The sequence below is a fragment of the Cervus elaphus genome, chromosome 5, assembly GCF_910594005.1.
Source record: "Cervus elaphus chromosome 5, mCerEla1.1, whole genome shotgun sequence".
NCBI lineage: Eukaryota > Metazoa > Chordata > Mammalia > Artiodactyla > Cervidae > Cervus > Cervus elaphus.
The window spans coordinates 79,124,767-79,268,945 of NC_057819.1; the positions used below are offsets into that span (position 1 = coordinate 79,124,767).

A 144,179-nucleotide genomic window follows, 5' to 3' on the forward strand; every position below is an offset into this window, starting at 1 on the left:
GGCTTCCCTGTCCTTCACCAACTCCCGGAGCTTGCTCAAATTCATCTCCATTAAATTGGTGATGCCATCCAACCATCTTATCCTCTGTTTTCCCCTTCTGCTCCTGCCTTCAATCTTTCCCACCATCATGGTCTTTTCCAGTAAGTCAGCTCTTTACATCAGGTGGCCAAATTATAGGAGCTTCAGTTTCACCATCAGTCCTTCCAATGAATATTCAGGGTTGATTTCCTTTAGGATGGACTGGTGGGGTCTCCTTGCAGTCCAAGGGACTCTCAAGAGTCTTCTCCAACACCACAGTTCAAAACCATCAATTCTTCAGTGCTCAGCTTTCTTTATGGTCCAGCACTCACATCCATACATGACTACTGGAAAAACCATAGCCTTGACTATACAGACCTTTGTCAGCAAAGTAATGTCTTTGCTTTTTAATATGTTGTGTAGGTTTACCATAGCTTTTCTCCCAAGGAATAAGGGGCTTTTAATTTCATGGCTGAAGTCACCATTCACAGTGATTTTGGAGTCCAGGAAAATAAAGTCTGTCACTGTTTCTGTTGTTTCCCATCTATTTGCCATGAAGTGACAGGACCAGATGCCATGATCTTAGTGTTCTGAATGCTGATTTTCCATTATCCTCTTTCACCCTCATCAAGAGGCTCTTTAGTTCCTCTTTGCTTTCTGCCATAAGGGTAGTGCTATCTGCATATCTGAGGTTGTTGATATTTCTCCTGGAAACCTTACTTCCAGGTTGTGCTTCATCCAGCCTGGCATTTTGCCAGAAGTTAAATAAGTAGGGTGACAATATACAGCCTTGACATACTCCTTTCCCAACTTGGAACCAGTTCATTGTTCCATATCCAGTTCTAACTGTTGCTTCTTGAACTGCATACAGATTTCTCAGGAGGGAGGTAAGATGGTCAGGTATTTCTATCTCTCTAAGAATTTTCCAAAGTTTGTTTTGATCCACACAGTCAAAGGCTTTAGCATAGTCACGGAAGCAGAAGTAGATGTTTGTCTGGAATTCCTTTGGTTTTTCTATGATCCAAGGGATGTTGGTAATTTGGTCTCTGCTTCCTCTGCTTTTTTTAAGTCCAGCTTATATTTCTGGAATTTCTCAGTTCATGTACTTTTGGCTCCTTGCTTGGAGAATTTTGAGCATGACCTTGCTAGAATGAAAAATGAGTACAATTGTTTGAACATCCTTTGGGACTGGAATGAAAACTGACTTTTTCCAGTCCTGTGGCAGCTGCTGAGTTTTACAAATTTGCTGGCATATTGAGTGCAGCACTTTAGTAGCATAATCTTTTAGGATTTCAAACACATCAGATGGAATCCCATCATTTCCGCTATCTTTGTTTGTAGTGATGCTTCCTAAGACCCACTTGACTTCAGTTCATGATGTCTGGCTCTAGCTGAGTGATCACACCATCATGGTTATCCAGGTCTTTAAGATCTTTTTTTTTTTTTTTTTGTATAGTTCTTCAGTGTATTCCTGCCGCCTCTTCTTAATATCTTCTCCTCCTGTTAGGTCCATGCCGTTTCTGTCCTTTATTGAGCCCATCTTTGCATGAAAAGTTCCCTTGGTATCTCTGATTTTCTTGAAGAACTCTCTAGTCTTTCCCTTTCTATTGTTTTCCTCTATTTCTCTGCATTGATCACTGAGGAAGGCTTTCTTATCTCTCCTTGCTATTCTTTGGAACTCTGCATTCAGATGGGTATAGCTTTCCTTTTCTCTTTTGTCTCTTACTTCTTTTCTCAGCTATTTGTAGGGCCTCCTCAGACAACCATTTTGCCTTTTGCATTTCTTTTTCTTGGGGATGGTTTTGATCACTACCTCCTGTACAGTGTTATGAACCTCAGTCCATAGTTGTTCAGGAACTCTGTCTAATACCTTGGATCTATTTGTCACTTCCACTGTGTAATCATAAGGGAATAGATTCAGCCCATACCTGAATGGCCTAGTGGTTTTCCCTACTTTCTTCAATTTAAGTCTGAATTTTGCAATAAGGAGTTCATGATCTGAGCCACAGTCAGCTCCTGGTCTTGTTTTTGCTGACTTTATAGAATTTCTCCATCTTTGGCTAGGAGGTGGATCCACAAAGATATTGCAGCAACTTGTTTCATAGCATGTTCAGCCTATGTTTTCCACTAAAAGTTTTTTAGCATCTGGCCTTACATTTAGGTCTTTAATCCATTTAGAGTTTATTTTTGTGTGTGATGTTAGAGAATGTTCTAGGAAAATTCTTCATAGCTTGAAATAACACTCTGGGAAACATCAGCAAATAGCACTAGGTTAAAGAGACAGGTTAAAGATGAATGAAAAACAAAAAAGCCAAGTACTCACACAAATGCTACCAGAAATATGTGCAAGAGAAACAGAATTTTTCCAGTGAATAGATAAAGAGGGAAAACTTCCCAACTCACTTAATGAGGACAGTGTAGTCTTGATACCAAATCACATGTAAAAACCTTTAGGAAAATGTCTTAAAGACAAATACATATAAGCACATTTGATAATCATGAGTCAAATGAATCAATAATGTAATAGTTTCTCTCCAGTTTAATCTACAGATTCTATAAATTCTAATCAGACTTCCAGCTTTTTTTTTTTTTGAACTGGCAATATCATTGAAAAGTATATTTGAAAATGCAAAGGGCCAAGAACTAAAATAATTTTTAAAAACCACAAAATTGGAGACTACATATGGGGCATATTAAAAAACTATAGGAATTAAGAGAGCTTGATATTGGAACAAGAATATAAAACAATGAACAGAATGGAGAATCCAGTGATTGACCCACATCTGATATGCAATCATCTAGTTCATGACAGAGGTGCCAATGAACTACTGTGGGAGGAAGAATTACTAATTCAGTAAGTAGTCAAGAACCAACTGAATATCCATTTAAGAAAAAGAACTATTATATTATACAATATATAACAGAAATGCTAGATAGATCATGGACTTAAGTATGAAAGATAAACTTGTAGAGTTTGCAGACAATAACAGAAAAATATCTCCATGATTTTCATGATGAAGTGTTCTTAAACTTGTCACAAAAAGTATTTAAAATGGTGAAAAATGGGCTTTGTTAAAATTAAGAAATTGTGTTCATCAAAAGACACTATTAAGAGAGTTAAAAGGAAGACAGAGGGAAATTATATTTTAAGTCCATGTATTTGACAAAGAACTCATATCTGGAGTATAAGTATTCCTAATTATTCCATAAGCTTACCTAAGACAGCAGAAATGCTAAAACCCATCAACATGAAAAAAGGAAAGAACAAGTAAGTAGAAAAGTAAACTTATATGGAAAGAGAAAACACAATCTAGGGAGAGGAAAAAAGAGAAACCAAAAGAAAAAGGCAATGATAAGAAATGTTTGGAGATTTTGTTAATTTGTCAATGAGAAGACAACATAAACTAAGGAGATATGGTTCGTGTGTAAATATCATTTAGTAAAACAATAACAAGGATAAATAAAATAATAGATGGGAATGTTGTTGGAATATTATTGTGTTATGTTTTTAGATGTTGACAGTTAAGCTTTTTTGGAATTCCTCAAAATCAATTTGGAAGGGAAACACAGCTAGATGATATTTCTGTCTTAGTAGCTCAACTTAAGGCAAGCTGAGCTAAAATAAACCGAATATCTCGTGCTGTCGATCATTTGCCCACAAGGGACTTCTTAAGTGTGTCCAGTACCTTCCAGTTGCTCCTCCAGATCCACTTTTCAACCCTACCTCCCTGCTCGCTCTTTTCTCTGCTCCAGGAAAGGAACTGACTTCAGGAATCCCTCTGGTTTCCATGGGTGTGGTCACTAGGACATGCTTTCAGGATGTTGAAGGGAAGAAAGAGAGTGAGCTCCTTGTGTTATTTCCCACCTCTGTCCCTGCCAGTTGCTCCTGGCTGGCCACTGCTCCGCTCACTTGGCCATCTCTACACATGCATCTCCTTCTGGAATTTTATAACTGCCTCTTCTTACACACCTTTGAGTCTTCGATGGTTACTATCCCTGAGGAAGCCCACCCATACCTTTGAAAATAGTTCCTTTATGGCCCTTCCTCAAATCATCTTGACTTGAGTGTGCCTCCTGTCTCCTTCTGGGTTTCTAACTGGGAAACATGAGGCAGGTATCATTCAGAACATTTATAGTCACACAGTCACTTCTGCTTTTTTACTCTTTCCTGATGATTTTTAGGGAAAAAGATTCAATGTTTTCCCTCAGTGACACATCCAGCATGAAACTTTCCCAACAACGAACATATTAAGCACTAACATAAACTTTGCTGATAGAACTTTATGCTTCATACACAATGAAAATCTATTCTCTTTTTCTTTTTTATGCTTGTCACTGGGATCATAGGAAGTCAGTGTTAAGAAGGAACATTGAACACCATCAAATACAGAGGTAGCCAAACAGGCGTTCCTATTTATGCTCTGACACAGTTTCTAAATTTCAAAAGGATAAATGAAAATTATCCATTCGTCTACAACAGGATCACACAGGTTATTCTGTTGTTTGCAATGTATTTGGTGGACAAGAGTTTTCCAAACATCCACCCTATATGAAAAGTCTGGGAACTCACCAACCTAATTTAACCTCTTCCTTGGAGCTCAGAGAGATTGTAGCTTATCCAACTGCGTGCAGTTAGCTTGTTACATAACTTGGAACACAGCCCTGGTTTTTTTGCTCCCAATTAGTGCTCTTTCCATTACACAATCTTCCTTCTTAGATGAAAACTTCCTGCCTCAATATGGTTTTATTATCCACGTTCCTTTGGGATAAATCTCCCAAAAGCAAATTATCAGGTAAGCGAAATGCCAGTTTGAATATCAAGATAAATGTAGCCTTGTTACTCAAACTGTGGCCTGAGAACTAGCTGCATCTACATAGTCAAAGAGTTAGTCACTCAGTCATGTCCAACTCTTTGCGATCCCCAGGACTGTAGCCCACCAGAATCCTCTGTTCATGGAATTTCCCAGGTAAGAATACGGGAATGCGTTGCCATTCCCTTCTCCAGGGGATCTTCTTTACCCAGCGATCAAACCCGGGTCTCCTGCATTGCAGGCAGATTCTTTCCCAACTGAGCTATCAGGGAAGCCCTGCATCTATATAGGCTGGGAGCCAGTTAGAAATGTAAGCTCTCAGCCCCTACACTAACCCTCAACAAGATCCCCTAGTGATTCATAGACACACTAGAATCTGAGACACTCTGGCCTGTGATCTTGATAATTTCAAATCTGTGAATGACAGCTGGAAGTAGTCTGTCTCTAGAATCCAGATACACAAGTATCTGTTTTCTCCACCTTCATCACCCACAGTGGAATTGGCTACAAGAAGGCTCATGAGAGGGGCAGTCTGCAATCTCTTCCTTTTCAGAACAACAGACTCAATGCTGTGTTAATACCACCCCACCAGACACCCAAGAGTTCTTTGCTTTTAGAGTAATTATTTACAACTTGCCCAGTGTCGGCTGTCTTCACAAGTTAGAGCTCCTTGAGAACCCATGTCTCTTCCACCTCATTGCCTGAAAACTGCTAATGGAAAATAGGAAATTAAAATTGACGGAGATAGGGGTGGGAAGGGGGGAAACCCAGCTGGACAAAGGGAAATCATTTGGAAATTAAAAACAAAATAAAGTATGAATCCAGGAGTCTGGGAGTTGAAAAGGGAAGTTTTATGTAATTCTAGCCAGTTGATGTCATTGTAGCTCATTCTCTGACCGACTAGAGAGGCCAAGGGAGGAGGGTGTGGAGGTGGGAAGGACCCAGACATTCTTCTTTGGGCCTGATGCGTGCAGGATGAGGTCAGTGAGAACAAAGGATGTGTCTGAGCAACAGCCAGAGCCACTTCCCTGCAGAGATGATTCCGCAGTCCCAAAGAGGGGCCACTGTGAGTTGAAAGCTCTGTCATCCCTTCTGGGCCCGCCCCCCACCCCCACCGCCCTCCATCAGTCTCTCTGTGGCCTCCAGAGCCCATCCTCAGTGAAGTGAAACCTCCCAGGCTTCTAGCTCATCTGTGTTCAGGAATGGGAGGGTTGGGGCCACTGACACACACCAGTATCCTGCAGCCTATTATTTCCTGCCTGTCCTGGCTCCCCTCCAAGGCCCAGCATGACAGGTGGATGAAGTTCACGAGAAAGCTCAGCAATGGGCCAGTTTTCCAGGAATGCTGCTGCTAACTAGATTCACAAATCAAGCTGCCCTGCACCACCCCAGGCTGAATGGAGAGCCAGATGAATGGGGCAGTGTTTTTTTTTTTTTTCTCTGTCTCCAGTCTGGATCCTGTGATTGTTTCAGCTGGTATAAGCAACTCCCTGCTCAGGCTCCTGGGTTCGAAGTGCTTCTCAAAGGTGCTTAATTCAAGCCTCCACTCCCAGCCGAAACTCTGCGGTTGAGAAATGGGAGGAAGGAACTGCCCCTGGGACCGCGGGGTCAGGGAGCACTGTCAGGACCTCAGACTGCTCCAGCAAGAAAGGTCTCAGGCAGATTAGCAATCTGACTATGGAAGCAGGAGTTGGGAAAAGCTAAAACAGAGCACCGCTTTGGATATTCTATCCAGAAGGATGTAGAGAGCCAGATTAAAATTAGAGAAGGTATTCTTTTCAAACAGGGCTTGCGATTATATAAGTGTCTGATCTTTCAATGTGCTAATGAGCCCCCCCCCACCTCCACCCAGTAAAACTGAGCTAATAGAGCAAATAATGTTGCAAATATTTTTTGTTTGTTGCCTCAGGCTGAGCAGTTTAAAGCAACCCTGAGGTTGTTGTATGGGCTTCCCAGGGGCCTCAGTGGTAAAGAACCCGCCTGCCAATGCAGGAGACACAAGAGACATGGGTTTGATGTTAAGTTAGGAAGGTCCCCTGGAGAAGGAAATGGCAACACACTCCAGTATTCTTGCCTGGAAAATTCCATGGACAGAGGAGTGTGGCAGGCTACAGTCCATGGGGTCGCAAAGAGTCAGACACGACTGAACGCACCCACAACTGAGAATTCATTGAGCACCTAATTTCTGCCCCACTCCCAGCTATGCTGCTGCTGCTAAGTCACTTCAGTCGTGTCCTGACTCTGTGTGACCCTATGGACTGTCGCCCGCCAGACTCCTCTGTCCATGGGATTCTCCAGGCAAGAATACTGAAGTGGGTTGCCATGCCCTCCTCCAGGGGATCTTCCTGACCCAGGGATCAAACTCGTGTCTCTTCTGTCTCGGGCATTGGCAAGTTGGTTCTTTACCACTAGTATCACCTGGGAAACCCCGCCTCCCACTACACAGAGAGAGAAAAGAGAAGGGAAAGACAGTACATATAAGCAAGTTCCTGACTTCCTGGAGCCCATAGGCAAGCAAGAAAGACAGACACACAGGTGGGTAAATTGTATTATGGTGTTACTAGCAATGAGGTGGAGGTGTGTGTAAATACCGAGGCAACACACAGGAGGAAAGTGAAGTCGCTCAGTCGTGTCAGACTCTTTGTGACCCCGTGGACTGTAGTCTACCATGCTCCTCCGTCTATGGGATTTTCCGGGCACGAGTACTGGAGTGGGTTGCCAATTCCTTCTCCAGGGGATCTTTCCGACCCAGGGATGGAAACCGGGTCTCCCGTGTTGTAGGCAGACACTTTCCCATCTGAGCAACCAGGGAAGTCCACACAGAGGAAGGAAACACTGGAAAATATAACAATGTTGGGAGAGGGAGAGTCGTACTTTCTATGATTCTGGGTAAACTGAGTCAGACTGTGATGGACCTGGACGACCAGATTTTAAGGCAGAAAATCTGCAAATGGAGCTGGTAGTTGGGAAAGATGACCTTGGGTAGAAGAACAATCTGTGGGCATCTCCTTGGATACAAATAATCACCATCTCATGCTGATATGCCTCAGGCAGCATTCTGTAAATGAAACATTTGCTGAAGTCCTTAGAAAGTTCCCCTAAAATTAGCAGGGATGCTGGGGGAGCTAGCTTCAGACTTTGAAAGATGTCCTACAGGTCAGGAGGAACATTTTTTGGGGAAAGATGTATGTGTTCCATGATACTACCCAGTATCTAAATGACTGACTTCTACTGTTGGCTCCATGGTTAAGCAGTAAGTGTATCTTGCCACTGTTGTAATATCAGAGTGAGTGGGCCATCCATCTTGCACTCCAAGCCACTTTTTGAGATGTGAACTTGCATCTCCAATTTCCTGCAGATGTCTCCACATGTAAGCCTTTTTAGTATCTCAAACTCTATGTACCTAGACTAATGGAAGTTACCATTTTCCGTCAACTCTGTCCTTCTCATTTCCCTCCATATTTTTGTTAGTAAGACCAACAGTCTATATCATTCATCACATTTTCTTACCTAGACCTTATCCCAAACTCCACTGATACCTGGCAGAGGCCATAAGATACCCTCAAGGTATCCCCAGATAGCAGTAGAAGCACTTGTGTCTAAATAAGAAAAAACAGGTGCAGAGAGCATGAATCCACTTAACAAAATTCCTTGGAGACTCCCTAAGCCTGGTCCCCAGTCTCTCCTTTACTGTTTTTCTAATCTGCAATGCTTGTCTCCTGATCCAGATTTAGCATCTGCTTTTATCTTTGATATTTGAGGCTCCAATTCAACTTTTCTAGACTGTGGATTAATGGCTAATCTCTGGAACCTCAAGTATTGCAAATACTCATTAACTCATCTCCTTTCTTTCAGTGTCTTCCCGTCTACTTCAGCATTCCAAAAGAGATCACTTTAATCATCCAAATAATTCCTTCAATTTATTGTTACTCTATAGATAAACCTCAGGAGTTCTTCCATTGTCTACAGCATAAATACTAAATTATTTTGCCTGGAAATTTAGTGAGGAACTATACTAATTGGTTCCTACCTATCTCTCAAGATTTATCCTCACCACTCTCCCAGATGAATTCTTTGCTTTAAAGTCAATCTAATTTACTTACTTTTTAAGTAAAGTGTACTTTTATTTTTGGCTGTCCCACAATGCAGCAACATTGCCTTCTTATTTGGGGGATAAGAAGGGTCAAATGCACCATTTCTTCCCTCTTTGCGTCTATGACATGAGCACGAACTTCGGCTTAGCCAATCAGATGCTCCCACACAGGACAATGACTACTAAGTGAGTGATGCAGAGACAGAGAAGCAGTTGGAATTCGCTTTTACTGGTGGTAGTGACACCGGCTGAGTCCTCTGGCAGTTGTAGCAGCATCCTGACTAGACTCTTTTTGCTGAAGGACTATCATGCTTCTTGCTTCTAGGCTTTGGGGCATATGTTTGATTCCTACCTTTTTCTAAGCCTAGTCCTCCAACTCGTTGATGATTCTGTATGCTACTGATGTTTTTCCAGTACATTTCCATCATCGTTCGTACAGATGGGCAATTTCTTCTGTTTTCAATCTTAAGAATCCTAACTGATCTATCCCCCAAAGTACCTTGCTGCTTTCACCATTGTCTCTTTGCTATGCTAACTCTGTGTATAGAATGCTTTTCTTACTTCAGTCTGTTTTTTCATATCAAGCTCAAATCTTACTTTTCTTTATTTTAAATTGATTTTTAATTGGCAGCTAATTACTTTACCATGTTGCATTAATCTCTGCCATACAACGTCATGAATCGGTTGTAAGCATACACACTCTACCCCTCTTGGACCTCCTTCCCACCCCCACCCCCATCCCACCCCTGCAGGCCATCACAGAGCCCTGGGCTGTGGTCCCTGTGTTATAGAGCAACTTCCCGCCAGCCATCTATTTGAGTGTACAAATGTCAGTGCTCTCTCTCAATCCATCCCTCCCACTCTTTCCCCTGCTGTGCTTTCTTGATCATCTATACCCTATGAGCCAGATCCTGAGCTAGGAATGCAGAGAGGCATACACAGAGATAAAATATACAGGGCCAAAAGTCACAGGCTGTCTGCTCACGATGATGCCATGCTTAGTGAAAGGCAAGTATGTAAAGAACAATTACATTTCCCAAAGATAAAAGCAAGAATGAAGATACATAGTATGTTCATTAGGGCATGAAGGGGAGCATTCTTTCTTGTGCTAAGCTTCAGTGCAGAGGGCCTTGTCCGGAACTGAACTGGAGGAAGGCAGTGCAGGCACGGAGCCAGCAGGGACAGTGGGAATGGAGTGTGAAAGAAGACGGAATGTCGAACAGTGACTGAAGTCCAGTGTGTCTGAGAGACCTAGGGTGTGAGGGAGGACAGTGGTGGGAAATAAAGCTGGAGGAATGGTGCTACTCTGATCAGATCAGTGATGTGGGCCCGCACTCCAGGTGACAGTGTCCTAACTTTCCTGATCATGCATTCCATCACAGTTTTTGAGCTTCTCCCCAGATATATGTTCACCTAATTATAATCTTATTTAGTATTTTGATGGATTCATGTATGAAGTACTAATTATATTAATTTCATAATTAATTTTAAAAAGTTATGATAAATACAATACTAATGTGGTCTTCCCACATGCCAAAGGTTGTCTTGCTGGCCTCAATCTGTTATTAGAAGAGTTTATTAAGGGGTAAATATATATTATTAGAAGAGTTTATTAAGGGGTAAATATATATTTGCTTTTCTGTAAGATAACTGTACAAACAGAATGGGAAAAGGACTAAAGCAAAATCCTTGAGTTCTAAGGTGTGTAAAATGTATTTGGATTGCTTTAAAAATAAAGAATCAGAGTCCCAGTGAGTTAGTGGAACTAAACACTGTTCATCAATAGCTATGAATATTATGAAAACACAGTCAGACATGTATGAAAGAATTTGATACCTCATACCACCAAGGAAGTATTCTCGACGAAAGCAGCACATTTGAATTTGACCAAGGCTTTACATTTCCATAATAGTTAGGAAATTATTATTATTATATAATTATAAGTAAAGTATATAATAAATTATAAATTTAATTATTATAGAACATTATTATATAAATTAAAGAAAATACAGGGGTCAAAGGACATGTTAAGTTATACCACAATAATATAACTAACAAAATATAGACTCTGGCAAACTTTATAGGGCAAATAACCCAATTTCTTCAACAAATAAGAAGCAGAGAGGGAATCAGGTGATAGTGGAAGAAAAAAGAGCTAGGTGATATACCAACCAATTGAAATGTAGGAAAGTTACTCAGGTTTTGATTCAAAAAATTGTGAGGCAACATGGGAAATATGAATACTGACTAGATGTTTGATACAAAGAAAATATTCTTAATTTTTAAAGAAATAATAATTGTACAATAATAATAATTGCAAAGATTGTAAATTAGTCTTTAAAAGTCTTTATTACTTAGAGATACACACAAGTATTTTCAGATGAAATGATGTGCTATCTGAAACTTACTTTGAAATATTCAAAATAATTTGGGGAGAGGATATTAATCAAATAGTATTGGCCATGAGTTGATAATAATTAGAGCTGGTGCTAAATCCATTGTCAGTGTTTCATTATATTTTTCCCTTTTCTTTTGAATATGCTTGAAAATTTCCTTAAAAAAATATTTTACATTCAGATTCCTTGCTTTCATTTCCTGTAGATTCTGATGCCATAGATCTACAGTGATACTCAGAAGTCTAAACTTTTAACAAGCACCACAGGGAATTTGGAATCAGATAGCCCCTAAACCGTAATAAAGAAATCAGTACGGTGACATGAAGAGAAGAAATCAATAGCAGAAACAGGCAGCTTAAAGTACAGTGGAGTAGGTGCTCAAGATAAATATCTGCCAATTATATTGGATCACTGTTTACAAATAATTGCTGTAAATCTTAATAGTGTTTGTGTGTAATAATCAGTCAGGGTACGATTACTGGCGCTGTTTCCTGATATAGGCCTTTTCTTTCTTTCTTTTTTTTTTTTCTATTAGATTTTTAAAGAATCTTCTCATGCTTTCCTCATGAACTAAGGCTAATTCCCTGATTAGATAATCATCCTTGTGAATGCTTTCTCCCTAATCACAATGGTAGGAGAGATGTCGCCAGGCCTTCCAGGAAGGGAGAGACACCCAGCTGTGACCACTCAGTTGGCATCGGCTCCCACTCCACCCCTTCCAGGAGGAAAGGCTCTTATAACCTGGAAAGGGGGCGGAGCAGAGAGCTGACCCATCCATCCCAGAGCTGTCATCTCCCATCACTCCCCACACACTCCCCACATCCCCTTTCTCTTTCCACATTTGAGACTTTTTCAACTGGAAAACACTCCAGGTCCTGGGCTGGGCTGTGTCCTAAAGACAGAGCTGCTTGTGTCATAAGGCAAACTAACTGAAAAGCAGAAGGTCCTGACATAGCTCTCAGAACGTGGGTCCCTCTCCAGCCTGGAACCTGTAGGCGGAACCTCCTGCTGGCTCAGACTCCCTGCAATTGTGAATGTGCTTTCCGCTCAGGCAAAGCTCCGCTGTCCTGCCAGCAATGGAAAAGCAAGCTTCCAGAAGAATCTCCTCCTCTTGAGTAGTTCCAGGCTTCAGACCTGTCTGGGTGAGCTCACGTCAGGAGTGGTAAATTGCAGAGTCGGACACGACTAAAGCGACTTAGCAGCAGCAGCCACACCCTGCTCCCTTCCCCAGCACAACTGTGCATTCAGTGGCCTTGCCCCTCCCACACTAGCCGGGACACCTCACTGTGCCCCATGGATAGGGTAACAGAACAACAATCGCCAGAGATGGGCACTGTTCACACTCTGATCATGCAAAGACGTTGAACTTTAAGGTCTCACTGATTTAGCCAAGATCACTCAGCTCAGGGTCAGAGCTAGGACCAGGTAATCTTCCTTCAGGTTTTGGGCATTAACTCCCTCTGAAGTTCTCTGCTACATCCCCTGATGCAATCAACCTGCCTTTTATATCCTGCTCTCCTCCCGCCTGTGTGGTGTATATGCCTTCCCCTGAACACGTCCCACTTATATTCATATATTTCCCTTTCCTTTCACCTTTCTTGCCTCCTGAAATGCTTTTTTCTCCTCAACTCCAACGTCACTAACTGCCCCTGACCCGGCTTCAAGGTCCATGTCAATGGCACTTCTTCCAAGGTGCCTTTTACGATTCCTCTCCCCACTCCCATCCATAAGTGACAGTTTCTTCTTTTGCACCTTCATTAATATTCTGCTGATAACATTTTTTGTCACTCACATTTGGTTCCTTTTCTTGTATTTTTCTTATGTGGCATTATGGCCACATAGATACTTACCTTTAGAATCCTGTTACATGCAACCTCCTTGAGCCTAATCATCATTTATTATTCAATGTTTTATTTCCCCCAGCATTTACAACAGTGTTTGTTTTATAGTAGGAGCTTAAAAATCCATTGAATTGAATGTATACAACTGTAAATATACATATATATATTATTGAGTTATATATCTATAACTTAGAAATATATGCATATATACAGTTTTCATTTATCAAGTGATGGTGGTTTAGTTGCTAAGTTGTATCTGACTCGTGTGACTCCTTGGACTCTAGCCTTCCAGGCTCCTCTGTCCATGGGATTTCCCAGGCAAAAATACTGGCATGGGTTTCCATTTCCTTCTCCAGGGAGTCTTCCCTACCTGGGGATCGAACCCAGGTCTCCTGCATTGCAGGGAGATTCTTTAACGGCTGAATCACTAGGGAAGCCCTTTTCATTTATCAAGATATAATTAAATGCAGGGAGAGGTGAGATGTTGCAAAGGATTAACCCGGTGATTAATCTATATCCTATTATTGCAAAACCTTCTTAAGCAGCATCATAATGTATATCTTTGCCAAATCTGTATTTGCATATACACGCACTGCAAATGGACTTCCGCTGAGTCTTGAGTGTCTTGCTTCCACTTCTCTGCTTTACACAGGTGAGGTAGCAGGGGCTAAAAGGCAGGGATACAGAGCAGCAGAGGTGGGTTGACATGGTCAGATGCTCAGCCTCAACCTGCCTTGCCCTTTTGTGATTCTGGATTGGATTGAGTATGTGAGGAGGGAAAGGGCAGCCCTCTGGGGAGATTAATAATAAGGTCTGAAGGATGAAGATCAAAGAACGGCTTTGGCAGCAGACCATGTAGTAACCGGCAGAGACTCTCTGACCTCTGTGTGTTCTCCCATGCCCCGTGTGATCTCAAACGGCATTTTGCACCCTTGCCTGGGGTCAGCACCCTTCTCAGTTACACTCCACCTTTATTTCTTCTGACGGCCACCTCCTAACAGCTCTGCTGTTCAACTGCCATCAGATAGCACTGCTAACACAAGTTTTAGGAAACTAGCGTTTTTAGCTAGTATCAAAGTCCAGGGAAACCTTTCTTAGACTATCCATCCCAAATGAATTATCCTAATTAGTCTTCTACAGCATTTAACTGCACTAACTAATCAAGTCATAAACCTTAGAAGAGCTTACCTTCTAAAGCATCTATTGCATATTGTCTGGGATTTACTCCAAAATAATCTGGCAGTTAATGGGGGTTGGGGGAAGGGTACAAAGGAACCAAAATGGCTATGAGCTGGAAGGTTACTGAAGTTGGCTGATGGGTAGCTAGGGATTCATCATGCCATTCTCTCTCATTTCGGTATATGTTTGAAATTTCCCTCAAAAGTTTTTTCTTTTAAAAACATCTCTTTTGTTTTCACATTCTGCTCTGCACCATTCTAGCATGGTCAGCCTTTCTGTTTTAGGAGGTGGGAGATCTGCCACCTCTGCCTTTCTCATTGTCCCAACTTGTCTCATCTTTACCAGGCATGGCTGGGGAAATGGGGGTCTTTCCTCTTGGCGAATCTCAAATACTATCCACCAAGTGGCCGGGAACCTTGGCCTTTGCCAGTCTGAATTCCCAGACTCCTTTCATAACCATTCAAAAATCTGTCACGGTAGCAGGAGTTCCAAGTCTGAGTGTTGTATTTTTACTGGGAACTTCATATTCTGCCGCGGGGCTACAAATAGAAACTAGGATGGTGGTTCTTTTGTAAAAGTCACTGTGTTCTTTTTTCCTTTCCTCATTCTTTCTCTCTCTCTCTTCTTTCCCTGCGATTGGAAAAGCATCTACTGATGGGCGGTTATCAAGTAGAGGATGCAGGAACTTTCTGGTGTGGAATATTTCCAGGATGTCCATAAGCAAAGATGTTTGCTCTGCTGTGAATGACTTGGTAAATCAGCAGAATCAGGAGAATTTTTGTTGGTCTGGGAGGAAAACATGCTTAAAGCTGAAATATGAGGCCCTGTATGAAAGGTGATGTTCAGGTTGTACTTTATACAAGTGAGTCAAACGGCATTTCTGAAGTCACGCCAGCAGTCAGACTTGCCATTTGATCCACAGCAGACCTCATTCTGCACAAACCATATCCAAAATGTTATCCCACCCAGTGGGCAAGCCCTGCAACCTGCCACTGGCAGGCGTCCTTTGAAAGCCGCTCTCAGGAACTTCTCCTGAGGTGCTGCCTTTCTTTACAGCTTGTCTGATTCCGTGAAGCCAGAGGAGACTCCTCGAACCACCAAGAAAGGCAAACTGAAAAAATAGAGCAGTCTGACTGGTTAGAAACCCTCGGCTATGTGGGAACATGGCCAGAGGCTGGATTTACGACTGTCAATCACACATGTCATTTTGCACAGGAAAGGCATTTCTTTAATCCACCTGTTCAATTATTTATCATGCTATGTGTTTCCCCTTAATTGTCATCTGGGCAAAGTCTTTATGTTGTAAGGTGATACTCTAGTTTTTTTTAATGACCTTAGGCAAAATGATGGACACTGGATCCTGGAGTCAGATGTTCCTAGTGACGCAACTTGTTCTCCCAGGAGCAGGAGAGCTTCCTGCCATGATTAAGTTAGAACTGTGAGAGTGCTAAAATGTGCTCTGATGCAAGCACTTTTATTATAGAGTCTAGTTGCAGAGGAGTGAAGCAACGCAAATCTTGCCTCCAAGTATCCCTTTTCTCTCTGGACTAGCCACCCTCTATAGGAAAGCAACGTGTGCTGGACACTCAAAATACAAATGTTCACAGTCACACTTTCCCCAAACCTACAACTTTTCTGGCTCTATCCCTTCCTTCTTTTCTATTTCTTTTTCTGGGTTCATAGGACAATGTGATCAAGACTGATTTATGTCTGGCAGGCTGCCAGCCTCTGAACTCTGATTAACTAGCCCAGTCAAGCAAGACAAAATAACATCCATTCTGTATTTGAACTTGAAATGGAAAATCATCTGTGTTTTCTTTTCTCGATAGAAGGCTGAGATGGAGCAAAAGTGTAATTCTATTTTTTTTGGACACGGCCTATAGTTCCCAATGAAAATGCTTGAGAACTCAAGAGCTGTGAGTGTCAGGGTCACTGTGACTCAAGGCTGGATGGTCCTTGTTAAAATAGCACAAAGGACTTTCTCAATGTCCCCGCCTAGTTTCCCTCTACTACTACTCAGGGTTCCTAGGTAATGAGTATTTTTAGGATATGGTTGCCTCCTGAGTGAATTCTGAATCATTAAAGATTCCTTAATTTACCAACGTTGTACCACAAGGAATGCATTGAGACCGAAATACAAATAAGGCTATGGCCTATAAACATGTTATTAACTTAGAAAAGAAGAGGAAGTCAATAGACTATCTCGAACTCCCATTAATTTTGCACTCAAGATTCTTACAGTTATGCATTCCAAATTACTATAGACATTGTGTTTCCTTTCTACTGGTACTGGAATCATTTCCCTTGGTACTGGAATCCAAATGTATGAAGTTAATACACAGACTGGGAAGTTGACCCTATGTGCTTTTACTCTTTTTGTAGAATTATGCCTGAATACCTGAACCAGACTTAATTGAATCACAAAACATTTCTTTTCACTGCTTAAATTCTCAGTACCTCAATATGAGTGCTCAGTAATTACTGGGCAAGTGAGTGAATGAACAAACAGAGAGGAACTGCATCTTAGAAGGGAGCTGGCGTGCGGGCATGACTCAGGAATTCCCTAGCACTGTTGCATACCAGACTCATTTATAAGTGCTTTATTTGTATAATATTTGTTGTATTTCTCAAGTAAAACTTTATCTCCCCCCTAATTCTTTATTCTTTTAATGATTGCTCATTATAATAATTAAAACAACATAGAGGAGTATAAAGAAAAACTTTTCCTTAAAATAACACCTCAGTGGTATACATGCACTTAATGACACACCATGAGTTCTTGTATAATTTTTCTTTGCTTAAATGAACTCATTTATACTCCCAGTTTATTTTATAAGAATGGTGAAAAGTGAAAGTGTCCGTCACTCCGTCATGTCCGACTCTTTGCAACCCCATTGACTGTAGCCCACCAGGCTCCTCTGTCCATGGAAGTCTCCAGGCAGGAATACTGGGGTGGGCTGCCATTCCCTTCTCCAGGGGATCTTCCTGACCCAAGGATTGAACCTGGGTCTCCTGCTTTGCAGGCAGAGTCTTTACTGTCTGAACCACCAGGAAAGTCCATAAGAATGGTATTGGATTATAAATATTAGCTGAAAGCTTTTTCACATAGTATATCGTAGAGATCCTTCTAAATTAATATGTGTACATAGCAATTTGCCTTATTCCTTTTATTAGCTACAGGATTTGATCCCTGGGTCAGGAAGATCCCCTGAAGAAGGGAATGGTTTACTCACTCCAGTATTCTTGCCTGGAGAATCCCATGGACAGAGGAGCCTGGTGGGCTACAGTCCAGGGAATCACAAAGAGTCAGACATGACTGAGAAATTAACACATTTCTTTCTGTGGCTGATTCATTTTGCTGCATAGCAGGAACTAACAAAACATTGTAAAGCAACTATACTTCAGTAAAAATTAATTTTTAAAAATAAGGCTTTTGGGAAACATCCTTAACTGGACGACCAAGTGACATAGACCTCCAACCAAGGGAGGGCATCCTATAGGAGCCTCCAAAGCCCAGGGGAAAAATGGAATGGAAAGGCAAAGACCTGCATCTGGGTGTGAGTCTTATTCCTAGCCTGTTGGATCACAAGCAAACCATTTAACCTCTCCAAGCCCCCATTTCATCATCTGAAAATGAGGATAATATTTCACTGAACTTCTGAAAGGAGTTAGGCAATGCAGGTGAAAATGCTGTCTATATCCAAGTGCCATGTAAATGCTAACTGGCCCTCTAATCAGATAGCACGATAGTGTTTGGGTTTTTCTGAGATATATACATTTGGATAAGGATATACTGTACATGGGGGCTTCCCTGAGGGCTCAGCAGTAAAGAATCTGCCTGCAATGCAGGAGACCACCTGCAATGAAGGAGATGTATGTTCAATCCCTGGGCTGGGAAGATCCCCTAGAGAAGGAAATGGCAAGCCACTCAAGTACTCTTCCCTAGGAAATCCCATGGACATAGGAGCCTGGCAGATCACAGTCCATGGTGTCCCAAGAGCCATCACGACTTAGTGACTAAACCACCACTACCACTATACTGAACATAAGGAATCTCTGATTGAAAGAGCAAAACATTAATATGTATATATTTGGAGGGTGTGGGTTCCTGTCAGACAGGGCCTAATTCAAATTCTTGTGTCAACTCATTTTCTCTCAGTGTTTGCAATTTCACTTCCAAGGTAAACTGCTGTTTTTCTACCAACATCCCATTTAAGCTGACTTTCTCATAGCTTCTGTACTTTTCACTGTCTTAAAAACTCACTCAATCATATATCAGCCATGTTTTAAAATTAATTTTAAGATAGGGACAAGTAGGGGTCTTCCCTGGTGGTCCAGGGGTTAAGAATCCAGCTTGCAATACAGGGGTTCCCCCTGGAAGTACCCCAGTTCCTCCCCCTCACTCCCCACACCTGGCTAACTGTTCTTCCAGTCCTGATCTCACCAAGTCATCACCTTCACCTTCAGTTCCCCCTACAGGGTGTTACCTTTTTCAGCTATGAACTCTGTCATACCCTGCCCCTGAGTTTCAGGCAGAGGCTGGCTGATATTCAGAGTTTTGAGTTTTCCATGCAGAAACTCAAGGAGGCCAGGGATCAGAGTACCAGCCTTGGTGGTGGGAGATGTGGCAGACAGACCCAAGTTCTGCTGGCAGATGGTTCAGAGGTCATCTGCATTTTCAGTCCTGGCTTGTCCAAACTGTTGAGCTGGTCCTCAGCGTTAGCTTGGACTCTTGACCCTCTGTGGCTCAGCTTCTGCTGGGACTTTATTCAAGAACCAGGTATTGAAAACGTACTGTGTACCTGGGTGTGTGGGTATTGTGGTTAAATAGTAGATCCTACTCTACTAGCTGTGTGATCTCAATTACTTGGCTTAATCTGTGCCCCAGTTTCCACATCTGTAAAATACAGGTAATAATAGTACCTACTTCACTGGGTTGTTGTGAGGATCAAGTGAGAGCCCAATTCAAACAAAGCTCAGAGAGCAAGGCTTAGAGTATGCTGAGTGCCTGGTAAAGACTGTTGTTCTCACTGTGAGCTAAACTCCAGTCTCCAGTCTAGTTCCCTGGTCTCAGACCACTTCCCTGAGAATTCGTCTCTTGCTGCTTTGCATTTTCAAAGCGCAGACCTGAATTTTATACTTAGACTCTAATTTCTTCTCCCATTTCTAACCTGCTCTGCCTTATCGCAGCCCGAGTTCTGGGGGACATTCCTTTTCTAAAATATATAATTAAAAGCAAATGTTACATCCATGGGAATGACTAAAATGGAAAAGATGAAAGTGTGAGAATATCAGTGGAGATGTAATGCTTCCAGAACTCTCTTATAGTGCTGGTAGGAGGATAAATTGATTCAGACATTTTAGAAAACTGGCAGTTAGAGCTGAACACAACCTATCCTTTATCTAATCCCACTGCTAAGTCTTTATCAACCTAGGAGTTGTGTGTGTATGTAAGCAAAAAATCATGTGGAAGAAATTTCACAATAGCACAATGTTAGTTATCTCTTGTTGAATAACAAATTACTCTAAAGCTTAGCAACTTGTAACAACAAACGTGTTATCTCACAGTTTCTGTGGCTCGGAAATCTGCGAATGACTTAGCTGGATGAAGGGCAAATTCACCCATTAAGCACAGTCTGTGCAGTGCCTGGGGTCCATGGTGTTTGTCAGTACAATTTCCTTCTTGCAATAAGTGAAATTCATCTTCCTTTTGTTTTGTTTTCCGGGGGAGGAAAAGGCCTAGGAGACAAGAGTGTGAGGACCCATTAAGTCATATAATCACATAACACAACCCTGGCTGAGGGCCTCTGGGGAGGTTTTGGTCAGACTGTCAGTAGGGACACAGTTCCACCTCCACGGTGACTGCGGGACTCAGAGCTCCTGTCCAGCCCCTGGCCAGAGGCTTCGGTGCCTCCCCACGCAGCCTATCCACGGTGACCTGAGTGTCCTCCAGAGTGGCAGATGGCTTTCCCCAAAGAAAGGAGGGAAAGAGAGGCACCAAAGTGAAGCCTCAGAGTTTTCCAGAATGGTTATCTTGGACGTGACACACCATCACTTCTGCCATGTTCTGTTGTTTCCACAAATCAGTCCTGAGACAATGTAGGAGACGTGTGAATACAGGAGGCAGGGATCACTGGGGGCCACTCAGGAGCCTGGCTGTCACAAGTACTACCTGTTTTCTTTTATTATCTTTTTAAATTAGAGGATAATTATTTTACAATGCTGTGATGGCTTTTGCCAGACATCAGCAAGAAGCAGCATCGGGCACACACAGGCCTCCTCCGTCTGGAGTTCCCCTTCCACTTCCCTCCCACCCCGCCCCCTAGGTCATCACAGAGCACTGGCTTTGGGTTCCCCGCACCATACATCGATGCACTGGCTATCTATTTCACATGTGATAATGTGTACGAAACTAGAAACTCTCCGAATGCTTTTCACAGAAGAAAGGATAAAAGATGGTGTATTCACACAATGAATACCACGCAGCGATGAGACCAAGCTCTCTGTGATGACACACAGCAGTATGGATGTACTTCACAGACATAGCATTGCACTGAGGAAGCCAGACGCAGGGAACACATCCTATGTTTCCATTTACGTAAGGTTAAACATTAGGCAGAGCTACTCATGTGTCAGAGGTGAGGATGACGGCTCCTCCTGGAGAGACGGCTGGATGGACTCAAGGGGAGTTTTGAGAGACCTGCATATTCAGTTTATTCATCTGACTACAGGTTCCGTTTGTGTGTGTGTCAGTGTGTGCGAAATTCATGCTTTTCTCTATGCGTATTATTCTGTAAAGTTTTCTGAAAATAGGTGTTAGAACACCTTTTGGATCTCCTTTTCCTATCATTCTGGAAATTGTATCAGCCACAGCTAAGCATAAACCTGGGGTAACTATAATCTTTGGTCAGCAAATTGGTCTAACTCAAGGCCCACCAGCCATGAAACCTTGACTGGATAAGCTATTTACCCTCTGGGAACTGTACTTTGCTTATCTGAGAGCAGGGTGGATGTGCACTTCTAGCCTCAAAGTGTGGTGGAGAATACTGAGTAATGTCAGGTACAATTGAGGCACATGGGGTCAAAGAGAAATGTAAAAGTCAAGCGTAAACAAACAACCTTTGAAAATTCCTAAGATGAACCTTAAGTCACTTTAACGCCCTCGAGACCCAAAGATCAGGAACAAGGAATTTACTTTTTTTCCTTTTCTTTAGATTTCTGTCCTGGTCTTCCTTCCTGTGGGGCAACCTAGGATGGATTGACTGGAATGGAAGTGGGGAGAGAAGAGATGGGGGGATTGCTCACTCTCCTGATCTTTTTTACTAAAGACACATAATTGACTCTGTATTAAATATGCCTTTTACAATGACTCCTAGTATGTGAAAGCACCAAAAATTATACCAATATTAAGGAAATGTAAGTTATTATTCATACATGGAACAGGGGTTTTCCCCAGGTTATTTTGGTTCTAGAAAGCTCTTGTGGATAATGTCAAGGTTAAAAGGTCATTTAACCAAAACAGGGGTTTGCTTGATTCTTGATGGCATGTTGAGACAATAAGTAGAGAAAGAAGCTGAGGTTAACATTAGAGAGATAAATAACAATTCATTTCAACAGGGTAGTACCTTATAGTTGACAAAACTTCAGTCATTTCTTTAAAATTAACCTTATTTTAAAGATGAGATTTAACTTCTCAAGATCACACTAGTTTTACAGGAGAGCTGGGATTCATAACCAGAACTTCCAAGTTCAGAACTGTACTACGGTGCAAACCCCAGTGTCTATCTCTCTGTGTGTGTGTCTGTCTGTCTCTTAGAGGTGGTGGTGGAACAGAGAGGTAGGCCTGGGAGCTTGTGATCTGGCTCTCCAGGGCTTATGTGGCCTTAACCACCTGTATGATCCTCCTGACCTTGCCATCTTTAGGCGAGATTCCCTAGATCAGTTAAGATAGTGAGGTGGGGCAGGCAGAGTTCCTCTGGTGGCTGTGGTTCTCATCTCGGCAGAGACTTGCTGCCCACAATAGTGTTAAAAGTTGTTCCTGTGCATTCTGGTATGTGTGAGGTCTAGGAAATATTCTGCTAGGTGATACAGTTGGTTTCTGATGCTCCAGGGTGGGGCCAGGTTATCTCTTCAATGCATATATGCCTGCATCACGCTTATGCATGCATTTAACACGTGCTTATCACTAGATAATCAAACCATTTGTAAAGACAAACCTTCGCCGTTAAAGACATATGTTATGAGATACTTATGATACCACGATTCAAGTCTGGATTTATCCTCCTCACAGGAGTTGGGAGCCACAGTATATAGGACTTGTCTGTGCCTTACAGTCTTGCAAGTGTGTAGACCTTTTTAATGTGAATGGAGCCTTGCTCAACAGGGCAAGACCTTCCTGTACTTACTAGAAGAACCCAGAATTAGCCATTGCAAAGTGACTTAGGGAGGAGGGCAGGGGTGGGCTCAGGGGAGAATCTTTTCCAAGTTCTCACATCTAGGAGAGATATCACTCTTTCCAGTATGATCCTATTTCAGTCCTTACAATTTAAGTCATTCCATGCGGTTTCTTTGGGGACTCTCGGGTAGCAGAAGGAGGCCCCCTGGTGGCCTGAAATAGTTCACAAGCTAATTTTTTAAGCCTTTGAAAGGGCAGTGTAGCTAGAGAAGCACAAAGGTAGTAAATACCCACCTGGACCTGGCACATCCAGTAGGGAGGGCAGAGGAGGATGAGTTATTCTGGGAGAGACGAGGACTAAAGAAATTTCTTTTAAGAGATTAAAACAAATGAACTCTAATTCTGGATAAACCGCTCAACGGTCTCTGATTTTTATTCTTTAGTTCATTTAGCAAACACTTGCTGTTGAGTACCTAATCTGGGAAGGACATTTTATTAGGCATCACACAGGGGGTTTAAACATATATGACACATTATGTACTTCTAAGAAGCTTTGAAAGAGGATCCTACATTTATGGCATTATCGTGGTAGAAAATGAAAACCATCAGAGACTTATAGGTAGAGGCTCGTGAAGAAGCAATTCCTTTCAGACAAATGGGAACCTCTAGGAAGAGGCTGCACTTAAGTTGGGGCTGTAAGGAGAATCAGGGTTTGGGTATGTTTGAGCTGGAGAAGGAAAGGATGGCATTATGCAGGAGGGAAAACAGAAGTTTGAATGCACACGAAGGCAAAAACCTGAAGCCTGATCCAGGGATGCGGAGTTGTCTGGTCTGGCCACCTCATATGAGTTTTCAGGTTGAGAGTGAAACCTGGATACATCTGTTTGGATCAGACACAGCAGAACCTTGAACGCTAGCCTGAGAAATCTCTTTATCGAGCAGTGGGGATTTTTTGGATATCTTTGAACCAAAAATAAAAAAGAAGCAGCACATCAAAGCACAATATTCCTTCCACTGTCATTAACACAATGCCATATACTTTCATTTGTTCCAGAGGAGGGTGGACCTTCCTGTGTTTCAGATAATTGTAGTGTACTCCCCTATACTGAACAACTCCAAACTTCTGCCACCGGACCTTCAAAGCCAGGAGAAACCAGGCCACCCAGGCGTCTCTCCCTAACAAAACCGTCTGAGCTCCAGGGTGTACTCCGTGCCAGAGGGCTCCTGCCGAATTTAATTAAAGTCCTTGATAGAATGCTTTCCATCAAAAGTGCTAGGCTAGGCTTCCTTTGTTTTTCCAAGGTTTAGGAAAGGCTTTGTGTCTATCTTTCCCCTCTAGTTTAACCTGGTTTAAATGACATGAACCAGGGATATTTCTGGCTAGAATTCTGCCGTAGAGTCCTAGCTGTTCAATATCCACAGAATTCAAGCAGTAACCTTATTTGCATTGCATTATAACTAACTCAGTTAGGCAGTCTGAGAAGCTACACAAAGCCTGGCATATAGCTGGTGCTCAAAAATATGGTACGCAAATATTTAACCACAGATTCAATAAATATGTAGGACTTCCCTGGTGACTCAGATGGTAAAGAAACTGTATGCAGGGCAAGAGACCTGGATTTGATCCCTGGGTCGAGAAGATCCCCTGGAGAAGGGAATGGCTACCCACTCCAGTATTCTTGTCTGGAGAATTTCATGGACAGAGGAGCCTGGTGAGCTACAGTCCTTGGGGTCGCAAAGAATCAAACACAACTGAGCAACTAATACATACGTAATACATATTTAACAACATATTATAAAATTTTTGACCCCAGGCTTTGATTTCCTAATTTTAATGACATAGAAATATTTTTAAATGACAGAATTCTTATTATTCTTCAAAAGGTATTAAAAAATGATGTGACAAATATAGAAATCATTGAGTTAGGTTAGGAAGAAGCAACATTTGAGAGGAACACAGTTGAGATGTTTCCGAGGCAAAGGAAGAAGGGCAACTTGTAACTGCAGCAACATAACTACAGGAGAACTAAGCATTTGAGAAGTTTTAGCAGGTACTTCCCTGGTGGTCTTGTGGCTAGGACTCCAAGCTCCCAATGCATGGGGCCTGGGTTCAATCCCTGGTCAGGGAAATAGATCCTGATTGCTACAACTAAAAAGAACCCGTATGCAGCAATGAAAGTCAAAGATTCCCACATGCTGCAGTTGGGACCTGGTACAGTCAAAGAAGTAAGAAGTCTCAGCAGCAATGAGTATTTATTATTTTGAATGAACTGTACATGAAACTTAAAATTTTACATGAAATATAAAAATCATCAAAAGTGCTGTATAGGATTATTTTAATATTAATTTATCCCCCCATATGATCTAGTAGCTACACGTTTTACCTTTTTTAATGATCTGACACATCATTACAATCATGTAAGAACTGTTCAATGTTAAAACATAAAAAAAAAAATTAGTTTATTCCTCAAGAAAAGTACCACCAGTGATGCTTTACTGAAAATGAAAACTAAACAGATACCAGAGAATCAACTTTTTGGGAAAAAGAAATATATAGAATTTCATGGGTGAATGCAAAGTCCAAAGCAGTTCAGAATCTCAGCAGAACAGTCTTGGGATATAATGTCCTAATAGTGTGGGTTATCTCCTTTGGAGGCAGGTCACTGGTGTGCCAGAACTCATCTTTTCTGGCCTATTTTCCAACAAAATGTCTAATGCCACGAACCTCCCATGACTCCTAAAATATTTAATACAGAGGAAACACTGATTTTCAGTCTTAGAATAGCCCTTGGAGTTAAGTTTGTCGTAGAAGAAGAAAGAAGTCATTGCTCCCAGAAGAGAGCCCCGTGCGCCCTCCGCCGTGAGGCCATCCCGCGCCTCCGGTCCCTGCCAAGCGCATCCTCCCCACTGCGGTCCTGGGCGCCCTGGCTGACGAAGTGAAAGCAGGTCCTTCAGGTCACACGTCCTCGCTGGTCTCATTCGGTCCTAAGCAAACCAGCCCCTCTGATTCGCCACCAGAGTTGTCTGGCTCTCCCGCCTCTTGGCTTTCTTGCTCCTCTGCCTCACCTTCCAGCACAGAGCGCTAGACGCTAACAGAAAAAGTCCCAGGGACAGAAGGACCAGGCCCAAGATGGAGATGATGGAGCCGTGGGAGTTGAAGCTGTACGCCACGGCAGTGACCACGGTCCCGGTGATGAGGACCACCACGGCGAAGGGGATGACGCAGCGGTAGCAGGAGAGCTCGGCGCCCCCGGTGGCGGCCGCCAGCTGAATCTCACTGACCAGGGGTACCATGGTAACCACCACTTCTCCGTTGGCATTCTTTTCCATTGCCACCGGCTTGGGAGACTTCGGGGTTCCCAGGATCTCCTTTACGGGCTCGTCTGTCATTGTTACAGCGGCGTCTCCTAGCTGAGCTCACAGATTAGATCTGGGTGGTCTCACCAGGGCAAAAACTGTGGAGAAGACAGGAGATGTCAGTTGAATGCATTAGAGTGAGCCCCACAAGTAGCAGGAAAGAGCTGGGGAAACACCACTATGTTCTTTTCTTTTCTAGGAGACATGGATGCCTGTGAAAATCAACTTTAACATATTTTTTCCCTAACTTTTGCATTCTGTTTGCATTGGGCAGAAAGTAAGATAAAGCAGAGAACCATAAAGAAAGGGAAGGTATAGAAGCAGGAAGCACTTTACAGTGCTTAATACTCTCTGGCAGTCTACAAATGTTTTACAAGCTTTTCTGCTTTGTCTATTGCTTTCTTTCCTCTAAACACAGAGAATCCTTAATCTTAATCCCAAAACAACCTCATTCAAGAGGAGAGCATGTTATAAACAACACTTTGCACGGTCCGTTCCACACTCACAGCAACCTAGAAGCTGCCAATATTTCCGGGCATAACATGCATTCTTTCCAAACTATCGCCCATTCACTGTGCACCAAAGCAATGTCAAGACCAGCAGCCAGCATTTAAGTGATATTTTTCTACATCAACTGACAGTCAACAAGTCTTCATTGTTGTAACTATTAAATGCAATGAAGCAGGCATCCTGGGTCCATGGTGGGAGTGCAGTTTGGCAAAAATTCAGTGATAATAAGGCTAGGATTTATGATCTAAAAATGTGGCAATATGCTTTGATCCATTTGAAAAAAGAAAAATAAGAAAAACAATTCAACAATTTTGTTGGAAATAATTTTGTGCTTTTTAATGTTAAAGAAGAGATCAACTATTAGAGTAATTAGCAGTTAATTTACAAATTTCCCATTAAATTCAACAAGGAATTTTGACATTATATGTACCACTTGTTTTAAAAAAATGAGCATACTGGATTTTCAGTAAAGATTTACAGGCTCACTTTTACCCCATGTTCCAGTGTACAACAACTTCATGCAATTCATCTTTGTAAATATTTTGAACCTGAACATTTCAGAAGGAAATCTGAGACTCTCCATCAAGAATCTCTGGTTGAAATGCCATCTCTGAGAAAACAGCGGACACTCCTGTCTTGTTCAGGCATGGCAAATCATTCTCTTTCACCCTTGAGAAGTGATCTAGCAGCTAAATAGTTGAACAGTTACAGTTATGCTTTAAATGAAAGCATTTAAAGGAAGATAGTGGAGATGATTTCAGTGAGATGACTACTTTGATCATATTAAATACTCACTGAAAACTAATTCAACCTCAAAGTCAGACCTCACAGGTTCTTCCTTGCCCTGGGGGGGTCAAAATATCACTCATTGTCCAATGAACTAAAAATTAGAGATGTCTATTTGCATGAGACTTTCAGTCACCAAAATTAATCACTGCTGTTCAAGATACCTTAATGACTAGTTAGATCAATAAAAGGATATTTGAGATTCTGTCTAAAAGAAAAAAAAAAATTTTCACCCCAAAGCTGAAACTTCAGCTAACTTTAAAATGAGGCTGTGTCCCCCAAAGGTTTATATTTACACGTACCTCAGAGAGAAGCAATCCATTACCAGGGAGACCCCTGGACTTGAGAGGGAAGGAACAGCAGCCTCTGAGCTTCTTCTTGGACTTCTGAGAAGGCAGCCTGTCACAGCACTCTGTCAGTAAAGTGACGGGACAGAGATCTCTGGGGAGGAGAAAAGATATAAAATGCTGTGGGTTTTAGATCCTGAGCGCTTTCTTTCACTCTACCCCTTCCTAAATGACGCTTGTCTTTCCCTCTCTCTTTTTATTTCCTCCCCCGCCGGTTTGCTCCTCCCTGCCTTTTTTTTTTTTTCTTCTTTCTTTTCCTTGCCAGCAGACTCTGAGTTTTGGCTTCCCCCAGCTCTGCTCAGTGACATGATAAGTCAGAATCATTTTAGCGTCCCCACAGACAGGAGGCAGCTTTTACTTTTATTTCTCTTGCAGCCTTTACTGAGCGCACTGCTTTGCATTACTCATTTTTTCCCCAGCCAGACTCCAAATCTTCCCCCGCCCAGCAGGCATTTTCACAAGAAAATCCCCGAGTCAGCGTTGCAGACCCAGCTGAGGGGATGGGGCCGAAGGGACAGACACTTTTAGGGCTGCGGGAACAGCTGTGAAGTCATCGGGCAGCTGAATCCAGCCTCTAAGCCAACAAAAATCTATGTTCCTAGGTTTCCCGAGTATTCTTTCTTCATGTATGTGTGGGCTGGCCATCTGAAGCTTAATACCTCCCTCCCCCGCTCGCCTCATTGGATGATAATTCATTTAGGAATGAGGGTGGAAGATACAAACGTTTGTGGTTAAGGGTGAAAACCAGTCATTCTGATTTAAACATGATTACTAGGAAGTAATTGGTAGCTTTGGCAATACTGAAATCGTCATCATGATCATCTCTCATTTATAGAGCTCCTCCCATGGGCAGGGCACATGCAAGGTGCATGCATTAACACTAATGCTCACAACTTTACAAAGGAGTTTATAAACAGTTTATAATGAGGATCAGAAATGTTAAGCAATCTGACAAATGTCATAGAGAGAGAGAAAAACTCTTGGTTTAACTTTAGTCTTTAACAGGTGCACTAATCATGTAAGGGGCTTGTTAAATGCAGATTCTAATTTAGTAGGTCGGTAGCTAGATCCTGGCTGATGCTAATCTGCTGCTCCTTGACCCACTTTAAGGAAGAAGATATTTTCAATATTCAAATACATATGACTAGATATATCATACTTTCAAACAATAAAGGTAAAGGTCTATTTCCCACCCCCTGTTGCCAAATGGGCTTTAAGCTACACATGAACTATTTAAAATTTGAAAGCCCACAGATTGTCTTTTGGAGTGAAAAATGAGATTTTTGGGGGCAAAAAATGAGATCATATGTCTTTTGGAGTGAAAAATGAGATCATACTGGGTGAGTCTTATAAGCTCATCCCTATACTTCTGTAGCTAAAAGTTAGCCATCTTCTATTTTTAGTCTATGCAACTTTTAATACCTTACTTTCAACTGATACAGGTAACACTAAAATATAAGTTAAATCTTGAAGGAGATTTGTTTTCCTTCTTTCTCTTGAGTAACATTTCTCCAGTTGCTGGTGGAGAGCATGGATGCTCTCAGGCACTTCACCTCTGTTGTATCAGAGCTCACTCTTTCCGGCGTAGTCTAGAAATAAGACCCCGGTGATTTTGTCATAAAGGGAAAGGGGCTGGAAGTGCTTCTTCATTGAAAAGAAATAAAGCTGGAAAGTTCTGGAAGCTTTGCTGAGTCAGGGAGCCCAGCCTGTTGAGGATGAGAATGACTGGAGGGCCTAAGCCACCACTATGCTCAGACTTTAAAGATGTGAGTTGTAAAGGGGCACAGTCATCCTCCAGGAGGAGTGCTGTCCCTTGGAATTGGAGACCAGGGGTACTTAGAACCAGAGCATTTAAGCACTGGCCAGCAATGCTCTGGGAGGATGGGGATACTGGGGATTCTTGAGGAGCTCCGTATGCGAGCAGCTGTCTTTCCACTGCAAACTGTGACCTTTGAGGGCAATTCCTCTTTACTTTCTAGCAGGGACCTCTTCCCCCTCCCCACAACATAATCCAATGACCCCACTGAAGCTCTGGATATCACCCTATCCTGTTGAAGACCATGCTTCCCCATTGTCAAAGTCAGAGATACATGATTTGAACTTCTCCCAGAAAGAAGCCAGAGGCACCTGGTAAGCTCTTGGCTGAATTTATAATGAGGGGCAGAGAGTGTATCTGTGTGCTGGGAGCAAGGTCGGTCTGTGTTGCTCCTAACACCCAAGCTCTCTTCAGCCTTTTCAGGCTTCAGAATTCTAATTCTTATTCACAGAGCTGCATCTGCCTGCACACACAGGTGCACATCTTCAGATTCTAACAGCTGATGACTGGCACTGATTGATACAGAGAAGTAGAAAGTGGAAAGCTTTGGGATAAAGCAGAAATTGTATTTCAAGAACAGATACCTGGTGCTTCCCTGGGTGTCCAATGGTTAAGACTTCCCCTTCCAATGCAGTGGGTAGAGGTTCAATCCCTCGTTGGGGAGACAAGATCCTACATGTCTGGAGGCCAAAAAACACAAAAAACACATAAAATAAAAGCAATATTTTAAGAAATTCAACAAAGACTTTAAAATGACCCATATAAAAAACAATCTAGAAAAAAAGATGAAATGACTTTTAAAAAAAATGAAGAATAGATACCTATCATTACACCCAAGTACACCTGCAGTTTTAAATGACTTTTACCTCTTCAAATCAAAATTCAAAGAGAATTCCTAGTGATCAAAAGCCTTTGAATGAGTTTTTCCTCCCTCCTCTCTGTGCCTGTTAGAAATTAAACCCTCCTGAGAGTGCCTTAAGAAACACCTGTCCCCGATGCAAAATCTCATCTATGAAGCAACTAGCCTTTTTTTCTGCAAGCCTTTCCTCAGAAGGGAGAGGAAATCTTTCTGGTTCTTTTTAAACACAAGTCTCCAGGAGATTTCTTTAAGCTTTGAGAGCTTTTCAGAAAGCTTCCAATTCATGAATTAAATCTACATCCTCCTACCCCACCTCACCCCTCCAAAGACTTCCACATTTCTCTTCCAGATCTTTCAAAAACTAGAGATCCTTACCTTTCCTAGCCAGAATTGGACTGAGACAGCTGCCAGCTCTGGCCTACAGCCACCCAGAGACGGGGATGCAAATCACTACACCAGGGACCGTAGGCAAAGTACTCAGCGAGGCTGAAACACAATCAAGGGACTGGCGAAAAACTGATGAGAGGAAATTCCTTAAGTGCTGCGGTATTTTCTTCTCTGTTTCCCTCTATGAAAATGGAATCCATATAATTTTTTTTAAAAAAAGGATCCAAGTTTGGACAGGGTGTCCTCCTTTGTTTTTTTTCTTTGTGTCCTCAGTCAGGCTTTCATTTTCAAGATTTTCCTTATCCAAAGCCCCCATTCTGAGACTATTCTTCTGCAGGACTGTGAACCAGCAGAAGAGAATTTTGCAATTTTTGTCCTACCCTTCTAGAAGGGTCTGGGGTTTGGGAAGTATGTAAGGTGGGCAGTAAGAAGGTAAACTATTTTTTTTTCCTCACCATGACAAGCAAGTGATAAGGGAAGTAAAGGAAGAAGAGATCAGCTGATGGTGAAATGGTAACTGGTACCTTGTGTGGACTCTATCCCTAAAGCCAGAGGAGAGAGGTCTTGCATGCTGTTCATTGAGAGGGTGGCAAGGCTCCGTGGAAATGGAGGTGTACAGGAAAATCACATCTCTAAGCAACTGAGCCAACATGCAACCAAAGACATCATAAAAAGCAGAATTAAGGAACACTGCTATTTTGGAGAAAATTTCCCCAAATTAGGGACAAAAATCTCATTTTTCTTAGAAACAAGCCAGAAACAAAGTTATTTAGGTAAGGGGGATATAGAAGTGGAAGAGGGTTCCATGACCAAGAGGAGATTTTGCTTGTTTACCTTTAGTAGAAGCCAAAGGGTCAGTTTCTCTATTGGAAAGGGTAACGTGTTGATTTTGCCATTGGGTAGATGCTGTTGAAGACCTGGAAATTCCTCCTTTGGGAAAGCACAGACTTCATTTTGTGAGGCGCATCCCCATGTGCATCCGATTACTCACTCATATTTACCTTCAGTTTGCTTTGCTTGGAGTGGCTGAGTTGGCTTTTCTTCAGCAGCCCTGAAGATGTCAGTTCTTCCAGGCCCTCTGTCCAGTCACCACATCCTTTGATCTCTGTCATCACCCAGTCCAAATGGATCCAGTGAGGTTTAGGAAGCTGGCCAGAATTTCTCCTTTCTAATGCTTCTTTTAAGGGTGTGTCTGCATTTATGCTCTGAAATCATGGACATTTTGGAAAGTGATCTGTGCTTGTGTGTTCATTTTGGATAACAGGTCATGTTATTAGTGCTACCCCACCCCCTCCCCAAGGCACTTCTCTTTGAGGACTAGACAATCAAATAGAGAGATCTGATAGTAACAAGTGAAATGATGGGTATGCCTTCAGTTCAGTTGAGGTCAGTCACTCAGTTGTGTCCGATTCTTTGCGACCCCATGAATTGCAGCACGCCAGGCCTCCCTGTCCATCACCAACTCCCGGAGTTTACTCAGACTCATGTCCATTGAGTTGGTGATGCCATCCAACCATCTCATCCTCTGTTGTCCCCTTCTCCTCCCACCTTCAGTCTTTCCCAGCATCAGGGTCTTTTCAAATGAGTCAGTTCGTTGCATCAGGTGGGAAAATATTGGAGTTTCAGCTTCAACATCAGTCCTTCCAGTGAACACCCAGGACTGATCTCCTTTAGGATGGACTGGTTGGATCTACTTAGATATAGGTATATGTTTTACTATTTGCTGATCAATTGTAAGGTACCCAAAACTCAGGAAATCCACACAGATACAGAAAGGAATATACATGTTTTAGATACACGCCGTCGTCACCATTCTCTTACCCATTTCGTTCTGAGTTATGAAAGATTACATAAACATAAAAATCCAGAGTTGCTGAAATCAAGTAACACTTTGGGAGATGAAGGAGAGATGGATACATTCTCTCTCATTGTAACAAGAACTCATCACCTCTCTGGTCCCAAAGGAGAAGAACTGATTTTCTTGTTTCACAATGTGAATATATACTGAAAGAGCTATGATCTTGATACATCCCCGGGTACCTTGCACAGTCCTCTATATTTGTATACCATTTCTTCAGAGGCCTAAGATGAGGAAGCTTGGAGGTAAAGAGTCATAGTAAATTGGGCTGATGCTTTCCGAAGAGAGGTGCCCCACCCTTGGGTCAGTCTCCCTTATTGGGATATGGGTCATGTAATCAGGGGCTAGTGTAGTCCACCAGTTTTGCCTTCTCCAGGGAAGGAAAGGGAAGGGACCACAGTGCCCTCCACTCCTGGCCATTCTTGTTGATCCCTGATAATATAGGGCCCTTCTATGCCTTTGGACAGAAGCAGTCTCCCCCCAGCCTCGGGTGACGAGTGTCATTTGTCCATAAAATGATGTGCACAGGCATTGTGAGCCCAATCCACTCCTAATCAGCCCCAGATCTCCAGGTTTCAACATCAGTCTGGTCCCAGGGATTGGAAACCACCATGCAACATATAAAGTTTTCTAAAAGCTGCTCGTCTATGATGTTCCGTAAGGGTCAGCTGGTTTCTATTGTTCCACATCCATAGGGCAGAACTTGCCTTCTGACCTGATTCTCCAGATCCCAGTTGTGTAGCTCTGGTCTTAAAGTGATTGGCAAGGGATGGGCATGCCAGTTTGGTCCCCCACTCCCAAACAGTGAAACCATAGATTTTAAGCTCTGTGCCTCAGTAAGAGGAATGTGCACTGAGTTTATTTTCACAGGTAGATTTTGTTATGTCTTGGTTTTGGAGAAAGAAATGGGAGTGCAAGGGATGTCACTGTCCCCAGATCTAACTCCAGGCTGCTTTGTTCTACGTTGACCTATACAATATGTCCAGTCTGGTGAGGAGAGAGCACAAAAATGCTTATCAAGAATCTAATATGCACCACTGACATACAGACCCTGTCTCAGGTACTTGTATTTTAATTTTACTGGTGAGGAAGCTAAAATCGAGCTGGGTGAAGTACTTTTCTGGGACCCACTGATATTTACTGCATCCCTTTTGGGTGCCAGGGGCTTGTTGGATGTTCTAGCTGAGCAGATAGAAACCAGTAAGCAAAGCAAGATCTTTGCTCTCAGGGAGCTTATAGCCCAGAACAGGAAAGCCACAGGTAATTTTCCTTCGAAGAAGGAATACCAAACTGCTATGAGAAGCCTCTGGAAGATATGCTGTGGAAGGAACAGCCTATATATAAATGTAGCTCAGGTGTGTGTGCTAAGTCACTTCAGTCATGTCCAACTCTTTGCAACCCTATGGACTGTAGCCTACCAGGCTCCTCTGTCCATGCAGAAATTCATACAGGAGGAGCATCACTACAATGGTAGAATCAGTAAAACTTGACAATCAAGAGAGGGGGTTGGTAAGGTGTTTAAGTCTAAGTAATTAATGGCTTGGTGATATTGTCAGCAGAAATAGAGGGCAGGGTGTGGAGGGTATACACTTAGCTTGTTTAGCACAGCTATCCATTTCTCCAACAGAGAGGCAAATGCTGGAGGAAGTGGCCTTCCTCTCTGACTAGTGATTTGTGACACATGGTCTGAGTTGCCAAATGATGCTTTCATAGTCTCACAGATGAGTTTTCCATTAAAAGCAAAATCAAATTTATAATTCACTTCATTTTCTGAAAAATTCACAGAACTGCAGACATTATGCAATACACATATATGATTAGAGATTGCTAACTTTCTGCCTGGAACAAGAGATAAATATTTAAGAATTCTCACTCAAGACTTTGAATGGACTGACTGTAAGCAAATAATATATTGATTCAATTTTAATAATATATTGATTCAGTTTTAAACTACTCAAAAATAAGAACATAGCTGTGCAGTTCTTTTCGTATAATGCCTAGCATGAAACAAGTACCTCATAGATATTTTCTGGGAATGACAATGATTTCTTCTCCCAATAGTCACTCTCCAAAGTACTACTCACACACAAGAGTAAGTATAGAATGTTCATATCACTTTACAATCAGAGAAACAGCCTTTGTTATAAAAATTCAGTTCAATTCAGTCACTCAGTCATGTCCAACTCTTTGTGACCCCCATGTACTGCAGCACGCCAGGCCTTCCTGTGCATCACCAACTTCCAGAGCTTACTCAAACTCATGTCCATCAAGTTGGTGATTCCATTCAACCTCATCCTCTGTCATCCCCTTCTCCTCCCACCTTCAGTCTTCCCCAGCATCATGGTCTTTTCCCATGAGTCAGTTCTTTGTATCAGGTGGCCAAAGTAATGGGGTTTCAGCTTCAGCATCAGTCCTTCCAATGAATATTCAGGACTGATTTCCTTGAGGATTGACTGCTTTGATCTCCCTGCAGTCCAAGGGACTCTCAAGAGTCTTCTCCAACACCACAGTTCAAAAGCATCAATTCTTTGGCGCTCAGCTTTCTTTATAGTTCAACATTTGCATCCATACATGACTACTGGAAAAACCATAGCTTTGACTAGAAGGACCTTTGTTGGCAAAGTAATGACTCTGCTTCTTAATATGCTATCTAGGTTGGTCATAGCTTTTCTTCCAAGGAGCAAGCGAAGAGCTAATTTTATGTTGCCCCATGAGTTAAAGCTTAAGTATAAAGGCAGTCCCAGTCCACTCTGGATTTCTTTAGAAATGTCCTATCTTGGGCCTCACTCAGTGTAAGCAAGCTTTCACATTGGGATTTATGAGGATCAGGTTAACTAGAAAATCTGTCATAAGTTTCTAAAGGATAGTATCAGTAATTGTGTGAGTGAGGAAGGAAAATTTTTGCCAAATAAGTAGACAAGTAAAAGTATGACTCTACACTGAAATCAGATATAAACATGAAAACTGAGATATTATTCAAATGGATTATTTCAAAGTGTCCAGATATTTAGTGCTAAGTACATTAGTTATTGAGTTATAACTAAATAATTATTCAGTTATTATTTGCATTTTTCCAGGATTCTTTGGGTAGTGGGCATCCTGTAGATCCTGCAACAGGCTTTACCTAATAAGAAACACATATTTATTGAACATTTACTTTGTATTATATTGTTATATACTTTTTGTAGATTTATTTTTTATTTAATATTCATAAGTAATCCAACAGGTAGGTGTCAGACAGTGTTGATATACAAATGCAGAGATTAAGTGACTTGTTTTGGGAAGTCACCATTTGAAAGTGGTGAAACTAGAACCAAAGCCTGCTTAAAGTTTACCTCCTAATTCCTGTGCATTATCAATTCTGTGTTCAGATGAAATGCACTCTTTCTGGTGCTCATAGGAATTTATAGTCACAACAGGATAAACTCTGGGTTTGGACAAACTTGTTTTGCCAGAAAAAACATACAATCACTTTCCCACAGAACCTCTGTAGTGACCCATTGATGAGAATAGGATCAGCTAAAGAAACTGTTTGGAAACATCTTTATCCACTTAAAAATCTTTGATGTTCTCGATGTGGGTGGGTGGTGGGAAAGGGAGCCATTTGCCAAGCAGAACTGAGGTCATACTAGAAATGTTTAACTTATGAACTTATCTTATGGAACAGAGAACAGATCTCTCGCTTTCTTTCTTTAGATAAAAATTTTAAAGTCTTGTTTCACAAAGGTACCTTTCTGTCTCCTTGTTTACTTAAATAAACTATACAGGAAACAGGCATTATTGTCTTTGTAAAAGCAATTGTAAAACTTGGTAAAACTAATGACCTTAAGATAGCACATGGCCCAAGAATGAGAACACAGTGTTTCTTCCCTCGTTCTCACTGAGGGCCCCTAGTCCACTTTGCATTCCAACGGACCACAGAGCCTGGTCAGAAAGTCTGCCATTGGTGTCTCTGGATGACTTTTAATTTGAGGGGCTTCGTGGTCTCAGCGGGGCCTCTCTCCCCTGACTTATTTTTATTTATCTGCTAAGGTGAACTTAGTTTGGAAAATGTTCTTTACAGTTCTGATATGACTCATTCTTTCTTTCTAGGGTTACAGGGTAAGGTTTTAGATCGCTTCCACAACAAAATTAACATTTCTGACTCTTCATTCTTGTGCAATGAAAGCAACCATAAACTGAAAGTCAGGGAATCTGAGTTTGAAGCTTTTTACCTTTTTGTGGTCTTGGGCAAGACATCCAAACTCTCAGAGTCCCATCTGTCAGATCTCAAGGTCCTGTCTTATAGATTCTTTACTATTCTTTTCTTTCTATTTTAAAAATCCTATTTGGGTTTCTATAATTTCCCGTATCATTAGAGAACACAGATGAGACATCAAAGGAAAAGAGCTAACAAAACTACCCAAGCTCTCATGGTATGACTGATGGGGAAGCCCAAGGATGAGTCCCTTTGGGGACAGGAAGCAAGTACTGCTATATCAGCGAGGTCTGGGGACACAGAATTTTTCAAGTTGGAGAAGCAATTGGGATCCCTAAGAACTGCCCAGAAAGTGTCATATGGAGCGTGCACTTCTTCAGTGCTTCTCCCGTCCCAGGAATCCAGGAAGAGTAGCTCTCCCACTGTGTGACTTGTACTAAAGCAGTAGATTCCTATATAAGCACCCAGTTCAGAGTCTTGCATTATAAATTAGAACAGAGGAAAGAATTAGTCTATTTATTTAGTCTCTTTCTGAAATTCCTTTTTATTTTCTTTGAGTTTACAATTTTACCACTGTCAAGTATATTCTGTATACCAATGAGGAGTTGGATTACCTGCATTAGAATTGTACAGAGTACTTACAAAAAATACTGGTCTCAGGCTCTACCCTAGACCTACTGTGTCACTGCATCAGGATATGTGTGCATGTGTGTGTATGTTGGTAGATCTGGAATCTGTATTTTTAATTCATATTCCAAATGAAGTTTGAGATCCTCTGCTCAACACTAATATAATAAACGATTGAGTGCATGAGCCTACACATCTCTGGTTAATACCATCAATGGCTCCCCTTCACTGAAGAGTCACCTTCAGCTTAGATCAAATTACAGGTATCAGTATAATATACTGTTTCACGTTCCTCTTGCCTTTTGGTTCTTTTGGATACTCGGGATGCTATTTACTCATTTTTCCTGCTATTTCAAGCATCACCTACTTCCCTGATAAGTCCTCCATCATGTAGGGCCAGGCAGAGTTGAGTTTCCTTACACTGTATCCCTATACTGCTCTATGCTAGGGTTTCTCAACCTAGGCTCTTTTGACATTTGGGGCTGGATAGCTTTTTGCTGTGAGGGGCTGTCTTGTTTATTGATGAATGTTAGCAGCATTCTTGGCTTTATCCGCGAGATGCCAGTAGCAGCTCCCGAGTTGTGAGAACTGGAAATATCTTCAGGCACCACCAGATGTCTCTTGGGGGGCAAAACTGTACCTGGTTGAGGGCACGGCCACATGCTTACGAACATGATAGCCCGAACCAAGTCATGATGAAAGCTGCTGCTCATTTATCTTCTCTGAGATCCCGAGAGTTCCAGAGTAGGGGTTTTGCATAGCGTATCCTTGTGTCCCCTGTGCCAACGCATAGCACCTTAAAACCTTAGAAAGATACGTCTATTTATTTGGCTGCGTCAGCCTCCACTGTTGATTCCTGTTGTGTCCTGAGGGACTGTGGCGCTTGGACTCTCTGGGTGTGGCGCGTGGACTCCGGAACCTGAGGGCTTCAGTAGTTGCTGCCCACAGGCTTGGCTGCTCCAAGGGATGTAAGATCTTATTTCCCCAACCAGGAATCTCACCTGCGTCCCCTGCATTGTACGCTGGGTTCTTAACCACTGGACCGCCAGGGAAGTCCCTTTTAGCAAAACTTGACTGATGTACTAGGTGTCAGAAGAGCTATATTTTAGCTCATCTTGGTTGGCTCTATGTTTCCAATGCGGCGACTCTGGACAAACCAGTTAGCCTCTCTGTGCCCCAGTTTCCCTCACTTGTAACCCTCAGCCCTGTACCTTTGGGTTGTCTGTGGATGGAATGAGAACGGGTCTGTAAAGTGTGAAGTGGAGAAAGAAGCCTTCTGAAGGCAATGTGAGGAAGACAGGGTGCTGCTGTGTTCTCACCTTCCAGGCACAAAGCTTGGAGAGTACTGAAAGTTCAGGGGATGCAGATAGTACAGTGCTCTGTACCAATATCTGGATGATTTCTTTAATCTGGAACATTATAAATGCAAGGGACTTTGTAAAAATGAACAGACTATGGAAACCTTAAAGGCTCAACTCCCTGCCCCAGATACGCCTGTGTGGGTCAAATAAGGACCCAGCCGGGCCTGAGGGGGCCTCTCTGCCCTAGTCCTGCCCAGTGTTCTGTGGCCTCCAGGGGCTGTCAAACCCTTTCTTTAGCCCCATTCTGTTCTGTTCTGTGCTGGGGCTGGGGCTTCCTTGTTTCCTGGCCTTGAATGTCAGTGGCAGGAAGTTACCAGGTTTTACTTCTGTAACTGCACAGAATATGCAGCATTAATGAGGGAGCCTCATCACTCTTTGTAAAGATTTTTTTCCCCTAGTACAGCCTATGGAATGCCTCTCCAGTCATTTATTATCTTCAGGAAGGGTCTCCCTGTCTCTCTCTCTGTCTCTCTTTGTGTACCTACTTTATGACTTCCTTTTACACGCTGGGCATTCCATCGCTGTGGCCTCTGTTCTCCCAGCACTGTGGCAGGCTGGTTTATATACCTCCTTCCCTTCTTTTAACAGAATGAATTAGTTTCCATGTTGAGTTCAGCTGAAATAAACCTCTGCTGCATGAAAATGATACTTGTGTGTATGCGTGTGTGTGTGTGTGTGTGCGCACCACTATCAACTCCCCTCCAGCTGCAGTTGGCCAGGACTTCCCCATTAATTATTTCACATGCCACACATGAAGGCACACACAAAAACACTTACAAATTGTGAAACTACACAGACATGTCAAAAAGTCCTGAATGCATATACTGTTAGGGCTACAAAAGAACTTGATAACCATTTAATCTAGCTCTTCCATTTGAAGTTTGTGACTCTTGAAACCTGACTTCCTCAGAGTATTTTCTTTGCAGTTTGACCATCTCAAAAAACCACCCTGAATCATTCTGTTCCTCCTTAAATGCATCTCAGATAATCTCTACAGTCCAATGTTTTCTGTACTTCATGATCCTTTCTCTAAGCTTAAAATAATAATAATTTCCTCTCAATATAGGGCTTGAAGATATCTCATCTGAAAGAAGTTGTAGGTGTTTCTAAAATGGTGAGATCTGTGTATTTTTACAGTAACACATAGTTTAGAGCAATTATCAGGATGTTTTTCCCATTGTTGTCATTGTTCAGTCCCTAAGGAGACTCTTTGTGACCCCATAAACTACAAGGATTCCAGGTTTCCCTGTCCTTCACCATCTCCTGGAGTTAGATCAAAGTCATGTTCATTGAGTCAGTGATGCCATCCAACCATCTCATCCTCTGTCATCCCTTCCTCCTCCTGCCCTCAATATTTCCCAGCATCAGTGTCTTTTCCAGTGAGACAGCTCTTCGTATCAGGTGGCCAAAGTATTGGAGCTTCAGCTATAGCATCAGTTCCTTCCAATAAATATTCAGTGTTGATTTCCTTTTGGATTGACTGGTTTTATCTTTGCAGTCCAAGGGACTCTCAAGAGTCTCCTCTAGCACCACAATTGGAAAGCATCAATTCTTTGTCCCTCAGCCTTATTTGTGGCCTAAATCTCACACCTGTAAGTGACTGCTGGAAAAACTATAGCTTTGACTATATGGACCTTTGTCTGCAAAGTGATGTCTCTGCTTTTTAATACCCTGTCTGGGTTTGTTATAGCTTTTATTCCAAGGAGTAAACATCTAATTTTGTGACTGCAGTCACTGTGTGCAGTGATTTTCAAGCTCAAGAAAAGAAATCTGTCACTGTTTTCACTTTTTTCCCATCTCAGTCAGTTCAGTCGCTCAGTTGTGTCTGACTCTTTGCAACCCGCCATGGACTTCAGCATGCCAAGCTTCCATGTCCTTCACCAACTCCCGGAGCTTGCTCAAACTCATGTTCATCGAGTTGGTGATGCCATCCAACCATCTCATCCTCTGTTGTCCCCTTCTCCTCCTGCCTTCAATCTTTCCCAGCATCAGGGTCTTTTCCAAGGAGTCAGTTCTTTTCATCAGATGGCCAAAGTATTGGAGTTTCAACTTCAGCATCAGTTCTTCCAATGAATATTGAGGACTGATTTTCTTGAGGATGGACTGGTTTGATCTCTTTGCAGTCCAAGGGACTCTCAAGGGTCATCTCCAACACCACAGTTCAAAAGCATCAATTTCATACCACTCAGCTTTCTTTATAGTCCAACTCTCACATCCATACATGACTACTGGAAAAACCATAGCCTTTACTAGATGGACCTTTGTTGGCAAAATAATGTCTCTGCTTTTTAATATGCTGTCTAGTTTTGTCATAGCTTTTCTTCCAAGGAGCAAACATCTTTTAATTTCATGGCTGCAGTCACCATCTACAGTGATTTTGGAGCCCAAAAAAATTAAGTCTGTTACTGTTTCCATTGTTTCCCCATCTACTTGCCATGCAGTGATGGGATGGGATACCGTGACCTTAGTTTTCTGAATGTTGAGTTTTTAAGCCAACACTCTCCTCTTTCACTTTCATCAAGAGGCTCTTTAGTTCTTCTTTGCTTTCTGCTATAAGGGGGGATGTGTCATCTGCATATCTGAGGTTACTGATATTTCTCCTGGAAATCCTGATTCCAGTTTGTGCTTCATCCAGCCCAGCATTTCTCATGATGTACTCTGCAAATAAGTTAAATAAGCAGGGTGACAATATACAGCCTTGACATACTCCTTTCCCAATTTGGAACCAGTCTGTTGTTCCATGTCCAGTTCTAACTGTTGCTCTTGACCTGAAACATGTAGATTTCTCAAGAGGCAGGTAAGGTATTCTAGTACTCCCATCCCTTTAAGAAGTTTCTACAGTTTGTTGTGATCCACACAGTCAAAGGCTTTGGCGTAGTCAATAAAGCAGAAGCAGATGTTTTTCTGGAACTCTCTTGCTTTTTTGATGATCCAGCGGATGTTGGCAATTTCATCTCTGGTTCCTCTGCCTTTTCTAAATCCAGCTTGAGCATCTGGAAGTTCACAGTTCACATACTTTTGAAGCCTGACTTGGAGAATTTTGAGCATTACTTTGCAAATATGCAATAGTTTGAACATTCTTTGTCATTACTTTTCTTTGGGGTTGGAATGAAAACTGACCTTTTCCAGTCCTGTGGCCATTGCTGAGTTTTCCAAACTTGCTGGCATATTGAATGCAGCACTTTCACAGCATCACCTTTTAGGATTTGTAATAGCTCAACTGGAATTCCATCACCTCACTAGCTTTGTTCATAATGGTGGTTCCTAAGGCCCACTTGACTTCACATTCCAGGATGTCTGGGCCTAGGTGGGTGATCATACCATCATGATCATTCCCCTCTATTCGCCATGAAGTAATGAGACTGGATGACATAATCTAAACTGAAAATTATTCTGCTCAAATATTTTTCTAACTTTCTTTTTGAAACATCTTACTGGAATTTGTTTGTAAAAAGACAACTGTGGAGGAAATTTGCTTGCTTATTAGCTGCAAATTTTTTTTCTATTATGAGATTTTGGAGAACTTGTCAATTGGATGAACCTGTTACTAGGTTATCTGAAGAGCTCATGGACAGTTTTTGTTTTTTGTTTTTTGTTTTTTTTTTTTAGAAAAGAATAAGCAGTCTATTTTATTGACTGCTCAGAGTAGGAATCCATGGGTATTGAAGATCTCTGGGAACTTGTCAATTTCCTTTTCTGTTCTTTTTGTCCTGCTTCCATAGCTTCATGAGCTGCTGCTTCTTGTGGAAATGAATCTTGACATTCTTCTTCCTCTTCCCCTCCAGGGTGGTGAGTCAGGTGCCCTAGGTAGGAAAACTTCTGCATAGGGTTCAGATACACAACTCGGACAGCAGCAGGAACACCATCCACTTTTTTTGTCATTGAGTACTGGGGTCCCTCACATCCCTGAGGCAGTCCAGAGCAGCCTGGCCTCGTGTGGTCCTGGGGGCGGCATGCCTGTGGGGCAGAGAACAGCGGGCTTGCTCAGTGGGGTATGTAAAGACATTGCTGCCCCAGCCAAGCAGGCGGGGTGGCGGCCACAGATGGTAGTGCCTCTGGGCTCATCTCATGAGTGGGAAATTCGAACATGAGCCCTCATCACCGGCCTCCTGGACAGCTTTATTGAGAAGCTTGGCAGCCTAAGAACCCAGTGTTAGTCATTGCTGATCAAGAATAGTGTGTCCTTGGGAATCTCGGACCAGTAAAAGTTAAAATGAGGAGGGAGAGACTGGTATGGGATTTCCAACTCATTTTGAGCACTCAATTTGAGGAAAAAACTGAGAATTAACAGTCCCCCCTGCCCTATACACTATTCCAAACTCATTCTACCTAAAAAAAATTTTCACATTTAGGGTTTTACGTTTCATTTTTCTAATTACACTTTAAATTAGGTCTCTAAGAAAGAAGTTGGGGCTTCTTATGCTTTTCAGAGTGATCTGGGAAATGCTACATCAATGCATCTGAGGAAAAAAGTCAAGATCTTTTACAGTTTTGTTTTTCAATCAATACCTTAAATAGTGGCCAGAAGCAAAAATTCACTGGTGTATCCCCAAGCAGGATTCTGGGCCTGTCAGATTCATCTTCCCCCACCTCCCCAAGCGGTGGACTCCACACCGCCTCTGCAGGCCCCTAGAACAGATGAATAATGTAGGACGAAACGAGCAGACTTATGATGGGCTTCACTGGTGGCTCAGATGGTAAAGAATCTGCCTGCAATGCCTGAGACCTGAGTTTTATCCCGGGGTTGGGAAGATCTTCTAAAGAAGGGAATGGCTACCTACTCCAGTATTCTTGCCTGGAGAATTCCGTGGACAGAGGAGCCTGGCGGGCTACAGTCCACGGGGTCGCAAAGAGTCAGACATGACTGAGCGACTTTCACTTCACTTCACTTCATGATGGCAAAGACATCAGGAAGAAAATATCCACCACTGTGGTGTCCTTGGCCAAAGAGGACTCTGGATTCCTGAAAGACGTGAGCTGTGAGTGTGGAGTTTGCAGTCAGTGGAGAGAAATGACTTCTTCTCCCCTGTGCTGCTCAGCCCTTTTGCCCTCCCTTCCCAAGGCCTCTGATAGAGGGATGCTGCTGCCCCTTCGGCTGACTGCCCTCCTCCCTCCCTTCCACAGTCAACCAGTCACAAATCCGGGGAAAGTAACCAGGGAACTGCTCCATACAGACCAAGGAGAAGTGAAGAGACTTAATTTCTCACTAGGAACCCAATCCCATCCCTTTGTATCTAAATGGAGTCTGCATAGCATGCACATAGGAGGAGATCTCATCTGTATCCAGATGCCTTAGGAATGATTCCTCCTGAATGTGTTTCTTCTCCCTTTTCCATCCCATGCTCTGGGAAAATTATCTCAGAACAATGATGGTTGGGAATTGGAACGGGCCAAGAATTGGCAAGCAGTAAATGTCATGTCAGGGCAGACATTGACAAAGGTCCCATGTGAGTCTCAGCTGGCATCCCTAGGGATAGAGTTAACACTGATGGGAATTCCTCAGATTTTGTTTAAATGATGTTTTTTTTTTTTTTCCCCCAGAGAACAATGTGACTTATTTAAATCAAAATGAACAAAAAAACTCCTATTCACCTATGACGCCCAATCCAAACACAAATCTGTTCTCTGTATCTATGAGCTTGCTTTCTTTTGCTAAATAAGTACTTAAAAGAACAAGAGTACCACCATCCACAGTCATGATTATTTTTTAAAAGAGAGAGCACGTTAGAGCAAAAACAAGAAATAGGATATACCCTCTCCATACTGCTTTTATTTTTCATATTTTTTCAGTGCATGTCTCCAAATCAGTTCAGTTCAGTTAAGTCACTCAATCGGGTCCTACTCTTTGCAACCCCATGGACTGCAGCATGCCAGACTTCTCGGTTTATCACCAGGTCCTGGAGCTTGCTCAAACTCATGTCCATCAAGTCGCTGATGCCATCCAACCATCTCATCCTCTGTCAACCCCTTCTCCTCTTGCCTTCAACCTTGCCCAGAATCAGGGTCTTTTCCAATAAGTCAGTCCTTTGCATCAGGTGGACAAAGTATTGGAGTTTCAGCTTCAGCATCAGTCTTTCCAATGAATATCCAGGACTGAGTTCCTTTAAGATTGACTGGTTTGATCTCCTTGCAGTCCAAGGGACTCTCAAGAGTCTTCTCCAATACCACAGTTCAAAAGCATCAATTTCACACCACTCAGCTTTCTTTATGGTCCAACTCTCTCATCCATACATGATTACTGGAAAAACCATAGCTTTGACTAGACTGACCTTTGTCAGCAAAGTAATATCTCTGCTTTCTAATATGCTGTCTAGGTTTGTCATAGCTTTTCTTCCAAGGAGCATGTGTCTTTTAATTTCACAACTGCAGTCAGCATCTGCAGTGATTTTGTAACCCAAGAAAATAAAGTCTGTCACTCTTCCCATTGTTTCCCCATCTATTTGCCATGAAGTGATGGGATTGGATACCATGATCTTCGTTTCTTGTATGTTGAGTTTTAAGCCAACTTTTTCACTCTCCTCTTTTACTTTTATCAAGAGGCTATTTATTTCCTCTTCACTTTCTGCCACAAGGGTGGTGTCAACTCATATCTAAGGTTATTGATATTTCAGCTGGCAATCTTGATTCTTGCTTCATCCAGCCTTGCATTTTGCATGATGTACTCTGCATATAAGTTAAATAAACAAGGTGACAATAAACACCCTTGATGTACTCCTTCCCCAATTTGGAACCAGTCTGTTGCTCCATGTCCAGTTCTGTTGTTTTTTCACCTGTATACAGATTTCTCAGGAGGCAGGTAAGGTGGTCTGGTATTCCCATCTCTTTAAGAATTTTCCACAATTTATTGTGATCTACCCAGTCAAAGGCTTAATCAATGAAGCAGAAGTAGGTGTTTTTCCAGAATTCTTTTAATTTTTCTATGATTCAACAGATGTTGGTAATTTGATCTCTGGTTTCTCTGCCTTTTCTAAATCCTGCCTGAACATCTGGAAGTTCTCAATTCATGTACTGTTGAAGCTTAGTTGGAGAATTTTGATCATGACCTTGCTAGCATGTGAAATAAATGCAATTCTGCAGTAGTTTGAACATTCTTTGGCATTGCCTGTCTTTGGCATTGGAATGAAAACTAACTTTTTCCAGCCCTGTGGCCACTGCTGAGTTTTCCAAATTTGCTGGCATATTGAGTGCAGCACATTAAGAGCATCATCTTGTAGGATTTGAAATACCTCAGCTGGAGTTCTATCACCTCCACTAGCTTTGTTCGTAGTGATGCTACCCAAGGCCCACTTGACTTCACAATCCAGGATATCTGGCTCTTGGTGAGTGATCACACCATCGTGATTATCTGGGCCATTAAGATCTCTTTTGTATAGTTTTGTGTATTCTTGCCACCTTTCTTAATATCTTCTGCTTCTGTTAGGTCCATACCATTTCTGTCCTTTATTTTGTTCATCTTTGCCTGAAATATTTCTTTGGTATCTCTGATTTTCTTCAAGAGATCTCTAGTCTTTCCCATTCTATTGTTTCCTCTATTTCTTTGCATTGATCACTGAGGAAGGCTTTCTTATTGCTCCTTGCTATTCTTTGGGACTCTGCATTCAGATGGATATATCTTTCTTCTTCTTCTTTGCCTTTCACTTCTCTTCTTTTCTTAGCTATTTGTAAGGCCTCCTCAGACAACCATTTTTTCCTTTTGAATTTCCTTTTCTTGGGGATAGTCTTGATCACAGCATCCTGTACAATGTCACAAACCTCCGTCCATAGTTCTTCAGGTACTCTGTCTATCAGATCTAATCCCTTCAATCTGTTTGTCACTTCCAATGTATAATCATGAGATTTGATTTAGGTCATCCCTGAATGGTCTAGTGGTTTTCTCTACTTTCCTCAATATAAGGAGGGAATAAAGAGTTCATGATCTGAGCCACAGTCAGCTCCCAGTCTTGTTTTAGCTGTCTGTATAGAACTTCTCAATCTTTGGCTGCAAAGACTACATTCAATCTGATTTAAATATTGACGAGCTGGTGATGTCCATGTTTAGAGTCATTTCTCATGTTGTTGGAAGAGGGTGTTTGCTATGACCAGTGTGTTCTCTTGGCAAAACTCTGTTGGCCTTTGCCCTGCTTCATTTTGTACTCCAAGGACAAACTTGCCTGTTACTCTAAGTATCTCTTAACTTCCTACTTTTGCTTTCCAGTCCCCTATGATGAAAAGGACATATTTTTTTTTTTTTGGTGTTAGTTCTATAACGTCTTGTAGGTCTTCATAGAATCATTCAAATTCAGCTTCTTTGGTATTAGTGGTTGGGGCATAGACTTGGATTACTGTGATATTGAATAGTTTGCCCAGAAAATGAACATAGATAATTCTGTTGTTTTTGAGATTGAATCCAAGCACTGCATTTCGGACTCTTTGTTGACTATGAGGGCTGCTCCATTTCTTCTACGGGATTCTTGCCCATAGTAGTAGGCAAATGGTCATCTGAATTAAATTCACCCATTCCAGTCTATTTTAGTTTGCTGATTCCTAAAATGTCAATGTTCACTCTTGCCATCTCCTGTTTGACCACTTCCAATTTATCTTGACTCATGGACCTAACATTCCAGGTTCCTACGCAATATTCTTCTTTACAGCATCAGACTTTATTTCCATCACCAGTCACATCCACAACTGTGTGTTGTTTTCACTTTGGCTCAGCCTCTTCATTCTTTCTGGAGCTATTTCTCCACTCTTCTCCAGTAGCACATTGGGCACCTACCATTCTGGGGAGTTCATCTTTCAGTGTCCTATCTTTTTGCCTTTTCATGGGGTTCTCAAGGCAAGAAGAATGAAGTGGTTTATTATTCCCTGCTCCCTATTTTATCAGAACTCTCCACCATGCTCCTTCTGTCTTGGGTGGGCCTATATGATATGGCTCATAGTTTCACTGAGTTAGACAAGGCTGTGGTCCATGTGATCAGTTTGGTTATTTATTGTAGACCATCCTGCGTTTCCTGCTCAGGCTCTCACAAGGCTGCCATCGGGATATCTGTGGGGTGTATTGCTCTCTGGATCTCGGGACCCTCTTCCCAGCTCCTGGGGCTTGGGCAGAATTCAGCTCCTTGTAGTTATAGGGCTGAGGGCCCCCCTTTCTTCTGGTGGTCACAGGAGTCCTCTATTGAGCCTTCTCATAACATTGGCTTTTGGAAACCACCATATCTAGATTAATTAATCCAGGAGTCAGAGATGTGAGTTATAATGTCAAATCCTATTTAAAAAATAGTGGAGAACACAAATCTTTTGACGTATATTGGTATTAATTATTGCTAATATCATGAGGTTCTTTCATGGGGTCACTTCTCTTCTTTTATGTTTATGTGTGCTGTTTATGTCTTAAGATTTTTTGGTTATTTGAGAGACAGCATGTGGAAATCAGCATACCCAAACATAAAAACCTTGCTGAGAGAATCTCTAATCTTGCCATACCTCCATAAACCACCCCACCTTCATCTTTAAAAGAAGAGCCTGTTCTACAGAATGTTGTATGAAAATAAACAGTAAGTCTGAAAGCATTTAATAACTATAAAGTGATCTGTAGCTGTGAGATTTAGTCAGTATCTCCAAGATATGTAGTTTAATCAAAACCCCGTCAAGACTGTGTTAATCTGTTTGCAATGTCTGATGCAATATCAAAATATGTTCTGTGTAGTATACTACAGTGTACTATGTACACGTTAGTGCCTGGAACAAAATAGGCACTGTATCATTTTCTGTTCCCTTTACCCACTAAAAGTACATGCTTTGACTCTAGCTAACACCAAGCATTCTGCAGAATAAGTGATAGTCCACCTGCAATTATGCTTCTATGATCTTTTTGAAATTTTCTTTGATAAACAAAGGGAGAGAAAATCAGAATAATCTTTACGTTATGAAAATTTTCATCTTACTCACATATCAGCTTTTTTACCTCACTTCTTTCTCTCTCTCTTTGCGCCCTCTACTGACTGCAAGTTTGTATTGATTTAGCAAATGGAACTGATTTGAACAAAGTGAAAGTGACAGTTGCTCAGTCCTGTCCAACTTTTTGTGACCCCATAGACTATACAGTCCATGGAATTCTCCAGGCCAGAATACTGGAGTGGGTAGCTGTTCCCTTCTCCAGGGGATCTTCCCAAACCAGGGATCGAACCCAGGTCGCCTGCATTGCAGGCGGATTCTTTACCAGTTGAACCACAAGGGAGGCCCAAGAATGCCTTCTCAGGGGATCTTCCCGAACCAGGAACTGAACCGGGGTCTCCTGCATTGCATACGGATTCTTTACCAATTGAGCTATCAGGGAAGCCCCATTTTGAACAAAAAGATTACAATCTCTAGCCTGTGACTATGACTAATATGTATGCTACTTTGCTCACAAAAAATAGGATCAGGCTGCATATGTTTTTAAAAATTTGCTTTTAGCACTAACTGTGTACTGCAAACATCTTTCCATGTCAATAAATGTATCATCATAACGGCTACATGGTGTTGCATTGCAGGGATGTCCCATCCTTATGAGAGCACATTGAGTCTGCCTCAGCTTTTCTCATTGCTATTTTTTAAAAGTTTCCTTTTATGCCTCATATTCTCCATGAGATATGTTAGAAACTAGAGCCATGATTGATAACAGTCCATAATTAACCCTGGAATCTAAAACAGATGCATCAGTACTCAGAATCACAATACACAGTACTGCCAAGTATTTCTCCTGTCAGTTTCCATTCCTGGCACTGCTTATCTTTTCCTACTAAATTGCACCAAAGTATATCACAAGCAAAGAGCAAACATTTTAAAAGATTTAAAACCTTGTTTTCAATAGGGCACAAGAAGATAGTACATCTCCAAAATGAGGATTGATTATCATGAATAAGGAAAAATTTGAGGTCTGGAAAGATTGAGTGAAAATTAGAAATGTCTTTGGCATGTTCACCCCCGGCTGAAGGAATGACTGCCCTAAATTATACTGGAAAAAAAAATCAATTAGTGAAGCTGAAAAAAAAAACAAACCTTGAGAGTTCTCTCAAGACTCGTGTGAAAACAACAAATATTTGAAAATAATGAGAGAAAAGATAAGAAATAAGGAGTCCAACAGATGTAAGTATGCAAAATAGGAATTCCAGAGCAGGAAATGAAACCAGAAGAATGCAATTAAAAATTAAATGACAGAAATTTTTGAGCTAAAGAAATATTTGTTTGAAGCTTTAAAAAGGTTTACTAAGACTTCCTTGGTGGCCCAGTGGATAAGCATTCATCTGTCAGTGCAGGGGACACAGGTTCCACCTCTGCTCCAGGAAGAGTCCCCGTGCTGGGAAATAACTAAGCCTATGTGCCCCAACTTCTGAAGCCACGTTCTGGAGCCCAGGATCCACAGCTACTGTAGCCTCTGTGCTGCACCTACTGAAACCTGCATGCCTAGAGCCTGTGCTCTGCAACAAGAGAAGCCACTGCATGAAAAGTCCACTCACCCCAACGAAGAGCAGCCCCCACTCACCACCGCTAGAGAAAGCCCGCATGCAGCAACGAAGACCCAGGGCAACCAAAATAATAAATAATCTTTTAAAAAGGCTCACTAAAAACAAATGAAACACATGCCTAGGTATACTCAGGCAAAATTCTTGAATATTAAAGACAAAACAAGCTTTTTGCATGAATTGAAGCTTTTATTTATTTATTTATTTTTTATTAGTTGGAGACTAATTACTTTACAATATTGTAGTGGTTTTTGTCATACATTGACATGAATCAGCCATGGATTTACATGTATTCCCCATCCCGATCCCCCTCCCACCTCCCTCTCTACCCGATCCTTCTGGGTTTTCCCAGTGCACCAGGTCTGAGCACTTGTCTCATGCATCCAACCTGGGCTGGTGATCTGTTTCACCCTAGATATTATACATGTTTTGATGCTGATCTCTTGAAACATCCCACCCTCGCCTTCTCTCACAGAGTCCTATTTTTTATTTTTTTGAATTGAAGCTTTTAAAACACAGAAAAGTATGCATTCTAGAGAAGAACGCAAATCAAGCTGTTCTCTCTAAAGCTAAATGCCAATTATCAATGTTTACAGAACTTTGAGGATGGGTCAAAATTAAGAATTCAAGAATAGTAAAGACATAGCTTAAAAGAGTTAAAACTGAACAATAAAAGCATGGTTTTGAAGCATTCTGCAAATGTAAAAATATAATTCTTTAAGGAGAGGATTGATGTTGTAAACCACAACAGTAATAGGTTAATGAAAGATAGCATAAAAGCACTATGTTTTTTTCTTTTCGGGGATGAGATTAATATTTTATATTGCAGTATAGTTGATGCACGATACTATGTAAGTTACAGGTATGTAAGCTACAGGTATACAGGTATACACTGCACTGACTCACAATCTTAAAGCTTATACTCCATCTTTAGTTATAAAATATTGCCTGTGTTCCACATGTTGTCCAATATATCCTTGTAGTTTATTTTATACCTAATAGTTTGTACCTCTTGGTCCCCCTCACCACTTTTCTCCCTAAACTGGTAACCACTAGTTTGTTCTTTGTATCTGTAAGTCCGCTTCTTTCTCATTATAGTCATTAGCCTGTTCTACTTTAGATTCCATATATAAGTGATAGCATTCAGTCAGTCTCTCTCTGACTTATTTCATTTAGCATAATGCCCTCCAAGTCCATCCATATTGCTGCAAATGGCAAAATTTCATTCTTTCTTATGACCAAGTAGCATTTCATTGTATATATAAACCGCTTCTTCTTCTTCCTTTTTTAAGAGACAAAATCTGTTCCTGTCGAGCACCATGCATCACCTGGAAGCCACGCACTGTGAGGAGCGTGAGGCTGAGGTTCAGAGGATGAGAATACAGCACCCAAAAATACATCAGACCAGTGAGTCCTGCCAGGTGGAGAGGAGATCTCTGGGACTCACAGGGGTATCAGTGGAGGGTAGCACATCCCCTGATGTGAACTGCAGGGAGACCACAAGGCGTGCCAGGCCACCACAGCCACTGCCAGACCTCTCTGCTGGCTCCTGGCCTCCGATCACCGTGGGTTCCCGTGGGCGGTGCCCGGGTCGGTCCGCAGTCTCTTCTCCAGCACCGGGAACTCTTGGGACATGGATGGCCGTGCTGTGGTCAGCTGCTCAGTCGTGTCTGACTCTTTGAGACCCCATGGACTGTAGCTCGCCAGGCTACTCTGTCCATGGGGATTCTCCAGGCAAGAATACTGGAGGGGGTCGCCATGCCCTCCTCCAGGGGATCTTCTCAACCCAAGGATCGAACCCAGGTCTCCCGCACTGCAGGCAGACTCTTCACCCTCGGATCCACCAGAGAAGCCCTGGGACATGGATTATTTCTTCCAAATTCAGTAAAATACACATTGCAGTAAGAGCTCTACCGAGAATGGCTCTGTACTCTGGGAAGCTTCACAGCGTCTAAGCAGGGCCGACATTCGTGGGAGCAGCTAGGAGAATTCGCCTCCAATCACAGTCTGTAGCGGGGTTCTGAGTGCCAATCTGTGAACTGCCGCTGAGCACATCCTTAGCGACACCCGTGCAAGGACTAACTCTGAAGGGGAAAAGCAAGCTCAAGCCTCAATGCTGAGTTCATTACAACTTCTCGAGAATCTCATCAACAGCTCATGCAGTATAGTTTCAAAAAATAAACATGTTAAGGTAAGCAGATAACTCTTTAGAACCCCAAATATATTTTCTGGCTATATTTATGTGCAACTCTCTGTCTGCAATGGGTGGTCTGGAAGAGGCTCTTCATCAGGACAATGTGGTCACAGGACTCGGATGGCCCAGCCAGACTGAGAGGAGCTGAGGACTCGGGAGGAGGCTCCCTTCTGGTTGGAGACCAACTTCTAAGGCATATTCCAGGGCCCTGCAGTCCTCTCCCTGTATCCTCCGGTGTAGCGCTTCGTGTAGTCTTCCCCTTTATTCTGGAAGACCTCCTTGTCCCCCAAATGATGTACTGCAGCTTCTATATCCAGTGGATCACCAAAATTCAAAGCATCAGTAAACAAAGAGTTTAGTCCCCAAACAACATCCTTCAGCGTCCTTCTGGGGGCCCAGTCAGTGCCCTCAGACGTATCTCACGTTTCCCAGTGGAGTTGGGGTTGCCAGACTTGGGTCAAGCAGTTCACTTTGGGAGGCACCGTGTTGTATGCATCGAAACCTCAGCTTCAAACTGAAAATTTCCAACCTGTTAGTAACCCTTATCTGGGGTGAGAGCTGTAAAGAATGCAGCTTTCTTGGGTCAGAAAAATGCACTTTACACTTATAAGGTAAATCAGCTTCAAGTTCTGCAGGCTCTTGAACACACAGCCTGTCTGTCACAGAAACCCCCGAGTGGAGTCAGAGGCTGTGGCTGACTCCCAGGACCTTAGAGACTGTCCTCGCGCTTCAGGTTGCTTGCCAGCATCAGCATCACTGCTGTGTTTATCCTGGCCCTCTGAGACAGGCAAGGCAGGCCAGGGCCAGCCCCATGGTGGGCAGGTGACGTTGAGGGTCAGCCCCTCACCTGTACCACATCTTCTTTATCCTTTCATCTGTTGACAGACTTAAGTTGTTTTCATATCTTGGCAGTTATAAATAATGCTGCTGTGAACATTGGAGTGCATTTGTCTTTTTGAACTAGTGGTTTTTTTTTTTTTTTTGATATACACCCAGGAGTGGAATTGCTGGATCATATGGTAATTCTATTTTTATTTTTTTTAGTAATCTCCTTACTGTTTTCCACAGTGGCTGCACCAAAGTACATTCCTGCCAATAGTGTAACAAGGCTCCCTTTTTCCCATGTCCTTGCCAACATTTGTTATTTCTGTTCTTTTGGATGATAGCCATTCTGACAGGTGTGAGGTGATATCTCATTGAGGTTTTGATTTGCATTTCCTAGATGATTACTGAAGGTGAGCATCTTTTCATGTGCCTATTAGCCACCTGCATTTCCTCTTTGGAAAATGTCTATTCAGTTCTACTGCTCATTTTTCAACTGAGGTTTTTTTTTTTTTAATGTTGAGTTATATGAGCTGTTGGATATTAACCCTTATCAGTCATACGATTTGCAAATATTTTCTCCCATTCAGTAGGTTGTCTTTTTGCTTTGTCAATGTTTTTTTGTTCTTGATACTAATATATATAATCTGTATATTCAAAAACCTGAACGTTAGCAGAATTTTTTCACCTTTTCTGGTGTATAGAATGTATGTCTTCTGTTTTAGTTATCCATTGCTGCTTAACAAACCACCCCAAAGCTTAGTGGCTTGAAGCAACAACCAGTATTTGTTTTGCTTGTGTATCTGCAACTTAAGCAGGACTCAGTAAAACCAGCTCACCTATGCTCCATGCAGTGTTTGCTGGGGCAACTCAACGGAGTATGGGAAGGGTGGGTTAGAGGATCTACTTTCAAGATGATGCACTTGCATGACTGGCAAGCTAGTTTCACCTGCCTGCCAGCCAGGAATTCAGCCGCCAAGGCTTCTTGGGCTTCCTCACGTCATGGTGTCTAGAAACTGAGGCAAGCCTCCAGCGGAACCGGAAGCAGTATTCTCTCTGTGACCTGGTCCTGGGAGTTACAGAGCATCACTTCCGGGCGTGGGCAGAGGGCGCCCCGGCTTACAATGAGGGGACATAGGCACTACCTCCCGATGGTGTGCTGTCACAGTCACGTCATAGGAGCCTATGTGGGATGAGAGATATTGTCGTGGCCGTTTTTTAGAAAATACAATTTCTTAAATTACTAAAGGGGAGAAAGTATTTCAAAATCTCCCTATATAAGGCCTTATTTAACTTTGTAGTTATGAGAAATGGCTAGAATTAGAAAGATTTGAATTTGAATCATCACTGTAGTACTTACTTTCTCTGCATCTATGGACATTTCACTTAGTCTTTTAAAAACTATTTGTTAAAGAGAAATACTGATATACAATGCATAGAGTTTGTACCTGACTCATATTAAATAGTCAATAAATGATCATTTCTAAAAAACAAGGATGACTGGGATATCACTGTTTATATTGTTCCAGAAGTTCTAGCCCAGTGATTTTCAAGTTTAGTTTTGAGAGTGGAACCCTTTTCCCCTCATAACTCTTTTGCAAAGCAATTAGAAAACCAAAAAAAAGCTTAGTTCTTATTTTTGAGGCAAGATTGGGGGTCTGGAGCTCTCCCTGCTGGTTTATTCTATTTCCCATGATGGAGCTGGAGGCATCTCCTCAGATGTTTCAGTCTATATGATAACATGGGAAAGGAAAATAATTGGTATAGTTTGGATAAGCTATGAAGCATTTATCTTCCCCACTCCTGACAATACGATTGTCTATGTAGAAAACTGAGAACAATTTAAAAACTAACGGAACTGACAAAATAATGTATTATACAATTCATATTCATATATATACACATGTGAATATATAGGAGGATCGAAAGAATTCTTATATTAATTCACTCAGCAGATATTTATGTGTGAAAGTGAGAGTTGCTCACTTGTGTCGGACTCTTTGTGACCCCATGGACTACACAGTCCATGGAATTCTCCAGGCCAGAATACTGGAGTGGGTGGCTGTTCCCTTCTTCAGGGGAACTTCCCAACCCAGGGACTGAACCCAGGTCTCCACATTGCAGGCAGATTCTTTACCAGCTGAGCCAGCAGGGAAGCCCTATTTATGTGCAGGTATGTGCTTATAACTGGGGATGCAGTGGTGGAAAGGATGGACAGGTCTCTGCTGTTGGGCTTATGCTCTGATGGAGAAGGCATGTGTTCAACTAACTACAGGTAAATATTTTTGGAGAGTGAATAGCACTTATTTGTTTACTTTTCATTGCTTTTCTACTCTCCTCACTGAGGGAGTAAATTTTGTATAGGAAAAAAGGTAAATGGCTGAGATAACAAATAAAAGAGGCTGAGGAGGAGTCTCTAGAAGGAAGATTTAGGCTGAAATCCAAAAGATAGGAATGAGTGAAGAGTGTCGGGAGAGCAGCTGAGGCAGAGAAAAGAGTGAGGGCCACATTTCTGAGGTGAGGAGACACTTGGTATAACTGGAAACTAAAGAACAGCAGACTGTGGCCCAGTGACTTAAGGGAGGGTGGAGAAGATGGGGATGGAGGCACAGGAAGGGCCAATCAGATGGCAGAGGACTCTACAGGCCAGGGGAAGAAATGTTAATGGTATTTACTGCACCCTGAAGCCGAGGAATGGTTACCAGGAGGCCAGGGGGTCGGGTGGGATCACAGGATGACTGGGCACTTTAATATAGTTCTCTGTGCCTCTGTGTCAGGAGTGGACTCCGGCAGGGAGACCATCAGCAGGTCACTAGGACATCAGGAGAAGTCGTGTGGCTTTGGCGAGGTGAAAAGTGCAGATAGCAAGAAGTGGAAAGATCCCAGCTCACATGTGGGAAGTACAAATGGCAAAAACTTGAAAAATCATACTTTGGTTTTGAAGGAAAGAGAGTAGTATCATTGTAAGGTTTCTTAACTTCCAAAGAAATCTGATCTACCCTCATGGACATGTAATCCTAGTGAGAGAGTGAGCAGAGAGGACCTGAATAAAACCTTTTCCAGGTGGAAATGGTCTAAATTAAGTTGGTAGAAGTTATGAAGAACATGGTCTACAATCCCAGTCAGGCTTTAGATTCCAAACTTGAGTGTCTACTCTGAGGGAAGTTTCAAGGCACCAGTTTTTATGCCGATTAATATGAGAGTGTGGCTTTTCAGTCTGGGGATCACAACTGAAGTGAAACCCTAGACTTGGCCTGAAACATCCCCTGTGGTGATTAGTCAGGCCAACGGAAGGGACTTTGTAATACAATACTTCCAACTAGTCTCTGAATTCCCTTACTGGAAGGAAGATGGCACGTAAGTTTATTCTCTGATCCCTTTCAGGAGTCAAACAGATCTAGTTTTTTGAACTATCACTTACATTTAATAAAGTTCACATAAGTTATTTATTTTAACAAGCAAAACTATAAACTCCCTTTCCTAGCAGCTGATTTGTGTACATTATGTTTATATTAGCAGGTGGAATACACTAGGGACCCTTGGTCTTCACTGGGTCGGTGACAACGTGATTTGACAAACTGGATAATCGAGTTGTTATTCAAGGTATTACCTCTTTATACTTCAATTTTCTCATCTATAGCAGTGGTGGACTAGATAATATGTAACATACACAAACTACTTTCTGTAATAAGTTGTGTTCTTGTGAACAGCAAGCTAAAGATAAGAATTTGCATCTCATGCATCTTTGTACCCTATAATAGCTGTTATAGCCATGAAAGCATAAAATCTCATGTTGCTGTTCTTGTTTAGTTACTCAGTTATGTCTGACCCATTGCAACCCCATGGACTGTAGCCCACTAGCCTCCTCTGTCCATGGGATTCTCCAGGCAAGAATACTGGAGTGGGTAGCCATTCCCTCCAGGGGATCAGTACTTAAGGAGAATTCTTATTTATTTATTATTGAATTTTATTATTTTATCTTTTAATGTAGCCACTTCGATAAATATTGATCAATAAACATCTATAAAAAATGAGTATGCAAATAAGTAAAAGAATAAACTAAGGGTGATATCTAAATTCTTCTTCAGTATTAAATTTTATAGTTTTACAGCTATGATTCATTACAGTCTTTTAGGCATAAAAATGCTTGCAGATCTAATTGGACTAGAAGTTATGTTCTCTGCTTCACATCTATAGATCCCATATCAGTAACGAGTGACCTAGAGACGAGAAATAGGTTCTAGAATTGAACAGAACTGGCTCCAAACCTCAGCTCTGCCTCTGACCTACTCATGTGAACTTGGACAAGTTTCTTTATTTTTCTAAACTTCAGTTTCTTCATGTAAAATCTGGAGAGTGTAATAGATTTTAAAACTGGTATTGTAAAGATTAAACAAAAACCCTTAACACAGTTTCTGTTACAACAGGTATTCAGCAGACTTAATCTACTCTTAACCAATGAACAGATTACTACGATAGGAGCTCTGGAGCCTGACAACAGGCTCATCACTGTACTTGGCTACTTCTTTGCCCTAGCAAGATAAAACTCTTGAGTATTTGAGTAGGAGCAGACATTCAACGTTACAAGTTGAATAGAATAAAACAAATTTGATTTGGATGGCCTTTGAAACAGATTAACATCAGCTCAGCTATAGAAGTTAGAATTAACCACTGAGAAACCTGTATGCAGGTCAAGAAGCAACAGTAAGAACCTTATATGAAACAACTGACTGGTTAAAAATTGTGAAAGGAGTATGACAAGCCTGTTCATTGTCACCCTGTTTATTTAACTTATATGCAGAGCACATCTTGTGAAATGCCGGACTGGATGAGTTACAAGCTGGAATCAAGATCGCTAGAGAAATATCAGCAGCCTCAGATATGCAGATGATACCACTCTAATGGCAGAAAGAGAAGAACTAAAGAGCCTCTTGATGAGGGTGAAAGAGGAGAGTGAAAAATCCAGCTTAAAACTCAGTATTAAAAAAAATAAGATCTTGGCATCAGATCCCATTACTTCATGGCAAATAGAAGGGGAAAAAGTGGAAGAAGTGACAGATTTCCTCTTCCTGGGCTCTAAACTCACTGCAGATGCTGACTGCAGCCATGAAATTAGAAGCCCATTGCTTCTTGGCAGGAAAACTATGAAAAACCTAGACACTGTATTAAAAAGCAAAGACATCACTTTGCCAACAAAGGTCCATATAGTCAAGGCTATGATTTTTTCTGGTAGTCATGTACGGATGTGAGTTGGACCATATAGAAGGCAGAGTGCCTTCAAAGGAATTCAAAAGAATTGGTGCTTTTGAACTCTGGCACTTGAGAAGAACCTTGAGAGTCCCTTGGACAGCAAGGAAATCAAGCCAGTCAATCCTAAAGGAAATCAACCTTGACTACTCACTGGAAGGAGTGATGCTGAAGCTGAAGTTCCAATACTTTGGCCATCTGATGCAACCAGCTGACTCACTGGAAGAGACCCTGATGCTGGGAAAGATTGAAAGGAGAAGGAGAAGAGGGCAATATAGGATGAGCTGGTTGGATGGCATCACTGATTCAATGGGCGTGACCTTGGTCAAACTCTGGGAGATGGTGAGGGACTGGGAGGCCTGGCTTGCCACAGTCCATAGAGTTGCAAAGAGTTGGACATGACTTGGTGACTGAACACACTCTGAGGTAACATGCTTCATAAGTGTTTACTTTCACTTTACAGAATGCTTTCATTTGTATTATTATATTTATATTACTGTTATGTAATCAAGTTTAAAAAATTGAAGTGACTTGCCTGATTCTTAAAGACTAGAATCCAGATTTTTAAATTGCAAAGCTAGTTTTCATGACCATGACTCTGTCTTGGAAATCCACAAACCAAATTAGTACTGTGAAAAATGTCCCAAGGAAAGTAGTTCTGATCTTTACACAGATGTTTTTGTCTATGATATAATACATTTCATTAACTTTTCAGTTGCTTGGTGCCTAATACCTTTTATTAGTGAATAAGAACACATATTCCTTTAGTCTCCCACCTAAAAATAAAACCAAGAACACTGATCAATCACAATAGGTAAAGGCTAACTTTGTTCCCTGTGCATAGTTAGGCATTGGTGAACATTCATTATTCATTCATTTTTCATAGTATCTCAGAATGGTGTTTTTCTTTTTCTTCTGCTATTATTAATGACAATTATAGTATCATAACTTTATTGGAATTATTTCTTTTATTTGTTTAAATTGCACAAATTTCAAATATACAGAAGTGTTCAGTTCAGTTCAGTTGCTCAATCATGTCCAACTCTTTGAAACTGCATGGACTGCAGCACACCAGGCTTCCCTGTCCATCACCAACTCCTGGAGCTTGCTCAAACTCATGTCTATTGAGTCAGTGATGGCATCCAACCATCCCATCCTCTGTTATCCCCTTGTCTTCCTGCCTTCAATCTTTCCCAGCATCAGGGTCTTTTCTAAGGAGTCAGCTTTTCGCATCAGGTGGCCAATGTATTGGAGCTTCAGCTTCTGCATCAGTCCTTCCAATGATTTTTCAGGACTGATTTCCTTTAGGATTGACTGGTTTGATCTCCTTGCAGTCCAAGGGAATCTCAAGTTCTCCAACACCACAGTTCAAAATCATCAGTTCTTCTCCTTTCTTTATTGTCTTCATATGGTCTTCATCAGCTTTCTTTATGGTCCAACTCTCACATCCATGCATGATTACTGGAAAAACCAATAATGGAAAAACCATAGCTTTGACCAGATGGACATTTGTTGGCAAAGTAATGTCTCTGCTTTTAATATGCTGTCTAGGTTTGTCATAGCTTTTTTCCAAGGAGCAAGTGTCTTTTTAATTTCGTGGCTACAGTCACCATCTGCAGTGATTTTGGAGCCCAAGAAAAGAAAGTCTGTCACTGTTTCCATTGTTTCCCCATCTATTTGCCATGAAGTGATGGGACCGGATGTCATGATCTTCATTTTTTGAATGTTGAGTTTTAAGCCAACTTTTCCACTCTCCTCTTTTACTTTTATCAAGAGGCTGTTCAGTTCCTCTTCACTTTCTGCCACAAGGGTGGTATCATCTGATATCTGAGGTTATTGATATTTCAGCAGGCAGTCTTGATTCCAGTTTGTGCTTCATTCATCCCAGAATTTCACAAGATGTATTCTGCATATAAGTTAAGTAATCAGGATGGCAATATAAAGTCTTGAAGTATTCCTTTCCCAATTTGGAACCAGTCTGTTGTTTCATGTTTGGTTCTAACTGTTGCTTTTTGACCTGCATACAGATTTCTCAGGAGGCAGGTAAGGTGGTCTGGTATTCCCATCTGTTTCAGAATTTTCCACAGTTTGTTGTGATCCACACAGTCAAAGGCTTTAGTGTAGTCAATGAAGCAGAAATAGATATTTTTTCTGGAACTCTCTTGCTTTTTCTATGATCCAATAGATGTTGGCAATTTTATCTCTGGTTCCTCTGCCTTTTCTAAATCATGCTTGAACATTTGGAAGTACTCAATTCATGTATTGTTGATTCTTCACATATGTGAAGTTCTCAATTCACGCACCTAGCTTAGAGAATTTTGAGAATTACTGTTAAGTGTAGAGGATAACATTCTTGAATCCATCATCCAGCATACATATTAATATTGTTCCTTATTTGCCTCATAATTTTTTAAAGAAATAAAATGTTACAGTTATTGTTGAAGTTAACAGTATCCTTCTCATTCACATTCACAGTTTTCAGGGCAAATTTATGGTCTGTAAACACTATTAAGTATCTTACTGTTTACATCCTTCTATAACTTGTTATTTATTCATCAGTATTTTCATGATTTGTCCATGATTTACAGATTTTTTCCCTTAATTTAAAAAGATATATAATGAATAAACCACAATTTATTTATTGATTTTCTGGTTGGTAGATCGTCATTATGTTTTATCAACATTTTTTTTTCTTTTTGCCATTAAAACAATGTGAATTTTTTATGCAATATTAACAGTTCTCTCAAGTATACTACCACTCCAGTACTCTTGCCTGGAAAATCCCATAGACGGAGGAGCCTGGAAGGCTGCGGTCCATGGGGTCACTGAAGGTTGGACACGACTGAGCGACTTCACTTTCACTTTCCACTTTCATGCATTGGAGAAGGAAATGGCAACCCACTCCAGTGTTCTTGTCTGGAGAATCCCAGGGATGGGGGAGCCTTGTGGGCTGCCGTCTATGGGGTCGCACAGAGTTGGACATGACTGAAGTGACTTAGCCCTAGCAGTAGCAGCAAGTATACTAATAGGAATGCAACTGCTGGACATACAGTATGTGTAATCCTCACATTTAATTGACCTTTTCAATTTGTGTTTCATACTATCAGTTACATTTTAACCAGAACACTTTGTCAGAGCTATCGTTTCCCTCTATATTCACCACCTAATTTTTTAGTTTTTGACAATTTAATGTAAACTATTAATGATGTACTTTATTTTGCATTTCTCCAGTTGCTATGGAAACTTAGCCGCTTTTAATGTGTCCTTATGCTGTGTGGGTTTTCTCCCTGTTCACATTTCCAATTTTGTTATTTCGGGTTTTTTCACTGATTCCTAGTTCTGCATATATTATCAATATTGATCCTTGATTGGCTTTGTGAGTAACAAATGTCTTCTACCAATTTATATGTTGGGTTTTGATTTATGTGTAGTATACAACTGAACAGGAATTCCTGTGTTTTAATGTAAACAATAGTCAGTCAAGAGTAAGTGCAGGAAAGAAGAAGTTTCTATTTATTTTAAGCACAAAGGAATTTGATGCAGGGGATTAACTGCTGGTTAAGTCCCTAGAATAAGTGTGTGTTTGTTTTGTTTTGTTTTCAAATATATGGGGTGGGGGTGGGAAGAGATGGGCTACTTTTGTTTCCTTTTTCTTCCCTTCTTTTGTCTTTTACATTGTCACCAGAGAATGATATAGAGTGTTTCCATTTGGTTGAAAATATCCTTTGTGACTTAGGGAATCATCAACTTTAATGAATATTTTATGAGAGTTTGTAAGTAATGTGTGTTCTATTTATTGGCTATGAGGTTCTATAAATACCCTTTATATCAAGTATATAAACTGTATGCTCAAGCCTTTCATATCTTTACAAATTTTTTGTCTATTTGATCAGTCTGTTTCCTAGAAAAGAAAGAGCCTTTAGAATGTCCCACTGTGATTGTGAGGTTGCCAATTTCTCCTCGTACAGTGGCCCTTCATATCCATGAGTTTCCTTGATTTCAATTAACCTCACATTGAAAACATAAAAAAATTCCAGAAAGTATCAAAAAGAAAAAATTGAAAATGCTAAACACAGGCAGCTCTTTCTGTAGCATTTACATCGTATTAGGCATTACAAGTAAACTAAAGATAACTTAAGGTATATGTGTGGATGTGCATAGGTTATACGCAAATAGTATACCATTTCATGTAAGGGATGTGGGTATCTGCGGGTTTTGGTATCTTTAAGGGTCCTAGACTCAATCCCCCAGATACTGAGGGAAGACTGTACTGGTGACATTTTCCCCTTATGTATTTGAGATTATACTGTGAAATGAATATAAATTTAGGCATTCAGAACTTCTGAAAAGTTCTGTCCTTTAACTTTTAACTCATGAACTTCTTTTTTTCTTGCCTTAAAGCCTGTTTTGTCTGATATTTTTATAGCCACATCAGTTTTCTTTAGTTTGAGGCTAACATGTATTTTTTTTCATAACATTACCTCTACATCTTCTGTGTAATTTATTTTAGTTATATCTCACATAAACATACAGATGGGTTTTCTCAAAATTTGTATTTTGAATAATTTCATGTATATAAAATATTTGAAGGAATAGAATAAGAAATATCACTACCTTTACCTAAATTTATCAGTTGTTTTTATCACCTTTACATTTTATTTATAGTTACACAATTTTAACAAAAGTTGCAATTATATGCTACTTTACTCTGAATTGAATGATTTATACAATATGTCACATATTGCATTATATTTATAATATGATATATATATTACACATACATCTGCACATGAACTCATCACTTCAGTTCAGTTCAGTCGCTCAGTTGTGTCTGACTCTTTGCGACCGCATGGACTGCAGCACGCCAGGCTTCCCTGTCCATCACCAACTCTTTACTCAAATTCATGTACATTGAGTTGGTGACGCCATCCAACCATTTTAGCCTCTGTCGTTCCCTTCTCTTCTCGCCTTCAATCTTTCCCAGCATCAGTGTCTTTTCAAATGAGTCAGTTCTTCCAATCAGGTGGCCAAAGTATTGGGGTTTCAGCTTCAACATCAGTCCTTCCAGTGAACATTCAGTACTGATTTCCTTTAGGATGGACTGGTTGGATCTCCGTGCAGTCCAGGGGATACTCAAGAGTCTTCTCCAACATCACAGCTCAAAAGCATCAATTCTTTGGCACTTAGCATTCTTTATAGTACAACTCTTACATCCATACATGACTACTGGAAAAACCATAGCCTTGACTAGATGGACCTTCATCAGCAAAGCAATGTCTCTGCTTTTTAATGTGCTATCTAGGTTGGTCATAACTTTTCTTCCAAGGAGCAAGCATCTTTTAATTTCATGGCTGCAGTCACCATCTGCAGTGATTTTGGAGCCCAAAAAGATAAAATCTGCCACCGTTTCTACTGTTTCCCCATCTATTTGCCATGAAGTGATGGGACTGGATGCCATGATCTTAGTTTTCTGAATGTTGAGCTTTAAGCCAACTTTTTCACTCTCCTCTTTCACTTTCATCAAGAGGCTCTTTAGTTCTTCTTCACTTTCTGCCATAAGGGTGATGTCATCTGCATATCTGAGGTTATTGATATTTCTCCCAGCAATCTTGATTCCAGTTTGTGCTTCCTCCAGCCCAGCGTTTCTCATGATGTACTCTGCATATAAGTTAAATAAGCAGGATGACAGTTTACAGCCTTGACATACTGCTTTTCCTATCTGGAACCAGTCTGTTGTTCCATGTTCAGTTCTAACTGTTGCTTCCTGACCTGCATACAGGTTTCTCAAGAGGCAGGTCAGATGTTCTGGTATTCCCATCTCTTTCAGAATTTTCCACAGTTTATTGTGATCCACACAGTCAAAGGTTTTGGCATAGTCAATAAAGCAGAAGCAGATGTTTTTCTGGAACTCTCTTGCTTTTTCGATGATCCAGCGGATGTTGGCAATTTGATCTCTGGTTCCTCTGCCTTTTCTAAAACCAGCTTGAACATCTGGAAGTTCACGGTTCACGTATTGTTGAAGCCTGGCTTGGAGAATTTTGAGCATTACTTTGCTAGCATGTGAGATGAGTGCAGTTGTGAAGTTTGAGCATTCTTTGGCATTGCCTTTCTTAGGGATTGTAATGAACTCATACATATATATTAATCATTTAAAAGTGTATTGCATGTATACCCATGGCTGATTCATGTCATTATATGGCAAAAACCACTACAATATTGTAAATTAATTAGCCTCCAATTAAAATTAATTAATTAATTAAGAAAAGTGTATTGCTGAGTAGTAATTCATCAGTGGATATACCACAATTTGTTTTTATCAATTCACCCATTGAAGGACATTGTAATTGCTTCCAGTTTTTGGCTATTACAACTTAAGATGCTATGAACATTTACATCAATATGAGCAATGGTAGTTTTTTCTCTTGGAGAAATATCTGGGGATGGAATGGTTAGATTATATGATAGGTTGTATGTTTAACTATTTTTTTAAATTTATTTTAATTGGAGGCTAATTACAATATTGTAATGGTTTTTGCCATACATTGACATGGATCAGCCACGGGTGTACATGTGTCCCCCATCCTGAACCTCCCTCCCATCTCCCTCCCATCCCATCCCTCAGGGTCATCCCAGTGCACCAGCCCTGAGCACCCTGTCTCATGCATCAAACCTGGACTGGTGATCTGTTTCACATATGGTAATATACATGTTTCAATGCTATTCTCTCAAATCATCCCACCCTCGCCTTCTCCCACAGAGTCCAAAAGACTGTTCTTTATATCTGTGTCTCTTTTGCTGTCTCACATATAAGGTCATCATTACCATCTTTCTAAATTCCATATGTATGTGTTAATACACTGTATTGGTGTTTTTCTTTCTGACTTACTTCACTCAGTATAGTAGTCTCCAGTTTCATCCACCTCATTAGAGCTGATTCAAATGTATTCTTTTTAATAGCTGAGTAATATTCCATTGTGTATATGTACCACAGCTTTCTTATCAATTTGTCTGCCAGTGGACATCTAGGTTGCTTCTATGTCCTAGCTATTGTAAACAGTGCTGCAAAGAACATTGGGGAACATGTGTCTCTTTCAATTCTGGTTTCCTCAGTGTGTATGCCCAGCAGTGGGATTGCTGGGTCATATGGCAGTTCTATTTCCAGCTTTTAGATGAATCTCCACACTTTCTCCATGGTGGCTGTACTAGTTTGCATTCCCACCAACAGTGTAAGAGGGTTCCCTTTTCTCTGCACCCTCTCCAGCGTTTATTGTTTGTAGACTTTTTGATAGTAGCCATTCTGACCGGTGTGAGATGGTACCTCATTCTGATTTTGATTTGCATTTCTCTAATAATGACTGATGGAGAAGGAAATGGCAACCCACTCCAGTGTTCTTGCCTGGAAAATCCCATGGACAGAGGGGCCTGGTGGGCTACAGTCTATGGGGTTGCAAAGAGTTGGACACGACTGAGCAACTAACACACACACACACACACACACACTAATGAGTGATGTTGAGCATCTTTTCATGTGTTTGTTAGCCATCTGTATGTCTTCTTTGGAGAAATGTCTGTTTAGTTCTTTGGTCCATTTCTTGATTGAGTCGTTTATTTTTCTGGTATTGAGTTGCATGAACTGCTTGTATATTTTTGAGATTAATTATTTGTCAGTTTCTTTGTTAGCTATTATTTTCTCCCATTCTGAAGGCTGCCTTAACTTTTAAAGAAATTATCAAACAGTTTTCCACAGTGCTTTTTTCATTTCCATTCCCACCAGCAATGCTGGAGAGTTCTATTTCTTTCACATCCTTGCCAACACTTACTTTGGTCAATCTTTTTAATTTTCGCTATCTAAAAGGTGCATATTCATATTTCATATGTGATTTTAATTTATATTCTCCTGATAATGAATGATGTTGAGTATCTTTTCATGTTCTCACTTGCCATTAGTATACATTCTTTGGTGAAATGTTTGTTTAAATCTTTTGCCCATTTTTACTGGCTTCTTCTTTTATTAATGCATTTCAAGAATTTATTCTATTAAATTTAACTTTCACAAGAGACTCAATTAGTTAATATCTCTTATCCACTTCTAAACAAAACCCTGACTTTGCCTCCCCACCCCCACCCCTGCCACTGCCTGCCTTATTTCTGTTTTTTTGCTGTTTGGAATTTTAGTTTCACTTTGTTTCCATGTGTCTATTTATCTATCTCCCCACCCATCCATCCTAACATCTCCATTCTCTTTTTGTGAAACTCCAGTCAGAACTGTTTTACCTATTCAGTGTGTGCTTCATGTCTCTTAATTAATCTTTCATGTTTTTGTTTTCTTTATGTCTCTGTATTGTATCTCTGTGTTGCTTTCTGGGGAATTTTCTCATATAGTCACCTTCTTATTTCCCTCTTGAACTGTGGCAGGACAACTATGTTACCTCCTCTTTTACACTTCTAATTGTGGAAGTTTCATTTGTAAAAAATAGTTTGGTTCTTTTCCAAATTCATTTATCTTTCTGTTAGTGTTCTATTTCTAGACCTTCTTTTACCTCTAAATGAATTTACATATATTATGAATACATATTCAATAATTACTCTCATATCGGTCTGTTATCATGGTTCTTTGGTTCTCACAGTTCAGTTGGCTGATCATCTTTTAACTTTCTGACATGGAGAGTTGTTTTCTCAGTTCTTTGTAACTCACTTTTTGTACATGCATCTTCTGTGGGTTTTAGTTTCACTTTGTTTCCATGTGTCTATGTATCTTTTGTGTGTTATCTATATGTGTTGTTTTCTCTTGGGTAATTTCATGTGTCCTAGTTGTGAAAGTGTCACTGACTTTGATTCTGGCAGAATCCCAGGGTTTCAAAGGTCTTTTGTGTTAATTTATCTCCTGTGACTCCCATGCAGTTGCTGGTAATGTAAATTTAAATTCCATCTCTGGCATAGGCTTGGGGTGTGATTTCTCCCAGTTGCCTTTTTGTTTCTTTCTACCTTGGGCTTCGAGGAAAGCATGAGTTTCCTTGAAGACTCCATGGTCTACAGGCAGGGAATTTTCTGGTTTCATAGAATGGAAGTGGCAGCTCTTAGAGGACCAGGCTTTGTGAAGGAGTCCCTGATCCAGATGTCCACCAGCTATGGCCCAGCACCACATCTTTAGGCCACAGTGAGAGGATTAGAACCTAACTCCAGCCCTTAGAACTTTTGTCCTTTTGGATTTTGAAACGTGAAAATGTTAGTCCCTCAGTTGTGTCTGACTCTTTGCAAACCCAGGGACCGTAGCCTGCCAGGCTCCTCTGTCCATGGGATTTCCCAGGCAAGAATACTGGTGTGCGTTGCCATAGCCTTCTCCAGGGGATCTCCCCAACCCAGGGATTGAATCTGGGTCTCCTGCATTGAGGCGGATTCTTTACCATCTGAGCCACCCAGCAGCCCCAAATATATTATTCTTCACTTGCCTTGCTGTTGGAAATTCCTCTAGAAAGTATTTTTCACAAAGGAAACAGGCTGGCCTATTACAACAGACAAGTCCTGTAGAAAAACAGGTCTTTCTGGAACCCCTTCCAAGTCTTTTTCAGACTTTTGCCACAAAATAGAAATTATTTTCTAATATGATTCTTTCCTTCATTATCTGTAATAAAATAAACATTGTTGTAAATCTCAATATACTCAAATATATATACATTCACCTTCTGAATTTAGTAGATAAGCACACTTTTAAACACATGTAATAAATACAATTTAAACTTCCTACCTTATATCTTTCATAATACTATTTATACCCTCATGGTTGTCTTCATTAATCAACTGGTATAAAATATAAAGGAGCCTCATCAACATCCACCTTAAAAATAGAATTCCTTGACAATATATGAAAATACTTGATAGTCTATGGTTTTTGAAGAAATTCCTTTTTCAAACAATTGAAATTTAGTCTAAATATGTTTTTTAATAAAATGACTAAACTTAAAAGGCATTATAGAAACAGTAGTCTCTGATCTTTCATGCATTTTGTGTCAGGAACTACCACATCCCTCTTTCCATCTTCATGAAACAGAACAGAACCAGCACTGAATTGAATAAAGGCATAATTCATTTATGCTGCCAAGTCTCATTTTATTTCTCTTCTTGGAAATGGGCATAAATGTAGAGTTTGCCATCAACTTCAAGTCTTCCTTTCAAGTATAGAAAGAGAAACATTTCAATATAGTAATGTAAGGCAAGTGGAAATTTTTATAAACATTTACTTTGATAGGCACTGTGCAAACATGTTCTATGTTTATCTTATGTGGTTACCTCCTCAATTCTAACTGATGGCACAATTTTACTACCCCATTTTACAGATTAGGAAAGGGTTGCAAGTTTACTGGCATCCATGTGGTGTTATCTGATTTGACATTTAAACTGTCCACTTTATCCAAACCAAAGTACAATGTGGCGGTAAGAAATATAGTAAAACAAAGGGACTTGAGGGAACAAAAACGTCTTTGAGTTATAAAAGATCTAAATTTATACAAGCAGCAGAAATCCTGGATGGACAACATAATACCTTTTTAGATCATCTTTCACCCTCCCGGTGGTGGCACCATACGATTATGGATTAGGTTTCTTTATCTTTTTTTGTATCATGGACCCCTAATTTAGCCTTTTGCGGAATCCCATGGACCTCTTCTCATAATAATCTTTTAAAGTGCATAACAGAGCAAACGGAATATTGCTCTAGCATCTGACCCCTGAGATGTTCAAGCATTTCCACTCTGTCCATCTCACCTCCCACTTCTGCTAAACTGCTCTGAGACCTTCCCTAACCTTCTTCAGAGAAAGTAAAGGAGAGACATGCAAGCAGGTTTGGAAATTATGTTTCTGAGATGGCAGCAGTGTCTTCTTTTTCTCTTCCTGTTGAAAGCCTCCCCATTTCCTAAGCCCTCCACGTTTCCGCAGATCAAGTCCAACCTTTCTCTAGTTCGATTTCCTTACCTTTCTCCGCAGCCCTCCGTCAGCCCAAACCTCCAGGCCTGCCCCTCAAGGCCCCGCCCCTCGAGGCCCCGCCCCCGAGGCGCCTCACGGTCCCGCCCTCCCGAGGCCCCGCCCCCAGCCGCGTCCCGGTCCTTCCCCGGTCCCTGCCAATCGAGCTGGGCCACTCTCTCGTCCCCGCCTCCGAACAAGAGCCCTGCCTGTCCCCGCTCCCCTCCGGGCCCCGGGGCCGCCGCTGCGGAAGGATGGAGCCTGGGGCCGGCGCCTTCTCCGAGGAACAGTTCCGGGAGGCCTGCGCCGAGCTCCAGCGGCCCGCACTCTCCGGGGCCGCCTGGGAGCTGCTGGTGGAGACCCAGGGCATCAGCGTCTACCGGCTGCTGGACCAGGTAGCTGTCCGCCCCTGAAGGACCGCCGGGCGGCCGTCTGCGGGGGTGGGATGGGGGGTGCTCCTGGGGGGTGGGGATGGGAGTGGGAGGTGCTCCCGGGGGGCGGGGGTCTGGGGTGCTCCCTGGGGGTTGGAGGTGGGAGGGTGGGGGTGGAGGTGGGGGGGGTGATGCCGGGGGATGGGGGTGGGGGGTGGGGGGCTGCAACCGGAAGTCCGGAACCTGCGGGTCTTCTGGAGCTCAGAGAGCTAGCTCTGGGCTGGGGGTGCCACCAGCTGACTTTGACCTCTACGGGTCGTGGGGAGTGGGCACGTTTTCAGAATTTAGTCCCAGGTCTGAGACCGGACAGGGCCAGTGGATTGTTACAAGTTAATAACAGAGTGAAAACGAGGGTCTGCGGATTCCTAGCCCCACGCACTTGCCTGCAAGGGACCTGAGCCTCGCTCCCGGGTGGGTGCCAGAGGTATCTGTGTGGCGGGGAGTATGTTAAGATTGAGTCTAGGTAGGAAAGCGACTGGGCTCTTCAGAGAGTGGATGTCCAGGGTGGTGTGTGTGGCGTGAGGAGTGTGGCTGAGAAGGGACCTACCGTCGTCTCTAGTCATTTCACTAACTTGCTCCTTTTGAGTGCTGCCCCATTGCTTGCAAACTGCACGGAATAACTTTAGCCTGAAGAAAAAGAGTTTTAAAAGTCTGGGGAGAAGTTAAAGGGTAGGAGGAATGGAGTTGCGGGTGTGCCCGAAGGCCTTGGGAGCCAGGTAACCGGCCAGGTGGAATGATGGCCAGTCATCGGTTGCTCTGTGTGGGAGCTGCTGCATGGTTAAAAGTCACCTTTAGGCAAGGTAAGTGAAGTGCAGGTTTCCTGGCAGAGACCAGAGTATTAAACTGTTAGAGAAGGGAGGAGCTCTGAATGTCTGAGTGTCCCAGGGTCACTGGGTACAACAGGATGAGCAGGAAGCTCGGTGTAGAGCAGGCAGAGTTAATTTCTGAGTGTTATTCAAGCATTTACCTTGCTGCAAAAATGGACATGCTTTCTGAAAAAATCCTTTTATCTTTTGGATAAAATCGTTTCATTTTCCGCACCGGCCTCATCCAGGCATTTGCCAGATGCTGGCAGTTCACTGCTCAGATGTATATGTCTGGCCCCTTCCCCATCCCTTTTTTTCCTTGGCCTTTGTCACCCTGAGTGCCACCCCTTCCTGGAATTGCAGTGATCTTCTGACTCGCTTCTTGGCCTTCCACCCTTTCCCTTCCATCTTGCACACCTGAAATCAAGCACCTGAAAGAGACTGTGATCTCATTGTTCCCCTTCCGCCTCTGTTGATTGCGTAAACAATAATACCTACAGTAATGGCTAACTCATTGCATGCTGTCTTATGCTCCAGGCACGGTTAAGTGCTCTGCAAGCACGGACTTAGTCCTCACATCGGTGCAATATTGTCAGGCACTACATGGACCTTATTACCAGTTTGGAAATGGATATATGGAAAGGTTAGGTTGATGGCTCAAGACTCACACTGGGGTTGGAACTCAGCTTGAGCTCCAGACCTGTGCTATGATACACTCCTCCACTGACTCTGAGAGAGGGCAAGTATGCCAGGTGGGCTGTGCTCGGGGGACTAGGCTGGTCCAGGGCCCATGACTCCTCCACACCGGTCCTGTCCTCCCGTCAGCCCTGACCACTCCCCTCACATCCCTTGAAGGGCTTGTGCTGGTTTGCTTTTGTGCCTTTTATCCCACAACAGCCACTGCCTGAGCTGAGACAGAGTGTCTGGCTTTGTATTGTTCCATTGTATATTGATATGGAGCAGGGCCCACCTCCCTCCTGGGGGAGGATGGGTATTCAGAACTGTTCCTATCCCTATGAACCATAATATAAGTCTTATTTCCCCCTGTCCCGGGTCTGAGGGCAGTCATAGTACATTGATATAAGTTACAAGTCTTTCCAGAGAACTCCCATAAGTTGGAGGCCATACAGTTCCCATAGGTGTGCCCTTGAGCCTCAGCAGCTAGGCTGGGGGCCACTGCCCATGGCCTCCTTGATCTGCATGTGCATTCAGTGTCTAGAGACCCTGACTATTCAGACTATTGCCCAGGCCATTGCAGGTCAGGTTTTTCTTTGCAATTGTTATCATATGGCTTTTTAAATTCCTCCGAGTGGACTTGTTTGGGGCCCGTTAATGTTAGCGGACTAGCAGGGGGTCTTATTGATCCACCTGACTTTTGATGGTGTTGCATTAAGACCTTACTTCAGTCCCATCAATAGACACATTATTCATCTTATTTCTTAATAACCATCTACAGATTTCCACCCTGCTGGAATGAGTCTCTTGATCTGCCTGTCTCTCCCTGTTTCTTGTTAATGTGAAACCCATAAGCAGAAGCTGAAACAGGTAATCCGATAAGGCTTCTTGATATGCTTGATTTTGTTGCAGTAAGGTTACATTTGGTACCCATACAAAAGTAACCCTTTTCATCAAAATTCTTGCTAAATCTTTGTTGAGTAAGGGACATGTTCAATGGATGAATGTCCTGATTATGATAAAGGCAGTCCACCATGGCTTGCATACAAATCATATTAGCTGTTTCATCAGGGGTGTACCATTTGGAATTTATGGAATAAGAAGAGTCAGACAGTCCTCCTTCTCAGACTTTTCAGTGACTTTTATCCAGTTGAACCAGGCTGACTGTTCCACAGGGAATAACCTGCTGTGAGTCTGAATCAGGGAGGTGTGATCATGATCTAAAAATGATGCTGTAACAAAGTTACTATCACATGATTTGAAAAGACTGACATAAGCATAGAGGTACTTGAAAGAGTTTGCAGTGTAACAGATCAATTGTATTTTAAAATAAAAAAGATTGTGGCTTCCTTTTAGTAGACACAAATAATTCTGAATCTTGTTCTTGAACAAATGGCTACTTTTGATATACACCTTTTGATACTTTCCCATTTTCTCTTTTGCTATTAAATCACAGAATTTTAGACTTAGAAAGTCTCTTTGAAACCATTCTGTCCAATTACCATCCCCCTTTCTTCTTTTTTCCTGCTTTATTTGCCTGCTCTGTTTCTTGTTCTCAACCTTCTTTTTCTCTCCCAAAGTTATAGTGCTAACTTATCTTTACATGGCCCCTTAGTAATACACATTTTGTAATACAAAATGCTATTACACACAAGTTTTCATTTATCCCTCTCAACAAATATAGAAGATAGGTAGAGACAGGTTTATTTTCCTATTTTATGGATGGTGGTAAGACCCAGAGCTAGCCACACAAGACCTCATAGCTAGTAACTAGACATGAACCAGGGCACTTTGATAAACTCAGTACCAAATATATAGCTTGCTTCAATTCAGAACTACATTCTTTTTCTGCAAGCTAAGCAAAGCTAAACCAGTCAATCCTGAAGGAAATCAGTCCTGAATATTCATTGGAAGGACTGATGCTGAAGCTGAAATTTCAATACTTGGGCCACCTGGTGCGAAGAACTGACTCCTTGGAAAAGACCCTGGTGCTGGGAAAGATTGAAGGCGGGAGGAGAAGGGGAAGACAGAGGATGAGATGGTTGGATGGCATCACCGAGTCGATGGACATGAGTTTGAGTAAGCTCGGGGAGTGGTGATGGACGAGGAGGCCTGGTGTGCTGCAGTCCATGGGGTCACAGAAAGTAGGACTCGACTGAGCGACTGCACTGAACTGAAAGCAAAGCTAGTGCAACACTGCTATGTGCTATGCTATTCTATGTGGTGCTGTGGGAAAGAGCATGGATTTTGGAGGCAGAGAGTCTTGGGTTACAATCTCTGCTCTGTTCCACTATCATTCATTTATTTGGCAGATATTCAGTGCATGCCTCCCACGTGGTCCTGCCTTGACAGACACTGCAGAAGCAGGGAGCAGGAAGTTGGAGCTGCTGGTTCAGTGAATGAGCTTCTTGAACAATAAACAGTATTCCCTGATGATAATAAACATAGTATATAATTAAATGGCAGCTAAAAATGCTACAAAGAAAGTAAAGTGTGATGAAGGGATACAGAGATGTTATGGGGAGGTGGGGATGTCCAGGGGTGATGTGATGTGCTTTAGATATAGGGAATCTGGAAAAACCCTCTTCCAGAGGTAACAATTGAGTGGAGATATAAATGAAATAAGAGATTGCGTCCTGCAAATATCAGAGGAGAAATGGACCAGAGAGTGTTCCTCAAAGCTCAAGCACATTAGAATTGCCGGGGGAGCTCTAAGGACATCTCTCAGCCCTACTAGAGCCCCATATTGAATGGAGTTGAAGTGGAGCTTGGATGGTCCTTTTGAAAAGTTCCCGTTTCACATAGAGGCTGATTATTCTGTCCTGTCTACTTTGGTGTGTTTGAAATGTTTCAAAATAAAATATGTTTTTGTTGCTTCTTTTTGTTTTTTAATGTGAAAGCTTCCCAAGAGATTTTAATGAGCGTGCTGTGTTATAAACCATTGCAGTAGAGGGAACACTTAGTGCTAAGTTCCAGAGCCAGGCTGACCGTCCCTCATTTTCCAGGAAGAGCCAGAAGAGCCAGAAGGACGCAGGAGGACCACAGTGAGCCTGGTGTTGGAGAGTGGCCAGGAGTCAGGCCCCACTCACTACATAGGGGATGTTGGCTGGCTGCTATTTCATTTTAAAATCTCAGCTTCCTCATTTGCAAAGCAAGTATAATTCTTGCTTTTTAGGATCATTGGCTTCTTACAAACATTGAATGAAATGATACATGGCGGAGTGATTCTTGACCTTGGGCACACACTAGGCTCATCTGCAAAGCCTGTTAAAATTCACAGTTAATATCCTAGTCCATTTCAGATTCAGTGCATCGGGGTGGGACTTGAGAGTTGGCTTTACATTTCTTTACTTCTCCTCCTTCTTCTTTTTAAAATTTTATTTTTAACAAATGGCCAGGTGATACGGATGCCCCATGGATTATACTCTGAGAACCATTGGTGTTTGGGGAGCTTCTCACATGGTGCCCAAGATGCACCATCCCACGTGGTGACGCTGAGGCAGGAGAGGGAAGAGTGAAAAGGAAGAATATCTTACGGTGAAAGTAATGTCCACTCTAAGACTAACTCTTCCTGGTTTTTGAATTGGTGGCCACTTGGGAGTGGATGTGGTCCCCTGGAGAGAAGGGTCATCGTGGTCACTTGCAAAAGCTTTCCCAGAGATCTGCAGTCAGGTGTCCCTGGAGCTTTAGGCTGGATCCTATGCCAGTAGACACTGTGATCTGCCAGTAGATGGTGTGAAACTGGCATGCAGAGGCTCATGTCATTGATTTAGACCAAGAAAATATTGGTCTGGAAAGATCTGACCGAGGGCTTGACTTCTTACGATTTGAAACCAAGTGCCCGGCACTGCGAGAAGCGGCCACCTTTGTCCTTCGAAAGGTCTTCTCATCAGTGAGTTTTGTGAAGAGCAGACAGTGCCTTCCCAGGGACTGTTCTACCCTGTGCTGTTGGCCTACTGAACTACTGAGAGCCTGGCGTGACCGGGAAAACTAGGTCCAGCCATGCTGCGTCGAGAGATACCGTGGCCTTTTGGAAGGAAGCAGAGATTAAACTGCTATGGAAACAAATATACCTCAATGGGTGAGAAGCTCCCACTCTGATTTCCCAGATGGGATCATAATCCGACTGGCATCATGGACCTCTTCACTTCTGGATGACAGGACTGTTCTCCCTTTTCCCATTTTCTAGGTACCAGCATGATTGATGGAACAGTTGATGCATTCAGGACACTTACGGAGCCGTTATTTACTAGTGGGTAGGACCAGCATGGCTTAAAGCTGAGCACCATATGTAGCCTCCTTCTACTTTCTGCCACTGGTGGAGGTCAACTCTGTCTCTCTCTCTCTCTGTGTCTCTCTCCTGTTCCATCGCCCCCAGTGTAACTGGACAGATAATGTTGGAACCTCAGCTGTCACTTCTCTCAGGATGAGCTTGTGGTGTGAGGCAGCATGAAGATGCTGACCGATTGCAAGGTGCTGGTCCAAGATTTGAAGGCATGCCTTAGTGGGGAGGGGTGAGTAGGATCCCCCATGCCTGTCTGTGGATGTAAGTCAGACTTTGTATTCCACAGCTGGTTTTGGGCTGTTTGAATATACCCTAGTAAGAAGAAACCTACAAAATACTGCCTCATGACCCATTCAAGCACTTTTTCAGAACTTATTGCATGCCTGCATTTTGGTGATGCCTGATGAATAAGACAAAAGTTCATACCTTCCAGAAGCCTTAAGACAATAAAACAGGTACTTTTTATGCAGTGTACATCTGAGTTCCTGACCGGTACCATATTTTTTTTCTCCCTGAAAAGCTTCTTTTAACATTTCTTCCAGAGCCAAGTCTGCTGCTGATGAATTCCCTGTTTTTGTTTGTCTGAAAAAGTTTTTATTTCTTCACTTTTGAAGGACAGTTAGTTACATTGGATATAGAATTCTAGGTCAGTGATTTATTTTATTCAAAATAGTATATATTTCACCCTACCTGCTTTTTTTTTGCAGAGTGGTTTCTGATGAGATGTCTACTATAATTATCATCTGTATTCCTCTATAAGTCAAGTGATCACCCATTCCTTCCTGCCAGCTTCTTTTAAGATTTTCTTTTTCTCTTTGGTTTTCTGAATTTGAATAAGTTTTATTTAAGATTGTTGTTGTTTATCCTGTATGGTGTGCTCAAGATCAGCAGATTTACTATGAAGAGTGGTCTGAGCTTAAATGGTAAACCCACATGTGATTCAAAATAAAATATAACATATTTGGGGTTTATAATACAAAGATTCCTCTCTTGCATGTGGAATTGCAGTACAACTCTAGTAATCCAGAGCTTTTCTGGACTGTATGTTTTTAGAAGTGGTAGTGGCAATGGTCTAAAGCAGGGATTGCGAATTTTTTTTTCTGTAAAGAGCCAAATAGAAAATACTTTAGGCTTTATAGACTAAGAGGCTATATATTGACTTATGTAACCACTTAGAAATCTAAAAACTATTGTTAGCTTGTGGACTGTGAAAAATACCCGGCATGGCAGATTCAGTAACTCCTGGTCTAAAATACAGTTTTGGTGGTTAATTGCTCTGAGGTTTTGGGATTTATGAACCTATAGCCCTAGCTGAGTCTCAGCTTCCTCATCTGTAAGCTGGAGATAATTCCTTTTCTGCCAGATTTGTGCAGGGATCCAATGAGAGGATACATTTTGAAGCCCCTAGTAAATTAAATGGTGTTTGCTGAGTAGGGTGATCTATGTTCTACTCTACCCATCAGGACCTGCATTATGCTTGTCCTGGTAAGACATATTACATAAAGCTCTTTCACTCAGAACCATCTGCTAGAATGGTCAATTACACGGTCGCCTTGGCCATAGCTGTGTATACTCTCCAGCTTGTGATTCCTCTAATTCTGTGTTGGGAGAGGTCAGTGGCACTTTGAGGCGGGATCGTAGGCTGTGAACTCTGCTGTCACATCGCTGGCTTCAAGTCCAGGTTCTTTTGCAACTAATGAACTTCAGGTCAAGCTTGTTAGTTGTGTGACGTTGGATGAGTTTCATAATCTTCTAGTGTTAACAGCTGTATTTATTGAGGTATCATTTAAGTACCTCAAAATTTACTCATTTTAAGTGTATAGTTCACTAATTTTTAGTAAGTTTATGGAGTCATGCATCCCTCCCTGAGTCTAATTTTCAAGTGTTTGTGTTATCCCCAAAGAAACCTGTTCCCCCTGTGCAGTCATCTCCTGTTCCCGTTCCCAGTCTTACACAACCACCAAGGTACCTGCTGTCTCTGCAGATTTGCGTTTTTCTGGGTCGTCTGGGGCAGGAACACTGGGTTAGGGACTGGAAGGAACGTTTCCCATCCAGGTTTTGCCAGCAGGAGTCATCAGCTGACTTTTGATGCATCGCTGTCATTTTTTACATAAGGATCTAAGACCCCTCCCAGCTCTGAGAGCCTGTGCCGTCTTTACTGAAATTGTCAGCTTGTCATTTGGAGCAGTGGCTTGGAGCAAGTGTGCAGAGAGTAGAGCCGTATTAGAAGCCGTCGTGGGGAGAAGAGGGCACAGTGTCCTCCTCTCTCTGGCCGTCCCAAGAGCCAACTGTAGAACTCGAGCAAGATGTCACCTCTCTGAGCTTCGTGTCATAGGATGTGACACCAGTGTCCCTATTGATACCACAGGGCTCTGTGAGATCACACAAGATAGTGAACATAAAACTGGAAACCGCACTGTGTTTAGAGAAATAAATGTTAGCATTATTGAAAGAGTTTATAGCAGGTCAGAGTGACTGGACGGCTTCCGGTGCAGAATGCATGGCAGGTGTAGTGAAGCTGACAGATCACCAAGGCAAATCCATTCCATGCTGAAAAGCCAAGTGTAAACCTGCCTGACTGTTTTCTCAGGCCCAAGGATATAGTGGGCCCATGGTGGTGTTTTTTTTTTTTTCCGTGGTACATAGTAGAAGGAGGTGGAACTTTCTGTAACAGAGTGTGTGAAGTTTCAGATTTCTATGCAAAATTAAATATGCTTCTGGTTAATGTCTATTAATTGTGTCCATTATCTCTTACTTCTCATCCTTAACTATTTGTTTTAGTAATGCTTATGCATTTTTGTACCATTTTAATGAATTTACGTAGTCATATTTGCTTGGAAATGTTCAGAAGTCTGATCAGTACTATTTTGTCAGTCTACTTTAATGTCAAGTAAAAAACAAACCTGGACTCAGAGTTGGAGGTTATTGTATTGGGAAGAATACTTAGACCATGAGATCCATGAGTTTCTCAGGAGTGAGGCAGAAAAGTCTTATTTTTTTTTTTTTTTACAGAGAGTGAGGAGTCAGTAAGACTGAAACCACATCTGGGGAAGTGAGGTGAAGGTGGTCTGCTGGAGAATAGAACAGAATATCTTACCCTGAGGCCAGTTTATTCTCAGCAGGGCTGGATGCTGCTTAGACTGAAGCTGGGCCAAAATTTAGAGTCTGGAGGAAGGGGATGCTTAACTAGTTTGGTTAACAAACATTTTGTGCCTATTGATCCTTCAAATAAGCAGCTTATCTGATCATTTGTGGGACCATCAAAGGGAATTTAGAGGTGTTGTGTCTGGCCTTGTGAGAGATAAAGGGTGTGTGTGTGTGTGTGTGTAAAAGCAATTCTTTTCTGATAAGCTGTTTTTTGAAACACAAAGCATGTGAGAGTTTCTTAATCTGTTTTTCAGGATCACATAACTCAAATAGAATTCTCAATAAGAACCTTGTAATAAGTAGGATTGTACTACTTGTAATAAGTAGGATTGCTTTTAGCTGCAAGTAACAGACAACTGGATTAAGAAAGTCTTAAACAAGTGAAAAGTGAAAGTCACTCAGTCCTGTCTGACTCTTTGGACACCCTGGCCTATACAGTCTATGGAATTCTCCAGGCCAGAATACTGGAGTGAGTAGCCGTTCCCTTCTCCAGGGGATCTTCCCAATCCAGGGATCGAACCCAGGTCTCCCGCATTGCAGGTGGATTCTTTACCAGCTGAATCACCAGGGAAGTCCCCAAAGAGAGGTTTATATTTCTCACCTAGCAAGTAGTCCAGAGATCAGCAGTTGCTGGCATTGGATCAGTTGATCAACAATGTCAGTAAAACTCTGAATATTTTCACTCTGCTTTCTCATTTTTGTTGTCTCTTAATCACAAAATAGCTGCTGCAGCTGTAGACAGCATACCCATATTCAAAAGAAGAAGGAATTGTCTTATGGCTGCCTCTACCTATAGAAGAGATCAGGAAGGTTATTAGCTCTGCAAGTGGCCATAGGGGTTCTCTTAGTAAGAAAGAGCATGCATGCTATAACGAATCTCCTGTTTCTTCTGGGAATTATATTCTGCACATGATATTAACTGATTCTCTACCATTGAATAATTCTTTTACCACCTGTAGTGTAGGAAATTACAGTATCCTGTAATTATTTATCCTGTAATTAGTGGATCATTAGAAAAGTATGTTGTTTTTCAGTTGTTCAATCATGTCCAACTCTTTGTGACCCCATGGACTGCAGCACGCCAGGCTTTCCTGTCCTTCACTGTCTTCCAGAGTTTGCTCAAACTCATGTCCATTGAGTCAATGATGCCATCCAACCATCTCATCCTCTATCTCCCCCTTCTCCTGCCCTCAATCTTCCCAACATCAGGGTCTTAAAAAACAGTGGATGTAAAAAAAAAAAAAAAAAAAAAAACAGTGGATGTATGTATAACTAGTTCACTTTGCTCTACAGCAGAAGCAACCATCTACACTGCAATTAAAAGTAATTTAAAAAAGAAAAGCATGCGTTGCATTTTACTTTAGATAAAGAAATTGAGCCATTCTTAGAAGTGTTTTTCTGAAAGACCTTCAGGAAAAGCCAAGAACCTCTTGAGTAAACTTGTTTAGAGTCATTTATTGAAATGTTAGAACATTTCAAAACGTATCTGCAAAAAATGTTGCACCAGAATTAGATCTCTAATTTGAAAGAGAATTACACATCAGTACATTGCCGAAATAAAACTAAGATTTATGCTTCCTCCTGCTAAATTATTTATACAAACAGTGGTACCTAGTTCTGGTGAGATGCTTCTTTGTTACTGGTGAGAGTATAAATAGGTAAAATTCTTTCTTAAAGATTTATAAAAAGTAAAAGGAGCATTAAAGTGTTAATGTCATTTACCCTAAAATTTATCTCTGAAGAAGCATTTTGATTTCCTAATGAAGAAGTTAGAAATATGAACCAGATTTGTCCATTTGGAATAATTTTTCCAGCAGTGTTCATAATTGTGAAAATATATGGAAACAGAAATAACTTACAGAATAATAAAATTAGCTGTGATCACTCAGTTTCAAAATGATGTAGTTAAAAATAGGAATACAGTCTGTTTATACTATCTTACTCCCATTTTATAACACATAGAAATATTTATTTACTCAAAAAATATGCCAAATATTATCAGTTGGTATTTGAGGATTATGAAGTTACATGTTTTAATTTTCTTTATTATTTTTGGCATCTTGTAATTTTTCTCAATGAATATGACTTACTTTTATAATTATGAAAATTTCATTATTAAGAGACATAACAAAAATGTGAATTTGTTTCTTTTGAAACAATCCCCGTCTTTTGAAAGAAATGAGGGGTAAAAAATTGCTTTGACCCAGAATTTGAGCGGGGCTACTCAGTGCTTGAAAAGAACATTTTATTGATGGCCTAGGAAAGGTGCCACCAAGCATTTTGCTTCTCTGGTGTTCTGGCATTTCTCAGTCCTGCCATGAAGGGAATGTTTAAAGGAAGTTGTCATAGTAGTTCATTTTTCGGTATTCATGTAAGCCGCATCACTCTATTTTTCTCTTTCTAGAGGGCTTTCTGTTTTCTTTTCTGTGATATTACTGGAGTGAAGTCACTAAGAGCAGAAACTACATTCAGAAGGGAAGGGGACTAATTCCAGGAAACACTTTGTCTTAATTCATCCAGATAACCAAAGCTAACTCATGTGAAGCTGAGGAGATCATTTTTTCTATACATAATTATCCCTTTTGCTCACTGTATAGAAAATCAGTTCAGTTCAGTCACTCAGTCGTGTGCAACTCTTTGTGACCCCATGGACTGCAGCATGTCAGGCCTTTTGTCCATTATGAACTCCTGGAGCTTGCTCAAACTCATGTCCATCAAGTCAATGATGCCACCCAACCATCTCATCCTCCATCGTCCCCTTCTCCTCCTGCCTTCAGTCTTTCCCAACATCAGGGTCTTTTCTAAGGAGTCAGTTCTTTGCATCAGGTGGCCAAAGTGTTGGAGCTTCAGCATCAGTCCCTCCAATGAACACCCAGGACTGATCTCCTTTAGGATGGACTGGTTGGATCTCCTTGCAGTCCAAGGGACTCAAGAGTCTTCTCCAACACCACAGTTCAAAAGCATCAATTCTTCGGCGCTCAGCCTTCATTATGGTCCAACTCTCACATCCATACATGACCACTGGAAAAACCATAGCATTGACCAGACAGACCTTTGTTGGAAAAGTAATGTCTCTGCTTTTTAATATGCTGTCTAGGTTTGTTATAGCTTTTCTTCCAAGGAGCAAGTGTCTTTTAATTGCATGGCTGCAGTCACCATCTTCAGTGATTTTGGAGCCCAAGAAAAGAAAGTCTGTCACTGCTTTCACTGTTTCCCCATCTATTTGCCATGAAGTGATGGGACCAGGTGCCATGATCTTAGTTTTTTGAAAGTTGAGTTTTAAACCAGCCTTCACTTTCATCAAGAGGCTGTTCAGTTCCTCTTCGCTTTCTGCCATAAGGGTGGTGTCATCTGCATATCTGAGGTTATTGATATTTCCCTATATAAAGAAAATGTGAACGTGAAAGTCACTCAGTCATGTCCAACTCTTCAACCCCCTGGGCTATACAGTCCATGGAATTCTCCGGGCCAGAATACTGGAGTGGGTAGCCTTTCCCTTCTCCAGAGGATCTTCCCAACCAGGGATTGAACCCAGGTCTCCCGCACTGCAGGCAGATTCTTTACCAGCTGAGCAACAAGGGAAGCCCATATCAAGAAAATGGGGACCCAATATTATTAGTATTGGGCCCAATATTAGTATTAGACCCAAGATTAACAGTATAGAAAATGGGGACCCAATATTCCTGAACAGAAGCACATTGTCTGTCTCTCTGTTGGTGCTGATTTAAGTGTGTGGGCGTAGATGTGTGTTGGGTATAGCCCCTCACTATCTTCCCCTGTGTGAGTTTAGGGGAGAGGGCAGGAGGAGAAGCTATTTCTCCCTAGTCCTGCCCTTCCTGTGGGGCATCCACGGCACAGCACGTGGGTGGTGAGGCATGCCAGTTTATCATTTGCTGATTGGAAACCCTTGGTATAAAGCCATGTACTTTTAGAGCTAAAACCTTATGAATCAAGTTTCAGTGTTGCCTTCAATTACCTGCCAGGTACTTTCATGTACATCTGAGATCCCAAACTGGGCTGTATTTATCCCACCTGAGTCAGGAGACCCTTGAAGCCTCAGGATCTTTAGAAAGATTCTCCATGTTTATACCTTGATGTCACATAGTTCTCTGGAACAGTGTTTAAAAAGATAAGTTCATTCATGTTTGATTAGTCAATAGGATTGCTTTCACACCTGAAAGTATGAGTATGTCTTAAAGTTTCATTTTTGTTTGTTTGCCTTTGCACCAAAATTAATCTGAGCCATTGATTTTATCTTAATAATAGATCCTTTTGACAAGGTGGGATTCAGGAATTGTGAGCTGCCATTGTACAGAGTGAAATGTATAATGTCACCAACTCCAGCCCAGAACCCTCACAGAAGAGGATACAGCTTAACATGAAGAGAAATCTCTTGTAATTAAGAATACAGAAATGACCTTTGTCTGAATAAAAGGGACTAGTATGATTTAAAGCATTTAAAGCTAATGTCTCTCTCCCTATTCATTTCTTTTATACATAAGTCATTTATAGGAAAAAAGGAGCAGTTAATGAAAAATCCTGTCTTGGAATTGGTAAAGCAATGTGTTGGCTTTCATTATGCCCGTGGTTATTTGAAATAGTAGTCTGAATGCTGGGTGCTAGCTGCCTGTATGATGCACCCACGTGGGTGTTTAATAAGCATCTCAAACTCCACCTGCCCAAGGCAGAGCTCTTGGTTACCCCACAGCCCACAGAGACCCTCCTCTCCCATATACCTGGTTGCTCAAGAAAGACCCCAAGAGTTATCCTCAATTCTTCGCTCTGTCTGTCCCCACAGCCCATCTGCTGGCAGTTCCTACTGATACTGCTTCCAAAACATGTCACTGAATGTCTGGCCTCTCCCCATCACTGTTGTGACCTCCCTGTCCAGTCACCGTCATTCTTTTTCTGGACCGCTGCCCCGGTCTTCTGGCCCGTCTCCTTGCTCCCTCGTGATCTGTGTTCTACCAAGCAGCAAGAATCATCCTTTAAAGGCTGCCCACCCCCATGTAAAGTCATTTCCCTGTTTGAAGTCGTGAGCTGGTTTTCCACAGTAGTTAAACTAAAATCCTGACCCCTGTACCCTGAGTGGCAAGCCCTTTGGACGCAGCCCCGCTGCCCCTCTGGCCTCAGCTGCGCCAGCTCTTCCTCCTCCCAGTGCTCTGTTCTCTGAGTAAGCCAGCCTGTCAGCCTAAGGGCCCTCTCCCAAACCCGGAGTGGGGTTTCCTCATCTTCCTATGCTGACCTCCTTCTAGCATTTAGAACAGACTCCTTGGATAAATTCCTCACGGAGATATTTCCTGAACACGTGATAAGATAGAAGTTTCCACTAGCTCTGCTCCCCTGCAACTCAGGCACCATTTGTCACATGACGCTCTTTTATCCTGCTTAAATTGCTGGGATAACATATAGCCATCACCAGCACCAGTGCCTAAGGCCGGTTTTATAGGACTGATGGGGACAGGCTCCCGTCTGCTTTTTCACCACTGTGTCACCAGGACCGAGGGAAAGTGCTCAGTGTTATATGAACAGGTGTTTTTCAGATGCTGTATAGTCTTAACACGGCAATCAACAGGTTGTTTCTGCCTGTTCTGTTTTTGTAGCAGACTGGATTGTATGCACATAAGGTCTTTGGTGTTCTGGAGGACTGCTTACCAGATCTGCTTGCAGATGTCTATATGGACTTAGCCTATAGGAAACAGTGGGACCAATATGTTAAAGGTGAGTGACACAGTTTTTAAAAACCAATTAGAAAGTAGAATCCCATGTTACTTATTCTAGCCATTAGTAAGCAAAAGGTATAACTTTACCGTATTTTTCATTTTAAATTTGAGCAAACGCATCTTAAAGTGCTAAGTCAAATGTGACTTTGCTGTTCTCAGGGTTTGTTCCTTGCGTACTACTAAAGTCACTCTCCAGTTCGCTCTGACGGCTCCTTTGTTCTCATATTAAGTGGTGTTGTCATCCATAAACCTAGGTGATCGTGGAAGGCTTCTTGGAAAAGGTGGTACGGAAGCTTTGCTTAAGAGGTTGAATCCACATTTTATAAGCATCAAGATTTTATATATATTTGTACATGTGAGGAGGTGAGGGGCTGAGAGGTTTAAGGGCATTCAAGGCCGAGGGGATGGCATGAGTAAAGTAGAGAATGCATGAAGCAACATAAAATGTTAGAAAATTGTGTGCAATTGAGTAGTTGGGGAGCAGAATCTGGAACTAGGCTGGAAGGTGGGCCCAGAGCCCCAAGGACCTAAACTGACCACCAGGCTAGGGTTCCTCAATTTTTCCCTGGAAGTAATGGAGAGTTATGAGCAGTGATAGATAGAGGATCTTGCTGCCACTTACAGCAGGGAGTAGTTTCTACCATCCCAGTCAGTCACAGTGAAATAAATACAGCTAGCCCGGGGGCCAGAAACCCTAACAGAGCCTTGCTGTGAGCAGGAATCTTGGTTGCAAGAAGCAAAAGCTAACAAATGCCAGTGTGAGAAAAGGAAGAAGCTTTTTTTGGTTTGGTTTATTACATTGAAAACGGCGTGGGTGTCTCATTCCAGGTCAGCTGCATTCAACACTTCACTTCTCCAACTTGACTCTGTTTCTGTCTGTGTGGACCACGTTATCAGGCAGATTCTTGTGTCATGACAAAGATGCCACCAGAAGATGCAGGCGTACATTCTCACAAAGTTCATCACCCCAGAAGAATAGGAATTTTTCCACTCATTGCATTCAGAGTCACAGGACAGGGTCTAATTGTCTTAGCATTGACCATGTGCTTGTGTACTGGGGACATTTATCATGATTTTGGGTCACTTGGTGTTGTCAAATAGGTTTCCTATGAAGGGGGAATTGTGATGCCCCCCTGTCAAGGGTGAAGTCAGGCGTTCCCTGTCCATTTCCCTGGCAGCCGTGGTTCAGTCATGTACTGTGGACCTTGGTAGTTTCTGCCACGTGGTACTTGGCATCAGATGTCCCCACTGGAATAAGGTCCAGAGGCAGCAGCAGTTTGACTTCTCTGGAGTAGTCCTGAGGTTCTTAACCTAACTCTAGTCCTCCTAGATCTTCTGTGAGCTAGCTGACAGCCTTTATGAAAGCACTTTTGGCCTAAACTTACAAGAGTGGCAATCTGAGTCTTGTCCACACATGCCTTCCCTAAACTAATCACCATGGCCATGTCTCACTCAATTTCCCAGCCCTGTAATTACCACTGAGTCACTTCTGCTTAAACTACATAGGGATGGAGAGAAAGGTGGTGCTTTGAAGGAGAATGAGATGCTGCTACAGGAACAAGGGAGTCAAAGCCAAGCAGGCAAGGCAACAGATATCCACTCATTCCCTTCCTTTCAAGGGCAGCTTCACCCTCTTGAACCAATGGACTGGCAAGCTCTTTACCCATGGTCTGCTTCTAATAGATTTTGTTATTTCAAAAGCTAAATTAATTAACACATTGACAAGGTCAGTACCTTCTAAAGGGACTCTTTTGGTTCCTCCAGTGGACTTGGCTTGGCTCCTTCTCTAAATGGTTAATTAGGAGCTTCCCACACAGCTTAGAAGCTTCATAGCATTCTTTTACTATCTCCTTCCAATTGCTGATGCTATTTGCATACAATAGCATGGTGGATTAGTCCCTGTAACTGTGACAGAAAGCAACATGGGAGATAGGCAAGAAATTTAGAGTTAGCACAGTTAGGCCACTTCCTAGCTTTTTAGGAAGGACACTGAACTCTCTGGAACCTTCATTTCTCAACTGAACACACGAGACTGGGTGGCTTAGTCCCAGGACACCTGTACTCAGTCAAGAAGTCTGAAGATGGGAGTAAGGGCCCAGCAGTGTGACTGTTGGTAATCTAGTGACATCTAGTGGTTCAGTTCAGTTCAGTCGCTCAGTCATGTCCAACTCTTTGGGACCCCATGGACTGCAGCACGCCAGGCCTCCCTGTCCATCACCAGCTCCTGGAGCTTACTCAAACTCATGTCCATCGTGTCGGTGATGCCATCCAACCATTTCATCCTCTCTTGTCCTCTTCTCCTTCTGACTTCAATCTTTCCCAGCAGCAGGGTCTTTTCAAATGAGTCAGTTCTTCACATCAGGTGGCCAAAGTATTGCAGTTTCAGCTTCAGCATCTAGTGGTTACCCAGATTTTTAAACCTGAAATTTTATTTTAATTCCTAATTTGGTTTCACTGAATTTTGAGACTGTGCTATATGATGAACAACTTTTGTTGGGTTCTTTTATTTTTACTGCATTTTTATATCTATTAGACTCTGCCTGTTGGCAACAAGCTTTCAGTGGTAATGAATCTATCAGACTTTTTCTAGAATTCTGTGTCTTATGAGTTAGTGTTTTATCATACCTAAAGGGTCGGCAGCATATCAAAGCTTTTTCTTAATTGAAACCAAATAGACTTCCAGATTCAGTAACTTCTTTGTTTTGTTTCTTTTCTTAGAACTGTATGAAAAAGAATGCAATGGAGAAACAGTGGTCTACTGGCAAGTGAAGTACCCTTTTCCCATGTCTAACAGAGATGTATCCTTTCCAAAGGTGCACCCTTACTCAGCTTTCTAAAGTGCTTCTGTGCCCTGGGACCATCACCCAGTGGTGGTGTGTCCAGCAGGTGTGGACAGCGTTGTCTTTGACTCTTGCAGAAGCATCTGCTAAAGCTCTTCCTTCTTGTGTGGCTTTCAGAGACCTCAGAGTGTGGCTTCTGGGCCTGACATCATGGAGCACCTATAACCATGGTTACAGGAAGGCAGCTCACACTTTCTTGAAACTTTTCTGGGAAGCCCTTGTGCCACAGAATTGGGGATCTGAGAACAACTTTTCATAAAGAGTATTCAGTACATTCCCTCAGTCTATGGAGGAGAAAGCCAGGACCCAGAGAAGTCAGGCGACAGAGGCTGACTTACGTAGCAGCCGACGGGGGGCCGAGCTCAGGCACCACCTTTCCAGCTCTCTCCTCCTCCCCTCCTTCCTGATTATTGGCTCTGGACACTGTGTGTTATGTTTTTCCGCTTCAGTCTCCTCGATTATGATATGAAGCAGTTGAATAGATGTGGGGAGTTTTAGCTGACACTTCAGGGTTCTGTGATGCCCCCTTAGGGCCAGGCTAGGAGGGTTTGATGGACATTTGCGGGGTAGACAGATTGGGTGGGGGTAGGTATGATTTTGACCTCACTCTTTTCTTCACTCATAGCAGCTGATTGTTTTACACACTGAATTTCCATAAAGAATCCTTTAAGTAAAGGATCTTGGAAATTGAAGAAAAAAATAATGCTTGGAAACCACTGCTGGATGACTGCTGGAATCTTTTCCAGCTGTGACATTCTGTAAGCCTGTATACTCCTGAATAATTGTGCTCTAGAAAGAGAGGGGGCGTGGGGGTGAGTGTGGGTGTTGTTCCTGTGTGATTGGTTACCCTGGCTCGGCCACATTACAGACTCCATAAGGGATTATTTCTTGGCACAATTCCCACAGACTGCTAAGCAGTTTGTATACAGGTGGTATGTATTTCAGCCAATTGTGGTTACTTAATCTTTTAGATTTTACATGGTTTTCTCTCATCCTGCCAAAACTATGCAGGGTAGGAGCCATCGTCCCCCTCAGACAGTGAAGAAAACTGAGGCCGAGGGACGTTCAGAACTCTGCTCAGCTTCTCAGCAGGGTCTCACCGTTATGGGCAGCAGACGCAGGTGTGGATCCAGGTCCAGCTGTGTCCAGAGACGGTGATCTGGACCAGAGCAAACTCTGACCTCAAAGGACCCTGTGGGGGGGTGTTCTTGGGGGCAGACTCTTGGGGCTCCTTACAGTTCTGCTGCGTTGTCTTTCCAATGCCACTCAATCCCATGATGAGTATCTCAGTCTCTGTATCTGCAGGGCTGTTCAGGTTTTGAGAACAGAGAACAGTGTAGGGGAAAGGGCAGTAGTTTTGGAGGGAAGGCTCCCAGGTTGCGTGTGTGCTCACTGGTTTGCTGCGTGACCTTGGAAAAGGCCCCTCACCTCCCTGGGCTTCAGTGAACAGGTGCTTCTCCAGTCCACCCTGGACCTGCCAACTGCTGAAGGAACCCTGTGAAATCGCAGTTAATCTATCGATTGTTTCCTCAGTGAGAGTCAGGGGACGTCCGTCACGTGAACTGAGCGAGCTATGGGATAGTATTTGCTGAGGAAAAAGTGAAAGGCTTGGGAGGGAGGAAATCCAGAGCTAAGGCAGCGTCATTCCTTCCTGAAAACATGTAAGCACTTTACTCGTCAGGGAGTAGCATGTGGGGGCAACAGACGTCCCGCAGCATGCCTGGGGAGGGCCAGACCACCGAGGGTGCCGCAGAGGCTCAGCTGTCCTGGGGCTGTGGCCATCGCTGCTGCAGTAAGTGAAGCCGTATTATACTTTTACTGGCTTTTTGGATTATTTTTAAGCATTAATTCCTTCTACTATGAAGCCTACATTTCTACCATTAGAAAGTCCAATGAACGTATTAAAGAGCTGAGCCCTCTACAGCTATGAAAGTCTCACCAGGGTTTGGAGCCTGATCTGGGTTCACATACAGATTCCATCACATTAGCTGGGCTATGGGATCTTCTGCAACTTTCTTTACTTCTCTGTGTCTCAATTTCATCATTTATAAGATGGGAATATTTACACTGAGTTCACCAGGACTTTCTCAGTTTCAGAGCTGATGCTAAATATAAAGCACATGATATATGTACGTGATAAGGACTCAGTAAGTGGTGACTCCTGCTGTTTTTTAAAATTGAATTATCTTCCCTGTAATAGTGCCATAGACATAGTGGCTAGTCTGTGAGTGTTTATTGAGATGAAGTGGCTTTGTGATTCTTGGTGAACCAAACCCAGTGAGGCCATCTGCCTACTAATTATTTGGTTATTCATGTGTCTTCCTATGATTGCCAGGTGTAAGCATCCTTGCCTGACCATCCTCTGTGCATAGAGGTCAATGATTAGGGCCTTTGCGGGAGGACAGAGAGCAATGACCCCATTGTCTAGTGAGTGATATTCTGCTTCAGTCTCTCTCCCATGCTCCCACTAAGCTTATCTGCAGGGCAGCGTTTCCCTCTTTTCCTGTAGAGGGAAACCAATAGCAGGAAAGCTGAGTAGCACACCCAGGATCACACAGCTGGTAAGTGACCAATTGTCTGAGATCTCATTGCTTTCTTGGAGAAAGGAGGACTGGGCTCCCCGCTTAACTAAAGCAGCAGGGAACCAATCTCCAGCGGGTAACGCAGCCTCTCAAATGAAGACGCCAGGTGGGAGGAGCCCGACTTTCCTCAGGTGGGTGGGCAGAGGGGGCGGGACCGAGATAACAGAGCAAGGGGGCCAACACCAAGCGGAGGAGTGGAATCATGTGCCATTGTTTCTGCTGCAGGCTTTTCTTCCGCTTAGCATCTCAGTGCAGGCCTTGCTGTTGTGCCTTGACCGGCGGTGTAGTATGTTTACGTGCGGCAGCGGCGGGAGCTGGATTTTGAAGGGCGGAAGGTCCACGTGATCGTGTCCCAGAGCACCTCTGAGCCACAGATTCCAGAGAAGTCGGGTGTGATCCGGGTGAAGCAGTACACACAGAGGCTGGCGATCCAGAGCGATGGCAAGAGGGGGAGCAAAGGTAAGAAGGGCGCACAGGTTGGGGTACCTGCCAGGGCTGCAGGCGCCTAGAGTGCAGGATGCTGATTCCCGGGGGTCAGAGACTGGACACGGGTCCAAAAGAAGCAAGAGAGAAGCAATTCACCCCCAGGAGCTTGGGTAGACTAGCATGTGGATCACTTCATTCTTTACTGACTCTTGCATTGTCTAGATGAAATTAGGACACCCAAGGGAACCAGAAGGTTTAGAAACTCACTTTGGGAAGGTCCTGTACATGCACAAGCTGGACAGGGGTGGCCAGGAGGGCTGGTGGGACCACCTCTGGGGAGGCAGCTCCTCCTCAGCAAACACCCAGGGACTCGGAACCTGTCTGCCTTGAGTTCCAGCCTCAGAAGACACAGTGGGGGCAGAAGTTCCGTGTGGCCACCTACTGACCTGGAGTGGGTGTGGACTTGAGGCTGAAGCGAAATCTAAACTTAGTTGTGATGTGTGTTAATAAGATGTGCCACTTTGGGCATGTCATACACTCTTCTGAATCTTCACTTCATTTATAAATGAGGTTTTAATCTGAACAACTTCTTAGGATTAATATAATTAATGAGAGCCATAATTAAATGAGAAACTGTGTCTAAGTGTATTGCTTGCCAGGTGATTAATAAATAGCCACAGAAGGTGCCTTGGCTGTTGTTCACAATGTTTCTGTGTATGTCTCCTGTAAGGCACGGCAGAGGGGCCAGTCTCCTGGAGTCCTTGTGACCTACCTCCTTACTTTCTGGGCTGGATAATGAAAGTGGAAGGTTTGCAGGGTTTGCAGGTTCCCTCCTGAATTGTTCTCTCTCTTTCTCTCTAGTTTTCATGTACTACTTCGATAATCCTGGTGGCCAGATTCCTTCCTGGGTCATTAACTGGGCTGCTAAGGTGAGACCCCAGGAAGCAGGAGGGGAGGCGTGTTTGACAGCTGTTGACTTAGCCTGTGGGGCTGTCAGCTTGAAGAGATGTGCTGTCTCAGGCCTCATGATGCTCTTTTATGAAACACCTTGGTTGATGGACTGTGTTAGACCTGGGGTGGCCAATACCCAGGACAGAGGCTGGGACAAAAGACAAAGTTTAGAAGGAACGCCAGCCCCACCCTGCTTTGCACCAAGACCCCTCCAGGATCACTGTCTGGAACCTCCCAAACAGTAGCCTGTTCCTTGTAGGAACAAGGGTGCCTGTTGACCCTGTATCTGCTCATGGAGGAGTTAGGCTGACCTAGCTCGGGAGACAACCAACCATATTCAAGCCTGGAGAAGTCTCCAGGTTCTTTATGGTTATTTTGTTTTTTTGTAAGGAGAGGGAACCCCAGTGGTACCCAGGTCATTCGAGACTGCCTAGAACCTAGAATCATGCTGACCATTCAGCCTGCTTTGTAAGGTCCTACTTACTGGGGAGAGAGCTCACCAGTTCCCTGGGAGAGTGAAAATCAAACACAAGATGGTTTGAATCTTGGCCCTGCTTCTGACTGTGTAATCTAGAGAAACCATCAATTTCTTCCCCCTTAAAAATGGAAATGGATAGCTCCACCATATAGAGGAGTAAATAGAACAATGTGTGGGGAATTTCTTAAACAGTGATCAACACTAACTAAAGGATGGCATACCCACTCTTGCCCCTCAATCCTTACCATTGTCTAATTTTATAAAGCAAGTCTTTCTGCTCATTTCTTTCCCCTGCAATGCCACTTCTGTTTTATCTTTCCTTTCAAAAAATGATAGCTCATAACTCTCTTAGCTTTTTATTAGGAAAAGCCAAAATGTGGCTTTGTAACAAGGTCTTACAACAGTGGCCCCTGCCTTACCTGTGTCCTACGTCTTCCCTTTTGTCATCATCTGTGGCAACATGCTGTGGAAATCTGCTCAGGGCCCCTGTTGTCATATTTATATTCCCAAAGCCATCTTTCACCTTAGCCACATCCTGAAGAATCAGGAGTCATCGCTGTGAGGATACAGACATGACGGTCTCCTTTCCTTTGCAGAATGGAGTTCCTAACTTCTTGAAAGACATGGTGAAAGCCTGTCAGAACTACAGGAGAACCTAGGGGAGGAACATGGGAGCTCCGTGTCCATGGGATGCTGTTCATGGAATGATGTCTCTGGAAGTGCGACAGCCACCGATGCTCAGCCTGCTTTCCTCTTTCCCATGCTCAGAGGCCTGCACACTCTCTAGCACTTTGTCCTCGAGCGTGTTTGCCGGACATCTGGCTTCCTTTCCCAGTCTCCCCACCCCGGGACCCACTGCCTTTCTCCACTGTGGAATGCGGGTCAGATTATAGAAACCTTTGTTTGTTCTTAAAAAGTGAAATCCTCAGTAGGGAACACAGTCATTCCATTGTGCCATTCTAGGGGGATGGCAAGTGGAGGACTAATAACGCTGCCTAAGAGTGACTGATCCCAGTCAGCTGGCTCCCTCCCATCTGTGAGTTGTTGCCATCTGGGAGGGTGATTTCCTACTGAAGTTTCATTGCCTTCAGAGCTGACTGTCAGGGCTCCAAGACTGGAAGACTCACGTCCGTTTGCCTTATGCTTTGCTGACTTGGATTGCCTAAATTGAGATAATCATCTACTAAGTCCCTCCCCATTCCTAGTTGGGGAGGATCATAGGCTGTTCTGATTTCAAACCATTTTGATAAACATTGCAGAGCTAACTGTGTAGCATGATAACAATTTTTTCTCATCATCCGTGTTTGGGTTTTTTTTTCCCATATGCCCCTGGGGAAGGCTGTCCATACCTCACCAGCTCTGCTTTTAACTGGACACTGAGGCATCAAGGCAACTGTAGCAGATAACAGAAGGCAAACTGCTTTGCACATAGCATTGAGCTAAAGTGTCTTTATATGGAACAAATGAATTTCCCTTCTGAAATGGTTGGAGACATTGAAAGGATAGGAGTTCACAGCCAGAGAAAATGTATTAGTGATGTGGTTGACTCTACACCTTTTTCTCAGGAATTCTATCTAAAGTTATCTGCCTCTCCCACTAACCAGAAGACTTCCCTTTACCTAATTTTCTCTTGAATTTTGGAAGGAAAGATATTCTGTAGACAAAGGCACAGCCTTATAATCTCAGGGAAAAATTTTAATCACTTCTGTATGATGGTAACAAACCTTAATTACAGGGCCTAAAATTTCAGGCTATAAAGCTGGATGTGGGAGATTTATTAAAACAGGATACCTCAGACTGTGTCTTTTCTCTCTGGAAAGGGAGGTGCATTGAATACCAAATAAATACAGAATTACTTATACTTGTCCTGTCTGCAGTCTCCTTTCTGCCTTGTTCCCTGAGAATGAGACTGTTAGGTCTCTTTGGTTTGCAAGTGAAATCCATCATAACTCATAGCCCTGAACATAAAAAGGGATTTTAGGCTCACTTATATGCAAGGCCAGGTATAGAATGGCCTCAGGTAAGGGTTGATACAGATGCTCAAACTGACATTAGGAATCAACTCTGTCCTTCTTTAGGGTTTCTTTAATGTTGGGCCGTGTTTGGTGGCAGGAACGCTGCTAACAGAAAGTGAAAGACCCGCATCTTCCCAAGTTCACACTGAGTCAATGAAAGACAGCATTTCTTTGCAGTTGACTGTGAACCATCCCATGATTCCCTTTAAACCATGTGTCAATCCCTGCCCTAGACACTGGTCATAGGGATAGAGTTATATACATAAGGGAATGCTTCATAAATGTATCATTAAATTATCACTATCAGTAATGTAGCTGGAATTTAATTTTAGGTAAAGTAAATCTGAATGTCTTATGTAATAGAGGTCAAGGTGATATTTTTTTTAATGTATAAAGTCATTGAAACACAAGCACTAGGATTATAGTCTTTGAGCAAAGACTCCACATGAAATGGTGTCATGCAGACTGTATCTTTAACAGTGTTTAACAATCTGCTAAAAACACTGAGAATACTAAGCATCCTTAATTTCTTGGTAAGGCGATTTAAAAAAATCACCTAGCTTGCTATAATTAGTAAAGGCCCTTTGGCGTTCATCCTTGCTAAGTTGGAGATGACAGTGCTAAGCAGCGCTGAAAACTGAGATTGTGTGGGGACTAAGCTAGCAACCCCAAGCGCCAGCGACCCCAAAAACAGACATGGTGCCATGGAGGTTTAGCTGGATTCTTCAGGTTCTGACTCTGCAGGGTTTGAATATATCATTTGGAATTTGAAAGTTATAAGGGTATTGTCATTCATCTAACCGTTTGCTTCATTTGTTTTCTCATGTCTGTCTCTCTGAATAGATAATAAGGTTTTCATAGGTAGAAACCCTTCTTTCACTTAGATTACTGACCCCTAATGGAGTGTATCCTAGTCACTCAAATGGTATCTAGTGAGTGACTTTAATGATTTGGAGAAGATTGACCAAATGACACACCACCCAGAAGGGAATATCTATTCAGATAAAGACATTTGATTTGATTACATTAAACTCTACTTTAATATTTAATAATTTAACTCAAGACGAATTATTTCCCCAAGTCATCATTTTAGTGGCTCTAGGTGCCGTAGATCTCCTGAGTCTTTTCTTGAAAGGCCCATGTTAAGAGGTGGCTTTCTGGCGTGGCTACAGGTTATACTTCAATGTTATGGAAATGGCTCAGTCTGGACTGAGTTCAGTTGAGATTAGTCAGGATTTTAGGATTTTCATGATGAAAGTAGCATGACTATCACTGCTAAATTTTCTTCCACAGGTGAATTATTCGCACTGCATAGCAGTTTAAAGCTAATGACGACCTTGGAACTGAGGAATTCCAGCAGAGGATCACTTCCTAAAGATCTTCCTATGTCATAGTGAAGGCCCTGCCCTAGTTCCCTGGCTGAGATTCCTCACCCAGAATCCCCACCTCTAATGCCTGCCCTTCAAAACTCCTTCCCAGCAGGGTTTGAAAGAGAGAAAGCAGGAAGAGCCCATTCAGTTGCCATGTTCCTGGTGGCACCGCCCAGTCGGCTCAGAGAATTATCTTTTAATGCTTTGAGAACTGTATTCACTTCACAGATATTGCTCAATGGTCTGGCACCCATCTGGCCAGGGGACAGGCATGGTAGACCATGGGATGAGTGAGACACCCTTGGAGTCACCCTCAAGGAGCTATGATCTAGTGAGGAAGACACAGTGGGGAAGCTGTTGAAGGCTGATGAGTTGTGAGAAAGGGCAGGTAAAGTGAGCGAGAGTCTAAACCTGGGGCACTAACCAATTCTGGGGGGTCGGGGAGAACGTGTTGCAGTTGGCTGGATAGAGGTTGGAGAAGAAAGCTATTCCACATGGAAGGAACCATTGCCATAAAATCCCTCAAGCAGGAGAGGCAGTCCTGTTGCAGGACCGTCTGAAGGCCAGTAGGTCTGAGCAGTGAGAGTGGAGGAAGGCATCTGATGTGTGGCTGAAGAAGCAGGCAGTGAGGCTGCGGAAGATCCTGAGAGATACGGCAAGGACTTTTACTTTATACCCAGAATACTAGAAAGCTTTGGAGGATTTTAGGCTCAGCAGTGACCTGATAAGACATATTCAGTCCGAATGGCTGCTCACTCCCCCACGGATCTCCACCATCTCCAGCATTGCTCCAGCACCACCATGGTGCTCTCCAAGCTGCGGGAAGCCTTGTCATCCCGAAGCCTCCTTACTGTCCAGCAGTGCACTCAGTACCCGCACCCAAACTAGTGTCTAAGGTGGAACATCAGCCTATGAAGTTTAAGCAGAGAAAAGGGACGCAGGGAACATCCATGCCCATCACCCTGATGCTCCAGGCCCATGCTGCTGTCAACATGCCTTCCAGTGTGACTGCATGCTATCAGAGCAGATTGTGCAGGAGCCAGAAGTGCTGGAGAAAAAGGAAGTCATGCAAAAAATTAGCAGGTCTGCCTTCCCCAAAGTTCACTTATCTATACAACTCCCCAGCTACAAGGAAGAATTTTTTTTTTTCTTCTTCTTCTTGAGAATATAGAAACACTTTGTCTGTTTAGGTTCTCAGAGTTTAGAACCAACAACATGGGAAGACTTCAAAAAACTGTTTATATTGCTAATCCATTTGTGTGTATTTTTCTGTGTCTATTTGGACGCACATAATGTTCTCCATTCCATCAGATCTATAATGAAATAGCAACAAGGCAGCATGTTATGTGAGTGTTTGCAAGTTCTCTACCTGGTATGCCAGGTTCAATGCTAGGCAGTAGAATAATTCATAAAGGGAATTGGCAGACTATAGAGGACATGGAATATGCACACAGTTTATGATAATGAGAGGATGTGATCACCACCAATCGGAAGGAAAACATATAATATTCTAGGATTCTGTGGCTAATTGCTTTGAAAAACAAGACAGCAGGCCTCAAATGGGGCCTTATGCAAAGTCCTGCATCCCAATCCAGGACTTCCTTACAGTTTGGCTCTCCAAGAAATGGAATCTCAAACCAGTCCACGAGGAATTGCCTGATCAGTACTGGCTAATCTGCCTGATAGACCCCTCCCCTAAAGGAAAACAGCCTTGCAATAACAAGCATGCTGTTTTCCTAATATAACCTCCTTATTTCTGCTCACTTCTGCCCACAAAAGTGTCTATATTTTGTATTTCCACTTGGTGCTCCCTTCTATCTCCTAGGGGTGATGCTATCCAACTGAACTGATTTTTGCTTAAACAAGTTCCTAAAAATTTTAATATTTCTCAGTTTATCTTTTAACCTTTCTGGTATGAGAAGAGGGAACTGAAGGAGACCCCACCCCTCCCAAAGGCCCCCAGAAGCAAAAGCAACTAGATTGGACACACCTGCTGAGCCCTTGAACTCTGCTTTCTTGCTGTCTCTGGAGTTGGTGAGTAAGTCCCTCTCAGATTCTACTTCTGAAGCTTTTCCAAGAGATTTCAGACTTTATTTGAGCACATCTTCTTCTTGACTGTCCAGAAACTGGCCAGAGTGGGTCTGTCTTAAAAAAAAAAAACTGGATTGGGACTGGGATTGGACTGGGTCAAGCTTAGAAATTGGACTGAATCTAGAGTCAGACTGGCTCTGTTAAGTTGGATTGTATCTAGTATGAGGCCTCAGGTAATAAAATTTTGTTTTAGGGCCGGACAAGCAGGCTAACTTTACCAAAGATAATCTTGAATCACAGTGGCCACAGTGGAAAACTTGTAACCTAGATAATCTTATCAAGTATGATGTGATCTAGAAAAAGAGGAGGGGGACCTCAGCCAAGAACTCATCATAAAGATAGAGGGAAAATGATTTTTCCTCCTCTAAAAGTTTAGATGACCAAGATGGGACCTACTGGATCACCCTGCTCACTCCAGAGCTTGCAGACAGGATCCTGGAAAAACTGCCAGAAGCCAGCAAAGGTAAGAATTCTAACCAACATCGGTTCTCTCATCACTATCTCCATCTGTGTTGCCTGGCTAATAGAGGAAGTAAAATTTCACTTTCTCCCTTCCTTGATGAATTTGGATTGGCAGGCAGAAAACATTCTTAAGAAATAGATCTTTGCATTGTGAATTTGAATAGCTGGTGGCTGCAGATCCCTTGTTTCTCAAGCACAGCCATTGCATTCCTGTCTCTCTTGTCCTGAGAACTTGACTTGGCAACAGCCAGTTTAGAGACCTAAACATTTTAGCTGGGAGGAAGTGTGGGTTGCACTCTATGTGTGGTAGGGTCCTATCCCTGTTGTCAGCTTTCCCGGGAATCATCTGAACCTTTTTCTTTTCTTTTGGTTATCTTTGGGAGTACCTCTGGATCTTGGGAGGATAATATCTTTTGCACTCTGTGGGGATAGTTCTTGCCCCCATGGAGTTGTTGAATACTTTCTGCCAGAAATATCTATGTACTGTTTGTCCAGCTGAATCCTGATGGAATATTCAAAGGAATTTTTTTTTTTTTTTTTTTGAGTAGCCCTCTGATTAGAGATTGGCCAAATGTGGAAACTGATGTTCAGAACCTGGTGGGAACTTTTTTTAAGGCCTTTTCCTCTAAGCTGAAGTGAAACTATGTCGCCAGAGGGAAAGAAATATTCTGAAGCCTTTGTGGAATAATTTACCTATGCACTCCACAGACACATAGCTCTAAATCTAGAACATAAGACCTTTTGATTTTTAACTTAGTTGAAGATCTTCTCCTGATGTAAAGAAGGGAATTGAGGATAACATTGTTGGATAGATGAGATGACCTCCATATCATTCAGATTGCCATTTGAGAAACTGAACCCACTACAGTATTCTTGCCTGGAGAATCCCATGGACAGGAGAACCTGGCAGAATATAGTCCATGGGGTCATGGAGCGTCAGACACGAATAAATGACTAAGTAGCATCAGCAGAGCTTGTAGTACTTGTCTTACAGATCAAGCCTTTTTAACAACATCCATTCTTTGTGCCTTTGAGATGGAAGTATTTACAGAGTCTTCTCTAGGAAGCAAGGAATTGTTATCAGGAGAGACAAAAAAAAGAAAAGGTTATTTTAAAAATAAGAACTATCAAAAATCTTAAAAGTCTCCTTTACAAATACTAATAAAATACTATCTGAGCAGGTAAACTTAACTTATTCCATCTTCCAGAAATACACTAGACCTGTTTTTTTTTTTTTAATAAACCAGTGAGTTTCATATTGTATCTTTTTCATGTCTAAAAGTTTTAAATTAGAAGAGCTCTGTTTGTACGTTTTTGTATTTCTGTATATGGATGCTATAGACAGTGATGTTTTTGTGTCTCTGAATGGTATTTCCAAAATTATTTTTTAAAAGTTCTACTTACTTGGCTTAAAGATGAACAAGCATTATACAAATCAAGTGTACTCTCAGAAACATAGACTAACCCATATGTTTTTCTAAATTCAGGCAATTGTACCTAGGTTTGATAAAAGTGAAGTAAGGTTTTATTATATCTGTTGTAAATTTTTCATTGAGAAAAATAACTTGGTGTGGTTAGGGAAGTTAAATAGAGGAAGTCTTGTTCAGGCTTCAATAGCAGGAGAGCAGGCCTCTGACCTTGCTACTGACCTGCCTGGGCACCGCTTGGATTCCATGCCTGCCTGAAAGCAAGCAAGTCAGGCAGCACTTTAGATAAGAGAGGGAGCGGGTCTTGGAATTCTTGAGCCCTGGAAGTCTGGCCAACTGCTGAGGGCTTAATAAAATCCTATGACTCACTAGCTGAAACAAATAGCATTGTAAAAAGACTAAAGTAAAACGCAGAGCTGCATTTTTGTGCCCAAAATGATAATATCAGTTTGTGGCCCGGGATAACAAGGGGGAGTCCCTGAAACTACACTTTGAAGACTCACCCATGGAGTGGACACACTTCCCAGGACCTTTTCCCAATCTGGACTCTAGATTGCTGTTAATGAGGGACTTCCCAGCATACTGTTTAAGTCCAGATGTTGGTCAGCCCAATTTGGTGATGTATGTGCTATTACTCTTCTCTATTCTTTCTCTTTCTCTTTTCTTTTAATGATTGTATATTGAAATTAAATTAAACAATCCTTGATTAAATACTGAAATTGTTTGTGTGAAATGAGAGCTTTCTTTTGTTAACAAATCCTTTGTACCTGAAACTAAACTTTCAGCCAAACAGTATGATGATATTTTAATAAGTAAATGAGATAAGAGCCTTTGGGTGAACTCCTTAGGAATAATTATATATTAGGAGTATCTACTTAAAAATAATCTTTCAAACCTATAAAGAGCTAATGTATAGCAGAGAGAACTACGCTCAATTACTATTAATAACCTATAATGCAAGAAAATAAATCACTTTACTCTTTCTCTGAAACTAGCACAACAATGTAAATCAATTACACTTAAGTTAGAAAAAAAATTAAAAAGTCTCTCCAGATGTTGGTAACTTGAAGAGTTGTGATAAATTAAATGATGAAAGTTTATTGGTTAGGTCATTCCAGATAAAACAAGATACTAAAACATTAATTACTGAACACTGACTTCATTTTACAAAGAAACTAAAGGTATTTAGGATGATTAATAGATATGTTTGGTGTCAAACTGAGATATTTTCTATAAGAAAGCACATGTTTTTAGAAAATAATATTGATGTTTATGTTTGCCAATCTACAGAATGCTAATGTAAAAGTTCATAATTGCTTACTTCTTAGTTTTCACTAGAAATTAAGGTTTTTAAGAGTTGAATTTAAATATGTAATTAAAGCTACTAGAAGTATTAAGAAAAACATTTCAGTATATAGTAGCAAAGTAGGATATGTGTTTTCAATAAAGGAAGGTATGACAAATGGAGTTGCATTTTGTTAAAGGAAAATAAAGTAGTTTTGTTTTAGAGTTGATTGTTTCTTGATGGGAAAAAAAATTGATAACAAACTAATGCAGATACAGAAAGTTATGGAAGGTCTGTGGAAAAGGAACCTTGAACAAAGAGTTTTGTGCATGGTAAAGACTGGCTGTTTAGAATTAATTTAATTGAGTAAATTTAAAAAGTAAGCTGGTGCAAAACCAGAATTTGCTTTTTTTTCTGTAAAGAAGACAGCTTTTCTTAAAATATTGATCTGCTTTTCATAGCAGATTGTAAAGTTTATTTTACTTTTAACCAGAAATCTGTTATAACTTTCTTGTTTTGCCTTTGAAATCTTTGGTTGTCCTTTTGCTTAACTGAGTAAACACTGATTCACAGTGACCTATGATCTTGTTTGACCAAGTACTTTGAAACTTTTTGATATTTTGATGGCAAATTTCCCAAATCAAATTCTAGTGTAGTTCCTTTGACCTCTAGCGAAGTTTTGGATGCTTCAAAGGAGCATTGCAACATTCTAAAGAAATATAAATTAATTAGGTTATTAGGTATGTTAAATTACATGTGAAGTATTGTCAAATAAGTAATAAATCTTCTTAGGTTATACTGTATGAGTAAATGTTATTAGTCTAGAAATTATATGGAATTCCTAAGAATCTGGTGTGTCCTGAAAAAATATGATCAGTCATACTTTTAGTCATTTTAAAATGTTTTATGCCACAAGAGTAAACAAATTTCTTTTTCAGTTGCATTGTAAACAGGTCTTTGTGACTTCTTATCTTTTGTCATTCATAGACAGTTACTGTTTTATTCTGATACCTTTGCAAAAATGCTTCCTCTTCAAGAATATTCTTAGCAAAGATTTTTTGACAAGTACAGGATTCTGATAACTTTTAGATCCATTCGGGTGACCTGGCTTGAAATTAAACAATTCTATTGGAAAACCTGATGGTTTCATAAAACTGTTAACAAAAGGATTATTTATATAGGTCTATGTGAACTAGGGAATATGGTTATAAATTTATGGTTTTTATTTAAAGTATTACTAACATTTTGCTTATCCAGATGAAAGACACTCTTCCCTTCAGCTAATTATGAGTTAGAGAAACTTGTTAAATATACCTTTTAAGCAGAATTGAAATATTTATCTTTTCTCTCTCCTTGATCTTTCCAGAGACTGGAAACTCTTAGGTTCCCAGCAACTTTAAAAATCAAATAAATTAAGAAAGCCATCTCCTAACAGGTGTAGGAATTTCAAGGTATTTTGTCTTTCAAAGGTAGGAATTTACTCATATCTATTGTTAACCCAGGTGAAATTTGTCACCAGCCTTTGATGTGACTTTCCTGGCCATAAGAAGCCTTTTGATAATTCAGTCTGAAGTTCCTGACAGCAAAGCCTTTTCCTTTCAGCAAAGCCAATTTCAAAAGAGCCTGTGTAATTACGCTTGTATAAATCATCAGGCCAAGTTTATTGAAACCAGAATTAATTTGTAAACAAATAAGTATTATTTGGCTATATTTGGTAGAAATAAGGGTAATTTCAGAGAGAAAAAGATTATATTTCTGTGGAGAGTAAATTCAAGTTCTGTTAACTGCGGTCTTTATTTACTAAGAGTCACTTCCCAGATAGCTCTTAGCTATTACATTGTTGTAAATTTTAGTTGAATTATTAAAAGGACACTATCAGTTCAGTTCAGTTCAGTCACTGTCGTGTCTGACTCTGCGACCCCATGAACTGCAGCACACCAGGCCTCCCTGTCCATCACCAACTCCCGGAGTTTACCCAAACTCATGTCCACTGAGTTGGTGATGCCATCCAACCATCTCATCCTCTGTTGTCCCCTTCTCCTCCTGCCCCCAATCCCTCCCAGCATCAGGGTCTTTTCCAATGAGTCAACTCTTCGCATGAGGTGGAGTTTCAGCTTCAGCATCAGTCCTTCCAACGAATATTCAGAACTGATTTCCTTTAGGATTGACTGGTTGGATCTCCTTGCAGTCCAAGAGACTCTCAAGAGTCTTCTCCAACACCACAGTTCAAAAGCATCAATTTTTCGGCACTCAGCTTTCTTTATAGTCCAACTCTCACATCCACACATGACTACTGGGAAAACCATAGCTTTGACTAGACAAAGTAAAGTAATGTCTTTGTCAGCAAAGTAATGTCTCTGCTTTTTAATACGCTGTTTGTTTCTAAAGTTTTTCTTATTAATGTATCTGTGGATGAAGATCAGAGGCCCCAGCCTGCAACTAGGGGATTATGCATTCTGGAAAAGACATAATTTAAAGGACTATCTTCAACCTAAATGGAAGGATTCTCATCAGGTACTCTTCACTAGCTCATGCACAGTGAACCTGAAGGAAATTGATGCTTGGATTACTATTTCCACTTAGAGAGGGACCCTGCAATTAACTGAGCTATACACAGGACTGCTGACTTCAAAATCACCTTAAAATGATGCTTACACAGAGGAGAAACCAGACCAAGATGGTAAGAAGAAGTAGGCAGCTAATTCAAGATACCAAAGCAAGCTTGTGTACCGGTTACTTTGGTAATTGCTCATACTTGCTTATGCAAAATATGTAAACATATTTTGTAATATTATGTACAGATAAAGTTAATTGAATTGTTGAGTTTATACTCAATCACCTATTTCCAGTACTTCTGGATTACCATGGTGGATTTTTCCATTCAAGGATCTAACTCAATGATCCTTAGAAAATTATTCTGGAAAGAAGAAGTTATAGTTCTGTTTGGGCCACTACTGATATTACAAGAAGGAACTCCCTCACTTGGCCAATCAATCATGGCTACTCTGACTATTGCCATGAACATAAAAGACCCCCTCCTTTATGTTGGGAAAAGTGTAAGTAAATACTAAGTGTAACCAGCCTAATAACATGAAGAACTGTGACTGGCCTTATGAACAATTCCAGTATATCATTTCCTTTAAATGAAAGGATCAGTATAGAATACACCAAGTCAGATACCCTGGGGATATATTGGATGGCACCTAATGGAGTTCTTGTCTTGAATTCTTACTTATAAGCTTACAAATACTACTAACTATATTACTTATATTCTGCCTATTTCATAAGATTGTTGTTTCTTGTTTTACCGAATGTGTGACTGAGCCTCTCATGAATTAATGACTAATTGACCTGAAACAGTTGACCAGACATTATATTTCTATACAAAATCAATGGCGATAATAGTGTAAATTTAGATATGGGAAGTGGCAACAAGAAGGAATCATTTCCTGGACCACAACTTACTAGTAAGACAAATAAATGGTCCAGGGACTTTTGGCTCTGATAGGGCCTAGTCCAGTAACAGCACACCTAGTGGCCCATCAATGAAATCTTAGCCTAACCTAGGAGCAAGCGATCCTAGCACTCTGCTACAAAATAATCATGAAACGCCTCCCAGTCCACGGTGCAACTGAAAATTGTCACTTGCAATCTGTCACTATGAGGATGATATCACTAGCCAGTGCGGTAGCTGCTATTTGACATACCCAGAAAGGAATTCAGGGCAAAGATCAGGAATAAGGCGCTCTCTTCTCTGGGAAGTTCTAGTAGAACAGGTGTCTCTTCAGGTAGTTAGATATTTTCAAGGGAAGATTTTATGAGACCAACTTCTTGCTTCTTCTTCTGTCTAGAAAGTCACTAAAATCATTAAGGAGCAGAGACATCTGCCCCTCATAACTAGTAGCAAACTTCATGTGACTGGCAGCAGCCTTCTGCCAAAATGTGAGCTTGATTGCATGTGTCCACTTCACTAAAATCACATATACACTGTCCTCAGCCCCTACCTCTTCAGAGCAGTTCCTCAGAGCAATCTGAGAAACTTTCTCCAGGGCTCTAGTCCCTATTTTGCCCTAAAATGAGCTTAACTCACAATTCTCATGCTGTGCATTTTTTTTTTTTTCAGTCTACACCTTCAGACTAAAAATTTTAAATAAAATGTCCTCATTTTTGATAGGCAGCTGCACCACCATCTCTGGTATCCTACATCATTCAAGGCGGTCATTGTACCTAAGTTCTCAGGAGGGTTGGACTGAAAGCAACTGCAAAGTTTTCTGCATCCCTAAGATTCCCCTTTCAGTGGAAGACCATTTTGAAAAACACACATAAAGGAGTGTGCCTTTGTGTAAGTCATGGTGTGCTGCATTGCGCTCTATCACTAAAAGAAAAGTAAGATTCACAATAAACTGCCCACTTATCAGAGAAGAAAAGCTAGTTTTAGTTCAGCCAGTTTAATTAAAACAGGTATATCTTTAGAATTTTCAGCATTTTATTCTACGCATGTTTGCTAAAAGTCAAAGAAGTTTATGTTGTCTCTATTACAGAGTTTGTAGCAAGGAAGATGACAAGCTGGACTTCCCTGATGGTCCAGTGGCTAAGAATCCACCTGCCAAGGCAGGGGACATGGGTTTAATCCTGGCCTGGGAGGGTTCCACATGCCACAGAGCAGCTAAGCCTGTGAGTCACAACTACTCAGCTTGTGAGCCACAGCTCCTGAGGTCCCCCTGCTCTAGGGCGGGGAGCTCCGCAACGAGAGAAGCCTCCACAGTTAGAAGCCTGGGCACTGCAGCAAAGAGTAGCTCCCTCTCATCACAAATAGAGAAAGCCCGCAAATAGCAACCAAGACACAGCCCAGCCAAGAGAGAAAAAGAACCATAACAAGCTGATGGTTAGCTGTTTAGTATCTTGTGAAATTTTCATGAGTGATCTAAACATAAGTGTTAAGAAGTAGGAAATCAAGTAGATGTAAAGCAGATAAAAGTATATAACTAAAAATTTTGCAGCACTTACATTTCATGGTATGTCTACTTATAAATAGTTTCCAAATATTTTGGGGACTTTTCAGTCTTCATAATTGTGTGTATGAGCCAATCCCTTGTGATAAAATTGAATTTGGACAGAAATTTGACCAAATGTGAAGGAGATTTCCATTGAAATTTGGGGAGATAAAAGGAATGGCTTGAGTCCAAAGCACAGAGGTGGGTAATAATTAAAAATAGTGAATATTTACTGACCACTTTCTAAATAGCAGGTGCAGTCTGAGCACTTCACACATTTTAGATCATTTCATCCTAACACATCTATAGGTAGAAAGACTCCAAGAAGGTGGGGACCTTTGTCTTGTTCCCAGCTATGCACTCAGTATTTAAACTATCTGCTGAAGGAGTGAATGCATCAATTACGGCACAACAACCCTAAAGCACCAGGATCTCAATCTGAACCTATGGCAGAAAGAGCGATATAAAAATTTACACTTTATCTTGTGTACCATTTATTTCTTAGCAAAAGAGTGAGCTTTTAGAAATGAATTTTTAACAGCTATACTTGTTTTGTGTTTTAGTTATTTTTTGCTTACTCTAATTAAAAATTAAACAACTTTTTTTTTTCTTTGCTTCTCCATTCTGTTCGAACACCTTTGGCGAATTTATGATGACTGTCTAGAAGTTGGCACACTAGAAAGTTATTTTTGGTGTAACTAGGGGAGGTGAGAGCAGCAGGAGGCAAAGGAATTCAAGAAGGACAGAGCTTTTAATTTACAGCCAGGGTGCTGGGAGTTAACCTGCTTGCCTCAGGGACAGACATGGAGGTTGGTGCGGGTGGGGGGAAGTTACCATACGCAATGTTTCCTGTCTGTTTTACTCAGTTCCTCTCTAGTGGTTCATATGTGTATGTGTGAGTGAGCACTCAGCCATGTCTGTCTCTTTGCAACCACATGGACTGTAGCCTGCCAGGCTCCTCTGAGCGTGGGATTTCCAGGCAAGAACACCAGAGTGGGTTGCCATTTCCTTCTCCAGGGAATCTTCACGACCAGAAATCAAACCTGCATCTCCCGCATTGGCCGGCGGGTTCTTTACTAGCTAAGCCACCAAGAAAGCCCCTAGTTGTTCATAGACTGAGAAGAAAACCAACAGAATCCAAGCAGAACAAACACGATGCTTAGAGCTCAGTGACGGACACACAACAGCTTTTGATCTATATCAAACAGCTTCTGTTCTATATCAAACAGCTTCGGAGGGGCTGGGTCTGTTCCCAAGGGGTCATAGATTCTGCTTACCAATGAGTGTGGAGTTCATTTCCCAGGGACAGTGAATAGCACTCCTCATTGGGAGCCTGATTTCAGGCCGGTGTTGAATAATTGCTGGGTTGCTGAAAGCATGCAAGTGGGAGCTCTCCCTCCACCATTCTGCGTGGCTCCTCTCCCCTTCCAGCGACTTCAGGCTCCTGTAAACAGCATTCCTTTTCCATCACAAGCTAGGGAATGTGCCTGTGCAGCCAAGTTGCTGGGTCTCTGGAGAGGGGGGCCCAGGGAGCCCATTTCCTCTCTTCTCATTTTAGTTTGCAACTTGCAAACTAAACTTGGGGTTGAGTAATCGCTGAAGTTCTGTCTTCCCCTCTGATTCTGGACACTAATTTATGAAACAGCAAGTGACCCGCTGGATCAACCAGATGTTTCCTGAGCAAAGAGAGCACACACAGCATCTTGTGAGAGGGGAGGGTTGGCATGCATGCCTTCTGACATCACTGGGCAAGGTAACTTGTGGGAGAATTCAAAGCAGAGAAGCTTGGCCAGGCAAGAGTTCTGCTGACAGCTCTGTGCTGGGATTAACTGACCCAGATAGCTGGGAAGAAGGAATCAGGAATTTAAATGTGCCCTCCAGGAGGAGTTAGACTCTGCACTTCCTGACTACCTCTAGGAGACCCTCCCCCATGCCTCTCAACACAGTCAGAATCAGGCTCATCATATGGCTTCTCATCCCAGCTCATTGTTTTCCTGACTTCGCCTGTGGTTGAAGTGGGACAAGCTCAACTGATTACAAAGAAGAATAATGAAATAATCATAATTATTAAGAATAAATCAGCTAATCCTTTTTTTCCCCTTGAAACACAGGGAAGCTCAAATACTAAAATACCCAAATACAAATTGTCTCGTTATAGACAACTAGACTGTCAGATTCAGGGTGCTAAGAATCAATAAAGTAACATAATTTTTTAATATGAAGTTTTTGTAGACATGGAATTGCCAGCTTTCCCTTAGGAAGGTCATTAAGAATAAATGATAACAAACAAATAAAGAAGTAGAATGGATGTACAATTTGCTATCCCTGTGATCTCATGAAGAAGGTTTTTTCTAATCTCCTTAACTCAAGTCGCTCCAAGGAATTTTCTTCACACTCATATTCAAAACTGAACTACTAAGACCTGGAAAGTGCGGTATGACCTAAGATCTGAGCCTTGCCTACCCTATAAGCTCCACCCTTCCTCTTCTCCCTTTCCAGCCTTTCTCTGTCCATCAGATGAGTCCTGTTCTTTGCATTTGCTTTTCTCCTCATACAGACGACACCACCCTTAAGGCAGGAAGTGAAGAGGAACTAAAAAGCCTCTTGATGAAAGTGAAGGAGGAGAGTGAAAAAGTTGGCTTAAAGTTCAACATTCAGGAAACTAAGATCATGGCATCTGGTCCCATCACCTCATGGAAAATAGATGGGGAAACAGTGGAAACAGTGTCTGACTTTATTTTTGGGGGGCTTCAAAATCACTGCAGATGGTGATTGCAGCCATGAAATTAAAAGACACTTACTCCTTGGAAGGAAAGTTATGACCAACCTGGATAGCATATTTAAAAGCAGAGACATTACTTTGCCAACAAAGGTCCATCTAGTCAAGTCTATGGTTTTTCCAGTGGTCATGTATGGATGTGAGAGTTGGACGGTGAAGAAAGCTTAGCGCTGAAGAATTGATACTTTTGAGCTGTGGTGTTGAAGAAGACTCTTGAGAGTCCCTTGGACTGCAAGGAGATCCAACCAGTCCATCCTAAAGGAGATAAGTCCTGGGTGTTCATGGAAGGACTGATGTTGAAGCTGAAACTCCAATACATTGGTCATCTCATGTGAAGAGTTGACTCATTTGCAAAGACCCTGATGCTGGGAGGAATTGGGGGCAGGAGGAGAAGGGGACGACAGAGGATGAGATGGCTGGATGGCATCACCGACTCGATGGACATGGGTTTGGGTGGACTCCGGGAGTTGGTGATGGACAGGGAGGCCTGGTGTGCTGCGGTTCATGGGGTCGCAAAGAGTTGGACACGGCTGAACGACTGAACTGAACTGAACATCTTCAGAACTCTTCCCACAGATCTGTGGACAGCGCCCTCCTGTGGTGGGCGGCATTCTGACTGGTTGCCAGGGACCTGCCTCCTGGGATTCATGTCTGTGACATTCTCCCCTGTGTGTGAGCTGGACATAGTGACTTGCTTCTAAAGCAGTGATGCCCAACCTTTTTGGCACCAGGGACTGGTTTTGTGGAAGATGATTTTTCCACGGACACTGGGTTGGGAGTTGATTCCCGTAAGGAGCATACAACCTAAATCCCTCATATGAACAGTTCTCAGTAGGGTTCTACTGAGTAGCGTTCACATGAACAGATTCTCCTATGAGAATCTATTGCTCTGTGGATTTGACAGGAGGTGGAGCTCAGGCAATAATACCAGTGATGGGGAGTGGCTGTATAGATGATGCTTTGTTCTCTCACCTGCCACTCATCTCCTGCTATGCAGCCTGGTTTCTAACAGGCCACGGATCACTACCAGTCTGAGGCCCAGGGCTTGAGGACCGCTGCTCTAAAAAGCAGGCCAGAATAAGCCTGCCATAAAGCAGAGCAATGGGGCTTCCCAGGTGGCTCAGACAGTAAAGAATCTCTGTAATTCGGGAGACCCAGGTTCAATCTCTGGGTTGGCAAGATCTCCTGGAGGAGGGCATGGCAACCCACTCCAATATTCTTGCCTGGAGAATTCCATGGACAGAGGAATCTGTGGGCTCCAGTCCATGGGGTGGCAAAGACTCGGACATGACTGCGTAGCTAAGCGCACAAAGAAGAGCAGCAGCGATGGGATGTCACCCACAGGTTAGGATATGAAAGACTGTGACGGATGCACAGCAGGTCGCTCACTCACTCTCTCTGGCACTGCCCACTTGCTCTCACAAAGCAACTTGCCATTTGTGAGTTGCTCTCCTGCGGGGAGGCCTATGCGACAAAGGGCTGAGCAGGAGCTGAGACCTTCTCTCCAACAGGCTGGGAGGAACTGAGTCCTGCCAACAACCCCTTGAGGGAGACTGAAGAGAATCCTACCATCATGTCCAGCTTTGCAAGCAGACACTGAGCCAGACCCTGGGGCCGGCTCAGCCACACCCAAGCTCCAGACACACTGAAGCCTTAAGATAAGAAATGCTGTTTAGCCAATAGATTCTGGCTGCCCAGTGATAGCCGACTCACTTCACTCAGGTCTTTGCTCAAGTGTCCCCTTGTCTAAAGTAGTCCCTCACCTCCCAAACCAACCAAATGGATCACACGGTGTTCTCTATCCCCTGACTGATCTGCATCTTTCCTCCTGGAAAGCATCGCTGCTTACATATGTTATATATTTACTTAATAGCTAACTTTCCTACTAGAATGAAAATCCAGTGAACACCATGTCTGTCATTTTGCTGGTAAATAAAATGAACATATACTTACCCTGGTGGTGCTTACATATATTTGAGACGTATTGCAGGGCTACTATACACCAGGTCCAATGACCATAGTTTCCCTGGTATCTAGGCCAATAAATTTCAGTCAGCTAGATCTATAGAGAGATGGGTAGATAGATACAGGTATTATTATTGTTGTTAAACTGTTCCATTTTGGTAATGCACTGTTGTATGCCTTTTACTGAGTTTTAAAAAACATGAGAAAAGCTTGTCAATTGAAGTCCCATGTTGGTTGATCATAACTATTTGATAATCACTTACTTCACCCTGTGCTGAAGTCTAACTTCCTGCTACTTTCCTTTATTAGCCCTAGCTTTTTCCTCTCAGAGATAATAAAGAACATATTAATTCTGTTCCACACACCTATTTCTATTGTTTTATTAACTCTACTCCTTTGAGCATAAGATCTGTTTATTGAATTTACTGTCTCTTTTTTATGCTGTAGACTTTTTTTTGCTTAAACATAGGAGGTTTGTTTTATTTAATCTTTCATTCTTGCTAGAATATAGTTAATTTACAATGTTGTATTAGTTTTAAGCATACAGCAAAGTGAATCTGTTATACATATACATATATGCACTCTTTTTTATATTCTTTTACCATAAGGGCCATTGCAGAGTACTGAGTAGAGTTCCCTGTGCTATACAGTAAGTCCTTATTAGTTATCTATTTTATATATAGTAGTGTGTGTGTCAATCCCAGTCTTCCAATTTATCCTCCCCTCAGATTTAGAACATAAATTTACAGTTGCGTTGTAGATTTTTATAGGCTATTTTGTATTCACCTTTGCAGCTGAGATTCCAGTTTGGCATTCTGCTTCCTTAGAGGAGGTGTGGGAGCTACTGCTGAGGCTCACTGTCCCCCTGTTTCCTCTGGGAGGGGGCAGGTTCACAGTGCCATTAGCTAGACTTCCAGACCATCTCCTGCTTCACCCAACCTAGGAACTGCTCTGCGTGTCTGCTTGAAGCTCCCACAGTCACTCATTTCATCTCAAGGCTGGTTACCTTGTGTATGTGTGTAAGTGGTCAAAGGTGGTTAATTAACCTGGCTACTCTCATGAGAGACATCAGAGACAGACAGCCTCTGAACATGTATCATCTGTGTTGTGTTCCACCTTTACAACTAGATTCTTCCACAAGAGTCCTGACCTCTGGCTTTCTCTGAAAGTTCTTATCCATGTTCTGTCTCTTTCTGGACCATGAAGCATAGCAATTCTTATGTGGAAATCCTTTGTTTTAATTCTCATGTATCTAGTTATATGAACATGGAAATATAAAATATGACATTTCTATTTTACATACACATGTGCATATACATCACCAGCTTAGCTGCCATCTTGAAAATTATCTCTACCTCCTTTTCCACCAGCCCTTCAAATGTTTGCAGATTGTTGTCACATCATCCCATATTCACTCCTCTTTTGTCTAAAAATACCAATTTCCTTTAATGATGCTAATCTCTAATAATTTTCTTATTTTTTTTTAACTGAAACTCCCTCCTCTATTCCAGTAGACACATTAGAGTTCATTCAATAGCACTATATGACTCCCAATGTGAAAGGAATACTTACAGTACATAGGACTATTACATCTTGTATGCTGTTTTTCTGTTAGTGCTAAGTCTTTTAAACCACATATTTATATTACTGGCTCATAATAATCAATTTCTCTTCCATTACTTTTCCGTAGTTTAAATATATAAACTCTGCCAAGCAACAGCAGTTCCCTATATAACATTGCAACAATGTTCAGCAACTATTACAAAATTGGTATAAAAATCTACTGCATTTCATAAGTGCGAGAACTCACTCCTAGATAAGATGACATCTTTCTGAATCTGAATCAGAAAGACAAACCAGCTTCTTTTAAAAATTATATTCAATTACAAAAACGTAATCAAACAACTTATATGCTATAATGAAGTCAACTACTGCAGGTATATTTAATGCAAAAGTCAAAGTTCACCTCACTCTTGTTTTTAATTATATTCCAAGACAGAGCCATCATAAACCATATCTGTGTGTATATACATGATATAGTGGTTTTTAAAAATTTGTTTTAAAAGTAATCAACTATAAATACTGTTCAGCTGTCTCTTTTTTCTTTAACTTCAGTACCATTTGGACAAACTTCTGTATGGTATTTTTATACTAATCTATGGCACTTTTTAAATTTTTATTTTTTAATTAATTTATTTAAATTGGTGGATAATTATAATATTGTGATGGTTTTTGCCATACACCAACATGAATCAGCCACAGGCATACATGTGTCTTCCCATCCCAAATCCCCCTCCCACCTCCTTCCATCCCATCCCTCTGGGTTGTCCCAGAGCACTGACTTTGGGTGCCCTACTTCATACATCAAACTTGCACTGGTCTATTTTGCATATGGTAATGTACATGTTTCAATGCTATTCTCTCAAATCATCCCACCCTCTCCTTTCTCCACTGAGTCCAAAAGTCTGTTCTTTACATCTGTGTCTCCTTTGCTGCCCTGCTTGTAGGATAGTTGGTATCATCTTTCTAAATTCCATATATATGTGTTAATATACAGCATTTGTCTTTCTCTTTCTGACTTACTTCATTCTGTACAATACGCTCCAGTTTCATCCACCTCACTAGAACTGACTCAAATGTGTTCCTTCTTATAGCTGAGTAATATTCCATTGTGTGTATGTACCACAACTTCCTTATCTATTCATCTGTTGATGAATCCAGGTTACTTCCATGTCCTAGCTATTGTAAATAGTGCTGCAATGAACATTGGGGTACAAATGTTTCTTTCAGTTCTGGTTTCCTCGGGGTGTAGTTACAGCAGTGGGATTGCTGGGTACTATGGGACTTCTATTCTCAGTTTTTTAAGGAATCTCCACACTGTTCTCCATAGTGGCTACACAAGTTTGTGTTCCCACCAACAGTGCAAGAGGGTTCCCTTTTCTCCACACCCTCTCCAGCATTTATTGTTTGGTGACTTTTTGATGACCATTTTGACCAGCATGAAATGATATCTCATTGTGTTTTTGATTTGCATTTCTCTGGTGGAGTGATGTTGAGCATCTTTTCATGTGTTTATTAGCCATCTGCATGCCTTCTTTGGAGAAATGTTGTTTAGTTCTTTGTTCCACTTTTTGATTGGGTTGTTGGCTTTTCTGGTATTGAGCTGCATGAGCTGCTTGTATATTTTGGAGATTAATTCTTTGTCAGTTTTTTTGTTTGCTATTATTTTCTCCCATTCTAAGGACTGTCTTCTAACCTTGCTTAGTTTTCTTCATTGTGCAAAAGCTTTTAAGTTTAATTGGGTCCAATTTGTTTATTTTTGTTTTAATTTCCATTACTCCAGGAGGTGAATCATAGAGGATCTTGCTATGATTTATGTCGGAACTTGTTCAGCCCATGTTTTCCTCTAGGAGTTTAACAGTTTCTGGTCTTACATTTAGGCCTTTAGTCCATTTTGAGTTTATTTTTGTGATTAGTGTTAGAAAGTGTTCTAGTTTCATTATTTTACATGTAGTTGACTTGTTTTCCCAGCACCACTTATGGAAGAGCCTGTCTTTTGTCTATTATATATTTTCGTATCTTTCTTTGTAAAAGATAAGTTGACTATAGGTGCACTGATTTATTTCTGAACTTTCTATTTCATTCCACTGATCTATCTTTCTGTCTTTGTGCTAGTACTATACTGTCTTGACAACTATAGCTTTGTAGTATAGTCCGAAGTCAAGAAGGCTGATTCCTCCAGTTCCATTCTTCTTTCTCAAGACTTTTTGGCTATCAAGGGGTTTCTGTTTCCATGCAAACTGTGAAATTACTTGTCCTATTTCTGTGAAAAATACCATTGGTAGTTTGATAGGGATGGCATTGAGTCCATAGATTGCTTTGGGTAGTATACTCCTTTTCACTATATTGATTCTTCCAATCCAAGACCATGGCGTATTTCTCCATCTGCTTATGTCATCTTTGAGTTCCTTCATCAGTGTTTTATAGCTTTCTGTATACAGTCTTTTTGTTTCTTTAGGTAAATTTATACCTAAGTATTTTATTTTTTTGTTGTTGCATTGGTGAATGGGACTGTTTCCTTAATTTCTCTTTCAGATTTTTCATTGTTAGTGTATAGCAATGCAAGGGATTTATGTGTATTAATTTTTATATCCTGAAACTGTATTCACTCATTAGCTCTCGTAATGTCCTAGTGGCACCTTTACGGTTTTCTATGTAGGAGATCTGGTCATGTGCAAACAGAGTTTTGCTTCTTCTTTTCCAATATGGATTCCTTTAATCTCTTTTTCTTCTCTAATTGCTGTGGCTAGGACTTCCAGAACTATGTTGAATAGTAGTGGTGAGAGTGGGCACCGTTGTCTCATTCCTGATTTTAGATGAAATGCTTTCACTTTTTTGCCAGTGAGGATAATGTTTGCTGTGGGCTTGCCAATATTGCTTTTATTATGTTGAGATACGTTCTCTCTATGCCTACTTTCTGGAGAGTTTATCATAAATGGGTGCTGAATTTTGTCAGAGACTTTCTCTGCATCTTTAGAAATAATCATATGGCTTTTATCTTTCAATTTGTTAATATGGTGTATCACATTGATTGGTTTGCAAATGTTGAAGAATCCTTGCATCCCTGGAATAAAACCCACTTGATCCTGATACACGATCTTTTAAATATGTTGTTGGATTCTGTTTGCTAGTATTTTTTTGTGGATTTTTGCTTCCATTTTCATCAGGATTATTGGCCTGTAGTTTTCTTTTTATGTGACATGTTTGTCTGGTTTTGATATCAGGATGATGGTGGCCTTGTAGAATGAGTTTGGGAGCTTTCCTTCCTCTGCAATTTTCTGGAATAGTTTGAGTAGGATAGGTGTTCAGTTCAGTCCAGTTCGGTCACTTAGTCATGTCCAACTCTTTGCGACCCCATGGACTACAACACACCAGGTTTCCTGCCTTACCAACTCCCAGAGCTTGCTCAAACTCATGTCCCTCAAATCAGTGATGCCATCCAACCATCTCATTCTCTGCCATCCTCTTCTCCTCCTGCCTTCACCCTTTCCCAGCATCAGGGTCTTTTCCAAACGAGTCAGTTTTGTGCATCAGGAGGCCAAAGTATTGGAGCTTCAACTTCAGCATCAGTCCTTCCAATGAATATTCAGGACTGATTTCCTTTAGGATTGACTGGTTTGAACTCCTTGCAGTCCAAGGTATTCTCAAGAGTCTTCTCCAACACCACAGTTCAAAAGCATCAGCTTTTTGGCACTCAGCTTTCATTAAGATCCAATTTCCACATCCATACATGACCACTGGTAAAACATGACTACTGGAAAAACCAGTATGAAAAGGATAGGTGTTAGCTTTTCTCTAAATTTTTGGTAGAACTCAGCTGTGAAGCCATCTAGTTCTGGGTTTTTGTTGGAAGATTTTTGATTATGGTTTCGATTTCTGTGCTTGTGATTAGTCTGTTCAATTTTTCTATTTCTTTCTCGTTCAGTTTTGGAAGGTTATACTTTTCTAAGAATTTGTCCATTTCTTTCAAGTTGTCCATTTTATTAGCATATAGTTGCTCAGAGTAGTCTTTTATGATCATTTGTGTTTCTGTGTTGTATTTCCCCATTTACATGTAATTTTCTCATTTTCATTTCTAATTTTATTGATTTGAGTTTTCTCTCTTTTTTTCTTGATGAATCTGGCCAATGGTTTGTCTATTTTGTTTATCTTCTTGAGGAACCAGCTTTTAGTTTTATCGATCATTGTTATAGTCATCTTCATTTCTTTTTCAGTTACTTTTGCTCTGATTTTAATTATTTCTTTCCTTCTACTAACAGGTTTTTTTGCTCTTCTCTTTCTAGTTGCTTTACATTTAAAGTTAGGTTGCTTATTCAATGTTTCTTTTGTTTCTTGAGGTAGGCTTATATTGCTATGAACTTCCCTCTTAGCACTGTTTTTTATTTAATCCCATAAGTTTTGGGTTGTCGTGTTTTCATTATCATTTGTTTCTATGCATATTTTGATTTCCTTTTTGATTTCTTCAGTGATCTATTGGTTATTCAGTAGAGTGTTGTTTAAGCTCCATATATTTGTGTTTTTTATTTTTATTTTTTCCTGTTCAGTTCAGTTCAGTCATTCCATTGTGTCTGACTATAACCCCAAGGACTGCAACACACCAGATTTCCCTGTCCATCACCAATTCCCCAAACTTTCTCAAACTCATGTCCATTCAGTCAGTGATGCCATCCAACCATCTCATCCTCTGTCATTCCCTTCTCCTCTTGCCTTCAATCTTTCCAAGCATCAGAGTCTTTTTCAGTGAGTCATTTCTTTGCATCAGGTAGCCAAAATATTGGAGCTTCAGTGTCACCATCAGTCTTACAGCATTGTGATCAGAAAGATGCTTGAAATGATTTCATTAAAAAAAAAAAAATTTACCAAGGCTAAATTTGTGGCCCACGATGTGATCTATCCTGGAGAATGTTCCATGTGCACTTGAGAAAAAGGTGAAGTCCATTGTTTAGGGGTGAAGTGCCCTGCAGATATCAATTAGGTCTAACTGGTCCAATGTATGGCTTAAAGCTTGTGTTTGTGTGTTAATTTTCTGTCTGGAGGATCTGTCTATTGGTGTGAGTGGGGGATTTAAGTCCCTTATTATTATTGTGTTACTGTTAATTTCCACTTTAATAGTTATTAGCATTTGCCTTATGTATTGAGGTGCTCCTATGTTGGGTGCATATATACTCATAATTGTTTTATCTTCTTGGATTGATCCCTTGATTATTATGTAGTGCCCTATTTTGTCACTTATAACACTCTTTATTTTAAAGTCTCTTTTATGTGATATGAGTATTGCTACTTCCATTTTCTTTTGGTCTCCATTTGCATGAAATATCATTTTTCATTCCCTCACTTTCAGTCTATATGTGTCCCTAGGTTTGAGTTGGGTCTCTTGTAGATAGCATGTAATGGGATCTTGTTTTTGTATCCATTCAAACAAAGACAAAGTCTTTGTCTTTTGTTTGGAGCATTTAGCCCATTTATATTTAAGGTAATTATTGATAAGTATGATCCTGTTACCATTTACTTTATTATTTTGAGTTCATTTAAAAAAATATTTTCTGTGTTTCCTGTCTAGAGAAGATCCTTTAGCATTTGTGGAAGAGCTGGTTTGGTGCTGCTAAAGTCTCTCAGCTTTTGCTTGTCTGTAAAGATTTTGATTTCTTCTTCAAAACTGAATGAGATCCTTGCTGGGTAGAGTAATCTTGGTCTCAGGTTTTTCACTTTTATCACCTTAGGTAAATCCTGCCATTCCCTTCTGGATTGCAGGGTTTCTGTTGAAAGATCAGCTGCTATCCTTATGGGGATCCCTTGTATGTTATTTGCTGCTTTTCCCTTGCTGCTTTTTTATACTTGCTCTTTGTGTTTAATTTTTAAAATTTGATTAATAGGTGTCTTGGCATGATTTGCCTTGGTTTCATTCTGTATGGGACTCTTTGGGCTTCTTGGACTTGGGTGGCTATTTCCTTCCCCATTTTAAGGAAGTTTTCAACTATTATCTCAAGTATTTTCACCTGCCCTTTCCTTTGTCTTCTTATGGGATACCTATGATTTGAATCCTGGGGCATTTAACATTGTCCCAGAGATCTCTGAGGCTGTCCTCATTTCTTTTAATTATTTTTTTCTTGCTCTGCTTCATTTATTTCCACCATTCTATCTTTCAGCTCACTTATCCTTTCTTCTGCCTCAGTTATTCTATTGTTGGTTCCCTCCAGAGTGTTTCTAGTACAGTTATTGCATTGTTCTTTACTGATTGACTCTTCTTTATTTATTCTAGGTCTTTGTTAAACATCTCTTGCATCTTCTCAATCCTTATCTCAATTTACTGTAATTCCATTTCATTTTCAAGATTTTGGATCATCTTTGCTGTCATTAATCTGATTTTTTTTTTTTTTTTGGTAGATTCTATACCTCTTCCTCTTTTATTGGTTTGGTGAGTTTTTATCATGTTCCTTAACCTGCTGTATATGTCTTTGCCTTTTCATTGTGTTTAGTTTGCTATGTTTAGGGTCTCCTTTATTCAGGTTGGAGGGTTATTGTTCCTCTTAAATTGTGGTCTGATCCCTGTGGGTGGGTTTGGACCAGTGGCTTGTGAAGGTTTCCTGATTGGGGGAATTTATGTCTGTGTTCTTGTGGATGGAGCTGGGGATTTCATCTCTCTGGAAGGCAATGTGTGTCTAGTAGTGAATTTTGAGGTGTCTATGGGTTTGGTATTGAGAGTCAAGTCTTAGGTAGGTTGATAAGAAGACTGGGATCCTGAAGGAGGAGAAAGGAGTCTGGGGCTCTCAAGGAGGAAAAAAGGACAAACTTTTTTTTTTTTCTGTAAGTCTAGAGAAAATTATAACACAACAAAACAGCTCATCTTGCCCAAAGATATGTTTTCCTTAAACTCTGTACCAACGATTATATAACAACAATGTACCCTGCTTGACTAACACCAAAGATGGCAGAGTAGAAGGATGTGTGCTCATCTTCTCCTGCAAGAACTCCAAAATTACAACTTGCTGTTGAACAACCATCAACATGAGAATGTTGGATCCCACTAAAAATGATACCCCAAGTCCAGGGCAAAGGAGAAGCCCCAGCAAGATGGTAGGAGGGGCAAAATCACATTTAGAATCAACTCCATACCCACCAGAGACACTCAGAGGGCTCAAACAATACCTTGTGTGAACCAAGATCCAGAGACCCCACAGAGACTGAGCCAGACCTGCCTTTGAGTGTTTGAGTATCTCCTGCGGAGGTAAAGGTCAGAAGTGGCCTGCCACAGGGGCAGGGGATCTGGGTGCAACAGACCTGTGTCATTCAGTGTGTGGCATAAGCCCTCTTGGAGGAGGTTGCCATTAATCCCACCATAAAACCACCAATAGATGACCCACAAACTGCAGAACAATTATCAAATAAATTCTCACAATGATAAGAAAGTTTTAGGACCCAGAACAGATTCCCCAACCTGGGGATGTGGCGAAGGGAGTGAGAACTCCCTGGGAAATTGACTTCGGAGGCCAGTGGGATTTGATTACAGAACTTCCACAGGACTGGGGAAACATACACTTGGAGGGCACAAACAAAGCCTTGTGCACACCAGGACCCAGGAGAGAGGAGCACTGACCCCACAAGAGACTGACCCAGACTTGCCTGTGAAGGTCCAGGAGTCTCCAGCAGAGGCATGGGTGGGCAGTGGCTGGTTGAAGGTTTGGAGGCACTGAGTGTGGCAGTGCATTCATGGGTCTTTTTGAAGAAGATCCCCATTATATCCACCATAGTTTTGTCTTGGATCAAACAACAGGGAGGGGACACAGCCCTACCCATCAACAGAAAATTGGATTGAAGATTTACTGAGCATGGCCCCGCCCATCAGAACAAGATCCAGTTGCTCCTCAGTCATTCTCTCCCAGCAGGAAGCTTCCACAAGCCTCTTAGCCTTATCCTTCAGAGGGCAGACAGAACAAAACCACAATCACAGAAAACTAATCAAACTGATCACATGGACCACACCGTTGTCTAACTCAATGAAAGTATGAGGCATGTCCTGTACAGCCACCCAAATGGATGGGTCATGGTGGAGAGTTCTGACAAAACGTGGCCCACTGGAGAAGTGAATGACAAACCACTTCATTATTCTTGCCCTGAGAACTCCATGAATAGTATATTTTCTTTCATAAAGATATGACACTGAAGATGAACTCCCCAGGTCAGTAAGTGCCCAATATGCTACTGGAGAAGAATGGACGAATAACTAGAAAGAATGAAGAGATGGAGCCAAAGCAAAAACAATTCCCGGTGGTGGATGCGACTGGTGATGGAAGTAAAGTCTAATGCTATAAAGAACAATATTGCATAGGAACCTGGAATATTAGGTCTGTGAATCAATGTAAATTGCAAGTGATCAAACAGGAGATGGCAAGAGTGAACACTGACATTTTAGGTATCAGTGAACTAAAATAGACTGGAGTGGGCAAATCTAATTCAGATGACCATTATATGTACTACTGTGGGTAAGAATCCTTTAGAAGAAATGGAGAAGCCCTCATAGTCAACAAAGACTCTGAAATGCGGTACTTGGGTGCAGTCTCAAAAAGGAAATAATGATCTCTGTTTGTTTCCAAGGCAAACCACTCAATATCATTGTAATCCAAGTCTATGCCACATCTAGTAATGCTGAAGAAGCTGAAGTTGAACAGTTCTATGAAGACCTACAAGACCTTCTAGAACTAACACTCTAAAAAGATGTCCTTTTCATTATAGGGGACTTGAATGCAAAAGTAGGAAGTCAAGAGATACCTGGAGTAACGGGCAAATTTTGCCTTGGAGTACAAAATGAAGCAGGGCAAAGGATAACAGAGTTTTGCCAAGAGAACACACTCATCATAGCAAATACTCCTTTCCAACAAGACAAGAGAAGACTGTATACATGGACATGACCAGATGGTCAATACCGAAATCAGATTGATTATATTCTTTGCAGCCAAAGATGGAGAAGCTCTACAGAGTCAGCAAAAACAAGACCAGGAGCTGACTGTAGCTCAGATCATGAATTCCTTATTGCAAAATTGAGACTTAAATTGAAGAAAGTAGGGAAAATCACTAGACCATTCAGGTAAGACCTAAAGGAAATCCCTTACAATTATATAGTGGAAGTGACAAGTAGATTGAAGGGATTAGATAAACAGGGTGCCTGAACCTATGGATGGAGGTTCATGACATTGTACAGGAGGCAGTGATCAAGACCATCCCCAAGAAAAAGAAGTGCAAAAAGACAAGATGATTGTCTGAGAAGGCCTTACAAATAGTTGAGAAAAGAAGAGAAGCTAAATGCACAGGAGAAAAGGGAAGATATAGCCATCTGAATGCAGAGTCCCCAAAAAGAGCAAGGAGAGATAAGAAATCCTTCCTCAGTGATCAGTGCAAAGAAATATAGGAAAACAATAGGATGCAAAAGACCAGAAATCTCTTCAAGAAAATTGGAGATACCAAGGAAACATTTCATGCAAAGATGGGCACAAAAAATGGCAGAAAAAATATGGACCTAACAGAAGCAGAAGATATTAAGAAGAGGTGGCAAGAATATAGAGAACTATACAGAAAAAACCTTCATGACCCAGATAACCACGATAGTGTGATCACTCACCTAGAGCCAGACATCCTAGAATGCGAAGTCAAGTGGGCCTTAGGAAGCATCGCTATGAACAAAGTTAGAGAAGGTGATGAAATTCCAGTTGAGCTATTTCAAATCCTAAAAGATGATGCTGTGAAAGTGCTGCACTCAATATATCAGCATATTTGGAAAACTCAGCAGCGGCCACAGGACTGGAAATGGTCAGTTTTCACTCCAATCCCAAAGAAAGGCAATGCCAAAGAATATTCAAAGTATCTCACAGTTGCACTCATCTCACATGTTAGCGAAGTAATGTTCAAAATTCTCCCTACCAGGCTTCAGCAGTACATGAACCATGAACTTCTAGATGTACAAGCTGGATTTAGAAAAGACAGAGGAACCAGAGATCAAATTGCCAAGATCCGTTAAATCATAGTTAAAGCAAGAGAGTTTCTGGAAAATATCTACTTCTGCTTTACTGATTATGCCAAATCCTTTGACTGTGTGGATCGCAACAAACTATGGAAAATTCTTAAAAAGATGGGAATACCAGACCACCATACTTGCCTCCTGAGAAATCTGTATGCAGATCAAGAAGCAACAATCAGGTAGTATAGTCATTTTGACAATATTGATTCTTCCAATCCATGAACACGGTATATTTCTCCATCTGTTTGTGTCCTCTTTGATTTCTTTCATCAGTGTTTTATAGTTTTCTGTTTATAGGTCTTTTGTTTCTTTAGGTAGATATACTCCTAAGTATTTTATTCTTTTTGTTGCAATGGTGAATGGTATTGTTTCCTTAATTTCTCTTTCTGTTTTCTCATTGTTAGTGTATAGGAATGCAAGGGATTTCTGTGTGTTAATTTTATATCCTGCAACTTTACTATATTCGTTGATTAGCTCTAGTAATTTTCTGGTAGAGTCTTTAGGGTTTTCTATGTAGAGGATCATATCATATGCAAACAGAGAGAGTTTCACTTCTTCTTTTCTTATCTGGATTCCTTTTATTTCTTTGTCTGCTCTGATTACTGTGGCCAAAATTTCCAAAACTATGTTGAATAGTAGTGGTGAGAGTGGGCACCATTGTCTTATTCCTGATTTTAGGGGAAATGCTTTCAATTTTTCACCACTGAGGGTAATCCTTGCTGTGGGTTTGTCATATATAGCTTTTATTATGCTGAGGTATGTTCCTTCTATTCCTGCTTTCTGGAGAGTTTTTATCATGAGTGGATGTTGAATTTTGTTAAAGGCTTTCTCTGCATCTATTGAGATAATCATATGGTTTTTTATCTTTCAGTTTGTTAATGTGGTGTATTACAGTGATTGATTTGCAGATATTAAAGAATCCTTGCATTCCTGGGATAAAGCCCACTTGGTCATGATGTATGATTTTTTTAAATATGTTGTTGGATTCTGTTTGCTAGAATTTTGTTAAGGATTTTTGCATCTATGTTCATCAGTGATATTGGCCTGTAGTTTTCTTTTTTTGTGGCATCTTTGTATGGTTTTGATTCAATGCAATCGCTATCAAGTTACCAAGGGTATTTTTCACAGAACTAATTTCATAAATTTCACAATTTGTTTGGAAATACAAAAAGCCTCGAATAGCCAAAGCAATCTTCAGAAAGAAGAATGGAACTGGAGGAATCAACCTGCCTGACTTCAGACTATACTACAAAGCCACAGTCATCAAGACAGTATGGTACTGGCACAAAGACAGAAATATAGATCAATGGAACAGAATAGAAAGCCCAGAGATAAATCCATGAACCTATGGACACCTTATCTTCAACAAAGGAGGCAAGAATATACAATGGAAAAAAGACAATCTCTTTAACAAGCGGTGCTGGGAAAACTGGTCAACCACTTGTAAAAGAATGAAACCAGCACACCTTCTAACACCATAAACAAAAATAAACTCAAAATGGATTAAAGATCTAAATATAAGACCAGAAACTATAAAACTCCTAGAGGAAAACATAGGCAAAACACTCTCCGACATAAATCACAGCAAGATCCTCTATGACCCACCTCCCAGAATATTGGAAATAAAAGGAAAAATAAACAAATGGGACCTAATGAAACTTAAAAGCTTTTGCACAACAAAGGAAACTATAAGCAAGGTGAAAAGACAGCCCTCAGATTGGGAGAAAATAATAGCAAACGAAGCAACAGACAAAGGGTTAATCTCAAAAATATACAAGTAACTCCTGCAGCTCAATTCCGGAAAAATAAATGACCCAATCAAAAAAATGGGCCAAAGATCTATTTCTCCAAAGAAGACATACAGATGGCTAACAAACACATGAAAAGATGCTCAACATCACTCATTATCAGAGAAATGCAAATCAAAACCACAATGAGGTACCATTACACGCCAGTCAGGATAGCTGCAATCGAAAAGTCTACAAGCAATAAATGCTGGAGAGGGTGTGGAGAAAAGGGAACCCTCTTAGACTGCTGGTGGGAATGCAAACTAGTACAGCCGCTATGGAGAACAGTGTGGAGATTTCTTAAAAAACTGGAAATAGAACTACCATATGACCCAGCAATCCCACTCCTGGGCATACACACCGAGGAAACCAGGTCTGAAAGAGACACGTGCACCCCGATGTTCATTGCAGCACTGTTTATAATAGCCAGGATATGGAAGCAACCTAGATGTCCATCAGCAGACGAATGGATAAGGAAGCTGTGGTACATATACACCATGGAATATCACTCAGCCATTAAAAAGAATTCATTTGAATCAGTTCTAATGAGATGGACAAAACTGGAGCCCATTATACAGAGTGAAGTAAGCCAGAAAGATAAAGACCAATACAGTATACTAATGCATATATATGGAATTTAGAAAGATGGTAATGATAACCCTATATGCAAAACAGAAGAAGAGACACAGATGTATAGGACAGACTTTTGGACTCTGTGGGAGAAGGCGATGGTGGGATGTTTAGAGAGAACAGCACCAAAACAAGTATACTAACAAGGGTGAAACAGATCACCAGCCCAGGTTGGATGCATGAGACAACTGCTCGGGGCTGGTGCACTGGGAAGACTCAGAGGGATCGGGCAGAGAGGGAGGTGGGGGTGGGGGGGAATGGGATGGGGAATACATGTAAATCCATGGCTGATTCATGTCAATGTATGGCAAAAACCACTACAATATTGTAAAGTAATTAGCCTCCAACTAATAAAAATAAATGGAAAAAAAAATAAATAAAATGCAAAAAAAAAAAAAAGAAGCAATGTTAGAACCAGACATGGAACAACAGACTGGGTCATGTTGGGAAAGGAGTACAACAAATCTGTATACCATCACCCTGTTTATGTAACTTATATGCAGCATACATCATGCGAAATGCCAGGCTGCATGAAGCGCAAGCTGCAAGCAAGATTGTCAGGAGAAATATCAATAACCTCAGATACACGGATGACACCACCCTTATGGCAGAAAGTGAGGAAGAACTAAAGAGTCTCTTGATTAAAGTGAGAGAAGAAAAAAAAAAAATAAAAAAAAAATAAAGTGAGAGAAGAGAGTGAAAAAGTTGGTAAAACTAACATTCAAAAAAACTATGATCATGGCATTTGGTCCCATCACTTCACTGCAAATAGATTGGGAAACAATGGAAAGAGTGAGAGATTTATTTGGTGGTGGTTGGGCGGGGGTGGGGGGCTCAAAAATCACTGCAGATGGTGACTTCAGCTGTGAAATTAAACGATGCTTGCTCCTTGGAAGAAAAGCTATGGCCAGCCTAAACAGTATATTAAAAGCAGAGATTTTTCTTTGTAGACAAAGATTTGTCTAGTCAAAACTATGGTTTTTCTTGTAATCATGTATGTGTGTGACAGTTGGACTATAAAAAAGTTAAGCACCAAAGAATTGATGCTTTTGAACTGTGGTGTTGGAAAAGACTCTTGAGAGTCCCTTGGAATGCAAGGAGATCAAACGAATCAATCCTAAAGGAAACCAGTCTTGAATGTTCATTGGAAGAACTGATTGTGAACTTGATACTCTAATACTTTGGCCACCTGACACAAAGAACTGACTCATTTGAAAAGACCCTGATGCTGGAAAAGATTGAAGGTATGAGGAGAAGGGGAAAACAGATGATAAGATATATGCATGGCATCACTGACTCCATGAAATGAAATTAAGTAAAAGTCACTCACTTGGGTCTGATTCTTTGTGACCCCATACAGTCCTTCTTCATGAGTATACAGTCCATGGAATTCTCCAGGCCAGAATAGTATAGTGGGTATCCTTTCCCTTCTCCAGGGGATCTTCCCATCCCAAGGATCAAACCCAGGTCTCCTGCATTCCAGGCAGATTCTTTACCAGCTGAGCCACTAGGGAAGCACCGACTCAATGGACATGAACTTGAGCAAGCCATGGCAATTGGTGATGACAGGGAAGCCTGACATTCTGCAGTCCATGGGCTCGCAAAGAGGCAGACGGGACTGAGCAACTGAACTGAAGTGACCTCTGCTTGAGAACAGCTTTCTCCTTCTTAAGACCCTTCTGACTAATCCTATCATCTTAAAATTTATATTATGTGAGTGGGTCTTTTAAGATCTTTCTATCATTAGTTTTAATCCTGTTATCTTAAAATGTAAATTGTGGAAAACTGGCTGTTCAGTTCAGTTCAGTCACGCAGTCATGTCCAACTCTTTGTGACCCCATGAACCACAACACTTCAGGCCTCCCTGTCCATCACCAACTCCCGGACTTCACCCAAACCCATGTCCATCGAGTCGATGATGCCATCCAACCATCTCATCCTCTGTCATCTCCTCCTCCTGCCCTCAATCTTTCCCAGCATCAGGGTCTTTTCAAATGAGTCAGCTCTTCACATCAGGTGGCCAAAGGATTGGAGTTTCAGCTTCAACATCAGTCCTTCCAATGAACACCCAGGACTGATCTCTTTTAGGATGGACTGGCTGGATCTCCTTGCATTCCAAGGGACTCTCAAGAGTCGTCTCCAACACCACAGTTCAAAAGCATCAATTTTTTGGCGCTCAGCTTTCTTCACAGTCCAACTCTCACATCCATACATGACCACTGGAAAAAGCATAGCCTTGACTAGACGGACCTTTGTTGCCTCTGGTACTCCAATACTTTGGCCATCTGATGCTAAGAGCCAACTCTTTGGAATAGACCATGATGCTAGGAAAGATTGAACACAGGGGGAGAAGGGGATGACAGAGGATGTGATAGTTGGATAGCATCACCAACTCATTGGACATGAGTTTGAGCAAGCTCCAGAAGATGGTGAAGGACCAGGAAGCCTTGTGTGTTGCAGTCCATGGGGTCACGAAGATTCATACATGACAGAGAAACTGAACAGCAACAAATGGCAGAAAGCAAAGAGGAACTAAAGAGCCTGTTAATGAAAGTGAAAAAGGAGAGTGAAAAAGTTGGCTTGAAACTTAATATTAAAAAAACTAAGATCATGACATCTGGTCCCATCACTTCCTGGCAAATAGATGGAGAAACAATGGAAATTGTTTGACAGACTTTATTTTCTGGGGCTCCAAAATCACTGCAGAGGGTGACTTCAGCCATGAAATTAAAAGACACTTGCTCCTTGGAAGAAAAGCTATAACAAATCTAGACAGCATATTAAAAAGCAGAGACATCACTTTGCTGATGAAGGTTCGTATAGTCAAAGCTGTGGTTTTCCCAGTGGACATGTATGGATGTGGGAGTAGGGTCTTAAAGAAGACTGAGTGCTGAAAAACTGATGCATTTGAACGGTGTGTTAGAGAAGACTCTTAGTTCCTTAGACAGCAAGGAGATCAAACCAGTGAATCCTAAAGAAAATCAGTCCTGAATATTCATTGGAAGGACTGATGCTGACTCTGAAGCTCCAATACTTTGGCCACCTGATGCACACAGCTGGCTCACTTGAAAAGACCCTGATGATGGGAAAGATTGAGGGCAGGAGGAGAAGGGGATGACAGAGGATAAGATGGTTGGATGGCATCACTGGCTCAACGGATGTGAGTTTGAGCAAGGACTGGGAGTTGATGAAGGACAGGGAAACCTGGTGAGCTGAAGTCCATCGGGTTGCAATTAGTCAGACACGCCTGAGTGACTGAACAACAGGAGCAAGGGGCTATGCGCTTCTCAGTTCCAAGCTTTTCAGGTTCCTGTTGTCTCCATGAGGTTACAGCCCCGGGTGGGCCATGCATCTTGTGCGCTTCCCAGGTCCAAGCCCCTCAGGCTATCAGGTGGGCTGTGGGCGCACAGTCCCAGGTGGGCCATGCGTCTCCTAGGGGAGCTGGCCTCAGTTTGTGACACCATCCAGGATCCCAGGAAGACGAGGTTAGCGACTGGCAGTCTCCTCACAGCTTGGAGGGAGATGTGTCTCTGTGACCAAGATTACTGTTGCCCTTGGCTGTCACGCTCATGCCTCTCTGCCTCTGGGAAGGCCATAAAGAGTAGCTGGCTTGCTCTCCTTTTGTATTCACTAGGCTCACCAGGGTCACAGTGTGGTGTTAGAGCCTTCCTGTGGGAAAGGCCCTGTGTTTTTCTTTGTCTCTCTGGTGTTCCCACAGTTTGGGCTGCTATATCACTTTAGTCCCCTCAGAGTGTTCATAGGGCATTCAACCATGATCCTTACCCTAAGGACCAACGATGAAGCCCATGCCTTCGCTCCCATTAGCTGCTGGCAGATGCAACCATGGGAGCCACTTCCCGCTGGTCATTGCCATTCACAGGAATTCTGTGCTGATTTCTTTCTTTTTTTAGTTACACTGTCTTCTGAGATTTCAAAGCTCTGCACTGACCTGGCCTCTGAGAGGGTTTCCTATTGTGGAAACTTCTTTCACTACTGAGTCCCCAGAATGGGTCTCTGTCCCTAAATCCCTTGTGTCTCTTTTTGTCTTTATATTTTGTTTTACCTCACTTCAAAGAGATTCGTTTGCTTTTCTGGGTATCTGAGGTCCTCCCCCAGTGTTTAGAAGTTGTTTTGTGGAAATTGCTCCACATGCAGATGATCTTTTGATGTATTTGTGGGGAAGGAAGTGGTCTCCCAGTCCTATTTCTCCACCATCTTGGAATGCCTCCCCGACCACTGCACTTTTAACTACTGCACTTTATTCCTTTGTAGGGTATGTCCCATAATTTGTTTAACCAATTTCCTGTTGTGGGCATGTGTACATATATATATATAAAAGCATTATTGCAGAAATATATATATATATATATATATATAAGCTCTCATTAAATATTTTCTGCCCATCAGAAAATATTTCCTAAAAATTGGATTTCTTGTGCATTTTAAGCTGTTGAAAAAACTGACAAAAATACACAGAATGTCAAATGTTGGAATGGGGGGCAAAAACCATTGAAGGTGGGAAAAGTCACATAAATAAATGTAGAGAAGCATGTCACATTCCTTTGTTTCTCCAAAGATGTTTCAGAATTTTGACCCTTTGTGTGAGCTCAAATGACAAATTCCAGCTCCTGCCAAGTGAGCACAAGCTGTTTGTTAGTCTCTTTTTATCCTCCTCCTGTCCCTCCAGTGATGAAGTCTCCAGAGGTTAAACACTCTCAGTAATCTCACCAGTAGAACCCCTGAAAATCAATGTTTGCTGCCCTTTGGTTTTTAATCTTAATGGCTCTTCATCACGCACAGACCCTTCATTGTGCTATTCACAGTTTGATGAATCCAAAAGTGTGATTCAACTGTAATCAAAGAAAATAAAATTTCCACTATTTCACACACACACACACACACACACACACACACACACACTAACCCTCCACTTTCCACCAGCAACTGAAACTTAAAATTGAGTGCTCATGATATGGGATGTTTCTAAAGACCTATTCCCATGCCTTCAATTTTAGTAAAGACACAAATGTGCAGTCACATTTAATGGTGTTTACTTGGAAGCATGGAATGTTTACCCTTGGAAACGTATTACACATCTCTCACCTTACCATGAACAAAAAGGCATTGTAACTTCATGTAGTCTGGCTGCTTGCTTGAATTTAGGTCTGCACTCAAATAAAAAAGAATGTTTGAGTATCAGTCATCTTGGAATCCAAGGAACTTATTCATAGAGCGTGTAGGGCTCTACTCACAAATGATTAATATCACTGCAAAAAGAGAGTTGGGGGCTGTGTGTGTGTTGTTCAAAGAACCATTGGCTGCCTCTCCTGAGTAACTTATACAAGATCAATATTTATCAACGTGAGCCATGAATTGTGGCAGACTGTAGGAGAGCCAAATGCTTCATTTTCTGTTCCTTCACCCATGGAAGGAGCACAGCAGACTGAAATGTTGGCACAGAGACCACTTAAAGTGGTGCTCACTCAGTTTCTGTTGCCTTGACTGAAATTGCAAATTGCTGTCATGGATGATACTCATGACTAAGGTATAGTAGATATTAAAAATGTATTTGTTGAGTACATAAGTGAAGAGAAATAAGCAAACATTGTTGTCACTGTTCACAAAGAGAGAAGAGGATTGCCCATTGAATGTATTCTTTTAAGACAGATTAATTGAACACCCGCTAGACCTTATGCACTGGATGAGGACTCATCTGTTACCTGGAATAATCTGTTAGTCACATGTGTAAATAATTAAAAGACATAACAATGAAAATCACTGTGTTCTTGACTAAAGTTTAAAAAAAGTGTTCTGGAGATCCAGAGGAAGGATCAACGAATTCTGCTCAGAGAAGTTTAGGAAAGATTAAGAGTCTGTAGGAGTTTAATAGGCTTGTGGTGGATGGGGAAGGGAATTTAGGGAGAAGTAAAGACATGAACAAAAGAAACACAAAAAGACCTTCAGATTGTAGAAATGGGCTGCATTGCCATGAATGATTAGAGAACATGTGTCAGTAACAACAAGTAAGTTTGATCTTTTCCATTAGAATTGGATTGTATAAGGCTTTATACACTCAACTATTGAGATGTAACCTTTTGTAAGTAAGAAGATCATCACAGACTTTTAAACATGGAACTGACAGGATCAGATTTCCTGGAGTGCTGCATCTTTGGGGTAAGGGACAAGCACATTCTTGTGCGTAGGGTGTAGATGAAACATGGGCTCTCAAGCAGGGCATGTACAAAGAGCAAGAGAGCAGCCATCCTGAGTGACCTGGGCATACACTCCACCACTGCATACTCTGCAGGACTCTTGCAATCTTGGTCCACCCCTCTTTCTTGATATCTCTGGAGTCAGGTATGTTGAGGTGCACTGCAACCAAACACCACCAATGTAATACATACACCTGCAGCTAAGACTATCAAGAATAAGTCAGGTACTCACTTATAATGTCAATTTTTCATAAAAGTCCAGAGAACAACAATAGCATTGTTGAGACCAGCTCAGCTAGCAGGGATTCTGAAAGCATGATATAGTGAGAAAATGAGAAACAAGACAAAAAATTCAGAGAAAAGCGAGGATCAGGGGACCAACATCCCTCCAAGGTGAAGGTGCCAAAACTGAATCCAAGCCAGTTTTATTACACTTTCAGCAATGAAGGAAAGAATATGTGGGGAGTTAAGCTATAACTCATGTGGCCTTCAGGGCCAAAGAACAAAGTGATCATTAACCATTGAGTAACTAAGAAACAGTAATCAATAACAAATCAGTAACTACAACTAGTATTCTTATCTACAGATTTTTCACCAGATACATAAAACATGCGACTCTGAGAAACCTGTTGAGAAACAGTCTGGGGTCGGTTTTCCAACCCCAAGATCATACCTTGTTTTCAAGACTATGAACTGTTCCCTCTGGACTTGTTTCAAGAGTCTCATGCCTTATAGCATCCAGTTTATCAATAATTATAAATTTATTTTGCAGCCCTTGCTGGGGCCTGCTTTTCTTTTATTCTTCCTGTCCCCTACATCTCCCCCTTTTTGACTTTGCACGTGATGAGAAATGGTGAGAAATGCTAGTTGCTGTTGTTGGCTTCGTTGTCTCTTGATCATTCTTCTCCAGACTATACAGAAACACAAACACATAATTAATAGCACTCCCATTACCAGAGCAATTCCATATCCAAATGTTTTGATCTGTTTCAAGGGATGAAGAGAAGAAAGATTATCAGCAACAGTATCAAGAAAATCTGATCCAGAAATTACATTGAGATGTTTATTAAAAACTTTTAATATATCTTGTTGTAGATCTTGAATATCTACAGAAATATTACCTTGGTTCAATAGGTGTTGTTTAACTTTATCCCATTTGAGTTGTGTCTTTTTTTTTTCCTATTTATTTTTATTAGTTGGAGGCTAATTACTTTACAATATTGTAGTGGTTTTTGTCATACATTGACATGAATCAGCCATGGATTTACATGTATTCCCCATCCCCATCCCCCCTCCCACCTCCCTCTCTACCCAATCCCTCTGGGTCTTCCCAGTGCATCAGGCCCGAGCACTTGTCTCATGCATCCAACCTGGGCTGGTGATCTGTTTCACCCTAGATAATATACATGTTTCGATGCTGTTCTCTCGAAACATCCCACCCTCGCCTTCTCCCACAGAGTCCAAAAGTCTGTTCTGTACATCTGTGTCTCTTTTTCTATGAGTTGTGTCTTATATTTGAAAGCCGTTACACAAAAAGAACTATAGTTCCAATCACATCTTAGTCTCATCTGTTTTTGTAAACTGACTAGTAGATCTCCTAAAAAAATAATAGATTGTTTAAGGTCGGCCACTTGGGAGGCCACCTTTCCATCAAATTTTGCTGACTGGTCCAAAGGACATCAGCATCTGTATGCCATTCTCGTATAAAATGAACTGTCTGTATAGATTTATGAAGGGCCATTCCAGCTATGGCTGCTGCAGTGGTAATAGCTATAATGCCTAAGATGGCAGCAATTAGCAATCCCAGAAAATGTTTAACACGTTTAAGATTTTTCAGTATTTCTTCAGTAACATATAATGTAGGGCTTTCTTGCCAAAGTCGTTGTAAATCAACTGGAACCCATATGCCAGTTCCAGTTTTAAGAGTATAAATACTCTGCCAACTTTCATTAAAGGGAATGGTATTATTTATGCATGTATAAAGTGAACAATTAAGACTTGTTACTAATCCCAAATTGGGATCATATTTTGCTGGTCCAATCATATAAACAAAAGGAATTCTCATACTATTCTGAATAGTGTGGGTAGAGTTTTTTGTAAAATTAAAAGTAGCTTTGGGGTCACTTAAAATACATTCAGTATATTTTCCCTTCCAAGATATTAGCTCTTTTAATGCCATGGGTATTTTCCATATTTCATCATGAATGGGATAATGAGCTAAATGACGCACAGGGGGAGCTAATCCTACCCCATGCCATATGAGGGGTTGACTACCATAAGTACTAATTGTCTTATCATTATATACCCATGGGGAAGATACCTTAGATTCTATAAGTTTAGGTGTTCCTTGGGGTCCCCAATCGATAATGGAGCCTCTGCAACATTCAATAATAAGTGACTTCTGATCCTTTACATAATTTCCATCTTAACCAATTTTCAATACCATGGCTAATTTCAGCAACACAATCAGGAAGGTCAGGTGGATTCATCATGCTGGAAGTTCCTTCTTTTTCTAAAAAAGTAAGGGCAGTTAACAGAAAGAGGGAAGTCTGATCATCATTTGATTTTTTGACAACTGACAGCCATTTTTGATATCCTGTTTTAAGACATACACTTCCAAAACCAATACAAATAGGAGAGGCATCAGAGCCAATAGTATAATTTATCAACTGACAACCTTCTTCTTCCTTTACAGTCTATTTTAAGTGTCCTAATTTTCCACATTGGTGACATCTCATATCAGTTTTTTTTTTTTTATTAGCCTTAGACAATGCTTGAGCCAGAAGTTACATTTTATATGTTTCTGACCCAATATCCTGGCAAACTTCAAAATATTCTTCTAGAGGGGCACCCTGTGCTTTGAGAGGCTGAATCACCTTTTTACATTCTGAGTTAGCATTGTCATAAGCAAGAACTTGCATCAGCAAATCTCTCAAACCAGGTTGTGAGACTGTTTTATTTAAATTTTGACGTAGCCTGGCAATAAAATCTACATAAGTTTTCCCATTTGATTGCTTAATTTGGGTAAATGAAGCCGAGGCTTGTCCAGGTGAACTTATTCTCTCCCAGGCTTTTAAACATATTACTCTCACTTGAGTGAGTAATTGATCATCAAATTGTAACTGAGCTTGAATGCCAAAATGTGCCCCACTACCCATTAACTGATCAAGTGTTATATCAACTGGCGGGTTGGCTGTGGCATTTCTGTGAGCTTGTTGATTTGCCTCATCTTGCCACCAGGTCCTAAACTGTAAAAACTCTGAGATGGGTAGGCAAGTTCTGGCTATCATTTCCCAATCATAAGGAATTAACCATTCAACTTGTGAATGTTCTTGAATTAGTCCCATGGTGTAAGGAGAATTAGTTCCATATTGGGTACATGCCTGTTTTATCTCCTTTATAGTTTTAAATGTTAAATTTAATGCATTAAAATCATAATGCATTCCTCCATGTGGGAATTGAGAATCTGGTGGAATTTGAGTTGCAGCCACAGGGAGAACTAAAGCATCTTCATCCTCCTGCAGTTGTGCCATACGAACTCTCTTTGGTAAAGGCATCATTTTATTAGGCACAATTATTTGTGGTTTAAAAGCAAATCCACCATCCCAAGGGGTTTCAGACTGAAAGGAGGGGGCTCAACCAAAGGTGAGTTGGTCGAGCGAGAAAGATCTGTTCTTGACTTCTATCATTCTTTTGGCTCTTATTTTTCATTTTTATTGATTGTTTCTCTTCCTCATCACCTGTGTTATCTTATAAATTCGTTTCTTCCATTTGTTCTTGAATTTGTTCTACAGAATCCCCTGAATCCGAGGTTTTGGATTGCAGCAGTCCTAAAGCTGTGCTAATGATTCCCTACTGACCATACAGACAAAGGAATCTTTTCGCTGCATTGGTAGGTATGGCACAGGCAATGCATAACTTCTCGCCATTCTTCATGCCTCAAAGTCCCTTTATCTGGATCTAGCCAGTAGCAATATTTTTCAATGGCAGAAAACAATTCTTTAAAAGAGTGAGGTGTCTCAACTCCCGAACTTTTTAACAAAGTTTTTAACACTTGCATATAGTCACTATCCTTAGAAGGATTTTGCCCCATTGTTAGCCTGACTGAAAAATTCGCAGGGGTGTACTTACCAAGTACTTTCCTCGTCCGCCGAGATGGCCAGATATCCCTGCATTCTCCCAGACTAGGAGGTAGCCTTGCAGGCTGGATTCACTTTTGGGTCCCTGTGCAGGCGTCACTTGAGACTGGCTGGATAAGAGGGTTTCCAAAAGCATGATACGGGAGAGAATGAGAAATAAGACAAAAGATTTCAGAAAAAAGCGAGGATCAGGGGACCAACACTGCTCCAAGGTGAAGGTGCCAAAATTGAATCCAAGCCAGCTTTATTACACTTTCAGCTGTGAAGGAAAGAATATGTGGGGAGTTAAGCTATAACTCATGTGGCCTTCAGGGCCAAAGAACAAAGTGATCATTAACCACTGAGTAACTAAGAAACAGTAATCAATAACAAATCAGTAACTACAACTAGTATTCTTATCTACAGATTTTTCACCAGATACATAAAACATGTGACTCTGAGAAACCTGTTGAGAAACAGTCTGGGGTCGGTTTTCCGACCCCAGGATCATACCTTGTTTTCAAGACTATGAACTGTTCCCTCTGGACTTGTTTCAAGAGTCTCATGCCTTATAGCATCCAGTTTATCAATAATTATAAATTTATTTTGCAGCCCTTGCTGGGGCCTGCTTTTCTTTTATTCTTCCTGTCTCCTACAAGCATCTTGGTGTAGACTCAGCAATTAGACTAGTATCACAGTGGGCCACCACTGTTGCCCAACCTGCAAACAGATTTCCCTCCCTTCAGACAAGGAGTAAAATATAAGATATTTAACAGGTACAATACAGGGGGGAGACCATGAACTTTAAGCAAAATGGAAGCAGTAACAGCATTCTGAGGTAACACCACCCCTGCCTGTAGTTTCTCTCTTGGCCTGCTGAACCATACTGCCATCTACCCTTAGTCTCTGCAGCCAGGGCCAAATGCTGGGACAGTCTATATTATCTACATACCATCTGGTGAAGGACAGAGAGGAGAGGACAAGTATGGTACTGTCTCTATGGATTGCTGCTTTGCAAAGGGCTTCAGAGCTTCATCTGGATGCAGCAGGAAAGTCTCCCATAGGAAAGAAGCAATGGTTGTCATCCATGTAAGAAAGGATAGAAGAGAAGGAGGCAGCTGGCATAAGCTAAGCATTTGCCATCCCTGAATTAGCAGAATGTTGGGAAAACCTTGGTGAGAAATCATTGCCATATGTCCTAACTTAGGTCAATCTCAATGGGTGGGTTGAATTACACATTGTGAAAGGAGTGTATTTAAATACTTTATACTGTATACTAAATATATTAAAATGTGATTAAAATTTTTATATGTTCTGTATATACTCCTGCATATAGGGTACTTCATGAATCATGTGAGACTTAACACAAAAAAATAGAGGATGACTTTATAGCCTGTAGTTTAAGGTAAGATCCTGGGGGATCTCCCCTGATGATCTAGTGGTTAAGACTCCATGCTTCCAGAAAAAAGGGTAACTTACTGGAGTACCAGTCTCTCTGGTCAATGAAATAAGATCCCATATGATATGGGGTGTGGCCAAGAAAATAAAAAAGATAGGATGAAGGAGAAAGTAGACTTCTATTAAGTAAAACAGTGAATAGAAGCAGGAAAGTAAGTTGAGAGTGGTAAGGAGGTGAAAAGGAAGTTGATTTCAGCATTGGACGTAAAAGTTCTAGATTCAATGAGGATTTGCAGAGAGAGATTCTCAATAAAGTATTTGAAGTCTAGGGTTGAAGCCCAGATGAATGTTCTGGGATGGAGAAATAAACTTGGGATTCTTCAGATTATGGGCAACATTTCATGCACTGCATGGATAATATCTCTCAAGAAGAAATCCTGATGAACACCAACATTTAAGTAATGAACAGAAGAAAAGGAAGATCCATATGGATGATTTAAAATACCCACAAAGTGTATTCACAACTTGAGAAAAATGTGAAATTGTCTCTCAACCTTTCACTTGCCACTCATGCACAGAGAGAAACAAAAGGGTTTTTAGTGTTTACTCTGATAGATTAGCTTGTTTCCCAGTTCCTCTAGGAAAGGTCAATTAGATTTATCACAACCTGTTTGAAAGAATGGGAAAACTACAATGAAAGTGGTGACCTAGGGGCTAAAAAACCCATGGAGAAATGCAAATAGATGAACAGGTTACTAAGGCTTTATACTTCCTCTTGAGGTTTTTACTAATTTATAAGTCAAGGCAAAGAAGCTGAGAAGATAAGCAGAGCTTAGATGGTATTAGGGAGGTTGTATCTTCTTTGGAGAAATGTCTCTATAGGTCTTCTGCCCAAGTTTTGATTGGGTTGTTTGATATTGAGCTGTATGAGCTATTTGTATATTTCAGAAATTGATGTCTTTTTGATTGCATCATTTGCAAATATTTTCTCCCATTCTGTAGATTATCTTTTTTGTTGCTGTTTTTTATGCTTTCCTTTGCTGTGCAAAATCTTTTAAGTTTAATTAGGCCCCATTTATTTTCTTTTGCTTTTATTTCCATTACTATAGGGGATGGATCCAAAAAAATATTGCTGTGATTTATATCAAAGACTGTTTTTACTATGCTTTCTTTTAGGAGTTTTATACCACCTGGAATTACATTTAGATCTTTAGTCCATTTCGAGTTTACTTTTTGTATGACTTAGAGAATGCTGTAATTTCATTCTTTGACAAGTAGCTGTTTAGTTTTCCTAGCAGCACTTTTTGAAGAGACTGTGTTTTCTCCATTGTGTATTCTTGCTTCCTTTGTCATAAATTAACTGACCAAAAGTAAGTGGGCTTATTTTTGGGATTTATATCCTGTTCAATTGATCTATATCAATATCTGTATCTATTTTGTTTTTGTGCTGGTGCCACACTGTTTTGATAACTATAGCTTTGTAGTATAATCTGAAGTAAGGGCGCCTGATTCCTTCAGCTCCATTTTTTTTTTTCAGCTCCATTTTTTAATTGCTTTGGCTATTCAAGGTCTTTTGTATTTCTATACAAATTAAAAATAATTGTTCTAGTTCTGTGCAAGATGTAGACTTTAAAAAACTGGAATTTCTATGTCCAAAATATTAGAAAAGAAGATTATTCATGTTTGGAGAAATGTCTACATAGGTCTTCTGCCCATTTTTGATTGGGTTGTTTGGTATTGAGCTGTATGAGCTATTTGGATATTTCAGAAATTAATGTCTTGTCAATTGCATGACATGTAGATTAGATGAAAAATTTTAGCTGTAAACTAGAATATGTTTTTAAAAAGCAGGTAAAATTATGGAACTGAAAAAAGAAAAACTGAAATTAGCAACTCGATATAAATTCCTAATTATGAAGTAAACACAAGTGTTGTTCAGTCATTCATTCCTGTCCAACTCTTTGTGACCCCATGGACTGCAGCACACTAGGCTTCCATGTCCTTCACTATTTCCCAGAGTTTTCTCAAACTCATGTCCATTGAGTCATTGATGCCATCTAACCATCTCCTGTGAGGTGAGAATTAAGGTGTGTAAAAATAATTCTGTTGGAAATACACGTATAGACACATGGAGATAACAGAATTATTGGAAAATACAGAAATACCTAAGAAATATATGGATAAAGATAAAAAAAGTTTAAAATCTGTGTAATTATGATATCATAAAACTGAGAGAAGATAATAAAGCAGAATGTTTGAAGAAATACTGGTGGGCTTCCCAGGTGGAGTTAATGGTAAATTACCCACCTGCCAATGCAGGAAATATAAGAGGTGCAGGTTCAATCCCTGGCTCAGGAAGATCCCCTGGAGGATGGCATGGCAATCCACTCCAGTATTCTTGCCTGGAGATCTCAAGGACAGAGAAGTCTGGTGGGCTACTATCCATAAGATCACAAAGAGTCAGACACGACTGAAGCGACTTGGCTTGCAGCAGCACTGGTAGAAAAAGTTCTAAAATTGCTGAAGGACATCAAACTATAGATTTTAGAAATGTTACAAACAAGAAGCAGGAAAAATTTTTGAATAAAACATATTTTAATTCATCACAGTTCTAAATAATGAAACAAAATAAAATATTAAAAGCTGTCAAAGCAGAGAAAAGATACTTTAGCTTAAAAAAATCCTAAGGCTTGCTACAAATCAGAATTTTTTTGAGGGAAGCAAATTGATAGACATTTACCACTCTGCCACTGCCTAAGGACTACCATCTGATGCCCAGGACTGCACAGAACCAGAAAAAGGTAAGTTGCCTATTGGAAACACAAACCATCAGGAAGCCTGTTTCCATTACTGGAATTCAGCCACTATTTCATTCAATCATTGTGTAACTGGAAACATTCTACCTGGGTCCACAGTGAATCCCAATCTATATATTCTGCTCTGCAAAAGGGTAGGAAACAACACCTAGCCCTATGAAGATAACTCACCTCAGTTCTTGAAATTTCTCTCATATCTCAAGTGGATCTCTGTAACCAGTTGAGATCAGAGGGGATTAAGATGGCAAGTCCCCAAGCTAAACCTGAGTACTGGACAGGAACCTTGATATAGTCTGACTTTTGGATGAGAATGTTGATATCCCTGCTACAGTCTTTGCATTTGTGGAAGTAATATCAAATAGTTGGTTCCCTTTCCTATATTTAAAGGGACAGGGAAAACTTGTCAGGTTCATCATAAAAGGTAGACTTGGGAAAGAGAAAGGGAATCCCCAGTTGAGTCCTAAGAAGTAGAGGCCTGTGTTCCTAAGTCCCACACAGGTCATGGATGAATGTTACTCTGCTAATGACTCAGAAGACATTTGGTGCACTTTCCTCTGTATTCAAAATGAAATTTACATACTTGTACAGGAAAACAAAGCATATCAAGACATGTGAATAGTCATGAGGGGAACCGTGGTTTTAATGGTGGAAGTCTCTTCTTCACTCAAGAACTTTCCTTTGATGAAGGAGTTAGGCTATACTGGAGTCTACAAAACTGAGCTATAAACAACAGTTTAATCCTTAGGGCAATAAAATCATGCCGAAGGGTTATGGTGACTTTTTTCATCACCATTTTCACCACTAATGCTACTTGAAAACCACTGTGTTTATAGCAGCTATGTTCATGAAGGGCTGAGCTCTCAAGCATGCATGGAACTAAAACAATGCAGATATTTCTTTTTTTTCTTTAATTTTCATTGGAGTGTAGTTGGTTTACAGTGTTTTGTTAGTTTCCAGGGTACAGCAAAGTGAATCAGTTATACATATACAAATACCCACTCATTTTTAGATCCTTTTCCTGTGTCAGTCATCACAGAGTATTGAGTACCGTTCCCTGTGCTATACAGCTGTTTGTTATAAGTTATTTTATGTATAGTAGTAAGTATATGTCAATCCCAGTCCCCCAATTTACATGCTTTCTAGCATTACATACTTAGCTAGTATTTCTATTGGCAGAAACTATCAACATTCTTGGGTGTCCTAGTCTCTCCATTCCTTTCTTGCTTGAGGCCTGACAAGACTGACATAAGTATCAGAATCGTGTCTATGATTTTGATTTAAGATAGACTCTCATTCTTGCCATTTCCTCTGGGAACAAAGAAAATCCTTGTCTCCTTACCTCCTTTTCTACCAGTAAGCTTAAGAGAACCCTGTCTTTTATAAAATAGTAAATCTCTGACTGATACCCCATCCACGTTGATAAAATGCACTGCAGATGAGACTGACCTTGTTTTTTAAACATTCTGCGTGAAGCCAGTGTTTATCCAAGCAATAAGATTACAGCTGAATTGTATGGAAACAAATATCATAGCCTGAAGAGATTGGTGAACTGTGCTACTTTTTCACTTTAAATCATCTTTCAGCATTCTCAGGAGTTAAGATGCTGGAGTAGATGAGAATTAAGAAAATTGTTAAGTGCATAGCAATTATCTTGAATTCAACTTATTCCACTTGAAAATTCAGTGATTCAACTCCCTCTGACTAAAGCAAATTCCAATACTTTTAAGCTATTTATAGCATTTTCTTTTTGTGTCAGGAATCATTTTAATATCCATTACCTTGTTATAACCTCTTAAAATACTGAGAGTAAATAAAGTTGTTGTTAGTGACAATGATAAATGCAGTGTTGCTGAGAGCAATGGTTTAAATAATGATGATGATGGTGTTCATTCCTAAATTAAGGTCATGTGATAGCTTATTTACATACATTATAGCATTTAATCTTTCCAACAACCTTATAAGTCAGAGAAATAAAACCTACATATATGAAGTGACTTGTCCAAGGTCACATGGCTTATAAATACTAGAGTACATTTTGGAATGAAAGGCTTTTGTATTCTCAGACTCTTTGATTTATATATTGGCAAATCTGATGCATAAAATGCCCTTCTGTTTCCCGAGATGATGCATCTCACTTCTATAAGAACTTGGATTAACCTCACCTCTTCTAAGAAACATCCAGTACCACCTATCAGCTTTGAGTTTTAGGAAAAACTATTTAGCATGTTTGTTCATCCATAAAAAGGAGGTAAAAATACTTGCCTCCAGAGTTGGTGCAAAGATCAAAGGAATAAACTTCAAAAACCTGGCTAGCAACACACACTTTTGATTTATTTTTTATACCAACTTTAGACTTTCTATGCTTTGTCCTAATCATGAGGAATGCAAGCAACAAAAAGAGAGTCATAGTAAGCCAATGTTCACAGGATTCTGAAGTCAGCACATTGTTCCAACTCACTCATATTAATGATAAGTTGTAGTCTTGTCTCTCTGTCCAAAGCTATTACCAGTTTTCCACTGGACCTTACTCTTGCCACTGCTAATGGAGAATTAAATATCCTAAAGGAAGAGGTCCAAAAAGAAGTGAAAAACAGAACTCTAGGAGTTCAATCCTAGCATGACGCAAAGCTTATATATCCTCAGAGAACAAAACTTTTCCCCAGCACATTTAATGTATAGTTTCAAGATGTTTGACAAATAGATTTGAGCCAATTGGTTATCAAGCAACTGCTCCAACATATTTTCCATCAATACCTGATGAGGCAGTGGTGTCCAACAAATATTGAAAGAATGCAAAGAGAGCAAAGACCCAGCCAACCCTGACTGCTGCATCAGTAGTTTCATCCAACCTTGGCTTAAAGAAGACATTTTGTTTAAAAAAAAAAAAAGAACAACTATATTTTCCCTTCTGTTTACAAAAGAGAAGCCATAATTTGACATGAAAAAAATAATATGTAGGGGTTTCATTTCATAGTCCTCAAAATAGTAGTTGTCTTTTTCATTTTTTCTCTCCTCCCATGGAAGAATCATTTTTTTCCTTAAAATAAACAAAATCTTCTTATGACTTGAGGCTGAATTGAGCCTTATTTTTCTTTTGTTTGGAAAGTTTCACTAGGTATGACTTTCTATCTGTGGTCTGTTGGCACCATAACACCCCTTAGAGTAAGGAGGGTTAGTTTCATCATCTCTATTTTATAGATTGGGGAAGGGAGCTTGGAAAACGTTGTGACAAATCCAGATGTCTCAGCTTGTAAGTTGTGGGGCCAGGACTAGAGCCTATAAGTTCTGACTGTGGTTTCCAAAAATCAGAGAGCCTCATAGAGCTTCTGTTTGCACTGTTGTTATTGCTGCTGTTGTGTGTGTGTGTGTCCTCCAGACATATCCTGAATCATAAAAAAATGAACCCCCAAACAATGAAACTGTTACTACCTAGAAATGTACCTTCTGGTTGGCCTATAAGTGACACTATCCTAAACAGAAAACAGAGTCCCTATAATTGGATGCTGGGAAGACTGAGCAAACTGATGATAGAAGTTGCATGAGACTCAACAGAGCAGACCTCTAGGATCCAGCGCAGAGAAGGACCCATCCTTCTGTGAAATCCAGGGCCCTGGTTTTTCCAAATGCTGAGACAACCAGGGCTGGGGGGACTGTCCCATGAGTGGTAAGTGCTTTTATGAAGTTCTTTCACTGAGTGCTATGTTAAAGAGATTTTATTACCTGCTACTGCCTTGATCACAGGAGTAAACTAGATCTACTCATTGTCCCTAAAAGATGACAGGGCCAAGACAAGGTACACTGTTACTGCTCATGAGGTTTGTAGGGCCTCATTGTGGATGCATGTAATCTTTGAAAAGGGGTTCTAGGGACCTAGATCAAGTTTCTCTAATTCGCAAAGAGTCAATTAGAGGTAACCATAATCTGGAGAGAAATTGGGATCAAAAACCTAAAGACTGAACCATGTGTTAATCTTATGGAGCAAGACTAGGATCAAATAATAGCTAGGCCATGTGAGCTGGTGTACGAGAGATCAGGAGAATGAAAATTAAAATTGATGCATGCAATAGGGGAAATTAGGTGGTTCTGTGAGCAAACACTGAATACCTTGGATGTGTGTGTGTGTGTGTGTGTGTGTGTGTGTGTGTGTGTGGTTACGACTAAGCTGCCAGAGATCATCAGAGCAAGTTGGAGAGTTTCTACCAAGTTACTCACCCTTCCTTCTGTCCTATCAATTACTACAGTTCTTAAATTCCCTGCAAGTCTTAGTTCTAATCATTTTCTCCTGCAGAAAATTATTCCAAGCCACCTAGAAGGGAAGGATCTTGCTCAGTTGAAATATATCCTGAACAGCTATGTATCTTCACCTCATTTGTTATATATGAAGTCTATTCTCCAAAAAGAATATAACCTTATTAAAGCAAAGGTGAGAATGTGATGCCCTTTGAAAATCCCCAAGATCTTAGTAAACTAATCATTAAAACTGTGGCAAACACACATTTGGGTCTTACATGTGCCATGCTCTCCTCTGAGCACTTTTCATACATCTCATTTGCTCCTGGTAACAACAACCTGTACAACCTTCTTATTATTGTTCTATTTTATGTAAGAGGAAACTTAGTCCTGGAGAGTTTTAAGCTATATTCCTGAGGTTTCTTAGTTTCAACTGCTGAGATGTTAATTTCTGCATTCTCCCCAGGCCCAGGACAACTTTTTCCAGGCTTTTTCTTGGCTCAGATGCCAAGGAAGTAGGTGTTACATGCATTCTGAATATAGCACCTGGATGTAGAGAGATGCTTGTCTGATGATTCACACTTTTAAATAAAATAGCAAAATGTTGGCTGGACTTCTTCAGTGCCCCAGTCCTGGGATGTGGTCACTGTGGTTCCAAAACAAACTTGGATGATATTTCTGCTCAAATAACATAATTTGCACATTCTCTGGGAAGTATTGGACAGTAGTCTTGTGATCACAGTCCTTGTCCAACACCTGCCAAAAGCTGGCTCATGCTTTGGTTCCCTCTTTGTTGAAAGCAAAAACAAGACCAGGAGCTGACTGTGGCTCCAATCATGAACTGCTTATTGCCGAATTCAGACTTAAATTGAAGAAAGTAGGGAAAACCACTAGACCATTCAGGCATGACCTAAATGAAATCCCTTATGATTATACAGTGTAAGTGACAAATAGATTCAAGGGATTAGATCTGATAGATAGAGTGCTTGAAAAACTATGGATGGAGGTTTGTGACATTGTACAGGAGGCAGTGACCAAGACCATCCCCAAGAAAAAGAAATGCAAAAAGGCAAAATGGTTGTCTGAGGAGGCCTTACAAATATCTGAGAAAACAGGAGAAGTTAAAGGCAAAGGAGAAATGGAAAG

General features: G+C 41.2%; 2 protein-coding genes, 1 long non-coding RNA gene, 1 other non-coding gene and 1 pseudogene across 6 annotated transcripts; 2 read left to right on the forward strand and 3 right to left on the reverse strand.

Moving 5' to 3' along the window:
- Positions 1-24,969: 24,969 nt before the first annotated feature.
- Positions 24,970-30,842, reverse strand: TMEM100 (transmembrane protein 100). Of its 2 annotated transcripts, XM_043902724.1 has the most exons (4): positions 30,784-30,842; positions 30,134-30,229; positions 27,689-27,827; positions 24,970-26,188 (listed from the first exon to the last, which is right to left on the reverse strand). In XM_043902724.1, the coding sequence occupies exon 4, from the start codon at positions 26,121-26,123 to the stop codon at positions 25,719-25,721; it is 405 nt and encodes a 134-aa protein (XP_043758659.1). In that variant the 5' UTR covers positions 26,124-26,188; positions 27,689-27,827; positions 30,134-30,229; positions 30,784-30,842; the 3' UTR covers positions 24,970-25,718. The 2 variants fall into 2 exon arrangements, with proteins under 2 accessions (XP_043758659.1, XP_043758660.1); XM_043902725.1 differs by lacking the exons at positions 30,134-30,229; positions 30,784-30,842 and adding an exon at positions 28,092-28,461.
- Positions 30,843-42,872: 12,030 nt separating this feature from the next.
- On the reverse strand, positions 42,873-42,948 carry LOC122695860. The gene has a single exon (XR_006341602.1). It is a non-coding gene; the product is annotated as a small nucleolar RNA Z195/SNORD33/SNORD32 family (small nucleolar RNA).
- A 9,756-nt stretch (positions 42,949-52,704) lies between these two features.
- On the reverse strand, positions 52,705-53,270 carry LOC122693184 (annotated as a pseudogene).
- A 16,426-nt stretch (positions 53,271-69,696) lies between these two features.
- Positions 69,697-93,746, forward strand: LOC122694248 (phosphatidylcholine transfer protein). Of its 2 annotated transcripts, none has more exons than XM_043902727.1 (6): positions 69,697-69,936; positions 84,492-84,606; positions 87,327-87,406; positions 90,318-90,489; positions 91,318-91,385; positions 92,482-93,746. In XM_043902727.1, exons 1-6 carry the CDS (start codon positions 69,796-69,798, stop codon positions 92,542-92,544), a joined length of 639 nt encoding a protein of 212 aa, XP_043758662.1. In that variant the 5' UTR covers positions 69,697-69,795; the 3' UTR covers positions 92,545-93,746. The 2 variants fall into 2 exon arrangements, with proteins under 2 accessions (XP_043758662.1, XP_043758661.1); XM_043902726.1 differs by having other exon boundaries at positions 69,701-69,936; positions 84,489-84,606.
- On the forward strand, positions 73,539-78,646 carry LOC122694250. Its single transcript, XR_006341153.1, has 2 exons — positions 73,539-73,944; positions 73,993-78,646. It is a non-coding gene; the product is annotated as an uncharacterized LOC122694250 (long non-coding RNA).
- Positions 93,747-144,179: the final 50,433 nt, after the last annotated feature.

Bases quoted from the DNA above. Each gene is read 5' to 3' on its own strand.
- TMEM100 (XM_043902724.1), bottom strand. From the start codon at position 26,123: ATGACAGACGAGCCCGTAAAGGAGATCCTGGGAACCCCGAAGTCTCCC.
- LOC122694248 (XM_043902726.1), top strand. From the start codon at position 69,796: ATGGAGCCTGGGGCCGGCGCCTTCTCCGAGGAACAGTTCCGGGAGGCC. The intron at 69,937-84,488 runs GTAGCTGTCCGC...CTGTTTTTGTAG, and splicing joins TCTACCGGCTGCTGGACCAG to CAGACTGGATTGTATGCACA. The intron at 84,607-87,326 runs GTGAGTGACACA...TTCTTTTCTTAG, and splicing joins GTGGGACCAATATGTTAAAG to AACTGTATGAAAAAGAATGC.